Source organism: Perissodus microlepis, chromosome 3 (assembly GCF_051167445.1).
Source record: "Perissodus microlepis isolate ML-2025 ecotype Zambia chromosome 3, ASM5116744v1, whole genome shotgun sequence".
Classification (NCBI taxonomy): Eukaryota; Metazoa; Chordata; class Actinopteri; order Cichliformes; family Cichlidae; genus Perissodus; species Perissodus microlepis.
In genome coordinates, this window is record NC_140463.1 from 49,366,922 (window position 1) to 49,488,881 (window position 121,960).

At 41.1% G+C, this 121,960-nt stretch overlaps 3 protein-coding genes across 5 annotated transcripts; 2 read left to right on the top strand and 1 right to left on the bottom strand.

The window, feature by feature from the left end:
* The first annotated feature begins 3,767 nt into the window (after positions 1-3,767).
* Positions 3,768-44,395, top strand: nat16 (N-acetyltransferase 16). Of its 2 annotated transcripts, XM_084916987.1 has the most exons (6): positions 3,768-4,083; positions 29,641-29,816; positions 34,787-35,012; positions 35,379-35,603; positions 35,713-36,056; positions 36,624-44,395. In XM_084916987.1, the coding sequence occupies exons 3-6, from the start codon at positions 34,797-34,799 to the stop codon at positions 36,850-36,852; spliced, it is 1,014 nt and encodes a 337-aa protein (XP_084773113.1). In that variant the 5' UTR covers positions 3,768-4,083; positions 29,641-29,816; positions 34,787-34,796; the 3' UTR covers positions 36,853-44,395. The 2 variants fall into 2 exon arrangements, with proteins under 2 accessions (XP_084773113.1, XP_084773105.1); XM_084916979.1 differs by lacking the exon at positions 29,641-29,816 and having other exon boundaries at positions 3,822-4,083.
* Positions 44,396-52,205: 7,810 nt separating this feature from the next.
* acox3 (acyl-CoA oxidase 3, pristanoyl) lies at positions 52,206-88,594 on the top strand. 2 transcript variants are annotated; one of them, XM_084916381.1, is made up of 19 exons: positions 52,206-52,321; positions 53,300-53,442; positions 55,211-55,308; positions 55,417-55,552; positions 55,993-56,067; positions 57,227-57,316; positions 59,256-59,399; positions 62,379-62,467; positions 68,307-68,403; positions 76,115-76,297; positions 78,054-78,173; positions 78,253-78,373; positions 80,943-81,065; positions 81,176-81,289; positions 81,929-82,044; positions 84,548-84,722; positions 84,802-84,869; positions 85,536-85,622; positions 85,826-88,594. In XM_084916381.1, the coding sequence occupies exons 2-19, from the start codon at positions 53,320-53,322 to the stop codon at positions 85,943-85,945; spliced, it is 2,079 nt and encodes a 692-aa protein (XP_084772507.1). In that variant the 5' UTR covers positions 52,206-52,321; positions 53,300-53,319; the 3' UTR covers positions 85,946-88,594. The 2 variants fall into 2 exon arrangements, with proteins under 2 accessions (XP_084772507.1, XP_084772515.1); XM_084916389.1 differs by lacking the exon at positions 52,206-52,321 and adding an exon at positions 52,332-52,714.
* A 3,084-nt stretch (positions 88,595-91,678) lies between these two features.
* sh3tc1 (SH3 domain and tetratricopeptide repeats 1) lies at positions 91,679-117,980 on the bottom strand. Its single transcript, XM_084917522.1, has 19 exons — positions 117,831-117,980; positions 116,264-116,338; positions 112,267-112,397; positions 109,799-109,904; positions 108,413-108,553; positions 107,435-107,633; positions 107,248-107,324; positions 106,441-106,636; positions 106,201-106,331; positions 103,932-103,970; positions 102,518-103,849; positions 101,147-101,287; positions 100,851-101,072; positions 100,587-100,767; positions 98,707-98,857; positions 97,090-97,212; positions 96,722-96,872; positions 95,442-95,638; positions 91,679-95,328 (listed from the first exon to the last, which is right to left on the bottom strand). The coding sequence occupies exons 1-19, from the start codon at positions 117,943-117,945 to the stop codon at positions 95,077-95,079; spliced, it is 3,960 nt and encodes a 1,319-aa protein (XP_084773648.1). The 5' UTR covers positions 117,946-117,980; the 3' UTR covers positions 91,679-95,076.
* Positions 117,981-121,960: the final 3,980 nt, after the last annotated feature.

Consider the following 121,960-nt stretch of genomic DNA (forward strand, 5'->3'; position numbering starts at 1 on the left):
TAAAAATAATTCCATGCCAGCTCAAGATCAGTTATCAGGTAGATTCTACTCCAGTTATAGTCCCATAAATCATGAAAGAAAGCTTGCTCACAGAAATGCTTAAAATCTCGTTTAAAAGCTATCTGTGGCCTTGATTTTGGGAGCTTCGATTGTCTGACTACAGCTACCACACAGTGGTCACTGATATCATTTGCGAAAACCCCAGTGTGAGAATATTTATACGGCATATTAGTTAAAAATAAATCAATAAGTGATGACTTTTCTGGGCATTTAAGATTTGGACGAGTTGTGCTGTAAATTAGTTGTGTGAGATTATATGAATCACACATGGATTTAAAACTGTCTGAGGCAGAGGACAACCAGTCCCAGTTGAAATCTCCGGCCAGCACAATTTCATTAAAATCTAAAGTAGATAGTTTTTCACTAAGTGAAACTAAAGCCTCACTACTAGCTGAGGGGGGTCTATAACAGCCCACAATGGTAATAAAATAGCCCTTGAAAAGTTGGAGCTTGAGGGCAAGAAGTTCAAACTGTTTACAAACAGATACCGATGAATCGACAGTAACATGGAATTTGCTTTTTACATAAATTGCAACACCGCCACGCTTTCTGGGGCGGTCGCAACGGAAAAGATTATAGCCCGTTATTGCAACGTCTTTGTCAGTAATTGATTTAGTAAGCCAGGTTTCTGATAATATAAGAATATCAGTATCTAACTCTTTCATCCAAATTTTCACAAAATCAAGTTTGGGAAGAAGACTTCTGACATTTAAATGAGTGATACCAAGACCTGTTCGAGTTTTGAAATCACAAGGAGTACTTAAGCATTTGCAATCTGGACCGGGATTAGGTTGCACATTTCCAGATAAAAGAAGCAGAAGAACAATAAAACATTTTCTTTTCACAGATTTTTTCTGTAGGATTACAGACTGATTTCTCTTAGTGCCCGATCTCTTTGGGGGGTGAGAGGATTGGGAAATAAACCAGTAATATGGAATGAATAAATCAGTTAAATCAGTTGAAATGAGATCTCTGCTGATGATCACATTTGAGAAACTTCTAAAAGATGTAAAATCCCACCTTGTTCCCTTTGAGAGGAGTAAGAAGTATGGTGTCTCTTGCTCCACAGACTGTTCCTGCATCTCATGTAGACAAAAAGCGGTCTTCATTACAGGGTGGTTCTGGGAATGTACCAGGGCCAGGTGGCGAAGCAGACCATCGTCCGCCGACGGGCTGTCGTGACCTTCTTGCTCGTGGGAGGCTGAGTCATCAAAAGGGTAACTGGCGACCACAGTGCCACCATGCAGGCCCCCTGACAGCACAAATCCCCTCTCCTGGATCCATCTCATCACCTCCATCACCTCGGGGATATCAGCTGGATCCACGGTGGCCAGATTATAGCCAAGGGCTAATTTCCATCTGTTGTCTGGAGACTGTAGTTTGGGTACAGCAGGTGGAGGCCCAGGCAGCCGAGGTGGAGGCCCAGGCAGCCAAGATTGAAAACCAGGCAGCCGAGGTGGAGGACTGAGCAGTTGAGGTGGAAGCCCAGCTAGCTGAAATGAAGGCCCAGGCAGCCAAGATTGAAACCCAGGCAGCCGAGGTGGAGGCCCAGGCAGCTGAGGTGGAGGCCCAGGCAGCTGAGGTGGAGGCCCAGGCAGCTGAGGTGGAAGCCCAGGCAGCTGAGGTGGAGGCCCAGGCAGCTGAGGTGGAGGCCCAGGCAGCTGAGGTGGAGGCCCAGGCAGCTGAGGTGGAAGCCCAGGCAGCTGAAATGGAGGCCCAGGCAGCTGAGGCAGAAACCCAGGCAACTTTTACACTACATGTGTAAAAGAAAGCAATACCTTATCTTATAGTGAAGAACCATCATTAAACACTGGAATTCAAAGTTAAATTGAATAAATATTCTATGAATATATAAATATTATTTTAATAATTACTGTCATGTAGATGAGAAAAAGAGACAGAGCTCCATTCATTCATATCAGCACAGAGAGAGAGAGAGAGAGAGAGAGAGGTGCACTGTGCTGCATTAAAATATATCAATTCAAACTAAGAGGGCAGATTTTTCAGCTCTGACACTGTTTGCTCTTCAGTTTAGTTGAGTTTTCTATTTTTAAGAGAAAACGTTATTTGCTGCACAAAGTGACTTCGTCCTTATTCATCCATCCAGAGCTCTGCCATATAGAATATATTTATACTGTAAAAATAAAAGCTAGAAAAATACATCCAGTAATTACAAACAATATGATTCTAAACAAGTTTTTTAACATGTTTTTTTCCTTTACGTTACCTTTTTGTGTTATTTCCTCAGAAATAAACCTGAACCTGTATCTGTATCTGTGAGTGTTGTGACTGTCCTGCTAATCGGACCTTTTGTGTGTGTAGATCTTTCTTAAATCCTGGTTACGGACTACGAGAGGAGCTGGAGTTGTACAGAAAGTATGGAGCGCCTCTTACTGACCCCTGTTTCCCCACGGACCTTGGAGACCCGGACCCCTTTTCCCCTGCACATTGAATATATCCACTTGGTGTTTGTTGTTCACTGTAAATAAACGCACTGTCTTTCGCCTAAGCAAAACCCGGCCTGCGCCTGAGTCCCTTTAACAAACCTTATGAACAGTGTTCTTCATTTTCTTTCGATTTCACAATTATGCCCTACTTTGTGTTGGAGTATCACATAAAATCCTGTTAAAATACATATAATTTATGGTCTGATAGTTATGCTAATGTTGCTGTCACTACAATTATTACAGAGATTCGAAGAGTGAAGAACTCACATGTGGCATGCACAGTCCTCAGCTGATACATGACTGCACTCAAAGGACTTATGACACTTGAAGACAGAATAATAATAATACACAGAATAAAAATAAATATCAAACATAAAGAAAGAATATCTTGGCTGCTTGCAAGTTATTTCATTCATACTGTTTGTGCATTTTTCTTCATAGCATGCAGGTAAACACACACAGGACTGATTATTCAGGGACTTTGTCCTCAAACTGTGGAACCCGGTTTTATTCTAATCCAGTATTAATGTTCTCAAGGATATAATTTCTGGTTTTGTTGTTGTTTTTCAATAACACATTTCGGTAATACACTGAATGTTCTGTTAGAAATAAAAAGAAATTCTTTTGGTTTTGTTGATATAGTGTTTTTAATACAGTCATTACTCAAAATTACAAAAAAATGCTAAAAATACTAATTAGTAAAAAAAAGAAAGAAGTATAATTACGTGTTAAATAACCACAATGATTTTTTTAATAATGATTGAAACTCCAGAAAATAAAAACTCAAAATAAATCAGCAAGTTATAAAAACTGAAACGGAAAATCGAATTGATTTGTTAACATTTGTGTGACTTTAATGATCCTTTGATGTCGCCTGTTTTCATGAATTGAATGAATGAATTCTGAAACGGTGTTTTATTCCACGCTACAGGAGGCGAACATGACTGGATGTCCTGTCCGAGAAACTAAACAGTTCTTATGGCCGCCAACCGGATCCTTCCGGGTCACTTTCCTTAGTGAGGACCCTTCAGACCGTGAAAGGTCTGAAACACTAACAGACTTAAACATTTAAGGGGATCTGTAGTGATACACTGTTACAAAAATCCTCTAATTGTCACACACTGGGGAATGCGAACATTTCTGCAGCGTGAGAAGAGAAATCACAGCTCGCACCTGATTATCTGCAGTGCATCTTGACCTGAGTTCATTTTTGAGCCAGCAAAGGACAAACATGTCCGCTACACTGATGCAAAATGGCTCACTGCTGCTCCTGCTTGGAATTCTCTGCACGTCCCTGATGGTGTCAAACTCACGCAAACGGACACACAGAAATAGCGGAGGGGGAGGGGGATGCTGAGCCGCTCCAGTGAACCCAGTATGGATGCTGACGTAGGAAACTGGGATGGGCGGAGCTTGGGGTTCGTATTGAATCTCCGGGGATCACCGACACCGGCTGGTCTGTGTCGTTCATTCATCGGTGGAATTATTCTGCTCCTAAATTAGCCGTTCCACCATCAGCCATCCTGACTCCTCCGAACACCGACTCTAAGGACGCTACTCCTGGCCATCCTCTGTGGTAAGACCCGAACAGCGTAGAGCTGGAGGCTCGGCAGCAGATGCTGGCTCAGCGCTGTCCTATATGTTGTCTAAAGGAAAATTACCAGCTTATACTACCATCCTATACGGGCTGCGGGGCGCGCGGTGCTCAGCAGGCCGGCTCGCTTCGTGATGACGTTTTGATGGATGCGAATTATTTTAATTTGCAGTATTGCAGTATTCTATTTTTGGTAGTATTGTTGCAAAACAGACAACTGCATCGTGTTCTGCATTATTATTCTTATTATTATTGTTATTGTTGTCCCTCGACGCATATGTCCTCCCATTATACCGAATCGGTAATACCATTGTTATTACTGTGATTACGTTTTTCTCTTTTGGAATTTCGTAATAATTTGTCCGCATGAGCTAAGGCCAGGGTTTACTTATTAATCCACAGCGTCACATAAGCAGAAAAATGTATTATGCTGTAACGCGCTGAACATTTCAAAATAAAAGCCCTTAGTTAATTTTAGAAAATTCATCTGATTTTGAGAAATTGCCGCATTTCAAACATAAAATGAGCTTTAGGACTTCGTTAGTGTCAACCTGCTATCTCTACTCACATCTTTTAGACGACCTATTCAATTTTTTCACAGCGAGGAACAGAGAAGTTCTGACAGTAACACAATCTGCGTCCTTAAAAATGACAGTGAGTGACTTTATGTAGACCTTTTTGGGCTTTTCTTGCTAATATTCTTGAACATTTTTTGTTTTATTACCTACCAGCTCATTAAGGGACATCAAACGGAATCAATTCAACATTCATAAAAGGTGAAAGCCTTTCCATTCTTCATCACTCTGGAAAGGATGAAGGATGGAAGGTGGTTGATCCAGATCGTGATGCCCAGGAGAGTGGGCATTGGACCTTTTGACCACATTGTTAAACATAGTCTTAGAGAGGGACAGGATGCCTGAGGAATGGAGAATATCTTTACTGGTACCCATTTTCAAAAACAAGGATGATGTACCGTGGGATAAAGCTTATGACTCATCGCATCGAGGAAAAAGTTGTTGAGGCTATGCTAAGAAGAGAGGTGATGAGCAGTAATTAGCAGTGCGGCTTTATGCCCAGACAGAGCCCCACAAATGTGATAATTGCTTTGAGTGTTGAAGTGTAGAGATGGTCCGAAGGAGTTGCACAGTGTCTTTGTGGCTCTGAGAAATCACTCCAAGACAGGCATGTGGGAACGAGAAGTGTCAGAGACATATGTCTGGCTGGTGCAGGACACGTATATGAGGACAAGGAGAAAGTGATGAGGTGTATGTAGAAGGGACAGTTGGGTTCAAGGCGGAGGTGGGATTACATCAAGGATCTGCTCTGAGCCCCTTCTGGTTCACAGTGGTGATACAGAAGAGGTCAGGCTGGACTCTCTGTGGACTAGGATGGTTTTTAGAGATGGTGGGACTAACATAAACCAGAGGCTGAACTGGAGCTGTCAGGGGTATGACCAATGGGAATGACCAGAATGGACAGGATTAGAAATGAGTATATCAGAGAGACAGCTCAGGTCAAGCATTTTGGAGAGGCAAGGCTGAGGTGGTTCGGACATGTGCAGAGACGTAGTGGACATGTAGGAAGGATGCTGAAGATGGAGGCAGAAGACAGAGAAGTTTATGATTCATATATGCAGTGAAAGAGAATATGCAGAGGGCTGGTGTGACAGAAGAGGATGGTAGGAATAGGATGAGATGGAGATGCAGATGATCTGCTCTGGGAACTCCTAAAGAGAGAAGCCAAAAGGAGGGGAAGTTTTTATTATAACAGAAGGACCTTAGTAAACAGCAGGATGAGGGCTCAGTCTGCAGTTATATTTTCAACCCAGCTCATCTACCGTCACACATCTCAGAGAGGGATCTACGCTTAGTTTTTGGGATTGGGTTTTTCTCTTACCCAAATTAAGGCATCCACTGAAAAGGTGTGGCCTTTCATTACTGAGTAATATATAGCAGCACAGTTACTTCATGACTCAGTTACGCAGTATTGATTTGTCACCAGGTTTTGGTCATTTTTCAAAAGGTTTGTTTTCTTGCTTTTTCTATTCTTTCAGGAGTAAAGGAAGAGTGTTGATGTGATAACGGTGAACCAAACCGCCAAAGTGTACATTTAAGAAACATTCTTTTTTCCTCATTAAATATTTAAAAGCATTTTGCATACAAAAAAAAGCAGAAAACAAAAAAACCCCCTCATTTTTCATTTTGCATACTTAGTCAAATAACCCTTAAAAAATAAATAAAATAAAACTGACCAAGTGTACACAGCTCCACTGTTCCATGTGGGCCTCAAAATCAGCATTATAGCAGGTTCATAAACCTACCTTAATTAAATTCATCATCAAACTTACCCGGTGACAGGTCATAGCATTTTTTTCTGTTTCTTTTTAATCTAGCACATTGTTAAGAATGATATGTTTACCATTCATTGACTGTCTTGGTATTCAAATAATTTTCTAATGCTTAACTATAAATGAGTTGAAATTCTTGAGTAAACATGAAAAACATTCAGAGACTAGTACAAACAGCCATCACTTCACCCAGCATTCTCAGCCTGTTATAGGCCAATCTCCAACCTTCCTTTTATCAAACAAATCTCCAAAGAATTGTTAAACAGCTAACAGATCGTCTGCAGAGGAATAGTTTATCTGAAGAGTTTAATCAGGATTCAGCTTTAGTGAAGGTTACAAATGAGCTCGGCCTCTGACAGTGGACTCAGCTCTGCGCTTGTCCTGTTAGACTTCAGTGCAGCGTTCGATACTGTCGACCAAAGTATGTTAGTATATAAAGTAGAGCATGCCATAGGAAGTAAAGGTGCAGTGGTTCGAATCATATGTAATAGACTCCTTTTAATTTTTCCAAGTAAAGTCACACACCAAGTTAAATTCCACAGGATCCCGTGATGGGACCAGTTCTGATTACATTATGCATGCATCCCTTAGGAAGCGGCAGAGGATACACAGCAATGAGTTAAACTGCAGAAATGTCTTAAAGACAAAGAACTCGATGACCTCTAATTTCCTGCTTCTACATTTAGATAAACTGAGGTCATTGTGTCTGACCAGATACTTATTGTGCCTGGAATTAACTTCACTGCCAATAACACTGAGGAATCCTGGAGTCGTGTTCGGATCACCCTAGTGGAGCTAGGTTGCTCTAAGACTGCAGGCTTACTTGTGAGTTTTCAGCTTTCATGACACTGTTCTGTGAAATAAGCTTGGAGTTAAGAGATAAACACGTTCTCTAGTTTCACAATTAGGCTTAAAATGTTCCTTTTTGAGTTGGGGCTGGATCAGATGATCGAGAATCCTCCCGTTGTTACGCTGCAATGGGCCTAAACTGCTGGCTTCCCAGGTGTTTGTTGCCCATACATTTTTGACTCTCTGTGAGCTTACAAACCACTCTGCATTTAATCATTAGTGTTTAATCATCTTTGGCTCTCTTCTTCAGTTTGTCCACCAAAGATTTCGTCCAGTTAAAAAGGGAGTTTTTCCTTCCCACTGTTGCCAAGTCCTGTATTGTTGGTTTTCTCTGCATTATTGTAGGGTCGTCACATTACAATAGAAAGTGTCTTGAGGTGACTGTTGTTGTGATTTGTTGCTATATAAAGAGAATTGAATTAAATCGAACTGAATACATTCCAGGGCTCCAAAAATACAAGCTAGCTGAAAGGTTTATGTAATTATTCTGGACAGTAAAAATCACACAATGGTCATTAAAACGGGTTCAGACTTGATGATGGTTCATCTCCCATATCATGACCGCATAAGATGGCTTAACAAGTTGAAAGTATTGGTACCGTCATCAGTATATTGATCCTGAATTTACATGGTATTAAATTAATACTAAAACGTCCATGATCACTAATGCTAATGCTCCCCACTTCAATCACAGATGATAATAATAAAATGGTAATAACTATTCACAAACATTAAAAATAAAATGGTAAAATCCAAAACTGCTGCACATGAGATTAATGCTGCAGAAAGTCGTTTACTAGCACGATTTGTGAAATAAATATTTCAGTTAAATTAATTATTTTAACGCTGCCTGCGCTATCAGTGTTGCTGTTTATTCCTAATGAGGGAGGCTCTACTTTAACTTTAAAATGCATGCTTTTAAAAATTAACGGTGTGTGTTCTGTGCTCTAGAGGCTGCAAAAGCGCCAAAGAGACTGAAGGTTAGAAACATCTATAAAAACACTTTTACATTTTCTGCATCACCAAATACAAACACACCCTGTGCCAAATCAACAGAGTGTGCATGTCATGCAGTGGTTTTAGTAAAGTATGGCTCAACACTCGTACATATAAAACACACCATCAGCGATGACATGTTCCACTTAACACATGCAGAATAAAAGGATCAGTGACAACACGGCGCCTCCAGCTGATTTAAATAGAGAGAGAGGTTCTGATATGAGCTGATCTCTTTTGACAGTTTGGTATTTGGAGTTGAAAGAGAGGAGGCATTATTGTATTAATCATGCAAGTGAGAGAAAACACAACATGGACATCCTTTTCTGTCCACTTTTGTCAACAATCTTTTTAACACTGTTTCTCTGACAAAGGCAGTGGACGTCAACACAGGACGGTTATGTGGACAGAGATCTGCTCATAGTCTGCTACCCTATGTTCAGATTGTTGAGCGTGAGCCTAACAGGTGATTAAGTCAGTGTGCACAGCTCGTTACAGTGATAGGCTTTATACTTCATACTTGTGCTGCTTCCTCACCAACTCATCACCAATGATTCCAATCTAGTGTCTGATTGTGTGCTTGTTGTATGTTTCATAACTAATCATGTGACTATTTACATGGCTCTTGCGTAAGTGGGCTAAGTGGATTTGTGCTTGTTTTAAAGGACTTTGAGACCTCTATAATATTAGCCAACAGAGACCTCATGCATAACAGTGTTTACACATTATTGAGGTTTGGAGTCTTTAGAGTTTAAAGTCATGCCTATACTGAGCTGAGCAGCTCACAAAGATGCAACTAAAAAGTGCAGGTGGAGGCTGCACTATACAGTGCTGTGAAAAAGCATTTCCCCCCTCACTTGCATTTTTCAGATCATCAAATAATTTGTAATTTTAGACAAAGACAACCAGAGCAAATGCAAAATGCAGTTTATTAATGGAAAAAGCTAAAAACTGAACTGTGAGAAGTCATAAACTAAACCTATAAACTGGTTGCATTGCTCTTGGCTGTCAAGCAGTTGCTATAACTGGCAATTGATATTTCACGTCTGAATGAATTTTGTCCCACTATAGTTATCACAGTTATTTTAATCCAGCTACAGTGGATTCTACATCCTGTGTAAGGTGATGTCAAAACATCTCAATCAGATTTTTCTGGGGTTCGGATTTGACTAGGACTCTTGAGTAGACTTACTGTTGGGTTTTGGATCATTGTCCTGCTGCAGGTGTTTAAGCAGAAAGACAGCCCAGGAAAACAAACAAATAAACAAACAAAAACCCAGCACAGAACATCCAGCCTGTTCTCACTCTTGAGGTGTAACATCCCGATGATTTGTCACGTCCCGAGGCGTTCCTGAGAAACGCGAAAGGTGACCTTCCACGTTCTTATGCTACACGCCGGGTTATAGATGAAATCCAGTTGACTGACGTTGAAACACGTTCCAGCCATGTATTCCAGCCCAAACTCTAACCTTAACCAGCACTTTAATGATGTTAGATAGTGTTTTCCCAAGACATTTAAGTAAAATGAACGTACATATTTAGATTCATTCCAAACAGTTCTCATGTTTCCTCGTTTTTCTGATCTCGTAATCGAGGGACGTGTTGGGTACCCAGAAGCGTAAGATATCGACGATTTGTCACCCAGCGTATGTAAATGTTACACTTTGGGAGACAGAACGTGTTGGAACATCACACGATGTCTGACTGTTGTATTTTGGCTGCTGTGTTCTATTGGCTCTCTTCATTAGTTCCCTTTGTGTTGCTTGGTGTCCTAGTCTTTCCTGCGTTTGTCCATTGTTTTTCCATGTTCCCCTGTCTAGCAATGTTGGCTCATCAATAGAGGGCGCTAGGATGCCACTCCCATAAAAATATCGCGAGAAACAACTATAAAAATAAGTTTGCAATGAATGAGTTTGCTCGTATGTCATGTTGCCTGCCCTATTGGCCAAACATGATTACATTCAGTTCTTGCAAATAATATGATTATGTAACAGCCAAATGGGATTCTGTGGACAGACTGCAGTTTTTTCCAGTCATGGGGGTCTGAGCCTGAGTGTCTGTTGGAGCTTTGAATTTGCCCCTCGGGCTGCAATTTTGTGCATCCCTGACCAGTTGGCATGGACTGCCTATCTTGTTTAAGAATTTGATTGGACAATTCAATGTTATTCACACATCATCACAGCAGAGGCACTCATTCGTTCACTACTGCTTGCCTGAGGATGGCGACTTCAAGTGCTCCAGCAAGTGAAGTTGGTTAGCTGGATGTGGTGTGAGCAATGCCTTCTTTTGCATTATGTGTCTGCTGTTGATTTGTCCTGGTGCCAAATTGTTTTGGACCACTACAGGTGTACGGGACTTAAAGCACTTAACAGAAAACTGCAAAAGACACAAAAGTAGCCACTTGGACAATTGCATAAGGCTACACCTCTTTGGCAGGTTTAGAACAGTCGAACAGCTGCATGAAAGCTGTTGAACTGGCAGAAGAAAGTACGATGAAGAGGTGACAAGAAATCAGCACATTTCTGTCTAGAGTCATAAGCTATGCAGTACGGAAGAGGATTAGGGCCACTGGGAAAAAAAAAAGTGGGCACGTCTTTTTTTTTCTTCTTTTCCTGAATTCTGAGAAAAAAGTCAGAATTCTGACTTTAATCTCAGAATTCTGACTTTTTTCTCAGATTTTTTTTCCAGTGGCCCTAATCCTCTTCCGTAATGCAGACCCTATGAGTTGGCTTAGATATTAGTGTAGATATTTGTGTTTGCAAAACTGTTTGTGTTGATTTTAGATTTGTGTGTTTTTTCCTGACCTGTTGGCTGTTTTACACCTTTTGTTTCACCCGTCGGCAGGAATTGATTCGAATTTAGTGATTCTGATTCCTTATCGATTCTCTTGTCACCACCGTCGCTAATCAGCAATAAAGACATTACATTCATGCAAATTAAATGCATGCTGTGGGTCAAATTTTTGTGCATGATTGTTGAGGTGTTTCCCCTCTATGTTGTGATCACTGTTGGAGTCATTACTCACAATTATTACATGTATTACACAGAACACATTCCTTAAATGTAATGCAGTACTTTACTTAATTACTTAGAGATGCTGTCTCATAATCACCATTTAACAATATAAACCTGAGGCTACAACCCCACACAACAACACAAATCCCTAATGAGGACTCTAAGATATTTCTCTTAGTAGAATACAAAGCTGACCACACAAAGCAAAGATAAAAGCTGTCGCCACGGTGATTCTGCTTTAGAAAGGTGTACAGGTAGAAAGGGAGACTGCAGCCTGACTGGGTAAGGACCTGGCTGCTGGGGTCAGCTTTCACTCAGCTTTCACTCTGGGTTCTTGGCTAGCTTAGCGTTAGCATGCTGTCTTGGCAGATGCTTGCAAAGAACCAAAGTTGTGTTAGGAACATAATGCAGCTGTTTCTGCCCTGGATGCAGTTTTCCACTTTACCATGTATCTCATTTTTTTTATGGAATAAAAATAAATGCCCTGCGACAGCCTGGGGACCTGTCCAGGGTGCACCCTGCCCTCACCCTGAGACAGCTGGGATAGGCTCCAGCACCCCCTGCGACCCTGAAAAGGATAAGCGGAAGTGAATGGATGGATGGATAAAAATAAATGTCCATATCCATGCTCTAGACTGCGTCGCTATTTTCCTCCTCTGACATGATAAGCGGGATTGATAGGCAGGCAGACTCATAATTCCAAGGAATTGGACGAGCAGGAACCAGCTTTCTACAAGAACCAGTTCTCGATTCTCATCCCTAAGTTAGGTATGTTTCCTGTTCAGTTGTTTCTTCCTGTTTTATTGTTGTAATGTTGTTTTCTGCGTCTTGTGTTGTTACTTCCCCCCACTTCATTATGTCTATAGTTTCCAGCTGTGCTCCCACCTGCTTCCTCTTCCCGCATTATCTTATGTGTACTTATACCTACCTTTTCCCCGTTTTCTCATCTTGTTTCTGTGGTTCTTTTTTCCCTGTTCTCCTCAGCCTCCCCTGTGTATACCTGTGCGTACTATTTCTTAGCTCCGTGTTCCCTACTATACCTGTCAGGGCCATCACACACGCAGTCACGCGCAGCGTTGTCCTTGGAAATTAATGACTGCACATGTGCTGCAGTGCAGCTTGGTCAAACAGAGAGGAAAGATGAGAGGGGGTGAAAGAGGAGAGAAGTAAAAAAGAGAGGGGGGGTAGGATTGCAAGAAGGAAGAGGAGTGGAGGTTTTTTTAAAGAAGCTAAACAGATGGTTCAGGGAAAGCTGAGGTTTGACAGAGTATGAACTTCAGATAAGCATTAAGACTTAAACAGAAAGAAAATAGGTTTTCATTGCTTGCAGATAGCCCTCAGTCGAGATGTACTACTGTGAAACAGTGCTTATTAAAACTGTGTGTGTAACTGAGCAAACTGCTTAACTCATGCCTTTACTCTTATCTGAAAATGGACAGAGCAGACCAGAAATACAAAACACAAAGCTGTCATTCCAGCAGTTTTCTCACCTTCTAGTGTTTCATCGTATTTATAACACCCACTGAAAGCTGCGGCAGTAATGACACAGATAATCCAAGCCCATCCCCCACACCAATCGCTGCCTCCCCTTGACCCTCATTCATTTTATAGACAGGCAGTTATTCATTATTAGTCAAAAGGATTCGTTTTGTTCACGAGGTTTTCTGATTGCTTTGAAGGTTTTGCTAATGTGAGGTTATGGAGAGGTTATGATCACCCTCAAGACAAAGAATAGGAAGTGACAGAGGGATTTGCTTAGTGCTGTGTGTACATCAGACATATAATCCACTAAGGAAAGAGTAATACATTTGTTAGCAATATGGGTGGTGGTTTCCTCCATGCCAAAATATCCATGCACACTTCAGAAAACAGAAAATAATTCAAATGTAGCTAATTACTATGACTCTGTGTAATAGCTTATCATAGATACTTAATGGTGATGCCGGTCTTGTGCCAAAAAACGTTCTCATTTTATAAAATTGTTCATGAGTGGATTCTGTCGCTGGCTGATTCTGCAGGCATGTAATAAACTGAAGGGGTTAGTTAGGGGTGAGGTGAGAAGAAGAAAGCAGAGGAATATAGGACAAAAGATACACTGTGGAAGAGAGCCAGAGTTGAACAGTGAAGGTTTTAAGCCTAATCTTAAAAGCAGAGAGTCTGTCTCCCAAATCGAAACTGGAAACTGGTTCTACAGAAGAGAGCTGGTCTTTCTCTTATTCTACTTCTAAATGTCCTGGGAACCACAAATAAGCCTGCAGTCTGGGAGCCACGTGCTCTATTGGGGTGCAGGTAGCAGAGAAGAGAGGTCAATATGGGGAAATATCCTCTCCTTCTGTTACATATGATTCATTTGAGTCATGAGCCATAAAATGTTTCTTCCACTGAAAATGTCCAGACGAACATTTCTTCTTACCTGGATGACTAAACATTCATCAACATGTATATAATGTAAATAGAATGGGTCTCAGCACTGGAACGCCATAATTAACCTCAGGGTGTGACGGCAACACTCAGCTGTTCATCTGCATCTAGAAGTCAAAGGTCACTCTTTCAAGGATGCCAATGTCCACATTTTGGACAGAGAAGACAGATGGTTTGAAAGAGGAGTGGAAGAAGCCATTTACGTCCACTGTGAGCGACCATCTTTGAACAGAGGGCGGGGCTTACGACACCAACTGTCTGCCATCTATAATCCAGTTCTGAGATCCTTCCCAGATGCCTTAACGCCCGCTCTCATCCTGGGCCATCTGACCTCAGTAAATCACATGATAGGGTGAGGTCAAGTTTCACAGTGGGCTCACCCGAAACCTTGGCTGATCGAAACGTCTTCAAGGAAACTTAAAGAAGTCCAGACGCTTTTCTTTCAGAGCTTGATTGTTGTCATTGGTACTGAGGTGCAGAGACAGAACACTTCTGGGTGCCAAAGAGGGCAGCATGGGGCACCTTCTGGCGATTTGGCATTAGGCTGGTGTTGTTGAAGGTGACCCACAGAAAGATGACATAGACAGACTTTATTTAATCCCACACTGGGGAAATTTTACCCTTTACAGCAGCACAAGGGACAGGAGGAAATGGGGAATTAGAGATATGTTAGAAAAACAATAAACATAATAATAGTAGTATCCTGTGTGTGTATTATACAGCTTGATTGCTGTGGGATGAAGGATCTACGGTAGCGCTCAGTCCTACAATGGGGCTGTAACGATTTACTGCTGTAGGAGCGTCTCAGGGCCTCCACGGTCTCATGCAGAGGTTGAATGTTGTTGTCCATGACGGACATTAGCTTGGCTAACATCCCCCTCTCACCCACCTTCTCTATGGAGTCTAGGGGACTGTCCAGGACATAGCTGCTCCTCTTTATCAGTCTATTAAGCTATTTCCTGTCCCTCTTCGTGCTACCACCTCCCTAACAGACAACCACATAAAAGATAGTAGAAGTAATCAAGGTGGCATTAAAGGTCCTTAGTGGTGTTCTTCACACCCGAATGTCCTCAGCCTGCCCAGCAGATAGAGCCACGTTTGGCCCAGAGCATGAATATTGTGTAGCCAGTCCAGTTTATTGTTAAGGTGAACAGCTGGGAATTTGTACATGTCGACTACCTCGATGTCCAAACCATGGATGGTATCAGTGCGATGGGGGCTGGTTTTCAGTTAACCACCATCTCCTTTGTCTTATTGGTGTTTATGTGCAGGTGGCTGAGTTCATACCAGATGACGAGGTCGGTGATGACCTTCCTATACTCCAGGTTGTGCTGTATACCAGTTGGCAGACAGCATGGACTGTCAAATGTCCATGCAGTCATTTGACAGTCAACCCCTGCTGATTCCAGCTTCTCCCTCAGCAGTGCTGGTTGGATTGTATTGAAGGCACTGAAGAACTCCAAAATCATGGCCCTCACAGTGCTTCTAATAATCCAACGGTAAAAGTGGTCTGTGCAGGAGGAAGATGACTGCATCATCTACATGAAACAAACTGCAGGTGGTCCAGCAGCATGCGCACCAGTGGTTGGATGTGATCTTGAACAATCCTCTTCAGGGTCTTCTTCAGGTGGGAAGTTAAGACCACAGGTCTGAAGTGGTTAGACACCCTGGGGCATACAGTCTATGGCACTGGGACCACACAGGAAGTCTTCCACAGGACTGGGACCTTCTCCAGAATAAGGCTCAGCACCGTCAGGCCTGTTGCCTTTCTGGTTCTGAACTTCTTAAGTTTCTTCCTCACCTTGTCAGCACTCAAGGAGGGGGTGGGGTGCTATTGGCAAGGGAGTAAAGTGGTGAGTGATTAGGCGTAGAAGTGACACATGGAGTGGAGTGTTCAGGGAGGGGGTGAGGTGGTGTGATTGGTCACAGGGAGAGGGGGAAAGTGTGTAGCAGCCTCGGGTGGTGTTAAGAGGGGGCAGTCTCTGAGTCAAATGTATGAATGAATATCTCATAACTGACGGATTGTTAGGGCCCGGTCTGTGTTTGTTTAATTGTTTGTCCTACCACACTCCAGTGAAAAAGGAAAGTTTAAAGTCCTGCAGGTATCTGTCCCACCATCAGAATCAGAGTCGTGTTTACTGGCCAAGTATATGTGCAGACACATACAAGGAATTTGGTTCCGGTAGATGGAGGCTCTCAAGCACAGCAATGTAAATCACACAAACACACATAAACACACACACACACACACACACACACACACACACACACACACACACACACACACACACACGTGTCTATATATACATTACACATGCATACACAAAGCTGTGTAAACCAACTATAAATAACTAATCTAAACTTATATACATAAAATACAGAAATGAATGAGGTGGAATGAATACTACAGAATGTACATAAGGTGCAGCTGCAGTCTGGCAGTGGGAGCAGTGTGACAGGTCAACTGTTAAGAAGGGAGATGGCGAGGGGAAAGAAACTGTTCCTGTGTCGGGTGGTCCTGGTCTGCAGGCTTCTGTACCGTCTGCCAGAGGGCAGCAGGTCAAAAAGTCTGTGTCCAGGGTGTGAGGGGTCTGTGATGATTTTCCCTGCCCGTTTCCTGGTTCTTGAGAGGTACAGATCCTGGATGGAGGGCAGGGGGGGCGCCGATGATCCTTTCTGCTGCCCGTACAGTCCGCCGCAGTCTGCTCCTGTCCTGTTTAGTGGCTGCACCATACCAGACTGTGATGGAGGAGCACAGGACAGACTCAATGACCGCAGTGTAGAACTGGATCAGCAGCTCCTGTGGAAGACTGTACTTCCCCAGTTGTCTCAGGAAGTACATCCTCTGCTGGGTCTTTGTGAGGATGGAGTTGATGTTGGTCTCCCACTTCAGGTCCTGGGAGATGGTGGTACCCAGGAACTTGAAGATCTTCACAGTCGACAGAGTTGAGGGATGTCTCCTGAAGTTCACTGTCATCTCTACTGTCTTAAGAGTGTTCAGCTCCAGATTGTGCTGACTGCACCAGAGTACCAGCCGCTCAACTTCCTGCCGGTATGCAGACTCATCACCATCCCGAACGATGGTGATGAGTCTGCAAACTTTAGGAGTTTAACAGCCGAGTTCTTGGAGGTGCAGTCATTAGTGTAGAGGGAGAACAGTAGTGGTGAGAGGACACATCCTTGAGGGGCACCAATATTGAGGGACCGAGTTTTACTTGTTGCTTTCTGTCTGTCATGTGATGGAAACAAAGCTCTGCCTTCAATAAAGCAGTCTTATCCACTCTTGGAGTGGCTTGCCATGCAGTTAGCTGGACGTATGGAATCACTACTCTTCAATGGAGGCCTGCTTCAGACTGCTTCATCCGTTGAGTCATTGTTTTACCAGATGGAAAAAAACCTGACCTATAAACAGGTCACAGGATCCATATAGTCACATATACAGTTGTGATACAGTCTCACGTACTCAGAACATTCAGAGTGAACAATCAGTATCAGTGTAACCTTTATCTTAATCCAACTAGCTCTGCTGTACAACAAAATAAATCACTGCAGCATCATATCCTTCTATGTGAGCTATAATTCAACTTGAAGGCCTGACGATGTTCACAACTCCTAGATTTAACACTTAGCTGCATTTGGCAACTCACTGTAGCTCACTGGACTTGCACATCATGAAGATCTCAAAGAAAATAATGACTAACATGACTAAATTATTTTTCTTTTTTTCTAGCTGGGCTACAACCTCCACCATTGAACTCATGCATGCCACGTTGCATGGCAATGGTTGGGTAATTAGTATCTGATGGGACTAAACATGCCAATCAAATGAATGATAACCTTCATCCAAAATATATGTAAAAACTGTGGTTAAACCCTGAAACAGAGACTGTACCACAGCTATTAGTGGGTGCCCAGGTTTCTCATACTGAACGCGTTTCGGCTGTTGGCAACCCCTAGTTGAACGTCTAGCACAGGGGTGTCAAACTCCAGGCCTCAAGGGCCGGCTGCAGGTTTTAGATCTCACCCTGAGTCAACACATCTGAATCAAATGATTAGTTCGATATCAGGCCTCTGGAGAACTTCAAGAAATCTTGAGGAGGTAACTTAACCATTTAAATCAGCTGTGATGGATCAAGGACACATCTGAAACTTTAAAATGCAACTCTTTCAGTCTGCAGCTCTGCTGGTGGATTTTGGTCTGCAATGACGATTTCTGTGTCATGAAGATGGCTGTCAGATACTGGAAGAGTTACTAAATCTGGACTGTCAGCAGGGAAGTTACATGACTGGTCAGTCTGTGAGATTTGGTCTGGATATTATTGATCAGAGTCTGAGACATGTTGCTGGCTTAAGTCCTTGTGTCTGCCTCACAGGCTTGTCACTACTCTCTGTGGATAGATAGCCTCAGGGCAGTAGTCCTGATGCAGTCTCAGGAGTGGAGTGGAGGCTAACAACCAAAGATAAGTTTGCAAACCCAGTCATTTCAGTCTTGGTGGAATTGTATGTGCTGGGTTTTTGATTGCACGTCGCTATGGCAATTGCATACTTAGTAAAGTGATCAGCAATTAAAAGGATGTCTTTGGTTCCACTTTCGTCTGGTTTGAGAGAGATGAAACCCATACAGAGACATGCATCATAGGCCATTCTGGCAACTAAAATGCCTGCTGGCAAGCTAATGTCCAGCGGTTCCCAAAAAGCCCTTTGGGAGGGTGATATTGGTCTTGGCTGACTCTTGATCTAAACCTTTTGGTAGATTGAGGATGACCATGAATCAGATCATTGAGGGACTTCACAATGCTGGAATAGTCTTTTAGAGACCTTCGATAATATCCAGCAAATCCAAGAAAAGATCACAATTCTCTGAGATCTCGAGGGACTTTCCAAGTACAAAGGGCAGAGATTTTCTCTGGATGTGTCAGCTCCATTTTGGGACACTACGTGCCCCTGGTACCGCACTGAGGTCTGGAGAAACACACACTTTTCAGGTGATAACTTTAATCTGAACTCTCTGAAATGAGTGAGGACCTCCAACAATCTTGCTTCATGATCTTCCAGGGTTTTAGAGAACACAATCAATTTGAGAAAAAACTAGCACCTCTTTCAAATGCATATCCTTCATGCACTTCTCCATTAGTCTTTAGAATGTGTTTGGCACATTTTATGAATGTGTGTGAATGTAGTTAGAAAGCACTACGCACAGAGAAAGTGCTTGTGGGAATGGGTGTGATTGGGTAAATAACTCATGTTGTATACAACGCTTTGAGTAGAAAAGCGCTGTATAAGAATCAGACCATTTACAATAAATCCGTTTATAAAATCAAACACACATCCAGCTGTAGTAACCATACAGGTTTTGATAGACCAATTGAGGCATCTGACAGGGATGGCTCCTGGGTGAGGTGTTGTAGGCATGTCCCACTGGGTGGAAACCCTGGGGCAGACAGGCTGGAGAGATGATATCTGTTGGCTTGCCTTGGCGTTTCCCTGAACAAGCTAGAGGAGGTAGCCAGGGAGAGGGAAGTCTGGGCTCCTCTGCTTAGCCTGCTACCCGTGTGACCCAGCGCTGGATAAGAGGAAGGAAATGGATGGAAGGGTGGATCATTTAGCCCAGAAAAATAGTTTGTTGCCCTATAAAAAAGGTCTCTGTAAAACCCATCACAGCACAGAAACAGCTTTAGTGAAGGTTACAAATGATGTTGACCTCTGACAGTGGACTCATCTCTGTGCTTGTCCTGCTAGACCTCAGTGCAGCGCTCAGTACTATTGACGGATGTTCCCGGCGACTAATTTGTTAGCCGACTTATTGAGAAAAACAATTAGACTAACTGACTAATCTAAAGCTAAGGAACACTCAGATATTCTGTTACATTTAAGAACAATTAAATGGAAAATGTCTAAAATGAATAACAAAGGCATTTTATCCCATTCGTCATATTCTTCAAAAATGAAACTTTCCAGTTAATTGCGTGGCACCTCGCATCGTGTTGAATATAATTTGAAAGCATGTTACTGCAAAAGATGTTCACGTGTTAGTAAAATATGACAGTATGCTCAAAAATTGTAAATAAACAGTGTAGTACACTCTGCTGTGCATTATGAAGGATGCCGCTGTTTGAAAATTCATAACCACTTCAATAAAAGTTCAAATTTAAAATAGCAAAACAAAAAGTCATGCAGCCAAGTCAGGTCACGGGGGCAGCAGCAGAGAAGCTCAGACCTCCCTCTCACCACCTACTCCTGAGATGTAATCTCTCCAACATATCCCGGGGTTACTGTGCTTTCTGATACCTTTCTGTCAGAAGCAGCATTACATTTTGGGGGAATTTGAACCACAGTAGCACATCTGTTGAAATGGACGACGCAGGCCAGCCTTTGTTCCCCACGTGAATAATTAAGCCGTATGCATCCACGACACTTTTAATAGTTCATCACTGCCCTTCTTTGGACTACTTTGGATTGCAAACCAGGAACATCCCACAGGAGCTGCAGTTTTGGAGAGTTTTGCATTCACAAAATGGGACATGTAAGGGGAGGGGGTGTGGCTATATGCTGCTGACACAGTGTTCACCATAGCATGTCTTATGTTTTATTATGCAGGTTTAATTGTGTGAAGATTATTCGGTGTTCTTGCCATGATGAATCCTCTCATTTTTGGCACGTGGCGATCACATTAACCGGTCTCTGACACAATTTATTACAAGAAAGCTAATCAGAGATTCTTTCTTATTAGGAGGCTTTGGAACCACAACGTGCTGGAAAGAGTTTAAGTGAGCTAGATCAGAAGCATCCTTATGTTCAGTATTTCAGTCTGGTATGGTAACCCAACTGTGGCAAGTAAGAACTAAACAGGATTGTCTGAACTGCTGGAAAAATTACTGGCGGACAACAAACTTCGCTTGATAAGCTGCATCATGAGGCTGTTTTCAGGGAAGCTCGGTCTATTGTTGCTGACTGTGAACACCCTCTTTATTCTGACTTTGAATTAGCGCCCACAGGATGACCTTATAGGGGTCAGTTGTGCAAAGAGCAATCGGTATACTGAATAATGAGATGCTGTGATGTGTTTTTATTGTTGTTGTATGTTTTGTATGTGTGCTTGTATGGAAGTGTGAATGCAGGTTGATGTGAAGTTATTTGCTTGATTTGTTTATGGCTTCATGAACTGAAGACAATTTTCCACTGATGTGGATAATAAAGTTATCTATTCAACTCTATTTTTTCTGTTTGATGAGAGATAAAGAAAAAGAAAAAGTAAAACCCTACATATTCTGGTCTAATTAAATTACTTAACACTAGAACACCAATTGTCAATTTATCAGCACTTGAACAAATCATTTAATAAAAGTGAAGTTATGAAGCACAGAAACAAGAAGTAGAAAAAATATTCTTTACTGTTGTGTTTTGTAACTCAGAAAAATAAGTGATGTTTCATCTAAACTAATCAGGTTGTAGAGCCCAAGAAAACCTTTTCTGAATTATCGATGCCGTCTTAAATATCCCATCATTCATAACCAGTGCTTTGTTGTACAGGTAGTGGGCTTAAACCATTAATCGCACATGCTAGATGGATTCAGTGAAAGCTTAGAGGAATGGTGTTTTCTCTGATGCTGGTTAAAGGCTTCTGAAGTCCTTGCCCAGGTAAGGGAACATTCAGTAAAGTGCATGTTTTACTTTTATATGTGGTAACTACTTGATCACAAAAGTCAAAATTCGTAGCATAATATGTGTTTCTATATTTCCAGAAAAAAACAGGGGCAACTGCTTTTCCATTCAAGCATGGATCCAGATGACAGAGACAGCACGGATGCATTGTTAATGAGCCCCTAAAACCTTACACATAATAAAAGCTGCTGTTCTATTGTCTGTTACCAAAATCAATTAAAAAAAACCCTTTTAAACACAAAATGTTTTGGAGTCTTTTATACTTTTCTCACATTTATTTAAGCAATTCAAAAAGCATACATAACATTCATTCAACATTTCATTCATAGCCAGGAGCCCTCAGAGTCATTTACTCTGGTTTTAAAGGAATGAGTCAACTACTACATTGTAATTTGCCCTCTTTCTGCTAACAGGCGCCAAGCTATCCCATATGGAAAAGAAATAGTAAAAACTTATATGATTTACTCATGAAAGTGGCCACTTTCTCATTACTTTCATATATTGTTTTAGTAAGTATCCAAAACATACAAGTTTCATTATATAATTTTTCAAGGGATCTTATATCTGTTTTCACTCTTGTATGCTTTCCATACAAGTTTCACACAAGACAGATACAAACTTTATAAGATTTATATATATCTTTTCCATATGGGATGGCCCTGTGATAGTGTAAGGAACTACTGCCACTGGAACTCCAAGATGTAGTCCACCAGCATTTTAAACAATGTGGCAAAATGTGTTGCAGACCAAATTGAATCTGTTAGAAAAATTACATTTATTTTAACATGAGGTTTCTTTTCAATTCTGTTTTATTTATAAAAAAATCACAATAAAAGTCGCCTCAAGGTATATTATATATTGTAAGGTAGACCCTACAATAATATGGACAAATATTAAGAATCACATGACCCCTATGAGCAAACACTTGGCAACAGTGGGAAGGAAAAACTCTCTTTCAACAGGAAGAAACCTCCGGCAGAGCCAGGCTCAGGGAGGGGCGGGACCAGTTGGGTGAGGAAGAAAGAGCAAAAGATGTGTCTATTTGTTCTTACCACTGATCATCAGTGATATATTTCCACATAAACATTAAAACAAGTTACCCAGCTGGAGGTGAAGCCCTAACTTTTGTCACATCAGCAAACAAATTAAGTTTGCTAAACTAAGCGTATTAGAGCCTATGAATAATCACTTTTAATAATGATCATCAGCCACAACATTAAAACCACCTGCTTAAAATTGCACAGACCTGCTTGTGTTGTCAAAGCAGTCAGAGCATGGGTGCAACAGATGTTGGGGGTGTTTGTTGTGTCTGGAACGTCTTCTGCTGTAGCCTGCAGATCCTTGATTAGATCAGGATCTGGGGAGTCTTTGTTGCATTTTCTTCCAGCGGAGGTGCATCGGGAATAAGCTGAATGAGACAGCTGCCATCAGGGGGCACTGTTGCTATGTGGAGGTGTGTTTGATCTGCAATAGTCTTAAGGTGCATTGTACATGTCAAAGTCACATCCACAACACTGCCAGAAACCAAGGTTTTTTAGCAGAACATAACAACATTACGGTGAGATGTTCAATTATTTTTTACTTTACCTCTCAGTGGTTTTAATATTGTGGCTAGTTTGTGTAACTCCAAACCACTGCATGGAAAGAGTGCTTCAGCGATGCTTGTGACATGGAACACACACAGACATATCTGAGCAGACTGAAGGACGAAGAATGCTCAAAGTTTTTGCATGTGTTCATATCAAACTGTTTTCCTGATCCTTTTGCATGATGTTGCTGAATATTTAAATACGCTTTGCAAATTTGGGGCTTGTTTACTCCCCAGTCAAGCCTACAGAGCCTGCATGATTCTAAACTCTCCAAATTTTTTGGAACAAATAGCTTAAATTCATCAGATGCAATCTTTTTCAAAAGAATAATTTATTGGGTAAGTGTAAGAACTGCAATTTGGTTTTGATATTATGTTCATGTAGGTAGTTATTTGAGGAAATTTCCAAATTAAAAAGACATTTTTTTAGGATTGGAGTAAACTTTTTTTCTTGTTACAGTTGTTTAAGTTCAACCTCTGTGTGGTTAACATGAACAAAGTCACAGGCAGTGTGAGTACTTGTTTAATCAAGAGAACTATATTTAAAAAAAAGACACTCAGCACATTCTGGTTAATTACAATTTGTCCATATATTGGTATGTCAACAGACTGATATGTTTCAGTGTACTTAATTTGTGCATTATATACAGTTGTGAATTTTACATACAATTATGATGGGCATGAATTTCATAGTAGTTGTGCTTTTAATGATTCCTTTGAACTTTTATATTTCCTCGCTGGAATGATTATAGCATACACCTTTAAAAGCTAAATTAAAAATTATTTTAAAAAATTAATTGGGGCAAAAGTTAGAATTTATTTAGTACATATATATATTACTCAACACTCTGAAGAAATGGTGCTAAAGGTTTTACAATGTCTTTCTGTCCAACCATTCTCTTTCGCTTATCCTTGTCAGGGTGGCAGGGGGGGCTCGAGCCTATCCCAGCTACTATAGGGCGAGAGAAAAAACCCTGTCCAGGTGCACCTTGGACAGGGTTTTTTAGAATTACCAGTTAACCCAACTCCACTAACTGCATGTCTTTGGACTGTGGGAGGAAGCTGGAATACCCAGAGAGAACCCACACAAACATGGGGAGAACATGCAAACAACATGGAGAACACGCAAACTCCACACAGAAAGGCCCTGGCCAGGGCAACAGTGCTGTGAAGCAACAGTGCTAACCACCGTGCCACTACTGGTAGATTAACTACTGCTTCTCTTTGCCAACATAAAGAAGGATTTTTTGACAGTACTTACTGGTTGACCAATTGCTCAGATCAAAGGGAAACTCCAAATAATTCAGTAAAGATGTAAGAAGCACAATTGTAGATTTACACAAGCTAAGAAGACCTCTTGGAGCCATTTCTAAACAACTGGAGATTCCAAGACCATAATTCCAAAATTAAAATAAAAAAACTGTAGTAGTTATTCAGGTGTGTCACCACTTTGCTGGGTCTGGATGAAGACCCAGACTGCCACCATAAGATGTGAAGAAATGTTTGGATGGTTCGGAACAATCCAGGAAAAAAACAGGGCTCAACACTGCTATTAACTGGAAGCTGCTGGACCACCAGTGTCATTGTGTAGGGAAGCAGGTTTTAGATTCCCAGAGACTGAGAGGGTACCAACCAAGGAAGAAGATCCTGCTCCAAAAGACATCGACACATTCTTGATTGATTAAAATTTGAAGCTGCCAGTTTTTACCAGCTGTGTCAACCAGTCTCCTCTGGCAATGCCTTGGAACCACCTGCACCACCACACCTTGCCACAAACCCCATCGCCAGTGTGGGCATGATGAGTGAGCATCCGAGGAGTTAATAGCAAAGGAAGTCAACTACCCACTGGATTGTCTGTGACTACTGTGTTTCCCATTATGACAGTTTCTGGGTGAAACCCCCCTCACCTGCTGGGAGATCGATCCCATAGCCCAGGTGCTCGAGGGATCGATCTGCAGCACGAAAGGGAGGGAGCATCAGCATTAATCAACAGCTAGCTGGTGGGAACTCGGACACAGCTGGGAGTTCCAACAGGACAATGAATGGATAAAACAGACTAACATTGGGCTTATGGAATACCTGGAAAGCCCTGAGCTCAGCCCTGGTGAAAATTTGTGGACCATTCTTAAAAGCCAAACCAGTGCTAGGAAACCAACCAACAAACTTCATGAGCTAGTCCACTGAAATAAACTGAAACTTCCAATTCTCCCATGAAGAGTCATCAAATATCCATCCAGAATTATGCCAGAAGCTTCTTGATGACTACCAAAAACATCTGGTTGAACTAAGGGACATTTAATCAAATATTAGGTGTTTATATGAGCCTGTATGTAAACTAACTCATTAAAGATGCACGCTGTACCATTCCATCCAAACAAAAAGAACAGTTCAAATAAATAATTAACAGATCTAATGCTATGATATTCATGCCAATGATAACTGCATGAAAACTTCTGACCATATCTCTCTCTCCTGGTCAGCACCTTGAGTGCTCTGTCTCTGCACACACACAGTGGTCCTCAGTGTCACTACAAAAAGAGGAGCATTAATTGATTGAATCCCCTCTACCTGGTCCTCAGCCTCCTTGGCACTGCAGCCCACTGCACCACTGCAGCAGAGCCAGAGAACACCCCCCCCCCCCCCTCCCCCCCACTGCCCGACTGACGTCAGAGCTGCATCGAGCCGAACCCGGGGGTGTCTGGCTTTACAACTAGATACCACCGGGCATTGAGACCCTCTAGCTCCATGAGGCACTGGAAAGTGGCCGGGGCTCTGAACAAGCCGAACACAAGTGTGACAAATTGGAACAAACTGTACGGAGTGGAGAAGACAGTGTTTTCCTTCGACTCTGGTTGGTTAAATCAAGTGTTGTGAAAAATCAAGCATTACCTAATCAGTCCAGGAGCTCATCGACCCAGGGCATGGGGTAGGCATCAAACTGTGACACTTTTTTCACCCTGTGGTAGTGACACAGAACTGTATAGACCCCTCTTTCTTCATACCAGAACTATGGGGCTACACTAAGTGCTGTGTGACTCTTCTATCACTCCCATTTTCAGCATTTCAGCCAATTCTTTCTGAATTGGCTGAAATGTTGCTTATGTTCAGGCAACGTGAAGGGCTGTGAACTCCCGGTGACGCCAGGCTGCATTTCAAAATGGTGCTCTATGAGCATCGTAAAGGCGGAGATCACATCTGCAAAACTCTGTTGCAATGCAGCAACATCCGAACATCTGAATCAGGGTCTTATTCAAGTCTTATTCAGCTTCTTCATCAGCCCATCAGTCTGATGATGGTAGATGCTGATTTAACACACAATCATTCGTCCAGCTCTTTTAGTGTGCAAGACATGAACGACGTGAGCTGGTCTGTCAGGATCTCTTTTGGGATACCTGAAACAGCGCCTGCACCACTGTCTTTGCAGAAAAGGTGCACAGCGGCACTGCTTCTGGGTATTGGATTGCATAATCCACCAGAACTAGTACAAAGCGATAGCCACGTACACTCTGGTGAAATGGCCCAATGAGGTCCATTCCAATGCGCTCAAATGGGACCTCCATTTTATTTTATATGCTGGAATATGAAGAATGGGATTACAGGATTACTTTCTTGGAAAAGTAATGAGTAACTAATTACTATTTTCAAGTAACTTGACCAACACTGGTCACATGACTGCTCCAGTGGGAAATCTCCCGTGGGGGTGAATCATTGACCCACAGCCCCAAAAGGTTCCCAAAATCAGGGATACGATATAACTGCATTCTGCCCTTAAATTTAATCAGCAGCGGCACCATGAGATATTTGTGGACGTCCCCATGCACACATCTAACCTCCACCCACTCAGCCTCTAACAATACCCCCGGGCGAAACAGGGTTTGGTTGACCAGAGTCTGCGTGCAGCCTGTGTCTACCAAAGCCTGGTCTATACCCACTTGACACCTTACCAGAATGCGGTAGTCCGTCTGGGACCGGGGGAGGGTGCCGGAGCCCCGGCGATGGGGAACACCTATCCTACTTCCATCAGCGGACAGTCAGGCCTCAGGTGTCCTGGCAGCCCACACTTCTAGCACTCCTGCCCCGGCATCTGTGATGCGCTCTGTTGCTCAGGAACAGTGCCGGCTGTTTCTGGACCCTGGGAAGGCAGATAGGACAGAAGTGGGTTAGTTGTCCGCCGTGGTCCGTTCCGCTGGGCCCCCGCTCACTCTGACTGAGTGGCCAGGTGATCCTCTGTGCAACAGCAGCAACAGAGCCAGAGATCACACACCCCCATTTGCCATATGTAGATACAAACTGAAGACATCAAATATATGAAGCAAGATATATGGGATTATGTAGTGAAGACAAAAGTGATAAATATGTTTTATATTTTAGGTTCCAGCCTTTGCTTTGTTGGCAGCGCTGCAAACCCTCGGCCTTCTCTCAGTGAGCTTCATGCTGTCGTCACCTGACGTGTTTCCCCTCACAGGTGTGCCTGTCAGGGTTCATTTGTTGAATTTCTTGCCTTCTTAATGAAGTTGGGACCATCAGTTGTGTTGTGCAGCAGTCAGGTTGGTGCACAGCTGACAGCCATATTTGACAACTGTTAGAATCCATATTATGGCAAGAACCAATCAGCTGAGAGAAACAACAGCCCATCATTACTTTAAGAACTGAAGGTCAGTCAGTCTGTAAAACTGCTAAAACTTTGAATGTGTCCCCAAGTGCAGTCACAAAACCCATCAAGACCACGCTGAAACTGTCTCACATGAGGACGCCCCAGGAAAGGAAGAGCAGGAGTCCCCTCTGCTGCTGAGGATACATTCATCCGAGTCACCAGCCTCAGAAATCACAAGTTAGCAGCTCAGATTAGAGCCCAGATAGATGCCACGCAGAGCTCCAGTAGCAGACACATCTCTACATGTTCAGAGGAGACTGTGGGAATCAGGCCTTTATGGTCAAACAGCTGCTGAGAAACACAAGGAGTGGACATTAGACCAGAGGACATCTGTGCTTTGGTCTGATGGGTCCAAATCTGAGATCTTTGGTTCCACCTGCCGTGTCTTTGTGTGACAGAGGAAAGGTGAACGAAGGTCTCTACATGCATGGTTCCCACTGTGAAGCATGGAGGAGGAGATGTGATGGTGTGGGGGGGGCTTTACTGCTGACACAGTTGGAGATTTATTCAAAATTGAAGGCGCACTGAACCATCATGGCTACCACAGCATCCTGCAGCCACATGCATCCCATCATTTATTTTTAACAGAGCAATGACCCTAAACACACCTCCAGGCTGTGTCAGGGCTGTTTGACCAAGAAGGAGAGTGATGGAGTGCTGACCAGATGGTCTGGCCTCCACAGTCACCTGACCTAAACCCAGTGGAGATGGTTTGGGATGAGATGGAGCTCAGAGTGAAGGCAAAGGACCAACAAGTGCTCAGCATCTCTGGGAACTCCTTCAAGACTGTTGGAAACCATTTCAGGAGACGACCTCATGAAGCTCATGGAGAGAACGCCAAGAGTGAGCAAAGCAGGAATCAAAGCAAAGGGTGGTTATTACCAAGATATAATCCAAGATATAAAACACGAGTTATTTCACACTTTTTTGTTTACTACATAATTCCACATGTGTTCATTCATAGTTTTGATGCCTTCAGTGAGAATTCTAAAGAAACACACACACACACATACAAACACATATGTGTGTGTGCAAGGTATGATGTTAAATATAGCAGAGGGGATTTTCTGTCTACTTCTACCTCACCAACTTATCACCTACTTAGTGGGTTCATCAGACTTCTCTTCATCACCAGGAATTCTACTAAATATCCAAACACTTTCAAACAGCTCACCGTAAGAAAAAGCAAACGTTTTCATGCCTTCAATACACAAATAACATAATTAATAGTTAGTGAAAACTGCTGAGGCTTTTACAAAGACTCTTTCATCTCCAAAAAAAAAAAAATCTAACAGTTTCCATAATCCCATGTATGGATCCATCTTTATTGCACTGCAATTCATTTATCCTAAAAAACTGTACAGCTGCCCCCAGAAGGCTCTTAGATACATTTTGGAATTCAGTTTGGGTCACTTCAGTATTTAAAAAGCTTTTTGATCATTTCATCTTTATTTAGAAAAATGTTGCATTTAATATAATTTGTGAAGGTGAAGTTTCATCACTTCACCTGTCATCACTTCTCATAGTTTTACGATAGAAATCACTATTGATCTTTGAGACTGCTCGGTCACTGGCTGTGCTGTTGGAATATTTTTTCTTTATATAGTCACCCCACAACCACAAAAATGAGAGCACTAGTCATTTGTCTGTTGAGGGACAGGAACGTCAGTGTCAATATGCAACTGCCTTTGTTAATAACTTTTATTAAAATACATTAATCTCTGTAATCTTTACAAATTACAACTAGACCAGATTACGAGGCTCTCCACAGTTACACAACAACATCAGTTTAACTGTGGCTATGATTCATAGAAATGTGCAGTTACTTTATACATTTACTTGAATTGTTATTAATCCTACACAGAACCAGCCAGCGTAGGTGACATAGTTTGAGTGCAGGACACAGTTGTCTTAATGTCATCACAACAAGCACAGAATGATTGTTGACAGATTTACAAACTAATGATTTTCTGGTGCCTTTGTGTCAATGGTGTGTTTCATGTATAGGCGGGGCTGCGTGGGAGAAACGGATCCTGCTATCATGCAACAGAGTGATATGCTAATGTCTTTGCATCAACATGGAGGCTACTGGCATGAAGCACTGGAGCCACAGATGCACCCAGGAGACATGAATCATTTTGGTGTCCATGTTGTCATCACTTGACCAACCAACTGAATCCATGGTGTGTTCCTTTGAGTTTTGTACTATTTGGGGTTCTTTTCAGTGTGATGGCCCAAACAATTATGTGTTTAACTGGTGCAAAACACAAAAAAAGAAAGCTGGAAACATATTCCAAATATATTTTCTTGCTTCTTAGCAGAGAAAAAAGATGGTATGTTCATTATGAATGTATGTGACATGTGACTTCACCAGAGTGTACTGACCATGTGAGCTAACATTTTTCATAGGTTGTTAAAGAATGTCAGTGTACTTTTTCAGTTGAGTGCAATGAGGAGGCTGCATGTTTACAACATATAACAACAACAACGTGTGCTGAGCACATGGCTCGTTCTCTGCTTGTAAAGAGCTGAATATGTTCACACATAGAAAATGTATAAAAATTTGTGCTGTCAGCGTTAATCTTGTTAAAATGACTTTAACACCATGACCGCAGTTTGAAACTGTTCTTCATTTGTGAAATGTACAACGAGCTAACCGCGCTAACGTGTTGATACCATGGTAACTCGCTAATGGAGATTTGTGGTAACGGCGTTAACGGCATTTTAACAAGCTTAGCGCTGACAGCACTAATAAAACTGAATGATAGCTATTGCTGTCCTTGCCCTTATGGAGGGCGATGTGCTTCGGTGGCATTTCAGCTTTCAGCTTTTCCAGTTTTTGCCACCTGTGCATGTGACAGCCTATACATGCTTTAAAATCGTGTATTGAGTGAATAACACATAGAGACTCCCAACAGTAAACCTCAGTACAGCTGCAGCTGTACACACTTCACTGTTAAGCATTATTGATGCATAAAAGCATAAAGTTTGTTCACACTGTGGTTCACACCAAAGATGACCAGTGTAAGAAATTTAATACCAGGAATAGTCTTTTCAACTTATTGTCACCTTGGTTAAAATGCTGTGTATGTTTATTATAACATTACTACTGCTCTGTGAGTGAAAGGCACACTGCCTACATTTTCCAACAGCAGGCTTTTTTTTCTGAACTGAAATTACTGAATAATGCGTGTTCTTCATGACTCACCAATAAAGTCACATCATGGTCTGGTCCTTGTTTTTGTGAATCTTTTGGTTACATTTTTTCCCGCTGTGTTTTCATACCACCAGTTCTAAAGCTCCTTTGGGCAGCTCAGACAAAAACTAGACGTAGGTCCGCACTGATAGTTGCACGTTAGATGGTCAGTCAGTGTTGCCCAATTCCATTTTGTCTGGAGAACACTGCCAGCCATTGAGAGAGAACCATTAGGAACACGAGAGAAGTGTTTGAGAGACAGAAAGACAAAAATAAAATAGCATTCCTCTCACTGGTAGGACCAGGATACTCAGCCAAGCATGGCAGCTCATCTCACAGCTTCAAAGGCATGGTGGAAAAATACCAGCGTCCCCAATGTGTACATTTCAATCTGTTGTGACCAGACAGTGTTTTCACTGCAAATGCCCTTGCAGCTCACATGGCCGATTAATAGATTGTAGGAACATGTTTAGCATTTCTGTGTTAGCCTGCAATTCCCCAATGAACTGTCCACACTCCAGTGCTTCAGCACATCACAAACCCAGACAAACAGACTTATAATAACCCAGTTCAGCCACAATAGCGAAAACAATAAATTGGGTTTAAAAGGTTACAATGTTTAATATGGCTTGATATGTATATCATGCTTTACTAGCCTCAGTCTCTCTAGTCTGCCTTCCATTAAAGACATAATTATTTTGCATCAACCTTAATTAAAAATATCACCAACAACATGAATGTGTTTGGATTAATGGAAGAAACCAGAGTACACAAAGTTCTGAAGGGTTCAAATCTAGAACATTAATCCACAAGTGCTAACCACGGCACCACAAACAAACATCCAGTTGTTACACAGAAATACAACCTAATGACGGTGCAACGTTTTACTACAGGCACTGTTTATTGTTGGCGTACAAATTAAGCATTCCTTTACTTTCCAAGATTCTCTCAGAGTTACGTCTTTATACATTTCATCCATATATTTTACTTTTCTTTAAATTTTCATCGAAGGTTATCTGATTCTCTCTTCTCTTGTACATTTTTGACATTTTATAATTACAAGTGTTCAGTGTGAGCAATTCTAGTAGTACAGAATTATGTACTGCAGGTGTGTGGAGGCTGAAGACAAATGTATTGCTTAAAATAGCAGCTTTGTGTTTGGCAGATGCTGAAATATGTGGACAGGTTGTTGCTTCTCCTTAGTGCCCCTATGGCATTCTTATGTATTCACATTGAACAATAAATATTTATTTTTGTAATGGTAGATATTGAATCAAATGTCATTTCTTTTTCTTTGTGTGTGATTTTGTCACTTTGAGGTTGAGGTTAAAACTTACTGTGGAAAAGTTGTAGTCTACAATGGGTTGTTTTGCAAAGTTTGCAACTGTTCTTCATTTGTAAACTGTACATTTCAGAATTTGTGATACTGCAAGACAATAGTACAACAGAGTTTTAGGGCCACATTAAGAAAAAACATGTTACTGATCATGTTGAGAATAAAGTCGAAATTTATTCAAAATGCTTTATAAAAAAAAGTTTAAATACTATTTTGAGAAAAAAGTTGAAACATGCAGATTACAGTTGTTGTTTCAACACAGACCGTCACAGTCGTTATACAAAATGACTTGTTTACATGAGTCAGTGAAGCAAATCAGCCACTCGACCAGGTTTGTGTGGTTTCCCCGTCTGACCACATGTAGCTTCACCACCATCTTTTCAACATCTTTATACTTTTCAGCACCCTGTGTTTATGTGCTAAAAGAGAAATGACGTCCTTCCTGGTTACTAAAACCGATTCTGAAGTACAATTTCACAAACTCAGAGGGTACAGCAACTGTCGAAACAACTGTATAATCTCCACATTTTGACTTTATTCTCAGAATGATCAATAATATTTTTTTCTTAATGTGACCCCAATGCTCTGTCATACAAAAGTCTGTTGTTTAAAAATAGACATAAATTAAAACATACCAAAGTAAAGCGATCTATCTCCTTTCATCTCAGACAGCGCTGTCAGTAATATTAACCTGTCAGTTAACATTACTGCCATGTTGTGGCCACAGTTGGTTGTAGCCACTGAAAACTGTGCTTCTTTCAATCTCATAGAAAACTGCAGCTCTCTGTGTTTTGACGGTTTTGTCCATCTCCTGTTAACAATGACTGGAGCTGTGCAAGCTGAGAGGCCAGCAGCTTTTTTCCTGGTGGCTTGCACATGATGGCATGCCTGGCAAGCTGCCGCTGAATCTGCTTTCACTGCTCTGAGATCAGTTAGGATCTATGCTTCAGATGGGAACACAGAGAGCATTAGCCAGTAAATGATCTTCACTAATTTAGAATCATAACAGACAAGTTTCCTTGGCCAACATGTGTGATGCAGATAAGATGAAGCTTGAAAAAGTTGTAGTAATGTGGTCCACACAGGACAGCCACTACAAACTTATGATGTTTAGAATATGATGCTGGACATTAAACAGTATTAAAAATGAGCCATCTTCTCTGCTTGCCCTTCTGTGATTCAGCTACAACTGTGGTTGAATTGGACTTGAGTTTTCAGAACCACAGGATTTCACTACTTCTGTGTCTGTAGTTGGGGTCATAACTCTGTGGCAACGATCTTTTAATTTTCTTCAATGTAGTTGCTAGTGGTTTGATGTGCAGTCTATGCCTCTGGCTTTACTCTGCTGTGAGCATGTTATTGTACTGTGAATCATCTTTTCCAGCTTTCATGGCAACCGCTGGCAGATTGTTGACCAAGTTGCTCCAATCATGTTCTTTCAGAGGTTGCACAATCTGTGTCCTCTGAACATACGGCAAAATCCCTCTTTTTTCCTTTGTGGTTCGGTGTTTGAGGCTTGTGGTTTGCTGTTGCCACAGTCTTGTATTTGCCACCCACTGCTACACAAATTGACATGCAATGGTATGTCTACCGAGGTGGTTGATGTTAGGTTGATGTAAGGTAAACGTCCCAATTCATGATCACCTCTCAAAGTGATGTGCAGCTATTGTTCTTCACATTCCTTGATGTTTCATTGGTAGTAAAAGAGGGATATTTCAGTCTTTGAAGTGGGGCTGTAATTTGAAGAGAAAGGCTTTATTGTCTTTAAGCTGAATTTTTTTCTACTATGCATAGTAGGACATGTTCATCTTGGATTTTGTGCTGCAATGGCCAAAACCTTTCATCCCCAAATCTGCACTTTTTAGGTTTCTTTATAATAATTCGATGCTATGCAGGCTCTTCCTTGAACTTTTCTTCGAATGGAGTTCTTTCTCCCGATCAACACCAAAATCTTGCTCAGCTGATTTCTGGGGTTCTCGCTCTAATATAAAGTACCTATAGTCGCTGTTTTTGTGAACTATTGCAATATAAGTAAAATTGGATTGAATTGAAAAATGTGTTACATCAGAGACGTGATCCATAAAGCATTTGAGCACTGATTGTATTTGAATGGAACCAACGATAGACCCAGTCCAAACTGGGGGCTTTCCCACAGTGTTGTGAGAAAGAAAACATGTGCTGTTAAATAATTTGGTTAATGAACAAGGACTCTTCTGGCCTCTGTCCGAGATAGAACCTCTTATTTTACATGCACGGCCTCTCCACTAATGCAAAAATCTGCAATCCAATTTGCAGAAGCAATCAGCTCCTAATTCTTCTTCTCATGTATGTTTGATTTCCTATTGGTTAGTGCCTTTGAATAATGAATGTGTGTCTCTTGGTGTGGTTAATACTAAAGTGTTTAATGTTTTGTCCCCTTTGCTAAGGATGGAATCGGTGAACTTGGTTCACCAGCCATACACCTTGAGGTCTGTTATATTCTGCTTTCAGAAAATGGTAAAATGATTTACTTATCTGTGGCTAATTATTTTTGATTACGCGAGAATGACATCCCGCTCTGAAGCACAAAATATGATTTAATATAGTCCACAATAATATCTCTTCCATTTTTATCTTATCAGTTGTTCCAAGATGAAGATTGATACCAGCCTGAATTTGCCCCAGCTCCCAGAGGCCCTGTCCCAGGCAGGCCTTCAGTTTACTGTGGCAACTGAGGAGGACTTTGATGAAATCATGGCTATGAGCCAGGACATCTATGGAGGCCTGGACTATCTACCTACTAGATACACTAGCTGGCTGCAGGATACCAACCGTACAGTTATACTGGCACGCAAACATGGAAAAGTGGTAAGTTCACTCAGTAGTAAAAGTTCAGTTCACTGGATAAATGGTTGTAAAGCATCACCCTGATGCAGCCAGCCTGAAACCTCAGCAGGTTGCATTCTACATATACATCTACTATACATATAAAACACAACAAAACATATATCTGAATGCTGTTTGTTGATTCGAGCACATAATTAAGTAAATTATCTCTCCTATTAACGGACCGCCAAACTTGCTACTATGAGCTTGAGTAAAACACCCGGCAACTAGATATGACCTCACAGCAGAGTTGGCCCCTTAGATAAATAAGTAATTAAAAGTATCCATGTCAGCGTGATGGCTTATAATTTCTTGTCTGTTATCTTCCTTTGTTTGATTGCTTGGTAGATTGCTCTGGAGTCTGTCTGTGTCATCGATGATGGGGAGACCATGCTGGTGGAAGGTCTCCGTGTTGCCCCCCAGGAAAGGGGCAAGGGCGTGGCAGGTGTTCTGCTACGCTTTTGTGCTGAGCTGGTTAAATCTAGGTATCCAGAGGTCAAAGTATGCCGCTTGACCCGTGATGATCAGCTTGGACCAAAGGACTTTGAAAAGTACCGCATCATAACTAAGCAGGTAGAGTAAATATATGCTTTGATCTGTCTTGATGTTAAATGGCTTCTTAGTCATCATGAGCCTTTTTGGGCTGTTTGCATGCTTTCAATGCTGCCTTTTCTCTCTCCAGGGAATCCTGCTGATGCGCTTTAGAGCTGAAGACCTCAAGCTGCATCTCTCTGAATTTGGTCTAGAAGGAGACAATGAATCCACTTTGTCCACCTTTTGCTCCAGTCCTCCTCCAGTGCGTCTGGACCATACAGCAATCCAGCAGCTCTACTTAAACAGTGACCTGATGCACGGGGTCCTCCCTAACGCAACCATCATTCAAGACTGGCAGCCATTCAAGCTTTTGCCCAGTAACATGGCAATCCTACTAAAGAAGGAGATTGACTGGATGGTGGATGATATGTCCAATCCTACTGTGGCCAGCCTCTGTACCTTCCCTTTCAGGGTCCCCATTGGAGATGACTGGTAAATGTTCCTTCTTCATTTATTGATAAGACTAAATGGATGTTGCTGAAGCAAGTGTACTGACAGTAACACAAACCATTGTCTATAATAGCAACTTTTAATAGTATCACTAGGGAGCACAAGAAATTCACTTTTTTCTACATGGTACAGATAGTTTCTATAGAGACCGTTCTTATTCCCAACGCGTAACATACTGACGATTTGTCACGTCCTGAGGCGTCCCATAGCACCTATGATATGCACCGGATCGTGGATGGAATGACGCTCCCAGCGATAACACACATTCCAGCCCTAACCTTATCCCTAACCTTAACCACAGTCTTAATTGTATTAGATAGTGTTTCCAAAGCGATTAATGATGAGAAAGCAAAATAAATTTACATGTTTCATTCCAAATGGTTCTCATGTTTCCGACTGCGTAACATACCGACGATTTGTCACATGGCGTCGAACGTTACGTTTTGGGATGAGAACGTGTTGTTTCTATAATATGGTCATTGCATTTACAATCATACTGCTAAGAATGGGAAACTGTTTTCACACAGTCATGATGTTTTCTTTAACCAGGTATTACCTGAACATCGACATGTTTGGTAAAGACCTCGCCCTGGCTCGACAGCAGTTCTTGTACCACCTGCAGCGCCATACTGCCACCTTGAAGGGTCATGTGATGTGCCAGATGTTCCTAGACCCACCGCTTTGGAAGGCCATGGCTGAATTCTGCCACAACACCCTGAGTGTGGAGCTGGTGAAAGAGTATACTGAGCAATGCGTGGTGGAGTGTGATCTCATCTAGTTGCAGAAGGTGGATGGAAATAAGGAGAAGGTGTCGAGGCATGACAGGAAGGAAGACAAGGGTTTAAACAACAAGGAAGTAACACAAATCAGTTACAAATACAAATAAACACAACACTCTGTACTGAGGAGGAAAATCAAGTAAACAAAATGTAGTTTTAGATACAAAACAAAACCTTGAAGAACTAAAAATACACAGACACATGATGGGAACTTAAAATTATCTACATCATGTAATCAACTACAATAGGTCTATGATTAATGCCGAATTTATAAAGTTTATAATAATTAACTGGTACACTGGACGCGTTGATTTTGCTACTGAGGTGTATTTAACATGTTGTTTCCTCAAAAAACAAGAGAAGGAACAAAATAACACAAATACCTCTTTCCATGGATCTAAAATGGACTTGTGGAAAAGCACTAAAACTCCCTGTTGTTTTTTAAATGATTTTCAAAGAATGATCAAATCTGATAGAGTCCAACAGAGTCACATAGGATGCGAATACACTTGAGGATTATTGGTCCTGACAAGAGGTCGTGAATTCAATCAGAAGTTAGAAAAGTTCTTTAATTTCACTGAAAAAAAAGCAAACTGTTTTTGTCATTGCTATAAGTCTTGCGCGGACCCTATTGCAGTTGAGCTACAAAGATGTAAAAAAATTTAAAAAGTGATGAACGTGAGGATACTTTTCCCACACACTGTCGTAAAGTAAAATTGTGCAAACAAAGTGCAACAGCTCATTTTCAATTCTGTTCTCTGTGTAAATATGGAAATTCTAAATATGTGTAATGCTGAATTGGGTTGTCAAATCTGCACATTTCTAAAGGCACTTTATTAAAACTACCCTTGAAGGTTGTGTCTACATTATAACGAGAATCAATCGTTTGGGATCAAAAACAGCGCCCTCCAGAATGTTTGGGGCAAAGACAGCACATTTTTGCAGCTTTGCCTTTAAACAGCACCACGGTGGAAATCACTCTATAAATCAATATGTTACTGAAGTGCAAGCTTTCAGGTTTAATTTAAGGGGTTTTACAAAAATTATGCATGAGCTGTATAGTATAAAATAGTCCCCCTACCTTTCAGATGTTCAAAAATAAATGGAACAATTGACTGACAAATGCTTTTGTGGCCAGGTGAGGCCTGCTTCACTGTTATTTAGTGAAAAAGAAAGCAGACATAATATTTGAAGGTTAATCATAATTCAAGTGTTTCACTGTAAATTTACTGTAATTTTAAAACGAAATCTTGCAGGTGAGGAAGGTCAACATTACCAAAGGTTGATTCTGTTCATCTGGACGTTTTCAGTGGGAGAAAAGTTTCGTCACTCATCCAGGTGACTTCTTCAGTCTCAGCTGACTGCAGGTTTCCCCCAATCTTATGAATAGTAGGAAATTGGCTGGAAAGGTCCAGCTATTCCAGGAGAGAAGGACAACCGCTGCCTAAGAGAAAACCTGTAGTGATCCCATATGTGTCAGGAGTATCGGAGCAGTTGAGACACATTTTTTCTAAACACCGGGTCTCTGTGGCTTTTAAACCCCAAAACACGCTGCGCCAAAAACTGGTCCACCCCAAGGATCGGGTCCCCCAACACAAACAGAGTAACATAGTGTACGCTGTTAAGTGCAGGAGGATTGTCAGGATTTATACATCGGGGAAACCAAACAACCTCTGGCTACAACACAGAAGAGCCACCTCGTCAGGCCAGGACTCTGCAGTCTATTTACACCTACAGGCCAGTGACACTCTTTCAATGATGAGGATGTAACATCCTGGACAGGGAGGAACGCTGGTTTGAGGGCGGAGTCAAGGAGGCCATTTACGTGAAAAGGGAAAGACCATCTCTGAATCGAGGAGGGGCCTAAGGGTACATCTGTCACCATCTTACAATGCTGTGATTGCAGCCATTCCCCAACTCTCTGTGAATGGGACTCATGGCCAATGATCAGTGGTTGTTGATTAATGGTCATGAGAATTTGCATAATTAAGATTAAGGAACTGACCTCCGAGCCCATTGTTCCTGCTGGTTTCAGTCATTATGCAAATGTAGTGTTTATAAGGTTGAAAGCTGCAGTCAGCTGAGACTGAAGAGGTCACTTGGATGAGTGACGAAACGTTTCTCCCACAAAACGCAAAAATCCACAGTGTTCATCCTTTAATAAACACACTCTTCACCAACCTTACAAGGCGAGTTGTGTTCATACAACCTGTAACGTTACTTTGAGTTAGGAGATAAAGATATGAGGTCCATCTCAGTCCATACGTCCATGTGCAAGTACACTTCTCCCACACTACAGAGAGCAGTGGCGCACACTTGTGACATCATTAACATTAACTTAAGTTGTCTTAAAGAGACACCACACAATTGTGACTGTTACACACAGCATCTGCCTAACATGGTGGAGCCAGCATCATGCCAGTGAAACTGGGTCACTGACAATGTGACTGCTGATAGAAGCAGCAGAATTCATTGTGAAGTGTGCAGTGCTTTATGCTCTGCTCAGACCTAACCAAATGATGCTCAGACAGAAAATGATCAGACAGCATTAACAGTGCAAACAGATTAGGACCCAAATCATACTGAAAAAGCAACCCAACAGTTTCTCAAGGTAAAAGAAACGGGACATTCTTCCATGCCCAAGTCTGTCACATGATCTCAACCCAGCAAGCACCAAATCACAACAGCCACCTCGAGGAGCTTTAGGTGTTAAGGTAAAGACCCTAAAATATAGAGAGCAAGCCCCAACAGTCAGCCAACGAGGAGAACAAGGCTCAGGGACTGACAGCCATCTGTCGCAACCAGCAGGGGGTAGGAGAGAGAGCCAGAGCTAAGGACACACTGTGGAAGAGGGCCACAGTTTCATAATAACTAAGGATTAAATCCAAAGTGGTATATCAGCACATAGAGGGAAATCTATTTTTGTCTTGAGTAAAGATCGAGCCGAGCAACTCAAAGGAAACAACATTTGCTGATGTCCATTGTTTCTAGACTTCAAGCAGACATTGGTTGAAAAATGCGGTCCTTCGTTTTTTAAAGTGTCTTAAAATTGATGTTAAGACATAAATTTATGTTATCCCAGAAATTTTGAACCTCTGAAAATGGGGCTTTGCAAAACAACTCATTGAATTTTTTTGTTAAACCCTTTAAATTAGAGCTGACTGTCAGCTCATCAATCACAGTTTTTTTTTAAATTTACAGTCCACTGTGGAGTTGTACAAAAGCAAAACTTTGTCCCAAACATTATGAAGGGCGCTTTAGTAATTTACTAATTTTGGGTAACATCATCTTTAACCAGCATTACCTTGGGAATGTCAACAGCAGGAATGGACAGGTCAAATATGGACAGGTTTATGCTTTTTCTTTTAAACACATGTTACTGAGTTCATATGTAATTGCTGCAATACCATTATTAACTTCTTAAAAGGTAAGACAAATTTAGGCTTGAGTACTTTCTTACAACAATGCCAAACAAAAATGCTAATGTTTCAAAAATACTTCGCTGATGACTGTGCAGCTTACTGGCTTTGTATAAACAGAGAGGAACGTTATGAAAGTAAACGTTTGCGTTAACAAATTATTTAGTATATTGTTACATTTTTAATGTCAAGTAGCCTTCAAGGATTTTTTTCAAAGATAATATTAGTTTGTGTACAACTAGACCTCGCCCAATAAAATCACATCACTTTAAACACAAACTCGACTGCTTTTTAATGCAAAATGTTTCGATCCGCAATGAGAAACAGCTTTAGTGTTACTTTTATAGGCTATTTAAGTGTGCTCTGCTGGATGTGTTTGCATGATTGTCCTGAAAAGTGTTCTAAGGAAAAATCTTTGGCTTTTGAAATCAGCGCCATCATCATATAAAGTTTTTTTGGTCTATTTTGTCTAAAATGTTACTTTACCACCAAATTCCTGCACAAATGTGTTAAATTTGGTACAGTCTCACCTGTCTGTAGTGCATTAGTGCTTTATCTACAGCATATTTCATTTTTACGAGGAAGCTTTATGGCCTAACTGTTCTTTATAATTCTTCACTGAACAGAATAGAAATTACATCTGCATCTCCACGTATTATATCTCTATTTCTCTATTTAAATGACCAAATACAGAGAGAGAGTGAGACAAGGTAAATAGTGTGTATCTTTTTAGAAATACACTTTCATTTGTAAAAACTAGTTTCCTTGCCTTGGCAAGCTTTAATCTTGACTCTGACTACCTTCTTCTTCTGGTATGCAAATATACGTGAAAGGATGACTGTGTCTGTTTTATAAGAAAGATAAATCTTTAGTTTTACACAGAATTCATCCTGCTTTTTGAGTCGTCACATCCTCAGCACATTTCTAACAAAACAGGCAGTCAGCTTTTCACTCGATAGGTTGTAACCAAAGAAAGTACATCCTCAGCTAAGCCAGTGTGCCAGAAGAGAGTAACATTGACAGTATCCCTCTGTCTCACACTGCTGTAAGCAATGCTTTCAGCCTGGCCAACCCTATAAACTTCTGCCTCTTCTGCTGCTTCTCAGTCTTACTCATAAACAAGACACTTTGTTGTTTACTGGTGAACAAAATACTTTGTTACAATGTGACAGCTGACTGCCGGTTAATCCCTTATTCCATATTTCCTCCACTTTAATATCAAAATAACTGAAATTTGTTTCCCAGCTGTGACTCAACCAACCACTAGTTTTCATAATGTACCATAACTTTCTACTGTTGTTGTGTAATGAGAAGTCAGTTTGTTAGGTTGATTTTTGTAATCACAAGAAGTCATTGCAGGGAACAACTGAAAAAAACAACAACAAGTTCATTTTATAGTCCTAAATACACACTGAGACATTCAAATCTTTGAAGCATATATTAAATAAGTTGCTACGTATTTTAATCACAATCAAATAAACATTTTGATAAGCATAAATGTATCTTTTAATAGCAACTAGGGCTAGCTTAGGCAAAGAAATGGATCATGCTTAGTTACTTTTTGTCATAAAAAATATATATATATATATATATATATATATATATATATCTATATATATATAGATATATATATAGATATATATATGAACAAGGTGTTTGGCTCTGAAAAAAACGTGATCGTGTATTTATCGGAAAGCGACTGTAGAGAATGTGACCACATTCATTAGCAAACTGTGCAGCTTTGCAACATGTTCCTCTCTACGTTGGTTAACAAGTTTATTAGACCTCCTGTCAGAATAAGAACAAAACACAAATACTTTAGAAATCTGTCAAAACCTGTTTACAAATAAATTCATATTGTTATTTATAATAATAAACTAAATTAACATTTTTATACCCAAAATGAATCCAGCAAATTGGACTTTTCTAAAAAGTCTAAAATGAATGAATCATAATATTCAACCAGTAAAACTTCTGTTCAGAAATGCAAGAAAAAAATGTAATTTGGCAACTAAATAAAAAAAAGTGCATAACAATTATTATTATTTTGTTTTTTGTGTTAACCAGCAAATTTGAAAATCCATGGGTAACAACATTAATTATATTTTAACACTTAAAATATAATTCTGATTACACAGCTTGTGCATACTGGTGGACTGACCAGTACAGAAACACAGAAAACAAATAATTACCAAGACTTTGGTATAAACGTGACATTTGGTGGTCTAACAAATTTGTTATACACTCAAACTCACAATTTGTTTAAATGCAAAAGTTTGGGGTGTTAATTCATTGATACTTGTACAGATTTGGGCATAACATTAACATGTTTTCCATTTTGTGGTCCTCACACATAACTTCAAACTGCGCATATAGGAAATGCAAATGAAGCAGTTTTATCAATGCAAACACAAAAAGCTGCGTAGTGTTAGGCAAAGACTGCAGATCTCCACCTAAAACTTATTTCCTTATTAACAAACTAAATTGACATAATCACAACAATTTGGTTGCTGTTGAGAAAACAACCATGATTCTTCCATATGCTAGCTTCTGTAAAAGACAGTGGTTGCACAGTCAATACATACGATTTTGTATTTAGTTATTTGCAGGATCCTGTGCTTGGAGGTTAGAAAAATACAGAAACATACACACAACCTAAGGGATTTTCATTGTCCATGTTCCAGTGGTTCATTGCTACTTTTGGACAATTAGATATTTAAAAAGCCGTTTGTCAGTTTAAGAATTACGACACTTTACAGCTGACACTGGCACAAATCACCAGGAAGCACAAATCAAATGACATATTTAATTGTTCGGACAATAGGAACAAAATATTTTAATATCAATTCAATCAGCATAAGATTGGCTTCAGCACCTGTGCTGCTTTCAAGCCTAAGGATATGAATTGGGGACAGTATATTAAACGACTAAGTCATAGATCAGACAGGTTTTCATCGTTTTCATGCCTTTTCTTTGCTTAGACTCATTTACGCAGTAAATACCACACAAAAAAAGAATATGTTCAGGCGATTTCGTGCTCATGACTGAACCGTGTGTGCAACAGGAAAGCTGGAAAAAGTGCCAAATTTCATGCTGAACTGGTTATCTGAATGAATTTATGAAAGAGCGGCAATTTTTGTTGTTGTTGTTGTTGTTTTCAATGCAAGACTTGTTTGAAAATTCATTTAAACTTTGCCTGGTTTGTTAAATAACCTATAATAACCTATTTAATTTGAGGTCAGTTATATCACTTTGTCTTAAAGATGTGAGGATTGTTACTTAGTATACAAGTAAATAAACAAAGACAAAGGCATTATAGGGCAAAGTATTATATTAATGTATGTTTTATGAATTGCTGTATATGCCATTAAGTTAGTGGGTAAGCAACATGCACTTTAATTGTCTTTGGCAATAATAGCTAAGCTCCCATCATATGTAAAGCAGTCTCAACCTCACGTTCTTGTCACACATCTCAATGTGCAAAAACAATGATACAGCGTCATAATGTAAAACGTCAAAACTCTCAGTCTGTTCCTTTGAACGTGAACCACGTCACAGAAGACATGTAGAGCAGTTACACATAAAAATGAAATCATATATTTTATTCTCTAAACAGACTAACAGATTAACAGAACAAACATTGTTTAACGTGTGCTGAAACTATGATGCAGGTTTGGGTTTATTATAAAACCAGGAGATAACAAAATATACTCGTACATTTAGTGTTGTAGCTACTTTATGTGTGTGTGATTCCATTTTGTGAAACCCAATAAGTTTTCATTTCAGAGGAAAATATTATTCTTTTTACTCCCGTACATTAACAGCTGTGTCGTCATTAGAAACCTTGAAAACTAATAATGTTACATGCAAAATAGAAATAAGATACATTTTTAAGAAGTTAGATTAGCAATTGTGATGCAAAAATGTGTAGTATTCAAAAAACCTTTTCTTTTCATGTGTTCAGTGATGCAAATCTTGACTATATGTACTTTTCAGCCTTCCCTGTGCTTCATTTATATTGCTTGCTTAAACATGTCTTGAATGATAAGGCCTGGGACCTCTAGAATGACATGAACAAACCTTTCTCATTTGTTGTATTTTAAGTAAAGGCAAGTAACGAGTCTGTGTTTTCTTTGACATTATTTTTCTCTTTCTGTTTAAGATGTTTTAAATACTCTGAGGATTAGCTAATAGCTGATATCTGTTAAGACATAGTTCCACATTTGAAGGAGTCGTGTTATTTCCTGTCTTTAGAGAGTGAGGTGACAGGAGTTTAAATTAAAACACAATTTAGCTGGCTTTATTTTAAGGCTACAAACATCAAGTACATCTATAAACAGAAACGCTTTCTGAAGGTCATTTGCTGCTTTTTGTTTGTGTTTTCTAATTTTCAGTCTTATAAGCAGCTTGTTACAAAAACACATATTTTCCCCCTTCTTTAGTCAAATCTACAAAAAATACCAAAGATAAAAAGGTTTGATGGATATAACATTGTATTTTTATCCCTGCAAAGGGATTTCTACAGCTTTGGACAAAAACTTCTTAGAACCTAACTGGTGATGTGTTTATTAAAGTATGCTGGCATGTAGTGGGTATACCAACACACAGAGGGTGGATCTGAGTAGATACACTAACCCAGAGCTATCTACAACAATGCTATTTATACAGGACGCTAATTATATGCAAAGAACAAAAGGTAAGTCAAAAAAGTGTCCGGGCAATGACCATGGGGTATGCCATGATAGAAGTCCTCTCACTGTTGTCTCTCTCTCTTGAGAGACAACAGGACTTAATATCCAGGTGATAGAGCGCTATAACATCTATCTGCATGTGATCTTGACAACAGTTAATCGTGCTCAAATCTAATCAAAGTATTATTAAGAAATAAAAAAAGAATAAATATGATGAGTAAGAAAATTGGCACTGTTATGGCAACGATGTGTCCCTGTCTCTGTGTGTGTTTGGGAGCATGGTAGATATGGTGTGTGTGTGTGTGTGTGTGTGATGGGTCTGTCTAGCACAACCCCTCGCTGGAACCAGACAATTTTACTACAACAGCAAAGCAAGACACAAGTAGGCAAAGTTCTTTATGTTGCTCGTGCACGAGAGAGACCCGACTGGAGCCAAGTGTCGTTCCGCCCAATTGACCTCCGTAACACTGCTCTTCCATTGAAGTTACATGCATATGTATCAATATGCCATCGATTATAAAACTCTAAGAACATATGAGTAAATATTTCTAAGCATAAATGACAATCCAATAATATAAATCTGACAGTGTGTGTGTGTGTTAGAGAGAGAGATTGTAAAAGACAGAAAGATGTAAGAATCCCTGACTTTTAACATGATTTTAAAAAATAAGTTGAGTATACTATGACTGACAAACAGAGTAATGGTGAGGAAAAGCATTCCTATGTAACTGAGTTAAAAAGAAATCATGTTAAAATGATTAAAGATGATTTTAATGAAGTAACCTCTGCTGTAGTTAAAGTGGTGAAAAGTCAGAGAGAGAGGATAACAGGGTGTGTCGGGACACTGGGTGATTGTCATCTCAGGAGATGTGACTTTCAGAGAGAAAGAGGGGAGGAGGGAGACGAGGGTGCATGTGGGCAAATGAGTATAAAAGAATATGCCTAGGAACAATTGGGGTTTCCTTACATGAGGAAGAGAACATAAGATCTGCCCTGGGACTCCACAGCTGGAAAGTACAGCAAGAATTGCTAGAGGAGCAGCCATCGCCCGAACACTGTGGACTCACACAGTAGTTTTATATCTGTCTCTGCTCATTGTTGCCATGTTGGCGTATAACCTCAAAGGAGTTTTCTACTGGATTACAACTTCCAAGGATTTGCCTCCTTTCCTATTTCAGTGTATCTACAAGGAACAGAGATAACTGTGTCGTGGCCAAAGCCCATTCTCTCCCCAACCTCTCTCTTCTCAGCATCAGATCAGACCTGGAGGGGCGTGACTGGGAGGAACGGCCGACCTGATCTGAACTGGAGCAGTGCTCTGTGTGCAGGGCGTGGTCTGCAGGGGAGGCAGACTCACCTGCACGGCATACAATGCAATACAACTTTATTTATATAGCACATTTAAAAACCCGGGGGTACAACAAAGTGCTTTACACTAGAAACAGCATCTGCAATCACACCTCGCCGGCTTAAAGTCTGTGCTGACTGACTGTTGTGGTTGTTGTTGGTATGTGTCCGGCAGTGAGCTGCAGAGATATAGCCGTGTTGTGTGTAACAGCAACCGTGGTTTATAAAAGTATGCTGAAAAGCATGAGCGAGTGGTCGTGTCTGTCGTGCGTTTTTCACACTCTGTTATTGTACTTCTGTGGAAACTACAGTTTTTCCATAATGAACACCATGTTTGTACATAAGGGTGGCATCATATTATCAGATCTGCTGTCATATGTCGTGGACATTTGGGTGAAGAGAGGGGCGGAGCTGTCAACTGATCACCACCTGGTGGTGAGTTGGATCGGGTGGCAGGGAGGACGCTGGACAGACGTGGCACGTCCAAAGCTATAGCAGGCCTCTGCTGGGGACGCCTGGCAGAGGCCTGAAGAGCTTTGGTGGTATTTTTATGGAGGCTGGGGACACTGAACGGATCATATTCAGCACCTCAATTGCTGAGACTGCTACACTCAGCTCCTGTCACAGTGGTAACCCCTGAACCAGACGGTGGACACCAGAGAAGGGAGCCATCAAGCTGAGGAGAGCGTTGAATCAGGCTTGGTTAGCCTACAGGACTTTGGCGGTAGCTGATGGGTACTGGAAGAATGTGGCTCAGGCAGTGGCTGAAGCAAAAACTCGGGTGTGGGAGGAGTTTGGTGAGGCCAAGGAAAAAGTTCAGACTGCCTTAAAGCCATTCTGGCAAAACGTCAGGCAACTCAGGGATGGAAAGTGGTGCTCTGCATGCTGAAGTGGCAGTTCAGCCCTTTGATTCATGTTACAGCAGCTCATGAGTGAATGAACATGGTGCAATAAAAGTATTTTAAAAGTACACTTTTCCTAACACTTAAATTTACTTGAGTAAGGTTAGAGGCTGCCACTTCAGCATGCTGTCAAGTTCTATACTCTAGTTAATGACTTACGGCAATAATTTTATTCAGGTGTGTTGCAACAGGGACACATGGAAAAGTTGCAGGACAGCGGCCCTCGAGGACTGGAGTTAGAGACCCCTGCTACAAAGGGTGGCTGGACCCAGCCTGGGTCTCAGCCTTTGTCAGTGTTAAAAGGATCACACCTATACTGCAGCAAGCCAGTAGGGGGCAATTGTGATATTTTATCCATATTTGTGAGGCTGTCAAGTGAGGAAACTGATGCCACTGGAAGACTGACATCCAGGCCGCTGGTGACGTGAAGGCTGCTCTAAGTGCCTTTTGGATGGCTTGTCCCCAAAGGTATGACAAATATATATGAAGCTTATGTGTAAATTCAATTAGGAAGATCTATGGCCTACATCTGTCCGCTCTCAGGTGCTGCTGGATGAATCTAAGGTTTATCACATTGACTTTCCCACAGTGTCAAGCTGTTTGTGTGTCTAGGCTAATCACCTTCTCCAGGCCAATCAGCATTCATGCTGTGTTCTCGAGATCTTACTGTGCATCTGTCTTTTGCAGACACATTTTGTCCAATCCACCTCATCTCCACCTCTCATCACTCAAGCTCCATTCAAGCCACCTTCATCTCCACCACCAGCATCTAGGCTCGGGGAGATCCTGCTCTAATTCCTTTCACAGCTGGAGCTCCTTTCTGCTGAGACGGGCCATCAGAGTCTGTTATCTATATTGTTATATATCTATATTCTGTTCATCAACAAATGATGGCGACTCTTTTGCTGCTGCTGTTGTAAATTTTGTAGAATAAAAATGAATTAATTTGTAGAGGTGAGTCAACAGCAAAGGATGAGGGGCAGTTTTACCAAGGTTCATCATCCAGCACAAACTCCTGAGCAGTGATGGGAAACACGGCGTTACAAGTAACAGCGTTACTAACGGCGTTACTTTTCTCAGTAACGAGTAATCTTACTAATTACTATTCCAATCGTTACAACGCCGTTACAGTTACTAAGAAGAAAATGTCCGTTACTATTTTTCAACAAACAGACGGTTGAAGCTGTGTTCAGTTTACCGCTTCTTATATCAGTTGCACGGAAGTAGCTGTAAATAATCTGGACGCTACAGCTTTAAGCAGCTGCGCGCTCCCGCGGACGGTAATCACGATCACTGTCTAGCACAACACCTGGAGCTCAGGGGGCAAAACAATCGCATGAGTGCTGCTGTTTGACTGTGAAAGAATAAAGTAGGCGTGGTAAGACAATCACATGACCACTTCAAGACAAAGCAGCAAGGTGACATATACCAGTTTTTAAATTGTGTTGATAAAACCAGAGTCATGATAATCAATATATACGCAGCGTTTTTTCCTCAATAGTTTCGTCACGTTCACTGTCTAAGGACAGCGCAGCGAGCACTCTCTGCTTATGAGCAAAAAACAAAACAAAACGGGAAGTTTTAGGAGTGAAAGAGAGAGAGAGAGCGAGAGAGAGAGAGAGAGAGAGTGAGTTCAGAGATGTGAGAGATTTGTGACGTTTAGCGTGTTTGGAGTGTGTAGTTAAAGTGTTGTCTTGTGTAGTTAGTGTTCAGTGTTGTGGATAGTTTTGTGTTGTGTGTCAGAACAATGAGGCGACTGCTGTCTCCAGGTAGAAACAGGAGTGATACACCTGCTGCTGTCAGACCTGCAGGTATCAGGCTGTGATGTTTCCTTTATAGTGGACAGAAATTATTTTTTTGGAGTGGCACAAATAATTTGTGTGGCATCTTATTGAAGAACAGCTGATTGTTCTGTAAATAGTTTGAAATGGTTATTTAAAAAAAGGTAAAAGGTAAATGGCTGCAGGTAACTTTGTTGTTTGCAAAACTTGTGCATAGGATTTTAAAATTGACAATTTATATTTGCATTTAAAGTTATGAAATATGATCATTAAACATGTTTGTGGCTGTTACAATAAAAAAATATAACTTTTTCTACTCAGATTTTATGTTTTTTGTCTGATTTTAGATCAATTGTGTTAATACAGTATGTCAAAATTAAAATGTGACTGTAAATTCAGACGCGTGAGGTTGTGCTGAAAAGGAAGATACCAAACAAGGCAAAGGAAATAGTTTTTAAAGGTGAAATGTGGAGGAAACATCAAAAGTAGTTAAAAATGGCCAATTATACTCTGGACCCCAGAGGGTTAAACATTTTTTAAAAGTAACGCAATAGTTACTTTTCAAGTAATTAATTACTTTTAGAATCTTGTAACTCAGTTACTAACTCAGTTACTTTTTTGAAGAAGTAACTAGTAACTATAATTAATTACTTTTTCAAAGTAACTTGCCCAACACTGCTCCTGAGTGACACTCATTCCAGGTAGACATTATTTGGCACCTTAGCTTGTATTTTTGCCTTAAAAGAACTTTCTTTGTTGCTTCCTGTGTTCAGACCTTCCCTGGGTTGCCTCCTTTTACCTCTGGGGCCCCATTTCCCCAGCGATTTTGTAGATATCCTGTTGAAGCACTGGGGGTAATGCACTGAACTTTGATTGTCTCAAGGTCTGCTCTTGAGTCCACTCCATCATTTTTAACTGCCATAATTATTACATCATTATTGCATGTGTGTTTTGTTTAAATACAATTTTAAGTAAGCCTATTTTTATGAATAATAATTTATTTGTGTTAACACTACATGAGAAAATGTAAATATGTTTACATTTTGTGTTGCCTGGGGGCATGTTTTAGTGTCGCACTGCCATTCCTGCCAGGAATCAACATTAAATGTGGGAGGAGTTTACAGTCCACAAAAAAATTAATTATGCTTAAGGGGACATGGATCGCAGATCTTTTGAAAAGAAGAGCTTTGCTATGCAAATTGACTCATTCCCTCTTTGTTGTGTGCAGCAAGGTATGTTTGTTTATTTGTTTATTCTGCATGGCACACGTTTATAGTTCAATTTGTGCCGTTTGTATTATGTGATGCATGCTTGTTTGCACAATATGATGCATTTTGCACAGTTTGATGGTGAATCTGATGACAGTGATGTTAAAGTGCCAGGTAGCAATTAAATGAATCAGTAACTTGAAAATCCTGGTGTCATGTATTTCTTGGAAGGAGTGATAATTGAACTTGGACCTGCTGAAGTTTCTGTAACCTGCCCACACTCAATTGTCAAGATGACAATCACAGATAAGACACTCTTTAGCATTAAAGACACACAAGTCTAACAGTGTGTTATGAATAAATCTATAATGCAGACACTGACATTTGTCCTCTGAAGAATAAGACTCTGAATTCCCTAATAACAATGTATGAAGATGCTCTCCTGGAGTACTCAATGCAACACGCCACATTCACACATACTATTATCTATACTTTCAGTGCTTTCTAACTGTCATTCATATTCTGACAACCTTCCGGTTACGAGATGAGCTTCCCAACCCCCTAAACCACAGTCGCCCCTACAACTTCATTGAGAAAAATAATATTTTAATGTAGAGTCAGTATGACTACACATATGGCAATGATGGAGTTAGTGGAAAATATAACTGAAAATGTGGATAATAAAAAATATACAGTGGGGATTTATTGACCTGAAAAAGGCTTTTGATACAATTGAACAAAATATTGTTGCAACATTGCTCAGCATCTCTGGGAACTCCTTCAAGACTGTTGGAAACCATTTCAGGAGACGACCTCATGAAGCTCATGGAGAGAACGCCAAGAGTGAGCAAAGCAGGAATCAAAGCAAAGGGTGGATATTACTAAGATATAATCTAAGATATAAAATGAGTTATTTCACACTTTTTTGTTTACTACATAATTCCATTTGTTCATTCACAGTTTTGATGCCTTCAGTGAGAATCTACAATGTAAACATTCATGAAAATACAGAAAAACCATTAAATGAGAAGCTGTGTCCAAACGTCTGACCGGCAGTGTGTGTCAAACACTATGTAACAATATGGCAAAAACCATAAGGATTTTGGAAAAAGCAAGGCACGTCCTGAACAATAAAACATTGCACACACACCTTACTGCACACTGTAAATTATTGTGTTGGAATCTGGGACAACACTTAGAAGAGTTCTCTGCAAAAAAAAAAAAAAATACACAATGCAAAAAAGAGCAATAAGAATATACATAATGTTTGGTTTCGTGAACGCACAAATAATCATTTTTAAACTCACAAGTTATTAAATCCATGGATTTGATTTCAATTTAAAACCGCACAGGTGACGTTCAAAGCAAGTAATAATATCCTTCAAAGTAAAATTCGAAATGTATTTCAGAATAGGCTTCAGACAGAACGCTTCTGGAGACTTTTCAAAATAAGATTACCCAAACAGACCAAAAGGTTACTCAGGAATGTGCAATAGGCGAGTTAATGTAATTTTCTTCTTTTTGTTTTAAAGCACTGACCTATTGTACCTTTCCCCTTATTCATGACGTTAACCTGAGGTGTCATTGGAATGTTGTGGTTATGCTGCAAGCATATATGTGTTGGTAGTGAGGGTGGGGGTGGAGACGGGGAGGTAGGGGACTTGTAGGGTTTGGGTTTGGGGTAATGTTCTCGATATGTTGTATGTTTGTGGTGTGCTGTATAAGACAGTTTCCCTTTGTTCTAAAACAAATAAATATTGCATTACAAGTTTACCCAAACCTATCAAACACCATCATAAAATAGATTAGACTAATAAACAATTCGTAAAGTGATATTTTACCGTTGGAATTTTACATATGTTACATGAGTGTAACATCAGCGTTAGTAATAAGCGATGTGATCACGTGATTCCGCGTGGATTTCCTAAAATGTAACAAATGATGTTACTTTTCACTGCGCTAGAGGATACTTTTATTCTGAAGGATACAGAGAGGAAGTGTTGTCGTCGCTGTTAGGAAGCGTCATTTTTCCTACTTACCTTCTTACGCGTAGCTCACAGTTCAGTTGGGAAACTGACAGAGAAGCCAGCAACACACCGGCGTGACAACCGCAGCGTTCGGTAAGATATGAGACGTGACGTGACGTGACGTATGCACCCAAAGGCTTATTCAAGTGAAGACTTTACTTTTATAATGTTGGGGAAACCTGCAGTCAGCTGAGACCGAAGGAGTTACCTGGATGCGTGACGAAACGTTTCTCCCAATGAAAGCGTCCAGATGACCAGCATCAACCTTGAGGATTTCCTTTAGTCAGTTCTCTAGTTTTGCACACCTGCCAGTCCACAACAGGTGACGCTGAGCACAACGCCGTGGAACTCCTTCACGTGCATTAGCGGGTCCAGACACTGTTAGCTTTGAACTTTGGTCTGCGCTTGGCAGCTGATAAGGTTACAAAAAGGTATAAAGGTCACGCTGGTCTTTGATCGTCGGTGATGTTCTTGAGCCGTAAAAAAGTACGTCTGTACGTCCTATATCAATACTAAAGAGCTTATTTGAAGTGCAGTAGTCATTGTTGATATGCTAGCTGTAAAACCTTTGCTAAAGAGTTTGGTCAAATCTACAATCAGACTGTGTGCAAATAGACAATCAGTGAATACCACTGTAGGCCTCCCCATGGGTGACTGACCTGTACCTACATAGCGTTACTAAACCAACGAAGAAAAAACTTGTCATTAATATTATACTTTAAATCAAGCGTGTGTGCAGTTTAGCTATCAGGTATTAATGCTCAATTTTCAACCCAGCATTACATTTATAGGTCATTGAATAATCTTCAAGGCCACTAAAATGTATACATTAATGCATTTAATCTGACTTGTACACTTTCTTAAAAGAAATATCTGATAATGTGCTTCAGTCAGCTTTCATCACAGCACAGAAACTGTCTTAGTAAGGCCTCTGACACTGGACTCATCTCTGTGCTTGTCCTGCCAGACCTCACTGCAGCATTCAGTACTGTTGAGCATAATATTTCAGTACACACATTAAAGTATGATTTCCACGCTTGTCCCATTTTCTTCTGTCTTGTATCTCTTCAGAGTGCACAGTGCCTTAAAACATGATGAACCATAACGTGGCTGACCTCCCCAGCGGCCCACTCGATGGCTACAGGAACAAAGCCTCCTTCAACTGGAAGGACATGGTCCGCTTTATAGATGGAGAAGATGTATATCTATTCAAGGTAACATCACAGGCTGTACTCATGGCATTGTAATTAAACAGCGTTTGCGTAAGATCAGGAAAATCATATGGTAAGCCTAAGCTGTTGTAACTTGCCACTGAGAAGTCGAGATTTTCACTTAGAGCATAGACAGGATGATATATTTACATCCTTACCTTTAACTATTGTGTTTTCACTTCTCTTAGAATAAATCATCACACTTCTCCATGATTCTGCTTCTGAGCTATTGACCAACACACACACACACACACACACACACACACAGAGCTTGCAGGTCTGGTGCAGCATCATATCTTGTGGACAGAGATATGATGTTGTTCCTGAGAGATGCTGGAGCCACTCGCCTAGCTTGAGGGCCATTGCACCGACTGGTTCGATTACCACTGGGACCACTGTTACCTTCACCCTCCACATCTTCTCGAGCTCTTCTCTGAGCCCTTGGTACTCCTCCAGCTTTTCGTGTTTCTTCTTCCTGCTGTTGCTTTTGATTCTTACTGCTGAGATATCTTTGAAGCATTGAAATGTTACTCACTGTTTATCATTATTCAGAGTGTGGCCTTCTATGAAGGAAGATTTGAAGTTAAACATCTTCTACACTTCATACACTTCTAATTTCAATAGCAAGGCACACTTACAGAAAACAGTAAAGTGTGAAATTACTGCCTACTTTAGTAAAAAGTGGTGCCAACTGGTGGATGAATATAAAAATGAAATATTTAAAGTGAGTAGTCCATCCATCTATCCAATTTCCTCTGCTTATCCTGGGCTGGGTCCGCATCACTCCAGCTGCAGCACCACTGCGTCTGTTGATCCCCTGCTCCCATCACTCGTGAACAAGACCCTGAGATACTTAAACTCTTCTACTTGGGGCAGCAACTCGTCCCTGACCCGGAGTGGGCATCTGGGAAAAGCCAGACAAGATCTGAGACCACCCAAGTGGAACATTTTGCTTCTTCCATTCAAATTATGAACCGGTCCCCCTATAGTTGGAGCACACCCTTCGGTCTCCCTCCCTGCCAATGGGAACTGTCTCCTCAGGTACCGCCCCATATCTCCACACAATATTGGAGAGGTGTGTTAACCAAGACAGCTCTACAACATCCAGAACCTTCAAGAACCTCAGTGAACCTCATCCACCCCGGGGGCATTTGTTTAACTGCCTCAGTGACCTCACCCGTACTGAAGGATGAGTCGCCCCCCTCATCCCCAGACTCTGCTTCCTCTATGGAGCATGTGTCCGTGGGATTAAGGAGGTTCTTTGAAGTATTCCTTAGTGTTCCTAAAGTAAGTAGTCCAAAATAAAATCTTAACATAAAGGATAAGTTGATGTTAAGAAGAATGTGGGATTCTTGTACGTTCTTGTTACCATTTCCAGGCTGAAGAACAACCTTTGAATGTGCTACATCTGTGCTGCTCGTAATGCCTTCCTCTTTGGCTAACACTAGCTTCTCGCAGCTCTTCTTCAAACGCTGGCAGTTTTAAGAGCTCGCAGGGCTCAACTTTCATCTGCAGAATTATGCGACAAATACTTTTAATTTATGAAAGCTCAAGCAGCTATCAGCTTAGATTTAACTTTGTGATATTGACATTTTTCATCCTAAACAACTGTATTATACAATGAATGTCATGCAAACAAGATCACATGGAGACATTTCACCTCTTTTAATGTTCATATTCTTTTCCATTAAGCCATGGCTATCAACTATGAAGCATTTTGTCAAATGGATTTCACTTTGTCTTACACTGTCTGGTCATTTCCACATTGTAGCAGCATGTGTTCAGGACACTGGAGAACGACCCTCTGTTTGCCCGTCAGCCTGGTGAAGATGTCCCCATAGAGAAAAAGAGAGAGTTGAACTTTCTGAGGTATCTACTTGGTAAACTACAGCTGAAGTTATGTAGCACCTGTCGTGTCCTCTGTTCTGTAAGTCGGTACTTTCTAAAGACAATAAAACTCCATATGAAAATTCACAGAATGAAGCAGCTGCTTCGGTACAACTTTGTCACCAAGGAAGAGGCGATGGCCAATCCCTGGAAAGCGATATACCTCGAAGACTGTCTGGGCATGTATGACTGGGCCTTGGTTGCTAAGCTCTTCCTCAGCCTGGGGGTAATTGTGTTTGAGTAAAATGTCCTCACACAGACACACAGAGTGTATGTTATATGAGATAACTTAAGATTGTGTTTCTGAGCAATGTTAAGAAGGTTTATGACTTGCAAAGCCACAGCCGTTTTCACTCTAAAACAAGCGACAAGCAACACTGTAATTTTAAACCATAGAACGTGTGGTTGGTTTGTTTGTTTGAATTTCCACAAACATTAGGAAGTTTCTAGTTTTTGGATTGAGCCACTATTATTATTCTCCAGGATGCATTTAGCAAAACATCACTAAAAGGGTATTCTGCATAAAGATCGGTTGTGTTAAAAACAGTTTTTAAAATTGGGGGAAAAGCTTTCATTTGTTTAATATCTTCTCATAGCTGTTATTATTTGTTTTTCTCTTTTATCACGTCAATCAGTGAGTTAGATTCAAAACCTTTTATGTTTCAGATGTTTGGAGCAACTGTTGCCAACTCAGGGTCAAGCAGACATAAGAAATTTGTTGAAAACACTGAAGACATGAGGGTAAGACATAGGGATGGGTATTGATAAGATTTTCACGATTCCGATTCCATTTTCGATTCTGTTTAACGATTCGATTCTTTATCGATTCTTTTTAAAAAAGGAGAACACTGAGGTCGATTAGCTTAGAACTTTGTTTTATATCTTCTCTTTGAACAAGATAGAAATTTAGCAGTAACATGGACTTACAAACCCAACAGTGAGATCTTAAGAGATCCAGCCTACGGCTCTTCAATGGGGCGTCACAGGGTCCCCGGGGAAAAAATTGTAAATGTAAAACAATAAAATAAATATTCTTCTGTAGCAATAACAAAGTATAACATAAATTATTCTGTAGCAATTACACAAGAATATCCAGTAATGTCCCTGCCTACAATTAAACACATTCACTTACCGAAAATCATCTGCTGTGGCAAATGGGTTCAAGCCTTTGACCACAAACTTAGTCACTGCTCGGTGACATTCGTCTATCCTGGCCTGAAAGGAGACGCTACCGGTAGACTGCAGCGACAACTGCCAGCATCTGAGCCAGACTCTGTCTGTCTCATCACGGTCGCCTAAATGCACAGTAATGGCAGGTTTTGTAATAAGGCAGATCGCGCTAACATAATATGCACTGTTAGTTGATTATTTACCTGCTGCATTAACAGGAGAGGACGTGCAAACGTTACCGCTGCTGCTGGGTTGAGATTCACGAGTCCGGAGCAGAATTAAAATCACGACATCCATTTAAGGTCATCGCGTGTTTTGTGAGCAAATGCTTTTGCATATTCGTAGTGTTTCCTCCGTTAAATGAAATATCTACTTTGCAAGTATTGCAAGTTGCCCTGTTGTCATCCGTTCTCGTAAAGTATAACCAAACTTTTGAGCGTTTAAGCCGCTTAGGCGTCGTGTTTCCTGCCAGGTAAATGACGCTCCGCAACGTGGTGACGTCATTCGGGGCGACTGGAATCGATAAGGGAATCGTTTGCAAAAATGTCAAACAATTCCAAGGAATTGAAACAGTGGGAACCGGTTCTCAACAAGAACCGGTTTTCAATACCCATCCCTAGTAAAACAGCGAATCCTGAGTAAGAGGAGAAAGGAGTCGACTGCTTACTATCTGCTATTGTGTTCATAAAACTTTGTATAGATTTATATAGAGTTACATATGTGCTTATAGATCTTTGGATGCTTTGCATTGACTGAGTTGAGCCATGGCAGTAACACCAGAGCCATGAGGACCACGGCCAAGTATGACCCCTCTACTCAGGTCAGTACACTCTGAAAACACACACACACACACACACACACACACACACACACACACACACACACACACACACACACACACACACACACCCCACCTTGCAGGCAATCTTTATCTGGATGGGTTTTGGATGTCATTCCTGGGAACTGCTGGAGCCAACTTCCCATTTTTGGGATTACTGCACCAAATGCTCAAAGTACCACAGGAACCACTTCCTGGGGATTTTTTGATATCAGCCACTTTTTCTGTCTGCTGGTTGTACGTGCCATGCAGGGGCCTCTTCTTCCATGATGGTTCCACTTCTTGCTCTTCATCTTTCTTGGGTTTCTGCTGCCTGAGGAATTCACTAAACACATAATCGGATGTGGCCATCTTCCTAATGTACTCATGGATCTGTGTAGTTTCATCTTGAAAAGTGTTTTTTACACACAGTAGTCCATGGCAACCTTACTTCGCCTTAGCGTGTAGTCTCAGGGTGCTTTGGAGTGAAACCCTTCATGCATGCTGAGGTCGGGCTTGTCCTCGTTTGACTAGCTGATTATTCCCTGTTTTTGTTACCATCCAACTACACTTCTCATGTTCGAATGACATTCCAGTGTCATTGCTGTAGATCCTAGTGGTATAGATCAGTTAATCAATGTCTCGTTCACTCTTGGAGTACAGTCATCCATGTAGAGGAGGTGGCTGACAATTACTCCATGCCGTAGTCGGTATCCATAGCCAGATTTGATGACTTCACCGAGGGGGTTCAGGCTTATGAAGAACAGTGGGGAGAGAGCTTCTCCTTGGTAGATCGTGCACTTGATGCCACTTGCGCTATTAGCTTGAAGTTGGCCTCTAGTGTTGTTCTTCATATCCCCACTGTAGGTTCTGAGGGTCCCCTTGATCCTGTACAGTTCTAAGAATTCCAGGATCCATGTGTGGAGCATTGAGTCATTGAGGCTTTCTTGTTGTCAATACAGGCGGTGCACAGGTCGGTCAGTCTGGTCTTACAGTCTCGGGCTACTGCTCTGTCTACCAGTAGCTGCTGTTTCGCCTTTCGTTAGCCCTTCTGAGCATGTCTTTTCCATAGCAGCTGGTTCATTTGTGCTGCCAGGTGCTCATGGAGTGCAGTTTGCTTCTTCAGCCAGTGGGTTTGGATCATCAGGGCCTGGTGTTATCCAGCTGTTCCTGCTGAAGACTCTTTCTTGGATGTTTGCCACTGTGATGGTTACTGGATCCTGTTCAGGAGGTTGCTGTGGTCTGCTCTTATGGTCACTGAGCGTATCGTTCTTCTCCCATATGGTCTTCCAGTATTGCTCGGTCTCCAGGATTGGTAGGTATTTTCTCATATTGCTTCTCCTACTGCTGATCTGATCGAGCAGTCTTGGTTTGGTGGTTGCCTGGAAAATGGCATTTGTCTGACTGCACTGTGATTATGGTGTGGGGCTCTGCCCTGTAGATCCAGTCCAGTTCAACTCAGTTTTATTTATATAGTGGCAAATCACAACGACAGTCGCCTGAAGGCATTTAATACTGTAAGATAAAGACCTTACAATAATACAGAAGACCCCAAAATCAGACACCCCTAATGAGCAAGCACTCTGGGAACAGTGGGAAGGAAAAACTCCCTTTTACAGCTACACCCTCCAGAAATGCTTCATCTTGGCTCTTATCTAGAAGTTGCTAAGCTTTCTCTTCCACTTCCAACCAACAACATTACATTTTAAGATTTTTATATAAGTTTTTTAAAGTTGTGAGCTTAATTTTAACTGTCGACTTTTGGCCGTTTCATGCGATCATGTCATAAGATAATGAAATCAAATAAAATTTTAATTTAAAATTATGAGGGCATTTGAGAGAGCACCCCTTAGGTCATACAGTGTGTCTCTAATAGCTGACTTTTCATTTGACTAATTGAGGATCACATGGAGGAATTTTAATTTCTGTTTCTCTTCTGTAGGAGTTTGTGATCAACTCTCCGGACTTTGAGGCTGCAAAGTTCTGGGTGGGGAACCTGGGAAAGACTGCTACCCATGCTGTGGTGTATGCTCAGCTCTACACACCTGATCAGGTGTGCCACGGACTGCACTCTTTTGTTGTCCCGGTGAGTTCTGGTGAATTTGAATATCTTTAAAGAAATGGCTGCTTACATCACAAGGTACAAGGCAACTATTAGCAAGTCCAAGAGCATTTGTGTTGTCAGGTAGCTATTGAAATAAGACCATCCACTCCAACAGTGTTTAGAGCCATAGGAGACCTCACAGCTAAGTTTCTAGTAACTGATAGGGATGTGAAGCTCAATACTGCTGTTTTGACACTGTGTCGAGCTTCTGAGGTGCTGATGTTTCCAAACAGTGTGGTTCATCCAGGTCACGTGACTCAGATCGAACTAGATTTCGGTGTGCTTCAGCAGAGGATGATTTAACTGATGGACGTGCATGAAATGGACTGTTACACTTGATCAGAATTAGACTCTGTAAACAAATGTTTCTTTTTATAAAGAAGGAAACAAATTACATTTTTTTCATTTAAATATAATTTTAAATTAATTAAAAATAAAAGTTAACACATGCCAGCTACTAGCTTTACTTGACAGTGTGTAGAGGAAACCTGATGACATGAACTCCTCGAAAGTTCTGAGGGCTGTGAGCAAGCTAACAAAAAACAAAGACTGAGTCCTAAAACGGCTGGAAACCTGTGGTTATACTTAATATTATCATTTATGTTTTATTGTCTCTCACCCCAACCGGTCGCAGCAGATGGCCCCGCCCCTCCCTGAGCCTGGTTCTGCCGGAGGTTTCTTCCTGTTAAAAGGGAGTTTTTCCTTCCCACTGTCGCCAAAGTGCTTGCTCATAGGGGGTCATATGATTGTTGGGTTTTTCTCTGTATCTATGAAGCGCCTTGAGGCGACTTTTGTTGTGATTTGGCGCTATATAAATAAAATTGAATTGAATTGTATTGAGTTATTGTGAGCAACACAAATGTTAACAGAGGGAGGATTTTGCTGAAGCACACTGTTCATTACTGGTGATGGGAATTGATAAGAATGTAGCGATTCTGATTCCATTATCAATATCAGTTTGATACCTTATCAGTTCTCTTATCGATTCTCACTGGGTTCTTGTTCACTTTGTTTTGAGAATCACCGCCGTTGCTAAGCAGCAGGAAAGAAATGACAGTCATGCAGATTAATTCCATGCTGTGGGTCAGATGTGTGTCCACGGTTGTTGAGGTGTTTACTTTCTTTGTTGTACGGAGCCCCTCTGATGACATGGTCCAAAAAATAAATAAATTCTGGCCACAAAATACTACTTCGTGCCCTCGAAATACTTATTTGTGGCCACGAAATACTATTTCGAGGGCACGAAATAGTATTTTGTGGCCAGAATTTATTTATTTTTTGGACCATGTCATCAGAGGGGCTCCGTATTGTTGTGATTAGAGTTGTTAATTAAAAAAGCCATTATTCCACGTTTCACAGAACACTTTACCTAAAAGTAATGCAGTATGATACTTAATTACTCCTGGGAAAAGGTTATTTATTATACTACTTGTTACATTAGTTGCAAGTTGCTCTGTAAAAAAGCTAACAATAAAAAATTAAATAAAAAATAACAACGAGGCTACAACTCCACACACCAGCACAAATTCCTCATGAGCACTTCCATCTCTAAGGTCTTTGTCTTAGTAGAATTCAAAGCTGACTGCAAAAAGAAAAGATGGCTGCTGGGCTCAGCATTCATTCAGCGTTCACTCTGTGTTCTTAGCTAGCTTTGCGTTAGCATGCTCTATTGGAAGATGCTTGCCAAAGTTGTCAAAGTTGTGTGAGGAACATTCTGCGGTTGTTTCTGTCCTGCATGCAGTTTCCCACTTTACTGTTTATCTCATCCTTTTGTGCAATAAATGTAAATGTTGCTATTTTCCTCCTCTGACCCGCGGACTGAAATCAGCTGATTGTAGTGCGAGTGCTAGAACTGACAAGTGGGATCGATAGGCAGACTAACAATTCCAAGGAATTGGACTACTGGGAACTGGTTTCCTCAATTCCCATCCCTGTTCATTACAGTTGCAACAGGCTCAGTATTTTCTTGCCTTGTTTGTGCGGGGATTTCCCCAAAGTGTGTGGTGGTCACCATTATTGACAGTCTGGTGGAATAAGTAGCTTTGTTAGGAATTGTGCTGGATTTGTCTGTGTTACGGTTTCACAGAATAAGATTGTCACGGGGTTGCAATAGCCAAATTGGCCAGCAGGTGTCACTGTGGAGATGGGATTCAGATTGTTTTGAAACCTCCGTACACGCCTCGCTCTGCCCATCACTAGTACCTGATCATTTTTCAAGCTCAGATGGCGTCCCTCAAGTAACTTTTTTTCAGCTGCACCACAGCAGATATCTGCCTCCGTCTCACCCCGTCCCAAGCATCCTCTTGTTACAGCAGCCCTCTACATGTCTTCCCTTACTGGAGGACATGTAAATCTTTTCTGTGGTTCCTCTTTTCCTGTTGCTTGCATGTCTGTCTAATTTTGTCTCCAGAATGCGTGACCTGTGCTGTCTCTCTAATTTATGTCATTTCTAATTTGGTCCATTCTCTTCACTCTCAATAAAGAAACCTTAGTATCTTCCACTCTGCCACCTCCAGCTTGTCATCCTGTCAGCAGGTCTCACTTCCACCAGATAAACCTTTCCTTTTCACTCTTACTGCTATTCTTCTGTCACAAATCCTCATGTCAACCTACCCTGCCTGGACTCTCTGCTATCGCTCACTTGTGCGCTGTGCATAACCTACAACGTGGGCTGCACAGCCCTTACAAAAAGGAAGATGCATACAAAAGACTATTTATTTTAAATAAAAGAAAAGTGGTGTGTTATTTTCATTTTCATTATTTCTTAAAAATTATAACTGTCTGAAAAGACTTGAGAACACCACGATTTCTAAAAGCGTTAGAAATCATGTATAATCAGCAGAGTTGGTCAAATAAAGTCATACTGCAGGTATCTTATACTGTGTGTTATTTTCAGATGTTTGTGTAGATTTGTGTATTATTTGACACACAGCCAGTTAAGCTGTAATCACTCTGCTCCAGCTGAGAGATCCCAAGACCCTGCTGGCTTTGCCTGGTGTGCTGGTCGGAGACATGGGGAAGAAGCTGGGTCAGAATGGACTGGATAATGGGTAGGTGACTGCAAATGCTGCATTTGTAAAATAAGATGGAAAACACAAGCAAATAAAGACATGATGCCCTTGATGTTGTGGATATATGTTCTCAATGGCTATTGCAGTCAGATACATAAGTGTTGGTCTGCTGGAATGGTACACACAGTGTTTCAGAGTACTGAAAGAACATTACAGTTATCTTCATGAATCTTTTTAACCACACATTTGACATTTAGACTGTATGACTGTGTCTTAGGGGTGGGCGGTATTATGAATGTTTATATTAATAATTTTATCCAAAGACGTTTCCTCAGGTAGTTCCGGAAATAAAGGAAATCGACTCTTTACAAAGTGGAGAATTTGTAAATAGCGTAAAAAATGCTCTAGAGGAACATAAAACTGCTTTAGGAGTTGAGTGAATGAGGCAACAATTCCATCTACAAAAAGGTCTTTGATATTTCTAAGTCCATTACTTTCCCATATTTTAAAGGCAGAGTCCATCATGGAGGTTGGGAACATATGATTTGAGCTGATAGGTGCTTTAATTGACATTAAGTGTAACCCGAACCTTTTCCTACATTGCACCCAGATTCTGAGTGAGTCATACAGCCAAGGGCGTAGATTTGGCATAGACGGAAGGGACATGTCCCCACCAATATCCAGCGATTATTGAATTGTCCCCACCAATAATTTGATCTCTTCGAGTAAAGAAAAACAAAACCGATAGAAATAATAATAATAAAAAAAAATAAATAAAAAAAAAAGCGATCTGTCAACGTCTCATTCACCCAGCGGTGCAGAAAGAGTTAAATTACATTCTCTACTGGAGTCCTACGTCATGTGACAAATATGGCCAATGTGGGGAGCTCTGTTTAGTTTTAGCAGCGGCAGTCCTGCGCTGCGAGGACCTGCAAGGAGGAGAGCAGGATGGCAGCAAAAAGAACCTGGATATAAGAAAGTATTTTTCAAAGAAACCTGTAAGTGACTTAAAGTCAAGTTCACTCATAAAATCTGTCCATCATAATAACGTTACAGGCTATGCAAGGCAATACATGCCAACCCTCCCGTTTTTTCTAGGACAATCCCGAAAATCAGTGCCCCTCTTATTACTCTTTCTGGGTTGCAAAATAAACTTTTAAAAAATTTTCAGGTGAGAATGTAGCTGTGCAAACTTCAAATATCTGAACCGGGGAGAACCGCAAACTCCCGGCACATCATTTTAGGCTTTGGCCCACATCAGTCTAAAATTGTATGTAACCATGAATAACGTGTTGCCATGTCCACCAGGAGAGACTGGACAGTATAGATGTAAAACAAATATGCCAGCAGTTTATCTCAGTTAATGACAGGAGCAGGCATGTGTTTGGCCCCTTCACATAGTGGACATTGAGTTGTTGTGTGGGACACCAGTAGTCCATGTCTGTTGCTGTAACAGTAGTTCATGTTTAGAGTAAAACATCCAAGCTCACTGATTTGATCGGGGCAATAGTGCCTAAAATGTTGCATAATGTTGCTGAGAGATCATTTACTTTGTGGTAATCTTAGATGAATAGTTTTATGGACAAAACCCACCAGATCATTCAGTGTTCCCTTAGTGCTAATGTATCAGAGATGTTGGTGTACTATAGCTGAAGTAATGTTGTTAAGTCCTTAAAGTCATATTCTTTTATTGTCATGACTGTATTTGAAGCTATTTTTACTTTTGTATGATACCTGATTTATATGGAATATGGCTGAAGTAAACTAAAGCCTGAAATACTTAGTCAGTCATTTGTTTAATAGTAATTTAACATTATATAATTCACATATAAAACTATGAATTGTAATTTTAAATGGTTTAAAAGCATGTAGAATAGCACATGTAGGCAGGTATATTTCTCCTTTTTTTTTTTTTTTTTTTTTAATCAAGAAGCAAAGACAAAAAGGAAAAAAAAGAAACAGGGCAGGTTCGGTGGTTGAATCATCCGTCCCCACCAATGCCAAAACCAAATCTACGCCCTTGCATACAGCAAAGGGTTAGTTGTACAGTTCTAATGGGAGAGCTGGCCTCAACAAAGCTCATAGGCACGTTTGACTCAGTGACTCAATTTGGAGCCAAGCTGGAGTCTCTGTAGTAAAATTACCCATCCAGTACAGCATATTTCAAATATTTGCTTCCCAATAATAAGACTGAAAGTTTGGCAAGGCTAATCCACCCGTAGGCCTAGTTCTCTGCATGAAATCTTTATGAATTCGTGGACTTTTGCTATTCCAAACAAATGCAGAGATATGCTTAGTCAGTGTTATAAAATACTTATTGGGTAAGTAGCATGGGATACATTGAAATAAATAAAGGAACTTGGGTCGTATGTTCATTTTGTTAGAACTGATGCAGCCAGTTAATGACAGTAGTAAACTGGTCCATCTCTGAAGATCTGTCTCAGTATTCTCAAGCAGCGCGACAAAGTTTCTTTCATAAAGACCTTTGTATGAGTGGGTAACCTTAACCCCCGATAGGTCACATACTCTGATTTAACTTTAAATTGAAAATTTGAAAATGAAACCTTCCTGGCTACAGAGTTGACACAGAGAAGTTCACTTTTATGCAGGTTCAACTTGTAACCTGAAAGTTTGCCAAAACATTCAAAAATGGCGAGAGCACGGGGAAGAGAGCATAAAGGCTCTGACATATGCAGCAGGAGAACGTCAGCATATAAGGATATTTTGTGCTCCTGGTCAGCTCTGAAGATGCCCTTAATGCAATTGTCAGCTCGCATCTTAATCACCAATGGACCAATTGATAACGCAAAAAGAAGAGGGGACAAGGGACATTTCATTGTTTTTCTTTACGCTACCTGTTCTGACCTGTCTCACCAATGTGACGTTTGTGTAATGTATGTATGGCTGGAAGAGGTCCAATTTCGCTGCAGGCAACTGCAAGTGAAAAATGAATCATCATCAACATCATCCTCATCCTCCTCGATTTCTCAGTTTTATCTGAATGTAGAAGCAGAGGTCATCCAGGTCTTTTTGTCTTTAAGACATTGCTGCAGCGTAGCTAATTCTTGTGTCTTCTGGCTTCATGTAAAGGAAGGTTGGAGATTGGCCTATACTGTAATTAGCTAAGACAGCTGGGTCAAGTGATGGGTTTTAAGTAGTGATTTAACTATTGTCAGCTTGAAGGCTTGTGGTATGTAGCCAATGAATAGGTTGATCAAATTTAACACTTATGCATCAATGAAAGGTGGGACTTCTTTGAGCAGTCTTTTAGGAATGGGGTCTAAAAGATATGGTGATGGTTTAGAGCAGGGGTGTCCAACTCCAGGCCTCGAGGGTCGGTGTGCTGCAGGTTTTAGATGTCCTTGATCCAACACAGCTGATTTAAATGGCTAAATGACCTCCTCAACTCCTCAACTGAACCCTTGGTTTAGTGAAAGTAATTGTTGAAGTTAATTCGATGATCAATTGGACAAAAAGAGTCTAAATATCAGTGGTATTGAAAGTAGCTGTGCGTAACTAAACATTTGGAACACTGAGCAGGAAAGTGCAGTGAGTTGGCTACGAGCTAAGCTAAGCTGGTGAATCCCTACAGACAACGTGAATGAATATTGTGAAGAAGCAGGTGATCGAACAAGATAAAACACATGAAGATTAGACTTATAAAATAAGATGTTATATATGAGTTATTAATTAAACTGGCTACATAGATAAGGTTCACAAAAATACCACTATGTGTTGTAAAAGGAACAGTAAGTGATACTGTACTGCAGAGAGCCAATATCAAGGGAGAACGCCTCCCAGGACGGGAAAGATCAGAGAGCTCTGAGGGCAAAAGTCCAATCATGTTTGTGTTTGCCCAGACCTTGTAATAACCAACAAAGCCTATCCACAGATATAACTAAACATCAGCACATAGGGGATAATAAACCATCGATGTGCTTCTGACCAAAGTAATTTAATGCTTCCAGTAAAGAGTAAGACTTTAAAATTAGAAAATGTTGTTGTGTCCTTCTGCAACGCACTAATCACTTTAAGTCATCAGGAACTGATAGACACTGGCCTCAGTCTGAACCTGGACTTCGGATTGGATCCACAGTATCCCTCCCGGGATTAGAAGACCATCGGACACTCCATAGGATGTTGTCCTTAAAGTCTTTTCAGGGTTTTCCATTAGGTCATGGTACCTGATACCTGGTACTTTATAAGTAACTGTCCGCCCGTGATCCCTGAGGTTGACAAAAAGCCACAGATTGAGCAGCAGGTATATTCTTGCCTCGATGTCCACCTTTTTTGTAGCGCTCGTGTCGCATATTAATTACATCGCAGGATGCTCGGACACGTTGCTATGACGACAACAACACACATTAGGTAGAACTGGATTGTGATGAAAAACCAGTCAATCCGAGCCAGGAGTGTAACAAAGACTCCAGTAAGTGAAGGGGCGGTGGGCTCTGTGCTTACGTACTTCAGGACTGGTGCCATAGCAGCAGAATTATAGAAGGTCACTGCTCACCGGACTTAGCACTGAATGGAGATGGCAAATAACTGTAGCCATACAGTGTGTACAGTAATCAAACAGAAACAAAGCGACACAGCTCCCACCCAGGGCAACATGATCACCATCTCCCTGCTCCTCATCCCTGCCGTCCCTCAGGAAACAAAGCCCTCCAAGTGCCCGAGTCATTAAAACATGACCAGCACCAGCTGCTCTCCTCCATTAGCGCTTTGAGTGCTCAGAAGAGTAGAAAAGCGCTATATAAGAACCAGTCCATTTACCATTAAAAAATTTGATATATATATATGTGTATGTGTGTATATATATATATATATATATATATATATATATATATATATATATATATATATATATATATATATATATATATATATATATATAAATAATTACATTTAAAAAAAAGTATTGAGAATAATCTCATATCGGTAATGATAACGACAGAAGATTCAGTAACATTACAAAAACATCACAAAGTAAGAGAAGAGGGAACAACTGACCACATGTCCATTTTGGATTTTCTTTCTGAAGAGATGCATTGTGGGACTGCTGGTCAGTTTAAAAGTACTTTTTATTGAGCAGGTGATGAGAAACATTTAGCGTGGACACAGTAATTTTCAATAAATTCCAATATTTTCTTTGGTTAAATACCATATATATTAATATTAGGCATAAATATAGAGATTTTTACATAGCTTGGCAGAATTATATGATAAGGATTTTTATGACATTAACGAAAAACATAAAAAAATTGATCCAGACACATATTGGTGATGAGAATTTTGAAAAAACCCATTTATTCCTCGAGGTCTCTTTGGTTTTGGAGAATATGACCTAGACTTACTAACCACAGCTTTGTGGGAATCACCCAATTCAGTGCCCTGCGCTATATTTTAAATAATAGAATATAATCCGGTGCCACCTGAGGGCCTAAAGATGATGGTCATCCAATATTGGATTGTTAATATAGTGTTAACAAAAGAAAACTGCTCCAGAATCTTTTGTTAACACTTTGTACTGTAGATGATGATATTCATAAAATTCACAATTTTATTTTAACAGTATTCAGAAATTGTTCCACCTCTGCTCATCTTTACTTTCTGAGAAAATGTACCACCTCATTTTACAGTCTTTTGTTGCCTCCGTCCCAACTTTTTTTTTTCTCTTTTAAATGTGTTGGTGCCATAAGACTAAAAATTAGGAAAAAAAAGATGATGATGATGATGATGATAACAACAACAATAAATATCTGCCTGACCTGCCTGCACACCAGAAACAAAGAAACATTAGAATCCACTGAATGGCTCGCTCTTTGATGTGTAACCAATTCTTTTCTGTAACATTTACGTCTTTCTCTCACAACAGGTTTGCGATGTTCCACAATGTGAGAATCCCACGCGAGAACCTGCTGAATAAGACCGGAGATCTGACTCCTGATGGTCGCTACGTGACACCATTTAAGGTCAGTGCAGATTTCCAGTGGCAGCCAAAGAAGGCACTTCAAACTCAACAGCCTGATTTCCTGTGCCTTAGCTTTTTTAGATATAACCTTTGACCATATTCTAGAGAACAATGGGTTTATTTCAGAGATGCTCTTTCTTTAAAGAACTAATTATTTATAAGTTATTGAAATTATAAGCGGTTAAAAACACTTATCAACAGCAAATGTAGAGATACAGTCACTTAGCTGGCTGAAAGCGGCATTTCTGACAACCGGCGGTTGAAAGCTGCTGGGAGTCCCCCCCCCATGTAATGTTGTTCCTTCAGTTTCTGTCATTATGCAAATGTACTGTTTATAAGATTGAAACCTGCAGTCAGCTGAGACTGAAGGAGTCACCTGGATGAATGACGAAACGTTTCTTCACAAAACGCTACGTCCAGATGAACAGAATCAACTTTTGGAGAATGTTGGGGGCTCTTTATGTTCCTCCCTCGCCTAACCCCACAGCCCCCCACCTGATTCATCTCGCTCCCCGCTTTGTGCCTATTGTGTGAAAGGCAAGCCTGTGACCACTAGAAGTATTAGGAGGTGGATGAAGGAGGGCTTAGCAGAACTACAGGGCTGTTTTGAGGTGATAGGCTGGGAGACACTCTGTGAAATTCATGGTGAGGACATCAATGAGCTTACTGAGTGTATCAACATAACCTTTTGCACCATTGTCCCAGCTCGGACGGTCCATTGTTACCCAAATAACAAGCCATGGGTGAGCAGGCAATAGAGAGGAGGTGAGAATGGTTCAGGTGTTCTTAAAGGGCACGGTCAGAGAGGCTAAGAATTACAGAAGAAAGGTGGAGTGGAAACTCCAGCAGCATGAGAGAGGTGTGGAGTGGCATGTCTGCTGGACCAGACGGGGTGAGTCCCCACATCCACAAGGCCTGTGCCCCCCCAGCTTTGTGGAGTCTTTCATAAACTGTTCATGATGAGTCTGAATCTGAGGGTCCCAGTGCTGTGGAAAACCTCATGCTTCGATCCTGTACCGAAGACGCCGCGTCCCAGAGACCCCCAGGATTACAGACCTGTGGTACTGACTTCTTATGTCATGAAGACCCTGGAAAGACTCATCCTGGACCATCTCCAACCTATTGTCAGGCCACTTATCAGAGGCTCTGGTGGGTGCAGCAAATTTTGAAAGCAGAACTGAGACGGAGAGCCGTAAGCTGCTGCAACTGTGTGTGCCGCCATATTGGTATATAGTAGAGATGGACCGATCCGATATTACGTATCGGTATTGGCACAATGCTGACCTAAATTACTGGCTCGGATATCGGAGAGAAATAAAAAATGTAATCCGATCCAAATATCATCGAAGCACTTCACAAAACTTGCGACATGGCGTAACTCAGCTCATAGCCTCACTACCAAACTGGCATTTCATCTCCAAATGCAAGTGTGTAAGTTCATCTCTGAATGTTTGTAAAGCATTCCCACGTTAAGCTAATGACTGCCTCTCTCTCTCCCTCCCTCTCCGGTTGATACTTCAATCGTGAAACTGATCAGTGATCAGCTGATCGTCTTTCTTGTTTGTTTTTGGCCCACTTTGCACCAGAAAGAGGAAACCAGTGGCTGAACAACATCAGCACGTTTAAGCTTGATAAGCTGTTGTTAGAATTTATTTAATATTATTTTCTACACCAGGATCTTTTTCTACGCAGCTGACGGCTGGTAACTGTGCAGGGGCGGATCTAGCAAAGTTTTGCCAGGGGGGCAGGTAGGGCATGAACAGGGAAAAGGGGGCACAAAGACATACTTGACTGTGCAGTCTGCAGTTCTGTTGAAGAAAGATGTTGAATCTATTTAATTATTGTAGAAAAATAATTGATTTCTGTGCATTTTTTTTTTACAAGTGCATTAAATTAAAGTTGATTACATTGATTAAGCATCACGGGGTGGGGGGTGGTTCCCTTTTTTTTTTTTTCTTTTTTTTTTTTTTGCAGGGAGTTTGCAACCCTATTGGTTAGTTTCTTTAATAGTTCCACTAAGTACTCTTTAAAATACCAGAATAGGGAGGATGGTGCAGGTTTAAGTTTATTAGATTGATCAGTGTTGCTGAACTATTTCCAAGATGGCGGCGCGCACGGGTGCAGCGGCTCTTAGCTCTCTAGTTTGGTGCTCGTTTTTACTTTTAATGTGGATATTTTTGAATGTTTGCAACGCCGCCATCTCTTACAGTCGCCAGAACCTAATTGACCTAGGTTTTAAATATAGTTTGTCTGTTTCTGGCGACTATCAGCGAACACACAACATCCTGGAGGAGATAGTGAGACCGCCAGGGTCACCGTGGATGGTCTGCCCGCCCAGCAAGCGTAGAAGGCGACGGAGGGAAAGAAAACAGAAGAGGGGATGCCGGTCGGGCTCAGACGCTAGGCTACGCAAACATCCACACCGGCCAGCACTTCCGAGCCTTTTCCTATCGAACGCCAGATCCATCACCCACAAATTGGACGAATTGGAGCTACAGTTAGCCACCACGAGCTTTGCACGTAACTGCAGCATTATTCTTATTACGGAGACGTGGCTTCACCCGCTGATTCCCGACGCTGCAGTCGAGTTAGCAGGCCGCACGCTACACCGGCATGACAGAAACAGCAACTCAGGTAAAAGCAGAGGAGGGGGGCTATGTGTTTACGTGCATAACGAGTGGTGTTGTAACAGCAGGATCATTCACACACACTGTTCTCCTGATTTGGAGGTTCTGGCAGTCTCGTGCAGACCTTTTTACATCCCGAGGGAGTTTACAGTAGTTATTGTGATAGCTGTTTATATACCGCCGGATGCTAACGTTGGCACGGCTCTCAGCCTCTTGCTCAACACCATAAACAAACAACAGCTTGCCCACCCCGATGGGGTTTTTATTGTCGCCGGCGACTTTAACAAAGCGTGCCTAAAGACTGTGCTTCCTAAATTTGTCCAGTTTGTGGACTTTGCTACGGGAGGAGAACACACTTTGGACCATGTCTATTCAAACATCAGGCATGCTTTCAGAGCGACACCCCTCCCCCACCTGGCTGGATCTGACCACCTCTGCATGTCCCTCACCCCCACCTACACCCCCCTGCTGAGAAAAACAAAGCCCCAGACAAAGACAATGAAAACCTGGCCTGAAGGAGCCCTTTCTCAACTGCAGGACTGCTTCTCAACAACTGTATGGGATTTATTCTCCAGCCACAACCTCCAGGAGTACACGGACACTGTACTCTCGTACATCAGGAACTGTGTTGACAATGTCACCGTCAACAAAAGGGTCAGGGTGTTTCCAAATCAAAAACCCTGGATGAATAGCGAAGTGCAATCCCTCCTAAAAAGCCGCAACACTGCCTTCAAGTCAGGGGACAGGGCTGCGTATAGGGCGGCCAGGGCAGACCTGAGTAGAGGCATCAGGAAAGCTAAGGCTGCCTATAGGAGGAGGATTGAAGATCACTTTGCTGACAACGACCCCAGAAAAATGTGGCAGGGGATCAATCACATTACCAACTACAGAAGCAATAACCAGGCGACATCTAGGACTGATGCCTCGCTGGCTGAGGATCTAAACCGTTTCTTCGCCCGCTTTGAGACGACCAGGCCCTCAGCTGTCACACCACTTCCACCCGCCTCCAGCACTGGCACACTAACACTTAGGGAGCATCAAGTGAGGTGTGTTCTAAGGTCAGTGAATCCCAGGAAGGCGGCAGGTCCTGATGGAATACATGGAAAGGTTCTCAGAGCATGTGCTGACGAACTGACCGGAGTCTTCACTAAAATCTTCAACCTTTCCTTGTCATCAAACACCGTCCCGCCCTGCCTCAAAACCTCCACCATCATCCCCATCGCCAAGAAGACAGCTGTGGTCAGCCCAAATGACTACAGGCCTGTTGCACTTACGCCTGTAGTCATGAAGTGCTTTGAGAGACTGGTCTGTCAGCACATCAGGGCCGGTCTGCCTCCCACTCTGGACCCCCACCAATTTGCCTACAGGACAAATCGATCCACCGAGGACGCTATCACCATAGCGCTCCACACTGCGCTGAGTCACCTGGAGCACCGAGGAAGCTATGTGAGAATGCTCTTTCTGGACTTTAGCTCAGCATTCAATCACATCATCCCGGAGATCCTGGTCCAGAAACTGTCTCACCTGGGACTCTCCACCCCCATCTGCCTCTGGATCAAGGACTTCCTGACAAATAGACCACAGTCTGTCAGACTCGGCCCCCACCTGTCCAGCACCATCACACTCAGCACCGGGTCTCCACAAGGATGTGTTTTGAGTCCCCTCCTGTTTACGCTCTACACATCCGACTGCTCCCCTACCCATCTCTCAAACACCATCATAAAGTTCGCGGATGACACCACAGTGGTTGGACTCATCTCAAGGGGGGATGAGTCGGACTACAGAGATGAGGTCAACAGACTGACTGAGTGGTGTTCAGTTGGAGGTTGAGATGAAAACTAAAGAACTTATCTTGGACTTCAGGAAGGGCAGAGCAGACCCGGCCCCACTTTACATTCACGGGAACTGTGTGGAGAGGGTACACTCCATGAGGTTTCTGGGCATGCAGATCTCTGATGACCTCTCCTGGACTGCAAATACCACGGCAGTGGTAAAAAAGGCCCAGCAGCGTCTCCACTTTCTGAGAGTGCTCAGGAGGAACAACCTGGAGGAGAGGCTGCTGGTGACATTTTACAGAGCCACCATAGAGAGCATCCTAACGTACGGCATAACAACATGGTATGCAGGGTGCTCAGCTGCGGACAGGAAAGTACTGCAGAGGGTCATCAACAGCCCAGAAGATCACTGGCTGCTCTCTGCCCAGCCTGGAGGTCACTGCAAACTCTCGGTACCTCAGCAGAGCTGGCAATATCATCAAGGACTACTCTCACCCCAGCAACCAACTGTTTGAACTATTACCGTCAGGCCGACGGTACAGGTCACATAAAACCAGGACGAACAGATTCAGGGATAGCTTCTTTCCCACAGCTATCACCGTAGTAAATAAGCACAAAAACAATTGAACCTGCTTAGCTATACCATACCGTCACTGCCATTATATTATGCTGCTATTCATACTGTCATTATATTAATGCTGCTATCCTGTATATATCGTACTTACTATTGTTTGAGTACTTGCGATTGTTTTATTGTACTTTTTATATTTTACATTTATATTTATTATTGAATCTTGCACCAAGGGAGTGGCACTCCAATTTCGTTGTACTCTGTACAATGACAATAAAGGCTATTCTATTCTATTCTATTAAATATTTTGGGTGCAGTGTATTTTTTGCATACAGGTATAACAGAATAGCTTTAGTGTTTTGTTTTTTAAAACTTGAGTATGAAATTATACAAAATGCAGCAAGATATTAAAAACAGTTTTATTGATTAAAAAAACACTATATCGGATTCATATCGGTATCAGCAGATATCTAAATTTATGATATCGGTATTGGTGGTATCGTGCCATCTCTAGTATATAGCACACTAAGTATACCCACCTTAATAAGTGGTTCACATACACATTTTCTCATTACACTTGATTGAACACCATCAATCATTAGTCACACGTATTGTGACTGCCATGTGGTCACTGTTCAGTGGGTGGGTTTTGTTGTATTGTTTTGTTTGATGACTAGGACACAATCAACTAAAGGTGGATGTAGGGTAGTTCAATCACATATTGAGATGCATGTACCATGTAGATTTAAGCAATTTCTGGCATCTGTCCTGGAAAGGACACCGTAGTTGAAGTTCTTGGTTCTGTGTTCACTGTGATGGCTTCGTGAGATAAGCACCACTAGTGGTGCCCCTCATGGGATTTTTAAATTTGGCATTATCCCTTGCAAAATGGCAATTGTCCATTCAACGTGTTTACATATTGGGTTTAATGAGATTTTATGCACCGTGTGATGGGAGTGTGAGGTGGTTTGTGTGTGAATACCAGCGTGCTTTGCTAGCGGTCTCTTCATGTTAGTTTTGTCTCACTTTGACCCAGGAATATCATATAACAGTTGCATGCCAGGGTGTCTGAATTAGGGTCAGGCGATTGGACGAATATATCGACTAGTTTTTACACAGGCGATGTATTTCTTTATTTGCTCATGAGTAAGTTTGCTAATAATGATGGAGCTAATAGAAGCAGTCAACAGAAAAAATGAAAAAATCTCTCATCTGCGAGCACATGCCCCTCCTCAGAGAGCGCCCAAATGCTCGTTGATGGAGCTGCAGAAGCTGCTGGTAGCCTAGCATGCTCAGCCGGATGGTGGACACGTGCATGCTCATGCAAGTTAGTCGTATCTGAGTACTTGCTCGCACTATACGTCTGCACAAGCGGCACACTGCTTTGGTTACATCCTCAGGTTTACCTGTTTCACCTCAAATTGGTGACTTTAAATTTTTTTAGTGCCGTCAGCGTTAACGCGCCGTCATCACGACTAATGCGATTAACAATTAACCCATCTGGAGCGCAGACTGTCTAAATCCCTGAAATGTCTCTGTCAGCGCACTTCAAGCAGTTTGTCCAAAGTTTGTTCGTTCTGCGCTCCAGATGGGTCGAACGCGTTAACATTTTTAATCGTGATGACTGCGTTTAAGCCGCGTTAACGCTGACAGCGAGGTTTTTTGGGGTTTTTTGTTTTTGGAAACTAGTTCGTCCATGTTTAGACTTCTTCTGTGTTGTAAATGTGCAAATCAGTCTGCGCATAATTACATTGCCCCGCCCATCAAAAAGTCTGCGCATGTGCGAATATATCGCCCATTGGTGATTGTTGGACTGACGGGTGTCGGTTGGAAAATTTTTACATATCGCCTGACCCTAGTCTGAATAAACTGCGCAGTCCAGCCACAAATTGAACACTTGTGTCCGACTCGTCTCTCTGCTGTGCACCCTCATCCAACACCACGCAGTGCAGGGTATAGGAAGGCTCCTGCAGTGGTTGGGTTGCATTAGCATGGCTAATGCCAGGTGCACAGTATCATCACCAAATACATGCAGATACATGTGGACGGGGTTTTCATCAGTGCTGGTGATTTTAACAAAGCATGGTTAAAGACGGACACACAGTACGTGCAATGTGCCAACAGAGGAAAAACACATTAGACCAAGTGCCCAGTGCAGTGAACCCAATGAAGGCTGCTGCCTCTGATGGTATGTGTACTCAAGGCATGTGCTGACCAGCTTATGGACGCCTTCACAAAGATCTTTAACAGATCCCTAACAAAGCCAACATCCTACCCAGCCTGATTTCTGTAATCAGGCTGCAATAATTCTGCCATCAGCAGACTGTGACACAGTGCTTAAAGGTCGATTCAATTCGAAGCTTCAGGCCATCTCCTACAGCAGTGTTTCACTGACCTTATTAATCACCTGAAATGTTTCGAACAAAGCAGCACATATCACTGGCATAAATATTCACACACATGTATATTTCTGTCAGAGTACTCTGTGGCTGCCCAGCATTTGAATGGCATGTAGTTGCTGGGACTGCGGGATCTAGAAATGAATGAATTCACATTTAAGTTTTGATTTTGTGTAAGAACATTAGCAGTGCAGTTAAATAATCATTTTATGTTTTCATATTCAGAAACGTAATTAAGCAATCCTGTGAAGGACCACACGGCCATTTTATAAATGACTAATAATAATATCTTTGCTATGTTTTTATCGTGCCTCATCAGTGTTTCTTTTGTCTCTTCCAGGACCCTAAAAAGCGTTTTGGGGCATCTCTTGGTGCCTTATCGGGGGGCAGAGTGTATATCACCAGGATGGCTCTTATCAACCTGAAGTTAGCTTTGACAGTGGCAATCCGCTTCTCAGCTGCCAGGAGACAGTTTGGACCCAAAGACACAGAGGAAATCCCTGTTTTAGAGTACCAGTTACAGGTAATAATATAAGGTAAAGGTAACGTTTAGTGGGTAAAATAAGTTTCACCCAGTTTTCTAACTAAATATATTTGTGAAGGTGTTTTTGACATTTTCACTAGATGTTGGGAACAACATATTCAATTTACTCAAAAAAATCAAACCATAAATGTCTATGAATTAAGCTACGTGTAAAATGACATGTGAAACAGGGAAAAGGTGTTGAACACATGAAGGAAGTGAGGTGCCAAATGCATGGAAAGTTAGGACACTGAAGCCTGACAGCTGCCACCTGTCAGTAATTAGAAGACAGCACTGCCACAATATCAATATTAATACCAGCTGATTCATTCATAAGCAGGTGTCACACAGGAAACCTCTCGATGTTTAACCCCAGGGAGCTTTCTCAACACCTTTGCAACCTTATTGTTGGGAAACGTACTGATGTCATCGAGAATTTCCAAACTACTGAAGGCTCGAGTGAGCACATAAACCGTCCACGACCAGGTGCAAGATTTCAGACAGAGGGGTGAAATGAAATATGAGAAGAGTTGTCCAAGAGTCAGTGACTACTTGTGGAGAGCTACAGAAAGACCTGGAATCAGCAGATAGACAGCATGTTAGTAAGCGAGCTGCCTGCTCATGTTTGCCGCTCTGATGCTGGACAGGAGGCCCCGTGTGTTACTGAGGCAGGTTATTGGCCAGCAGATGGATGGGTCTGGTTCTTTCTCAGGATCAGGACTGTCCTGGACTGTTAGGGTTTCCAAGTGTGCCTCGTATATTAGCAGCTGATTCATTGGTGCTGCCATGCACTAAGCTAGCCGCATAAAATGTGAAAGATAACACCAGAGTGTACTAATACTATGTAATCTATAATCCCCAGTTTAGTTAAATAATAATAATAATAATATGATAATGATAATAATGATATGATGATGATAATAATACATTTTATTTGAAAGCGCCTTTCAAAACACTCAAGGTCACTGTACACAGTAGAATAATAAAAGCAACATAAAAGCATAAGACATAAACTAATAAAAGAGCAGAGTGGAGAGGGTATGTGGGATAAGCTATTTTGAACAAGTGAGTTTTGAGTTGGGACTTAAAGAGAGAGAAGGAAGAGATGTTTCTTAAATCAGGAGGTCGGGAATTCCAGAGTCGTGGAGCAGAGCAGCTGAAAGCCCTGCTCCCCATGGTGGCAAGACGGGGGGAGGGGACGGAGAGTGAAAGGGAAGAAGTAGATCTGAGACAACCAGATGGGGCGGTGATCTTAACCAGATCAGAGAGATATGGAGGGGAGAGATGATGAATAGCCTTAAATGTGTGCAAGAGTATTTTTATTATTGGAATTAAAGTATAATTGAATCATTAAAATATCTTATACATTATGGAAATGGATGCCAAGTAACAATAAAACAAACGACTGAAGTTGGATAAATCATAAAATCTGGACTGGAAGCTTTGAATCTTTCCTCTGGGACACACCATCACACTGCTGTTAATGAAAATGTAAAAGCAGTTCAACTGCTAAATATCCAGAAATTATAAATCCTCACATAAGAAGAATTCAGATACAGTAACGATTTATGTAATGATCTGTATGCTGACATAGTGCAGAGTAAATAAGGTTTGGTATATATTCTGAGTTTTCTGAGTTTCCTGAGTCCATCAGTGTATTGTGGGAATCATGTTTTTTAATATTGAACAGCAACAGTAAATAAGTGAGTGTGGCTGCTGTTATTAAATTCGATGTATTTATTGTGTGGTTTTCCAGCAATGGCGTCTGATTCCGTACTTGGCGGCAGCATATGCTCTCGAAAACTTCACCAAATCCATCTTCATGAACTTTGTTGAGTTTCAGATTGGACAGATGTTGAAAGACAACAGTGACACAGTGAGTAAGCATGCAGCATGTGTGTATTTAGAGTGCTCAGTTTTTATGAAGTAAAGTTGAATATATCTGTGTTTCTCAGGCAGAGATGGGCAGAGAGATCCATGCAATTGGTTGCTCCAGCAAACCACTGGGATCATGGACTGCTCAAAGAGGCATCCAGGAGTGCCGGGAGGCCTGTGGTGGACACGGATACTTGGCCAGTCAGTCTCTCTGTCTCAATATCACTCCTGCACGTGCTCACTTAGGGCTGGCTGTCTCTCAGGAGGACGGGCAGGTCATCTACTAATCAGAACATTGGTTTGATCCAAGTCTGCATGTCAGCTATTGTCCAGTATATTAATGTTGAACTTAAAATAATCTGCAAAGCCCTCTCAAGTGCATCCTGACCAAACCAGTGTCATAAAAGGGAGGCACTCATCCAAAAATACAGAATCTTTTCACTTTAGGCAGCATGTTTCCAGTCCCAGTCATATAAAGGACACACACTGGTCCTTGTTTTCTCCTTGGATTTAACTATAATTGCTGTTTGTGTGGAGGGTTTCCATGTGAGTGACCACAGCTGCATATTTTTTATTTTGTCATTTTATTCCAAGACGAATTATAAACCAGGATGCTGCTGAAAGGTTCTCTGCCATGTTTGATGCTGATTTAAACTTGTGATGTGGACTCAAATGTTTCATCCTTCAGCAGTCAGTGTAACTCTATTTTAGACAAAGTGGCACCTCTGGAAAAATCTACTATCCTATGTTTAAATGTTTGTCTTTGGATGAATAATTTGATTATTGCTCCCAATCATATGATTTCAGTATTAGACAGCATATCAGTTTCTTAGACTCTTCTGTTAAATCGAACCTCAGAAACCTCACTGTCATATTCAACAGTTCAATAGAGCATCACTCCAAATGGCTGGTTCAGAGCCGTTTTTATCATCTAAAGCAGGAGTGGGAAACTCCAGGCCTCGAGGGCCGGTGTCCTGCAGGTTTAAGTTGTCCTTGATCCAACACAGCTGATTTAAATGGCTAAATGACCTCCTCAACATGTCTTGAAGTTCTCCAGAGGCCTGATAATGAACCAATCATTTGATTCAGGTGTGCTGACCCAGGGTGAGCTCTAAAACCTGCAGGACACCGGCCCTCGAGGCCTGGAGTTTGAGACCCCTGATCTAAGGATCTTGAGAACTTGAGATGATTCTTCATGCTTTTATTTCGTCCTGTTTGGATTATTGTAAAAGTCTCTTTACTTGTGTCTTTAGACTGTGCAAAATGCTGCGGCAAGACTTTTAACTGGCACAAACAGAAGGTCACATATCACTCCAGTTTTAGCTTCTCTTCATTGGTTGCCAGTAAAGTTAAAGTTTGGTTCAGGGAGCCTCTCTCTCTGTACACGTCACCGACCCTGGATCAGCAAACGGCCCCAGACCATCACACTTCCTCCTCCATGTTTGACAGTTGATGCCACACACTGTGGAGCTTTCACCTACTCGACGGCGTACAAAGATCCTGCGTGACGAACCGAAGATTTCAAATGTTGATCCATCAGTCATAACACCTTCTTCCAGTCTTCAGTAGTCCAATGGTAGCATTTCATGGCCCAGACAAGCTTTCTTTCTGCAGCTCGTCCTGTCAAACCTGCAGCTCGAAGTCTTCTCTTCACAGCTGAAGCTGAGACTTGCTCACTACGACCACTATTACGCTTGAAGCTGTTGATCTGTGAGCCGCCATCACACAGCTGTTAACTCTCAGAAACCTGTCCTCTGATTCAGTTGTGTCTGCCAGACCTCTTCCTGTCACAGTTTGCCCCAGTTTCTGAGAGCTTTTGATGGTGAAGGAATCGATTCACTGACGACTTTCTTTGAAATGTTTCTGTAGGAAAGACCTATATTTTTAAATCTTATGATGGTCTGTCTCTCTTCCACTGGGAATTGGCTTTTTCTCACCATTTTTGTAGCAACATTGTTCTTGTGTCACTGAGAGAACACCTCGGATGGTTCTGTAGAGAACAGCTGGTTTATTCTCCTGCCTTCTATCTCTCTGGTGAACCTCCTTGGCTGGTCAAGGCTGTGAGTCGTTGTTTGGCAGTTTCCAAGGCCTCGGAAATGGACAGCTTCCTGTACTTGTTAGGCACCTTCTTTGTTGCACCTTTCTGCAGCTCCGATAGTTTGCTAACGTCCCTCTGTGCTACCTTGATCTTAGCCTCTAGTCTCCTTCTCTATGGAGGGTACTGCTCTTTGTGACTGTTGAGCTTGTAGCCAAGCATCTCACTGATCACGGCTGCTGTGGTGTAGATCTGCTGAAATAGTCTCGGTAATGGTTGCAGTAGGTATCGAGAGAGAGAGAGCTAAATCACATCAATCTTTGGTGGGACCATCCTTTGCCTTCTTCTATGTCCACACAGTTTTTAAAGGAACTCTGCTGGTAGGTCGTTCCAAACATCTCAGAGAACTAAGCACAGGTCTTCTGTGGATGTCGGCATCCTCACATCCTTCTGTCTGTAATCCCAGACACACTCGATGATGTTGAGATCAGGGCTCTGTGGGGGCCGGACCATCCAGTACTTCTTGTTCTTCTTTACGCTGAAGATAGCTCTCCATGACCGGCTGTGTGTTTGGGCTCGTTGTCCTGCTGCAGAATACATTTGGGGCCAATAAACCATCATTTATTCTGAAAGCTTTCTTTGTTTGCAGCATTTTTCACACCTGCCTAACACTTGTGCACAGTACTGTATGTATACGTCAATAGCTAACTGTCAGTGTTTCCTTTTTTATTTCAGTGAATCGGCTGGGTGATCTGCGTGATGACAATGACCCAAACTGCACATATGAAGGAGACAACAACGTACTGCTGCAACAGACCAGCAGCTATTTGCTCTCCTGGCTCCACGCAAAACAGCGTGGTCAGTCCTCTGTTCACCAATAGATTATAAATACCTGCAGTAAAGGTCAATAAATGGGCTGGGTCAGTCACTAACGCTTCACTCTTTGGTGTTTGGTTATGGGGGGTCAGATGGTGTGCGGATTGAGTCTCCCTTTCACACCGTGGATTTTCTGGAGGAGTCTCAGGAGATCCTCAAAAGCAGGTTCACTGCACTCACAGTGGACGACTGTGTGGATTCTGCAGGTACGTTACTTTCTGCTACAGCTTCAAATCAACTTTTACATGAGATAGTGGAATTTCTTCCTTTCAGATCCTCTTATATACTAAACCTTTTAAAACAGAGCGAGATTTGCAGATGAGGTAAACGTATAATTTTCAATATGTTCCACAAACGAGAGCATAGTGAATTTTAGTCACTTAGCCCTGATATTCAGCTTTACATTAAATGAACAAATGCAGTCTGATTGTGATCTGTTGTTAAAGTTTTGTTTAAAGTTAAACAGTTTAATTGAGCAAATATGACAAACTGCTGACCCAGTAAGAAACAGGCTCCCTCCTCAGGATCTGGGGTCAGTTCTCTTTCTCAGCCCTCTGCTGTGGGTCTGAGAGGACCCCACACTGCACGCTGGTCCTAATCCAACACCATCGATGTGATTACAAAGGAGGGGAGGTGGGGAACATTTAAGAAAAAAGGAACATAAATAAAAAGGGGAACTGATAGAGCCGCATGTGTCTGCTTCTCTGCACTGATTGTGATTTATAATAGTTGGCCATAAACATGTAAATGTATCTGCCTTTCTGATGTGACTGGTTCAGCTTGACTACAGACTATGTTATTGAAACCTTTCCAGTGTAGCTAACATCCTCCCCCTTGTCTGTCAGTGCCTTTGGCAGCCTATAAGTGGCTTGTGTGTTTCCTGCTGGAGGAGAGTCAGAAGAAGCTGGAACAAGAGCGAGCGTTGGGCAACGATGACTTTGAAGCCCGTAACAACTGCCAAGTAAGACCAATGACTGTGTGCAGACACACACATACATCCAAACATCTGATTCTGGTGGCATTCAGCATCATATGCAGCTTCACTGGCTGAAGTTTGGACAGAAACTTGATGCTTTTTATCCAAATCAGACTGAGCTAAAGGTCGTTTGATTTGGATTCATCGAACTGAGATGAACTCTGAGACAAACTTACTCCAGACTGGCATGAACCCAGTATTTGAGATGACCTGTTACTGAAACAGCCTGTGCTGCTGTCAGTGATGGACCTTGGAATTTGATTGCCTTTTTTTCTTAGTCAGCAGGAAGCTTTTATGGTCTGGGGAAAAGAGTATGAACACTATGAAATGTTCTGCCTCTAAGACTCTAGGATTTGTCTGTCCACTCCAACCTTATATCGTCTACTCAGGATGTAAATCATAGTAAACAGATGAGGTCAGAAATATTCACAGCAGGCTGTGCAGCACCATGATGCGGACATTAGCCTGTATCTGCAGTACTGTATATACTGCACCAAAAGTTATAGAAACCAAACGGCTTCCCTGATTCCTCGATCCATGGATCAGTCAGTAGTGAAGCAGTCAGTGTACTTGATAATATCTGAAATGTGACATTTGGGGAATACAGTGTCAACATCTCTTTCCAGAATGAATGTCTTTGTTTCTCTGGACAGTCCACATCCACAGAACACAATATATACACTGTCAACAGAAACCTGATGAAATGCCCCCCATTACTTTGTGCAGAAGAGCATACTTCTGTCTGCAGTCAGCACAGTTTCCTCCACTATCCGTTGCTTCTGTCATGTGACCTGGGGTGGAAGGAGACTGAGTCCTAATAAAGACAACAGAGCTTTTCTCTATGTCCTGATATCCATCCACCTCCTCCAATTATCAGGGTGGTGGGGGGGTGGAGCCTATCCAAGCTGCCACAGGGAGAGAGGCGGGGTACACCCCAGGCAGGTTGCCAGTCCATCGCAGGGCTAGCATATTTCCTAATGATAAAGCGTTTTTGTTCTTAATCAAATATAAATCAAAATATAAGTTTGATCAGTATATAAATAAGAAATGTAGTTTGAAATATCTGTTCTAATGCTTGAGTTCTGTGTGTGTCACACGTGTGTGTGTGTGTGTGTGTGTGTGTGTGTGTGTGTGTGTGTGGGGTGCAGAATGAGGTTGAAAGCGACACACTAATGTCAGAGAGCGTCTGACTTGCAGAGAAGTTTATTTTAGGCAACAAGAACGTGCCTGAAATAAACAAATAATAAATAAATGACCTAACAAAGTTTTAAGAGTAAAAGAAAGTCTTACTCTGTATTTGAGTTGATGTTCATGTTACAGAAATGTTCATGTGAAATTACAAAGATCTAATTAGAATAAACTGAGTGAAACATGAAGCCAAATGTGACTGAATGTTTCAATGTGATGTGAACTTGAATTCTGCTGAGAAAAGCAAAGAAACTGTAATGAAGTGATTTTAATGTTTAAACTCTGTTAAATCTCAGTCAGGTAGAGAGAAGTCGAAAAAATGTGGGTGGACACTGATGATTACATGCTTGGATGGTCAACATGCAAAGATGTGACGCCCAGTAGGAGAGAGGGGGGAGAAGGGGTGAGCAGGTACCAAAGTGGGGTGTAAAATAGATTTGAGCTTCTTCCCTTTTATCTTCTGTCAGATGAGCAGTTCAGAAGATCTCAGACGGTCACAGCTGAACATTGCAGCAGTAGAGGGGGAGCTGCAGTCCGACCTGTGAAGTGATTTTCTAATTTTTGGCTTTTTGTCTGCTCGTTTGTTCTGTGCTAAAAGCTTAATTCAGAAGGATTTTGATTTGCATCATACGTCCAGGAGCTTTCCTGTCGGGTGATTATCCTCGGCCTGGAATAACAGGATCATTCTGTGCTCCTCCTGTCTCCAACCTCTTGTTACCAAACATAATAACAGAGTCAGCACCAGCTCAGAGCAGATTGGTTAGTATAGTATAATAAGTATAGTTTAGGTGATTTGATTATTTTGTTAGTGCTAAGTTGCTTCAAATAGTGAACATTCACTTTTTCATCTTTGGTGAAACGTAGAAGTCTGAATATTATTCTTTAGTGGGACAAATACAGGTTACCTTAGCCATAATAATAAAAAATAATCTTTCCTTGCTGTCCAGGCTACTAAAATCATCCCAGAAATAACAAGTGGGCAGCTACCGCTAACAGATGGGACCGATAGGCTCTGATTTAGGCTGGTCAGGTTTCTTCATACCAGGGTGAGCAGGTAGTAGGTAAGGCCCCTTACCCACACTGGCTCCAGTTAAACTCTGCTTTATCTACTGGGTGAGACTCAGAGGATCAGAGGTTTAGACTTTTTAAAAAGCCAAAATCAGCTTCCTGTAGAGGAGTTTTGTGGGCCTGCGGATTGACACGTCCAGAACACGTGCACATGGTTAGATTACAAATCAGCTGTTTCTGTGTTTTTATGTCTTCAGTGTACTTAAATGTATGTGTATGTGTATGTGTACAGGTTTACTACTGCAGGTCACTGGCCTTGGCCTACATTGAGCACACCTGCCTGCAGAGATTTCATGAGCTGACCACTAATCAGGACACACCAGCTGGTCTCAGACCAGTATTAAGGAAACTTTGTGCCTTGTATGGGCTGTGGAGCCTCAGCAGCCACATGGCGACACTGTACCAGGGTATGTAGTGGGCTCGATGCTGTATACACGGAGAAATCTTCATGATAGTGATGTGGTAACACAGTGTTGTTGTTTCTAGGTAATTACTGGAGTGGACGTAAGCCTGCTGAGCTGGTCCAGATGGCAATCCTCACTCTCTGCTCCCAGGTACACCAGAAAGAGGCCGGATCTGTTTATGGCAGATATACAGGAATTTGCTCAAGTATATAGAAATGCATATACATTCCTATGTATAGGGCACAGCTCCACTAATTATCAAAGCAATTACAAATGTGGTTGCTGTAATAAGCACACGTGTGCATTTCGTACTGTCGTGTTTTTGTTCTTTATTCAGCTGTTTGTATTTATGAGTTAAGAGACGAGGAATAAAAACACATGAGTGGCTCCTTTGACAGAGTAAAGCAGATAATCTTACACATTGATCTTAAACTTGACATTTGACTATTTTGGTACCATGAAAGTCAAAACTCTGGTATGCTTCAGGGCGTGTCCACATTTTGATTGACATGTCCACCGGAGAAGGCCGTATCCTGGTCCAGATTTGCGATTCACAACATTTGATTTCTAAACACAAAGACAGCGAAAAAACTCAAAGCTTCAGAATCTGTCGGTGACCTCACAGCGACTCCATCCATCGTTTGGACCATGTAGTTATACACTGACTCGTATGGTCTAACAGCGCCTTTTTATTGATGTTATCCGTCTCACTTACTTGTGCTCTCCTGTACTTTGGGAATGTCTTCATAGAACAGAAGGACATTGAAGAAATGATGGCTTGGCCTGACTGTAAAATCTGCTCTGTCTCTCTCACAGCTAAAGGATGATGCAGTAGCCTTAGTGGATGTCCTGGCACCCACTGATTTCATCCTCAACTCACCTATTGGCTGCGCTGATGGACAGGTAAACACATACAAACACAGAAAATCCAGTTGTATCGTAAAGACTTTGCTGTCCGTCAAATTTCAAGGACATTGAAACATTTCACTTTTATTTATATTTGGCTACATCGTAACACAAGTAATCTCAGGACCCTTCAGATAATAAGCGCGAGAATCCGTGTTAAATAAGTGAAGAAATGCTTTTCCTTTGTCCTCTTCCTGCAGATTTACAACCACCTGTGGTCCACAATAATGCAGGGCAGCAAAGTGCTGGAACGTCCATCCTGGTGGAAGGAGTTCTGCTCAGACAAACCTGTGCTTGGATCTCTGCGGCCAAAACTCTAAAACCCAGTCGTGCTCTGCAAAGGATCTCTGCATGTCTGTCCAGTGCCTGAATTTGCTTGGGCTCAAATTCCAACAATGTTAGGAAATGTTGAACAAGTCCATTAAAAACTTTACAAACTGTGACACTCGAGATTTCAACAAGCTTTCATGAATCCTCTGCTCCATACACCAACATTTTCATTATCATTTAGTTGCACACGAGTGCTTAAACTTTAAGAAAACTTTGTGCTACTCAACAATAATTAAAATTAGTTGCAGCCCTAAGACCTCGACATGCTTCAGCATTTCTGGTAACATCATTGTTGGTTGATAGCTGGTATATTTTTATAGTTTAACCGTCTCTGCGTCCAGTTTTTCTAACTTCACACCAGAAATGTCGATATGCTGTTTTTTTTTTCATCACATTTGTAGATCTACACATAGACTTGTGTACATGTATCACTATAACTAGATATAGAAAGATGCATTACACAGTATATACATGTGTATATATCATCAAATAAAATGTGGCGTATCTTCTGTACAAAAACATCCCTTTTCACCCTTTGCTCATATAAATTTTACCCAATAAGAAGCTTTTATTTTTTTAAAATACAGTTTTTAAATGACAATTTAATTAAGAGAAAAAAAACCCTGAAGCCTGATTGGTTTTGTCACTTCATGCAGCAAAAACATGAGTTTTGCTCTCTAACAAAGAGCAGAATGTTGGGCCATCAGTTCATGCTCTGAGGCTAAGACGCACTCTGGCTAAACGACCGAAAAAACGATTTTGGCCAAAGTCCGGACTTAAATCTGAGGCTGTTTGTGCTGGAAAACACTCCAGGGTGGCTGATTTCTTCATTTTATTTTGTGTCATTGCAAAGAAGACTAGACTGAAGTATACAAAAGTTCCTCCACAGTAAGGTGAAAGACTCTCAGCCATTGACTGACATTCTTACTGCACAAACAGTTACCTGGTTCAGGGGGCAATTATTTTATTTTATTTTTTTTACACAGGCTTAGGTAAGTTTAGCTTTTTCCCTTTAATAAATGCAGTTAATTAACAGCTGCATTTTCTTGGATCTTTACTGTCTAATATTAAAATGTATTTGATCTGGAACATCTTAAGTGTGACAAATATGCAAAATATAGTATAAATATATATACGTTTATATAAAGGTTTAACTACAGCCAGCTTGAAGGCCTGTGGTACATAGCCGATTATTAGAGATAGGTTGATCATATTTAAGATCGAAGAATTAATGGCAGGAGGTCTTTGAGCAGTTTTGTAGGAATGGGGTCTAAAAGACACGTTGATGGTTTGGAGGAAGTAATTATTGAAGTTAACTCAGAAAGATCACTTGGAGAAAAGGAGTCTAACTTAACATCAATGATACTGAAAGCAGCTGTAGATTGAGTAATTTTTTTCTCTAATGGTTCAAATTTGATTTGTTTGTTGCTGAGTAGCTATGGCAGTTAATCTTTGGGCGTTAAATGCCATTGCTTTGTGCTTGGCTGCTGGTAAGTAAGGGATTCTTAGGTTCTCGATCCTTCCATCACAAATAGATGCTCTGAGATACGAACCCCTTTCACTAGTAGCTTCTACTAACCACCAGCTATAACAACTGCTTTAATAGTAGTTAAAGCTAAAATTAAGCATTAGATACTGTTATGGCCGTTTTTATCTCCAGCTCTTTTCTTTCCTTTTTTACTTTAGCTTCTTTTTCCTGTAAAATTTGCTTTTATTTTAAGGCTCATGATTTGGCTGACAGTGTCGCTTTCTCCGACTCTGCCTTTAAACCACCAGATGATACACAATGAGATTACACTGTGGCCATTTTAAAACCATGCTTTGATCATAGCAATATATGTGAGAGTCACCTTTTCATTTCTTTATTCCGCTTCATTAATGCTATTCTCAGTAATGATCAGCCATCTCGTCCAAGTGCATTCTGCAAAGTCCTGAAAAGAAGCATCCTTGAAACTTTCAAGCAAGGTTGTTTGATCTTTGTTCTTCAGAAACCTGTTGAAGCATCCCTTTAACACTGTTCACAGAACTCTCCAACCTGCCGAACTCAACCATTGGTTTGTTTTATCTTGAATGTCATAACCCCAGAACAAGGGGACATAGGATTTTAAAATTCATACCAAAGGTGCAGTTTCTAAAATTCTTGGATAAGTTCACATCTCAGTGATCTTGAAGCCAAGATCAAGATCAGAGCTCAAGTGTTGTGAAAATCTAGATAACTGAATGTAAATGTGATAACTCACAAAAGCTCACCAATGATTTTCACATTTATTCTGCAAGAGCATCTACAGGAGGGGTAGCAGCAGTCGTTTTTACTCTGATCTGACTTAACATCATTTTTATTTTTTATATTCTTCATTTTTAACCAACCAAACATTTATAGTATAAGGATATCACTACATCCCCATGTTCTTTGTGTCAGCTGAAACACTGCTGAAGTTTTTCTACTGTAGAAAAACTCTGCAATGCTCATGGCTGGAAAAATCCAGTTAAAGCACCTCACTGCATAGCAGAGGTTTGTTCTATGGCTCAATTAAATAAAAGCTCAGTTTTTGAACTTGTTCACTTTTGTTTTTTCTGAAATAATTCTGCAATTGTGTTAACAAAATGTATGATTTCTAAATAAAACTGACATGTTTAGAGATGTTGTAAATCTTTATTTTCAAAAGAAAGCTCTGTCAAGATTCTTCACAATTTTTAATAAACATTTTTTGACAAAGTTTATAGATGCAAGAAATACAAGGTTTTACAGCGGTGTCTAGATGTTGGTCAAAGTATCACACACAACATAAATCCCAGTTTCTTGGCTGCAAAACCAGATACCCCACAAATGAATGTGGTCCTTGCTGTTAAGCAACAGCACAAGTCACCGCACCACCGTGGTGCCCGCACTGTCAAACTCTTAAATATCAAATTTGTAAAGTGCATCTCAAGGAGACAAAGGAGAAAACGGACATGGAAAAAAGACTGAGACGGAGACAGAAAGGGAACACCGACCGCCGACCACACAGGGGAGGCATGGTAACAGAAACCTAAAGACTGGATGGCAACACTACACAAAGCAGAAACATGACAATAAGAACCAAAACCCGGAATACAAACTAAATCTTAGAATATTAAATAAACCAGAATCCAACGAGTCCAGACAGCTCGCCACTAGCTTGTCTGTTGTATCAGAGCACATGTCTCATATGCTATGATGTGTCTGGGCTGACCCGTGACCCTGTCACTTGTTCACCACGGTTTCTTCCTTGGGCTGCTTTGTTTTGCAGACTGTCTTACCCAGTCGGTATGCTTGCCCATTTTTCCTGTTTCTAACACATCAGCTTTGTAGATAAAATGTTCACTTACTCCTTAATATTTCCCACACACTATCAAGTGCCATCATGAAGAGATAATCCATGTAATTCTCTTCACCTGTCAGTGGCCATAATGTTATTCCTGATGGGTGTGAACCTGTCGAGTTGAGCATCCTGATCTATGTCTGTAAAGGTTCTCAGCCATCCAGGTTTTTCTCTCTCTCTCTCTCAGGATGTACCAAACTGTAGATTTTGAAACACCTAACATTGTAGCAATTTCTCTGAGTTTTTTCTGTTTTTGCACCTTAAGGAGTCTAAGGAGCTGGAAGAGAAAGGCGTCTGGACTTCTTTTAGGTCTCTTGAAGACGTTTCATCTGAGAAGCTTCTTCAGTTCTAGGGTCAAATGGTGGAGAGTCCCAGATATAAGCCCTGTGGGAGTGCCCCCACAACAGGGCCAATGGACCCGCTAATGATCCTCTACCTAATCACACGAGCCAAGGTAAAGGGTGAGCTCATTGTGAAACCTGGCCCCACCTTATCATGTGATTTCCTGAGGTCAGATGGCCCAGGATGTGAGTGGGCGTTAAGGCGTCTGGGGAGGGAACTCAAAACTGGATTATAGATGGCAGAGAGTTGGTGTCGTAAACCACCGCCTCTGTTCAAAGATGGTCGTTCACAGTGGACATAGATGGCTTCTTTCACTCCTCTTTCAAACCATCTGTCCTCTCTAGGGATGGGTATCGTTTAGGTTTTATCCGATACCGGTGCCAAACCGGTACTTTTGAAACGGTGCCGGTGCTTGAACGGTGCTCAAACCGGTGCTTAAAGAATGGAGAACACATTGGTCCAAAAACCTCCCATGTTCAGCTTTTTTTTTGTAAAAAGATAACAATGTTAGCCTTTTCTGCAGCTATGGGGCATATATGGTATCACTCTTGGCTGGAAGCAGTGCTTAAACAATGGAAAAAACACAAACTTTATCCAAAAACCTCTCATGTTTAGCTGTTTTCCACTTTTTCTTTGGTCATTTTAGCCTTTTTGGCCAGGGAGAAGGGAGTATCTGCCATCAAACAAGAAGACAGCCGCATGTAACTACGACGGTGTTTGCTAGTTCACCTTACATGTGTTAATGTAATAACGTGGTTAGCCTACTCAACGTAAATTACACACGGACAACATTAAGCTACTCACGCAGAGAAGAACGGCTGCTGCTGCATCATCATCCGGGTCCGATAACAGGCACCACACCCGCAGTAGATGCGCTCGGTGTGAGGTCTCGCAGCAAGCTATCAAATACGGCGCATTTTTCGGCTTTTAAAAAAAACGCTAAGCGTCGCCACGTGTTTCATCGGATTCGAGGTGTTACCTCCTTTGACAGTATCACAGTATCAGCTTAAAGCACTTGTTGCAGGCTGCTGAGTTTGCATATTTTGCTGTGAAGTACAGCCAGACTTTTGGGCATTTTTAATCTGTAGCTCTGCTCTAAAAGAACGTACGTACCTGGACCCGCCTACTATCCTCGGAAACGTAAAATGATTGGCTAGAATCTAAAGTGTATCACAGCTCAGGAAAAAAAAGCACCGAAATGTGCGCTGCTTTTCGGTCTGGTTACTACCGTTTATGTCAGAACCGGTCCCATCATGGCACCGGATACCGGTACCCATCCCTACTGGGGAGTCCATGGCACAGCCATGTTTTTGCCTGTAAAAACCCTTGTTGTATTTAACTGTGTGGTGGTGAGGCAGAGGTCTAACAGTGTGCAAATCTGATCGGGGGCGATCGGTTCTGTCTTCTTGTAGGCGTTTTCTGACGGTCTCCACTGCCTCAGTTGTAGATATGCAAGTGAAGAGAGAGACTACATCAAGGACACCACAGTTTTATCTGCCTCAAGTGAAAGTTTCTTTACCAAACCAAAACAAAGCAACTAGTACTGAGTCTCCCTGTTAATGTTGTTCCAACAGTGTCATGAGAAATGTTCATCAGCACCATCATTAAAACTGAGCAGTCCTGTCTTGTGACATCACAGCTATCGGACTCAAAAACAGGTCATTAGCAGCTAAAGTCATATAACATACTGCCAAGAGATGAAAATACTGAAAAATGTTGAATGCAAAGCTTTCAGCCATGAGATTATTGTTTATGCAATTTTAGGAAAAGATCATAATTTGAAAAAAAAATCTATGCTACTGGGGATGGTAATACTGTTATTAAAAATGTGATTAAAAACATAAAAACCGCTTGTCCACATTTTTTACGTTTATTTTAATCAGAATATGAATAGTGTAAAATTCGGGCACTTGAGAATCAGTCTTGAATGTTTCTGTGTAACCATGATTTCATTTGTGATTTCATTGCATTGCATCAAAAAAGACATATTCTGCTGTTTGCCATAAAATAATTGATTTTAATTAATTCAGTGATGCCACATTAAAAAAATACAAATATTCAGTAAGATACAGTTTTGTTTTGTTTTTATAGGTGTTTCTTAACTAGACAGAATGACCAGTTGGCACAGATGCAAAGGAAATATGCAGCTGAACACATTACATATTTTAGGCTGGTTAATGAACAGCCTCCGATTATCTGCATCATACTCAAAACTCATTGCAAACCATAAGATCTTCAACATCAATGCAATAAACAAAGTTATGATCGGTTTAATAGAATAGGAAGAAAGTGCTCGTCACAGAGCCTACACCTAAATAACTCAAATGCTTCTTTTGTCAGATCCAAGTCTCACAATCTCATATAAGTCATTTAACTCTGACGAGTGAACTCGAAATTTCAAGTTAGCCCTGGCAGTCAGGAAGTGCTGTGAAGTTACGTAATGTCCTTGTTACGCTTGAAGCAGAAGCTACCAGTGCTACAGCTGCCGGGCAGGAACGCAAACTGCTGCGTACTTTCAGTGTTTGTTTTTTCAAATGGCGAAGTCCTCGTGTTGCTAGCTGGTTTGTGTGCTGTTATTATCAGCACAACAGCTTTTGTTCACAGTGGTAGCTCTGTGATGCTATCACTAGCCGATTTTTAGTGTGCTAGGTAACAAGGAAATTACGTAATTCAAGACTGGCAATGCTCACTAGAAATTTTAACTTATTTTACTAACTCAAAATTTTAACTTAACGTCAATTTTATTTTATTTTTTTCTTAAATTTCGACTTGTTAACTTGAAATGTTGAGTTATTCTTGGAGTTACTCCTTTGTTTCCAGTAGCAGAAACCAGCTTCCACAGAATGTTTCAGACTGGTGTCACTGCTGATGGAAGGTCAGGGTAACTGATTCATGACTTAGAGTACGAACTGTGTTTGTAACTCCACCCACACCATTTTTCCAAACCCAAGCTCTTTCCCGTCTTCTTAGAGCCAATAATGTAAACTACACAATGTGTGTCACTGATAGCATTAGAAGCATTAATGGTTTTTCTGTTTTTTATATTAATGACTTTGTCCTTGTGTCAACTCAGAAGACAGTAGGTTGTTTCTCTGACATCCAAAAACATTTATTATTGTTAACAAACAAACAAACAAATAAAAAATAAATCCAGGATTGAGCTCCTGAAACACTAAAATGTTTAAAGAATAAAAACTGAAAAGATTTAGAATTTAAAATTGAATGATTTACAAAAAAACCTATTTACAGCACTATACAAAAGTCTTGGGTCAATCGTCACTTTTTAATATTTTGCTAGGAAAATGGGAAATAGGTTTAATCAATAGCTGTACCTAATTTACATGGAAAAACAGTACTTGAGGCAAAACCAGGGTTTGTACAATTCTACTGGCCAGCTCTATTCTTCAACACAGGCCGGACTCTCTTAAGTGCCGTTTGTTGTACTTCCTTTAAATAATCTTCAGGTCTACAGTTTTCCAAGCATCTTAAAGGAGGCAGATGATCTGCAGACTCTTTCAACAATCTCTCCTTTGTTAATGTCTGTGTTTTATATAATCCCACACTACCTCCTCGATGTTGAGATTCCAGACTCTCGGAAGGCTAATCCATGACTTCAGTCTATTCTATGATGATTTTACTGCGTTGGTTAGGAATGATTTCCAAACTACAGAATGAAGCTGTTGCCAACAAGATGTTTTCTAGATGGGACAGCATGACAGATAATATCTGACAGTACATTTATGCATTCTGTTATGCTCCAATCCCAGTTTATAGTCAGTACCATTTAGTCTCCAGCTAGTCAGCTGCCACTAAGAGCTTACATAAAGAAAAATACAGCAGACAAAATGAACAGCGCAACACAAAATTCTGTCTGGCAGCCCCAAACCACGACAGAGGCTCCTCCAGGTTTTCAGGACTGTACTGGCAGTTGCTCTGCTCCTGTAGAAACAGGAGGCAAACTGACATGCTTCATATGACACAAACTACTGTTTTTGATACTATACAAGATACTGTTGCTTTTTGTGTGTGTGACCTTTTGCAGGTGAAAGTCACAACTTTCAGATGTACCGTTTCAGCTTTGTGACTTCTTTTGTCCACTGATCCAGTTTGTTTTCAGGACCTAACAATATTTGATCACCAACTCTTTGGGAATCATCTGGTAATTGTTAAAAATACGAGAATGTCTTTAGAACTGTTGGTACTTGTCACTCATCTAAAACAATGTTGCCAGCAGAAATTTTACATTGGCTCCAACTCCACTCCAGAACTCTACAATGTGTCCTGTCGTTCACCTGTTTAAGCACACATTTATACAACTCTTTTGTCTGTGCTTTCTATTTAACACACACACACACACACACACACACACACACACACACACACGAGAGGTGGCTCAAGACTCTTCTCAGTGATGTATGTGTCAGTGGTTTCATTTTCAAAGTTCATTCTTGATTTACTGCATTCACGCTATTTTCAGAAAACTTGACCTCTGACCTTGAGGCGGCTGATCCCATAACACACTCATACAGTGTACACATAACAAACTGAGATTAGGAGTATTTGTAATTGACTGACTCTGTGGCACACAGATTACAGTGGGGTCAAACTGGCTTGTAGGGGATCAAAAATGCACAAATTAATTTTTCAATCAACTTCAAGTAACTTTAATGTTTCCGAGTTTTTTGAGATTCTGTCTCTCTCCATTAAACTGAAATTATTATAAAGAACTATTAGACTACAGAAGTAAAAGACTATTCATTTCATAAAAATTCAACAGGGGATCGAATAATTATTTCTCCCAACAAAGTCACATCAAAGTAGAAGCAAGTGTACTTTAGAAAGTTACATGAATAAGATCCAGCCTGGAATGTTCACTAGTGACCAGCTGTCGATTTTTAACAAGTGAACAGTGTTTCCCTGTTTCCACGTGTCAGGAAGTACACAACTGTTCACAGTTGTCTATTTAAATGAAATATGAAGTAAACACAAAGATAAAGTTAGAGACACACGGGCATTCAGGTTTCAGGGAAGCAAACAGCATCAAACAAGGTGCGTCTCAGAAAGAAACATCGAATTAAAGAGCTTAATTAGGTTTGAGATAAAGATCCCTCTATGTGACCTAAAACAAACGATATTAAATAAATATATTTCATTATGTATTTCATGTATTTCATTTCAATGATAAAAAAATAAGATTTCAGTACATGCCTGGTTTATGCCGCTGGCACGCTCGTCTTACAGCAACGGTGGCTCAGAGTTATGACGTTTTATTATTTAAACTGCTGAAAAAATCTGTTTTTTCTCTGGAATTATTGACTTTATCATCATGTTGGAAAACAAAATTGTGAAACTTTGAAAAACATGTTCAGTGTGGAACGTTGCTTCATGTCTACTCTGTACCAACAAATAACATCTCCTGTCTTCATGCAGTGTCCCTCCTACTGTCCTATATCCTTGTATTGTGCGCTGCTGTACTGCTGGCCTGGTGAAATATTTATCCTCTTTGCGTTCAGCTCTGCAGCAAATCCTCGTGCCTTTTGATAAAAGAAGAGAGAGCGCTCCCGGTCTATTATGAAGTTGTGGTAGATGGTGGCGAGTTGGGTGCACAGCTGCAACTGAGACTTTTTGTTGCCCAGATCCATGGCTGCAGCGAGAGCTAAGTGGTAGTATCCAGCAGCATCAAAAGGGTCCTGTCAAGGCAGGATTTCAGTTTAGGAATATCGCCGATCACTATGTTCATCAGATTCACATTTTATTGTTTAAAATACAGAAAACAACCCACATCTATGATCCAGTCCATTACCTTCAGATCAGTGAATATAACGTCTCCCAGTGTTTGGTACAGCCTCACATAGTACAGTGGCTCCTCATCGAACTGCAGAGGTGTTGGGCAGAGGGTCAGGGTCTTCAGGTAATAGTGCTCAGCCAGTTCATACTGTTTCAGACAGTGGTACAGTGAGCCCAGACGGTGGTACGCCACTCGCTCATTCAGACGCTCACCTACATGTACACAGTTTATTTGGTTTTAGCACAGAACCTAAGGTCAGCATGTAAGCCAGTGATAAGTTTTCATAGGAGCAAACTTTGGAGTCTAACCATACCTGCTGTTCACAGCTGTCATGATTTATTTTAATTTGTCATTACACACCCCAAAATTACTAAAACCAAAAGAAGACATTATAATTTTATCGTCATTATATTAATAGAGATTAATAAGAAAAAAAATACTGCAAACAGCAAGTAAATTACATTAAAAATGAAAATGTTTGTTTGACTGTTAGGATGTTCTCTGTATTATTTTCTTTATCTCACAATTCAAAGTACCTTGAGGCGACTCAGGTCATACAGGAGATAATGAAAATACTAGGCAAACTAATGTTTAGAACAAGTTAATGTTGAAAAGGAAAATGCAATCGTTGAAGGCAGCTTATCTAAAATAACAGCTGATACTGTTGTGGGCAGTGCGAAGCAGCTTAACTGGATTCAGGCTCTGGGATTTGTGGATGCACAAAGCACCACAAAAAAGCTACAAAACAAAGTTAGCAAATAACCTACTAACACTCTTACTTTGAGTGGCAATAGACAGGAACAGAAAACACTAGTAAGCAATAATTGTGTGCTGAGGAAACCCTTGGTTGAGTGTCTATTCGAAGTTACCTGTAGGACAAATGGAAAGTCCTTACATATGTACAGTTTGTAAAACTGTTAATGTTACCGCTCCGACATGCCATTAATGCTTTCATAGTTCAGCATATAGTCACCTGAAAACACACCTATTCTCCAAAGTGTTTTTAAAAATAGTTAATTTATGTTCTGTGTTATGTAGGTTAGCAATCAATGACAGTACAGGTACACACTGGGTACTACCAACAAGCCCTAAACCTGAATATTTTAAGTCAGCATCAGCACCTGACGAGCCCGAAAAAAGGGGACCGGGTGAAGCTGCATCTTTAAAGTGCTTTTAATTATAGTAGCAGTAGTTTTGAAAAGCTAAGTACAGAGAATACACTTTGGTCCAGTGTTGACACACTTCATGAAAGACAAAAGATGGAAACGACTTTGGTGTGTGCTGGTTTTGCTTACCCAGACTCTTACTGATGTCAGCTGCAACGTGAGCAAACTCCACTGCTTCCCCATACAGCTTGAGACAGAACATCACTTCAGTGAGCTTATTGCACAACCTCAGTCTACTGTGAATGCGGTTGCTCTTCACTGCGATTGGCAGAGCACGGTCCTACATGGAATGAACATAAAAATACAGCCATTTAATTATGATAATTACAGTGTTTTCTAAGCTTTTATTAGTTTGCACCAATTTTGGAGAAATTACAGTAATATTATCATAGCACAATAATGCTGAAAAAGTTTTAACAAACATAGATAAATAATCTAATCCTAGATAAGAATGACTAAAATCAAGAGTACTATGACATTATTCTAATATGAAGTACCCTGTAGAAGATGACAGCCTTGTCCCTGTCCTGGCAGCTGTCGAAGAAAATGTCTCCTGCGGTTTCAAGAAGCTTCAAGATAAAGCTTGTGTCTCCTGTGCTCAAAGCTACATCCTGAGCTGCCTGAAAACACCAGAAATACAGGATTTCAGTGTATGATAAACGAATTTCATTTTGGCCAAAGCTGAAATCGCTAAAATTGTGAAGATGGCTCTTTCGTCCACACATTTTCTTTACTGATTATCTGACTTAAGAGTTGTGGTAAATGGAGTAATTCTTTTATAATACTTTTCTACTCTGCGCAGACCCAGAACACACTGGTGAGATTACATCTCTTTATTGGCCTGGGAATGCCTCAGTGTTTCCCTGAAAAACTGGAGGAAGTGACTGGGGAGTTGGCTGTTGTCCCCATAACCTGACCGAGAATAAGTGGAAGAAGACGAATGGATGGATTGAATTTGAGAGATATTCATGATGGCTGACATAGTTTTCAATGTAAACGTGCAATTCTAATAATAAAAGTTTAAGACTAGGGATGGGTACCGGTATCCGGTGCCATCATGGCACCGGTTCTGACATAAACGATAGTAACCAGACCGAAGAGCAACGCACATTTCGGTGCTTTATTTCGGTGCTTTTTTTTCCTGAGCTGTGATACACTTTAGATTCTAGCCAATCATTTTACGTTTCCGAGCGTACGAACGTACGTACGTTTCCAGGTACGTACGTTCTTTTAGAGCAGAGCTACAGATTAAAAATGCCCAAGACGAAGCGGTCAAAAGATGCAAACTCAGCAGCCTGCAACAAGTGCTTTAAGCTGATACTGTGATACTGTCAAAGGAGGTAACACCTCGAATCTGATGAAACACCTGGCGACGCATAGCGTTTTTTTTAAAAGCCGAAAAATGCGCCGTATTTGATAGCTTGCTGCGATACCTCACACCGTGCACATCTACTGCGGGTGTGGTGCCTGTTATCGGACCCGGAGTTAGCAACATCCCCCAAAACCCGAAGAGGAGAGTCCTGGCCCCTAGCCCTGCCAGTGTAGCAGAAATGATGAGGATGATGATGCAGCAGCAGCCGTTCTTCTCTGCGTGAGTAGCTTAATGTTGTTCGTGTGTAATTTACGTTGAGTAGGCTAACCACGTTATTACATTAATGCATGTAAGGTGAACTAACAAACATCATCATAGCTACATGCGGCTGTCTTCTTGTTTGATGGCAGATTCTCCCTTCTCCCTGGCCAAAAAGGCTAAAATGACCAAAGAAAAAGTGGAAAACAGCTAAACATGAGAGGTTTTTGGACAAAGTTTGTTTTTTCCATTGTTTAAGCACTGCTTCCAGCCAAGAGTGATACCATATATGCCCTATAGCTGCAGAAAAGGCTAACATTGTTATCTTTTTACAAAAAAACAGCTAAACATGAGAGGTTTTTGGACCAATTTTGTGTTCTCCATTCTTTAAGCACCGGTTTGAGCACCGTTTAAGCACCGGCACCGTTTCAAAAGTACCGGTTTGGCACCGGTATCGGATAAAACCTAAACGATACCCATCCCTATTTAAGACAACACCAAAGTTCCACATATATGGCTACAAATGAAAACACTGGTATCAGACCTGAACATAAATGTCCACCAGTTCAAGCTGGCCCAGCAGCTGGTAGATCTTCCCGGCTTGTAGCCAGCCATATGCTTCCTTCTCCTTGCAGCCCAGGTCAATGAAAATACCCAGACTGGTCTTGGTGTAGTCAAGAGCAGCTCGGTACGCCCTGAAACAATTCAAAGATAACTTTTTTAAAGGTCTACAGTGGACCCAGTGTTAATTTGATTCCATTCAATTGTATTTACCATTCACAACAACAGTTGTCTCAAAGCACCTTACACTATAAGGTAAACCCTACAATATTAGAAAAAATCATAACAATCATACAGCCACCTATGAGCAAGCACTTAGTGACAGTGGGAAAGAGCTATTTTTATATACTCTTTCTATCTGACAATCACATGCATTCATATTCTGATGGATGCATCAGAGAGCAACTTGGGCAACTTGGCATGCAGACTGGAGCATTCGGCAAACGAACCAGCAACCTTCTGATTAGTAGGTGACCTGCTCTAGCACCTGAGTTATAGCTACCACAGGTTAAGTATACGCTAAATGGCAGGGGAACATGATGAAAACAGCCCCACCAAGGCTGGAGATGGAGCAACACTGGAAGATCACATGAAAGGAGGAAACAAGACATAACAATGCTAAATGGCTAGTGGAGCTAATAGCAGACCACAGCAACCTCCCTGAACAGGATCCAGTAACCATCACAGTGGCAGACATCCAAAACAGAGTCTCAAGGATGAAGAGTTGGACAGCATCAGACCCTGACATGACTCAAGCCTACTGGCTAAAGAAGCTAAGTGCACTCCATGAGTGTTTGGTAGCACAAATGAACCAGTTGCTAACGAATGAGACACACCCCATATGGCTAACTGAAGGCTGGACAGTCCTGATCCTTAAGGATCCCCAAAAGGGACCACTCCCAGCGAACTTCCAGCCAATAACCTGCCTCAGTACCATTCATTATAGCTGCTGTCAGGCATCATAGCGGATAAGATGAACAGGCACATGACATACCCAGACACAGAAAGGGACTGGCAAAAACACCGGAGGACAAGCACTTGCTACTGGTAGATAGAGCAGTTGTACGAGATAGTAAGATCAGACTGACCAACCTGTGCACTACCTGGATTGACTACAAGAAAGTCTGGTCATGGGATGCCTCACACATGGATCCTTGAATGTGTAGAACTATACAAGATCAACCAAGAGCCTTCATCAGGAATTCAATGGGGATGTGGCAAACAACACTAGAGGCTAACTTCAAGCCAACTGATACAGTCATACAAACTGGCGATGGCTAACCAACCAAATATAGTAGTGGTGAACAAGCAGAATAAGACAACCATGGTCCCCGTGGTCATCGGAGAACTCGGGGCAGTGACCCCCCCTAAGCTAGGCGAGTGGCTCCAGCAGATTCCAGGAATGACATCAGAGATCTCTGTCCAGAAGAGCGCAGTCTTAGGAACAGCTAAGATACTGCACAGTATCCTCAAGCTCCCAGACCTCTGGCAGAGGACCCGAACTTGAAGGATAAAAGAGGGGCGAGCGGTATAAGTGAAATTATAATGTATATATAGAGTTCTGTAGAATGAAAAAACGAAACAAAAATATCCTAAACCAGCACTGGGCAAAATACATTTAGCACTGTGAAAGTAACATGACAGTAGTGTTTAAAATTCTTCTCCTCAAAGAAAGGTCTGGAATAATCAGGCCTCGTCTTATCATAAAGACCTCAATAGTACCGTATCACTCAAATAGAACACTTCGCTCTCAAACTGCTGGAGCCTTCAGCTTTCAGTCCCGATCTGATCTAAACCACAAAACACTGTACTTTGCTACTGCATGTCATATTCCAGTCATACTGCAATTCTACATGCACATACTGTTCTGTGCCAATAGAAAGGTAGATCTGGCTGATTGCTTCCAGTGCTTCTCCCTCCTGTTCTCTGTATCCGGTGCGTCTCAGCAGCTGGACTTGGTGCTGACTGTAGATTATCCACTGAACCTGGTTTGGAATCTTACACTCATACAGACGACACAGACATCGTGTTACACTGAGCTCGTCTGGCGAAGTGACAGAGAGAAAAAAGGACAGTTTTAACACAGAATATAAGATACTGCTATGGTTATGTCACATTCATACTTACACTCTAACAAGTTAGCATTGATTGCCAGAAGCAGAGCCCACTCATAGCATCCTTTCCCATAGTCCAGCTGCTGTTGCTTCACATAATACTTTCCCAGCTCCATCAATACGGGGATAAAGTTTTCCACATTGCTTTCTTCACTGCGCTCAGAGAAAAGCTGAACTGCCTCAGAGAGATGCCTCTCTGCTAGTGTTTTCGCTCCAGCCTTCAGACACAACAACCCTTTATGAAGATGAGAAAGAGTCATAACATAGTTGGAACGAAACATTTATGCACAGTAGGATATTCTAGCTTACCTAGATTGGCCTGAGCTACGGCCCCGTTTGGCATATCTTCAAACTCTTGGCAGATGTCAATAGCAGCCTGGTAGCTCTCTGCTGCCCTCCGAACATCACCCATACATCGAAGTGCCACGCCCCGCATGTTGAGAACCACACCTTTGTATTGCATTAAAGAAATTTACTTTAACATTTAAGAAATGCCTGTTTGCTAAATCTTCATCCTACAGTACACTCCACATAGTTTTATTAATCAGTGGAAGGCCTAAGTCTTTCTAAAGGTGACCACTTTCTTTAGTTAAAAGTTTCAGCTGTATGTAATATATATAACAAAAGGAGTTAGTCAAGATCCCAGATACCAAAATAGTTATATGTGCAAAGCTGTGGTTAAACTCTGATGTAACTCTGAATGAAGATGTGGAAGAGAGGCAGAGGTTAATAATAACTAATCATTAAATGCTGAGTGATGCATAAGTGTGAAGCAGAAACACTCCTAGGCCAATTACTAAGGAAGGATTCAGGGTCACCTGATCCAGTTCTAACTAAACAGAAGTACAAAGGGTGTCATTTTAGATGAACTTTTCAGGGAATTTTAGGACATTCTGATAATAATGAATTACAGTAGAGCAGTCTGGAAGTAATGAAAGCATGAACTAATTTATCAGCATCACTCTGAGACAGGATATTTCTAATTTTGGAGATGTTGCGCAAATGGAAGAAAGTTATACATATTTAATACATGAATTAACGGACAAATCCTGGTCGAAAATGACTCCAAAATTCTTACTGTTACTGGAGGCCAACGTGACAACATCCCGAGTAAGCATCTGGTTAGACATGTTTCAGATATTTTTAGTACAAAAACCTCAGTTTGATCTGAATTTAGAAGCAGGAAATTAGAGCTCATCCAGGTCTTTATGTCTTCAAGACATCCCTGAAGTTTAACTACTTGTTGTGTGTTATCTGGCTTTGAGATAGACCTTGGTTTATAACTACATTTAAGAGTGTGAAACAGCAGGTTACAACTTTGAAATATGAGCTGCAGTTTTTAAAACAAAGTATAGTTTGAAGACAAAATGAAAAAGCTAAACAGCTCAGTACACACAGCTTTGCTTATTCCAGTCTCTTAAGGTCAAATGACACATTTTAGAAATGAAAACTCAGGAAGAGATGGTCCATACAGATCTGGGATCAAAAATATAAAAAGCAAATAAAATATAATATCACTTCCTGTTTATCAGCTTCACAGTGAACTTGCTGTAAAGGACATATTTGTAGAAGCAAATCTTAAACTTTTATGAGGCTCAGCCTGAAGGTCATCTGTGCAAATTTGGGTGAAAACTAAAAAACACTTTTAATTTTTAATGCAATTTATAGAAACACCCTCACCTTCCTGAGGAGTTGTGCAGTGTTCTGGAATCGAAGCCAGGATTGATTCCAGTATGTCCAAAGCAACTGCAGACTGACTGTTGTCAATGTAAAGCCACGCCAGCCAGATGAGAAAACCTTTTCTTTCTGAAACAGAGACGTAAACTTGCCTCGAAGGACTGTTGTTGATGAGAGCCTGCATATGGCAAATCGCATGTCCCGTCATCTTGTGTTTGCAATAGAGTTGGCAAAGACAAACAGTGAGCTGGTGGCTCAAAATTTGATAGTGGTTTCTCTCTCTACTTTGAAGCTTTGTAAAAGTGAGAGCTTTGCACAAATATGGAGCCATCTGAGGTGGAACGGGGGTTTCTTGTTCAGCGACACTGTCCAAAAGTAATACCATACTGCCAAGACAGTCAGAGAGCGTGGCAGAGGAGAGCAGAGAAGCTCTCCTGACTGAACTGGCACTGAGGTGGGGACGGTGAAGTTCACTGTAAAGCTTTCCCAGTGCCAGATATCCATGACTGGGAGAGATCCTCCATGGTCTTTGAGCTTCATCCCAAAGAATGAGTAGCCTTTCCAGATAAGGAACAACTTGAGCTCCCATAGCAGAAGTCCAGTGGTGCTTTGCCAATAGCAGACAAGCCCGGGCTTCTGCCATTTTGTTGTGAGAGAGGATAGCTTTCTTGAGCATGTATTTAAGGGAAGAGTTGTCCTCTAAGCTTTTCAGACAATCTGGGATTCCTATTAGTAAGGCAACAAGTCGTTCTGTCACAGCAAAGAAACTTTCTGTATTTTTCTGCAAAAGATATATTGCAGCAAGGTTGGAGAAGATGCTGGCCAACAGTCTGAGGTCTGTGAAGCCTTCTCTTGGGACACTGAGAGTTTCCTCAAAATAAACCTGGGCTTGATTGAACTTTGACCTACCTACACAGAGCTTCCCCAACAGGAAGCATAAACGAGTTTGTGACCAGAAAAGGTGTTTCTTCCTGGCTGTCTCCCTGGCAACACCCAGAAAGGAAATCAGTTCATCCTCATCACAGTGACCAGTGAAAGTGGAGGAGGCCAGTTTTTCAGAACTCAGTCCATACAGAATGCCAAACTCTACTTTGTAGTCTCGGCCGTCCAAAAAAGATAAGAGTGGAATGAATGTGTTTTTGTTCCCTTCAACTGGTTGGACCACGAAAGAGGGAAGTTTGGGGCTTTTTGCCTCCGTAGCCAGGCCCGATTCCTCTAGAGTCTCCCTCTTGGTTACGGTGTAATGAGGGGTCGACTGTTTGTCTTGATCAAGAAACCTGTGAATATTTGTCTTGAACTCTTTCTGTTCAGACTCAACTTTTCTTGAAGAGCTGGCTGCAAAAGAATAATGAGAGAGACAATAATGATGGCATGCACAGGAGGCCAATTAGTAAAGAAATGCTAATGTCATACTTACGTGATGTTTTTTTCTCAGACTCCTGATAAGTGACCATATCTAAGATTGAACAACAGCTATTATGAGAAAGTGAATGTGTAAACAACAAAATCCTCAGTAACTGGTAAATAAATGCTCAGAAACAAAACTTGGTGCAAATTATATACACAAATGTATTTTATACTTGTCTTTGAACCTTTATTTATACAAAACTGTAGCGACAGAGAACTGCATGCATCCAAAACAAGCGAGAAGTTGGACTGTGGCCACAAAAGCCTTGAAATTCATAGACACAAAGAAATGCCATAAAATTATTATATGCACGGTGCATCTTTGCTCGCAAAAGCCTATAAAGGCAAAAAGAGTGTAACTTTGTCACAGTAAAGCAAAGGACACCAGACGCTGGTTTCTTTTATCTGTGACAACATGGCAACAGTTTTTGTACCTATATTTAATCAAAAACAACCATAACCACAGCAGTGGCAGTTTACAGTAATCTGAATTATTTTAGTCATGCTAGCAGCAAGATTTCACAGATGGCACAGATGTTGGTGAGCAGGCTGGTTGGTACGTAATGTTTTTAGCCTTTTCATCAAATGCCACCAACACGTCAAAAATTTCCATTTAATAAGTAAGTAAAAATTTGGAGGATTGCAATTTTCATGTCCCTAATTCATACAACACCTCATTATGCTTGTAGATTTTGCCTCCATGAACTCATCAATGGAAGTTAAGCAATGCTGACAGCACCACTTACAGGTCTTCATGTTGGACCTGGATGGCGGTTCTTTGTCAGGTTTTTATTCTCGCCATTTCTCCCAGAGCCACAAACTTTGGCACACTAAACAACCTGTTGTTGGGCTGAGTTCATGTATTTGTGTCAAAATGTCTCAGACACAACCAACTGTAATATCTTATAACTTTTAATGTATAACCTACTACTAGAGCTGGGCGATAGAACGATAACGATATGTATTGCGAAATAACTTTTTCTCGATAGAAAAATTAAACTATTGCGATAGGCCTCACCACTCTTGTCCTCTTAAAAAAAAAGAAAAGAACAGCCAATCCAAATTAAGTAGCGCAGAGCCGAACCAATCACAGCCGCAGCGTCACGTCACGTGACTTGTTACGTACAGCACAAGTGCCAAGCCGCACATGTGTATTTGTTTGGGAAGCAGCCAGCCGCCGTGCCGCCCGGGTAATGGAGGAAATGAGTGCGCCGACTAGAGAAAAATCAACCAAGAGCGTGACCGAAGGTTACCGAAGAGAAAACAGATGATGGTTCCAACGGCGGAGAGATTGTCGAACGGAAGAGCCAGAGAAGTTCCGTAGTGTGAAGGTATTTCTGCTATTTCAAGTCTGACAAAAAACAGAGTAGCGCGCACTGTAAATTGTGCCGAAAGCAAGCCTGGAAATACAATAAACCGGTGCAGCTCAATCTCTGACTGGAAGCGCTAATTCGTCATTCGGCTTTTGTCAGACTAAAGTAACTGTTAAAACTGTTTGAAAAGCTCAGCTATACAACAAGGAGAGATTGAGAATTTCCTTTTAGTTCTCAGTTTATTTGATATTGACAAAAGTTAGTCAATTTTTTCTGTTCTTCTGTAAAACAAACTAAGATTTGTTTTTAGAATTAATATTTTGTTTCTAAGTGGAATTGACAATTTAGTAGTCTGTTTCGTTTGTTCTATTTTGAAACTTAAAAGCTTTAGCGGCTGCCTTTTGTGTAGTTTGCAATATTTGTCTTTATTTATCTGAAAAAGTCTCATGTTCCTTAAGTACATCTAGCCTGTTGAACTTATTATGGGAAATAAATATTTAAATCAAAACAAGCTGCTGATTATTTGACATTTTACTTGTGAGCAACGGCACATTTAAATCTTACAAATATAGTTATTTGGCTTATATTGTGATATATATCGTTATCGCCTGAAATGAAAAAAACATATCGTGATATGAAAAAATCTTATATCGCCCAGCTCTACCTACTACCAAACACAACTACCTATCTTGCAATTTGGTGACCTAGATCTGCTCCATCGTTTAATACTTTTTTCTTCTCTTCCCATGTTACAGCTGCTCCTGGCTGGTCTTTTTTCCTTAATCTTGCTGACATACAGACAAAATACTAATTGCACAGTCTTTATTATTAGTCATCCAACAATCACTAGCTAGCTTGCTAAACCAAAATATGGTATTTACAGCAAATAATATTAGACCAGAATGTAAGCATTGGTACTATGAGCATCGGTAGGTATCAGTAAGCCGTTTTCCTTTTCTTTCTCACCTAGTTTGTAATTATGCCCAATATCATTATGAGATTTTTTCTTCAATATGGCAATTGATTCTTCGATGACTTTTTCCTCTTGCAGACTCGAGAAAATCCAATCCTCTTCATCTAAAAAAATCTCTGCAGAGCTGGAGTGGTGTCAGAGAAGAAAACAGGTACACATTGTCATCATCTCAACCTAAAATGGTGTAATACAATATAACTGTATACTGTATTGGAATCGGCTGTTACACTCACTCGTAAGCGTCAGTGGACGGTTTTACCAAGCTTGTCCTGACCAGACCTATTTCTCCTGTTGCTTCCTTCTTCCCCGTGAACCAATCAAAACAAGGCACCAAAAATCCCACAATCGTGATGGGATCACCAGGTGACACGCTCAGCTCGTCTGGGCCCTCAGCATCATACTCCTTTTTAGCTAGACAGGTTCCTCTGGCTAAACAGAGGAGACACTACATGAAGATAGTCCCAAACTGTGAGAGAGGTTTCTGCAGCAATAAGTATCTCTGAAAACTGGAAAATCAACTTTTATTGTCAACTCTATTTCCATATGTCAAACTAATGCATATTTGCCCAAATGTAATCAATGGTATACGTGGTGTATGTGTGGCCAACTGTTACATCACCAAACCCAATACATACAAAGTGTTAAGCATGCCACCTGACTGCTTTGTGTAAAGCTGGGTGAAGGGGGGGATTATTGTCTGGGGTTGCTTTTCAGGAGGGGCTTCAGCATACCGAGACATTTTGGACAATTTCATGCTCCCAACTTTGTGGGAACAGTTTGCAGATGGCCATTCCTGTTTCAAAATGACTGTGCACCAGTGCACAAAGCATGCTCCATAAATGGTGTGGAAGAACTTGACTGGCCTGCACAGAGTCCTGACCTCAATCCAACAGAACACCTTTGGGATGAATTGGAGGCGATACTGTGAGCCAGGCTCTAGTTGTAGCCCTAGTCCTAGCACAGTGACCTCAAGGCTAGACTGGAAATGATTATATGAGATAAATGAACGTAACTGAAGTTAACATAACGCAAACACTTACCAAAGTGCAGAGTGAAGTCACAGGTAGATTTCCCATCACCTATTAAAATGCTTTCTGCACAAGATTTGAGAAACCACCTGTGGACAGATGGGATTATCTGACCTCATTTACGGTACTTCATGTTCACATCAAAGTTACTATGAGACTGCTTAAGGTCCACACGGGCCTTTATGTGGCTGTAACTCACTGGTGGAAAGGGATGACTGGCTCCAGAGCAGGTCTAGGTGCAGTGCCCCGCGCTCCATCAGCCAGACAGAGAACAGTCCACCCTGAGCCTAGGAAGGGAGGCTCGAACTGGGCTATGTCTCCCTGCTCCAAGTACAGGTCTCCTCCAGAGGTTGAACTGTCAAACATCTGGCTGGCACTGCAACTGGCAAACAATGAACCTAACAACAAAGAGAGTGAGCAGGCTAAGTTTACTTATATAATGACAGTAAAACAGCAACTCCGTACACATGTATTAAAAAAATTTAAAAACTGGGGGCAGCCCAGACCTCCTGGTGGCTGGGATACTCAGAGTCCTCCAGCTTGTCTGGGGGAACGCCTTCCCCAGACAAGCTGGAGTTCAGAAGGAAATTAATGACATTAAAAAGACAAAAAGTTCTTAGTGACATTATTGCACAAACTGACTGGCTCCTGCTGTTGTCTACATTATGAGGGCTAGAAATGTCCAACAGTGGGGGGGAGAGAGAAAACATTTTGTCGTGGAAAACTGCAACAGCCTGAGCTGGAGCTTTGAGATCAGCTGACTAATATTCACTCACCTGCATTTATTGCTGAACATTAACTGTAAATAAACACACTGAGCTTGATCTTCCAAACTGGCCTCCTGAGCCCACCGGATCTCCTCATCTCCTGACAGTACGATCGGGCCATAAATTAAATAAGCGGACCCATGAGTAAATTGCCCCCCCCCCTAAAAAAAAGGGAATATCATGGGTTCCTATACTGTTTGGTATAGGAATGATACAGGTATGGTTGGTCCTTTAAATAAATGGACCTCAGTCAGGCTGCTTGTGAAATTATTTCTCTGAACAAGTTTATATTATGTTATTATTAACAATTTATACTTTCACTCGTCTAAGATTTTACCAGGTTTGTTACTAATTTACAGTTTCCTGATATCATGTCTAATCACCTTCTAAAATGATATTTTAGTGCCAACCTTCTTGTAGGAGGATGCCTCTGTAGAAAAGGTGAAGTGTTTCTTCCTGAATGGTCACCTCAATAGCAAAGTCATCCTTCAAAGAACTGAGCCAGAACGTCTGGTCTAGCAGTAGGTTCTCCATACAATGGCGCAGGAAACCTGGAGGAGAGGAGGATGTTCACAGAAGGCAGTGTGAGGTATTTGGATAAGATGTACCACAAAACATGACGTTTTACACTGTGTCATTATTTATTAACAAGAACTAAGACAAAATGCCAGAGCAGTGTGGAACAACCAAATACACTCCACTAATCCAACACCTTTAGCAACAATAACTTGAAGTTTATGTATTAATTTAAAAGGAGGAATTTTATCCTCATCTCTACAACATCTACATCATCTTTTGTCTGTTTATTGAGGTTAACAGGCGTTTGTTTATGTCCAGCTCTCTTAAGTTCTTGTCACAGTATTTTAGTTGGATTGAGGTTTGGATTTTGACTGGGCCACTACAACACCTCGTTTTTTTCCTTCTTCAGTCATTCGGTTGTAGATTTGCTGGTGTTCTTGGGCTCACTGTCCAAGCTATAGCCAGGCGGAGGTTTGCGAACGCCGCAATCGCTTACATCACTGTCATGAGACAATCTCGCAAAAAAAAATCACGGTTTTAGTAACACAGTAACGCAGTGTGCTTACAGGAAAGTAACAGTAATCTAATTACCGTTTTTGCAATAGTAATCCCTTACTTTACTCGTTACTTGAAAAAAGTAATCGGATGCCCATCTCTGGTCTTTAGATGAAGCTAAATCCCAATTTCAATTTGATTTGAAATCTAATTATTCAATACTGAACTAAGCAGGACTAAATTTTAGAACTGCATGACAAGATCTCTAATATGAAAATCCTATTGTTGGTTTGTTTTTATGACATTACATATATGTCTGTGAAGGTTCTCAGTCATCCAGGTCATAAGGTTCTTCATGAACTTCATTAACTGAAGAAGCTTCTCAGATGAGAGGTGAAACGTCTTCAAGCAACTTAAAGAAGTCCAGATGCTTTTCTTTCCAAGCTCCTTAGACGAGATCACATATACTTCCACCTCAGAGGTAAATGGCCTGGTTCTTATATAATGCTTTTCTACTCTTCTGAGCGCTTCACACAACTTTGTGCATTCACCCAATCACACCAGCACATTTTTTTTCCTGTTTTTTAACATTCACACATTCACACTCTGATGGATGCATCGGAGATTTGGTATTAGTATCTTGCCCAAGGCATGCAGACTAGGGGAAGCCAGGAATCGAACCGTCAACCTTCCGATCAGTAGATGACCTCCTCTACCTTCTGAGCTACAGGTGTAGCTACAGGTACAGCTCAGGCAGAGCCACGCTACAGTGTACTCCATACCTATTTTGTAATATGTGGTGAACTTCCATATGTCTTCAAATGTTGCGAACATCACATAAATGGCTTTTCTTTCACTGTTGATGGAGATGAGATGGGCGGACAGCTCCTGAAGAAAACAGAAAACAATGGGTTGATAATGAAGTTTCTTAACCGTCCATCTGATCCAATTATCATTTGATGCTCACATTTAACAAACTGATACATAATGAATGTCATTTAAACATCAAACTGAAGGTTTTGATAGCCACTTTTCATGTCTCAGTAAAATGCATTTTACAGTTTTACAGCAGTTACAGGAAGTACAGCAGAAAAATGAGCTGTGGCAGCACAACAAGAAGAGAAGAGTTAATATTTAACTGAAATGTGGTCCAATAATGTTTCACAGCTCAAGCCATAAAAACTCTAAAGACCACCACTTTCCAGATGTGTTTGAAGTATGAGACAGAGAGTGAGCAACACCACATGAAGATAAACAAACTTCAGAATAAGTATTTAAAAAATAAACAAAACCGGCAGATTACATATACGATGATGATCTGCCCAAAATGTGTCTCGAATAATTCAAACAGTGGCAGGATGCTCACTGACCACAATCACATGGCTGCCAATGCACACAAATGACATCAAAACACAACACAGTGAAAAGAACACAAATGTCTGTTTTCTGTGGAGGTCCATAACACTCACTCACTCTTCTCTCAACCAACCTTTGTTTTCACCGGGGCGCTGCGACACAGAGCCTAGGATCACCGTAGTGACCCTAATATCACGGCAGAGCTGTCAGGAAGTGTTTGAACTCTTTCAATTAAAATGGTTGAGGAGTTACAGATGTTTAAAAGATGTTGTGAAACACCTGTCTGACACCAGTGACAGGGTACGCTTTAGAGGGTTCAACTCCTGATCAGTTTGTCTGAAACCTCCTCAGATGGCCACTCTCAGCTTTTCCTCCTCAATCGCCAACTTAAATGAAAAATCCTTCTTTTCATTTTTTACATTTGTATTACAAACACATGCTTTATAGAATACGAGGCTGCACAATGAGCAGAATATAAAGTATTTAAAATGAGTTCAATATTAATCTATTTAACAGCAATGGGGACAATTTTCTGCTGAATAATTATTTTTACTTTTGATAAACAGTTATTTATTTGTAAAAAATGTTTGGAATCATGTATGATTTTCGTTCCACTTCTCACGTGTACACAACTTTGTGTTGGTCTTTCACGTGGAATACCAATAGAATTGATTCATGTTTGTGGCTGTAATGTGACAAAATGTGGAAAAGTTCAAGGGGGCCGAATACTTTTGAAAGCCACTGTATTAAAGAAATATGAAGATGGACAAATATGTTAGGGGGCGGGGTTATGAGTAGGAAAAGCCATAAATCTACAGAAAATCTAGTTTCAATACCAAAAATGTTTGCCCCCTTTCATATTTAACAAAACTGTCTCGTGGGCCAGATTGTAGTCTTTGCAGGCCGATTGTGGCCCCTAGTAAAAACAGCTGTTATACTATACTATACATACTGCAGTGCTGCTGGCATTTCAGATGGAGTTAATAAAGTACTGTACAAACATATATTTAAATGTTAAAGCTTTAATCTAAAGCACTTTAGGTGGTCAGTAAGAATATTCCCTCTGAAACATGAACGGTATGGGTGTCAAGCATGCACAGGCATCACTGGCAGACTGTCTCCGGCCATTTCCATGGAATTCCCACAGAATCCTGGAGCTGAGCTCGCAAGTGTCGGTGGCCTCAAAAGCCAATCCCTGCTGAATTCTAGACTGGGAACTGTTGCAGCCACACATCACTTGATTAGGATAAAATGTTTCAGCACAGAATATCAGTAGTGAGGTTTTGGGGCTCACTGAAACCTCAGTGGTAGAGTCTCAACCTAAACTAAAGGAGCGACCCCCTCAGGTAAAATTCAACATTTCATAACCTCTTTGTACCAAAAGGTTTATCAGTTGGCGGCTCCTTAGAGACAAAGTACTGCCACCCCTGCTGCTACGTCAAGCCGTACATTCCACACTCCATGAGGAAGGAAACACAAATCAGCTTAGGAACAGTGCCTATCATGAGGCTCATGGAGATCCATGCCTTGAGCACTCCAGGTACTCGTTCACTGCTCCCTCCTCCCCCCAAAAAGTAGAAAGAAAACCTTTTTTACTCCACACTGTAAGCTGTGTAATGGCCAACAATGTTCTCCATGTTCACATTCATGTTCTTTGCCTCTCCTCAACACCTTATAGCTTCTGTGATGGGCAGGCCAGAAGACAGTTGCCTTCCTGGGAAACTTCACTCACTTTTAAGTTTTCAATACACAAAAAACAAACTAAGGAAAAGATATTTATTGCATTGTTATCAATTCATGGAGGAACTTTGTGTTGGAGCACATATATAATGGACTAAAATACTCAATAGAAGGCTTTTGTGTGTGTCTGTGTGTTATGAGTCAGGAGTTATACCTTAAATAGGGTATTGACCTCGGAGCTGTCAGCCTCCAGCATGCACAGTTTCCCTCTCAGCATTTCCTGTGACTTTTCATCTGCAGGAAGATGGTCTGGACCCCTGACCACATCCAGCAGTACAGGAAGAGCTAAACACACAACACACACTTAATATAGACGTGTCAGACAAGACTATGAGTGAATCAACTCTAATGTGTTGATTTCATAGCTTTCCTGTCCTGACTGGACAACCTAGATTGTAATGAAAATAAAATCAGCTAAAAAAATGTATCTGTTGACCAATGATTTCATATTTTATTAAATGAGTTTATGCCTCCTTGAATTTACATATATGGTTGTGTGGTGTCTGTTAAAGATATAACCATACAACATGTTTTCAACCATGCATAAAAACAAGGGTAAACAGCACAAAATGAATAATTAGGAAAATACAGTGTTATAAATGAAAGTCATTAATAATCTCCATATTCAAGATGGTGCAGCTGATAGCAGCCTGAATACTGCTCAGTGCTACTTTTCCTGCTTGTGTTTATCTGTTCAGTTTTCAGCTCTTTCTTCCTGTTCACACATACATCAACAAAACAAGTAATCAGGTTGTTTTTTTTTTAAATAAAACTTTACCCTGTCTTTCATCCATCTGGAGAATTCTGCAAAACTATTAGTTGGAGCAGCTCTCAACAGGATTAGGAGATGCCTTCCGATCATACATTGGCCGGTCCATGCTTCTTTCAGTTCACCCAGCGAATGTTCAGCCCTGTGCCTCAATGATGTCTGGCTGGGTGAACATGTCCCCAACAGCTCACTATATCTACCAGGCTTTCAACTGCAATACAGAGCTTTCTCGAAAAGCGAAGGGAGGTGCAATCATTTCCATATAAACTGTTTCCATATAGGCTTCAACCTACAAATAGGTTTCCGGCCAAATTCCAAAACTGAACCCAAGGAGATCTCATAAAATGAGTGCTCTTGGTTAGCTTTGATCTGGTATGGCTAAAACCTCTATTAAGCCTCTATAACAATAGAAGATCAATAGAAGATCAACTCACATGGGTTAAAATACAAACTGCCAGTGAGTTCACTGTAAATAAAATCATCCAATGATGAGCTAATGATGAAACTGAGTGTCTCTCTCACAGTTTAATAAGTGACTGAAGAGGAACTTGTGGGTTCAAGGTATAAACCACTTTAAAATCTTTCATAATTTTCTACTGAGGTCACTTCAGTTTTACAGGTTAGATTATTTCCTGTAATACTCAGGGATCAAAGTACCACTAAAAGCAATATGATTTGTTAGGGTGATTTGTCTTCCTCCTAAAATGTTTTGTCATGCATTAAAAAAAACACATAATAGATCATGGGGTAACTTGAAACCTGGACCCTCCGTAGCCGCTTACCAAGATCAGAACACCATGGCAGCGGTGATCAGTGAGATGACTATAAGATGAACAGCCACAAGGAGCAGTACCCACCATGGAGAAAGAGACTAGAGGCCAAGATCAAGGTAGCACAACTAATGGAGTTGCAGAAAGGTGCCTAAGAAGCACAGAAAGCTGTCTATACCTGAGGCCTTGAAGACACCCAAGCAAAGACTACCAGCCTTGGACAGCTGCTTGAAGAGGTATACGCAGAGAAAGTAGAAGGCAGGAAAATAAACCATCTATTCTGCACAGAACCATCCAAGGTGTACTCTCAGTAGGGAACAATATGAGAACAGCACCACCAAGGCTGGAGACGGAGCAGCACTGGAAAAGCATATGGGAGAAGGATGCAAACCATAATAACAATGCTCAGTGGCAAGTGGATCTAAGAGCAGACCACAGCAACCTCCCTGAACAGGATCCAGTAACCATCATAGTGACAGATATCCAGCTGGTAGTCAATGAGAGACACCCAGAATGGCTAACCAAAGGTCCAAGATTCCTGATCCCCAGGGAACCCCAGAAATAACCGGTCCCATCCAACTACCGGCCAATAACCTGCCTCAGTACCACGTGGAAGTTCCTGTCAGGCAGGTTAAGAAAAACAGGCACATGGCTCAATACATAAGCAGGGAAGAGAAACAAATTGGCAGGAATACCAGAGAACCGAAACACCAGGTACTGATAGACAGAGCAAGACTGTAAGACTAGGCTGACCAACCTGTGCACTGCCTGGATTGATTACAAGAAGGCTCATGACTCAATGGCCCACACCTGGATACTGGAATGCCTAGAATTGTCCAAGAACAACAGGACCTTAAAAGCCTTCATCGGGAAGTCGATGGGGATGGACATTAGAGACCAACTTCAAGCCCATAGCACAAGTGCAGGATCTATCAAGGAGATGCCCTGTCCCCCCTACTGTTCTGGATAGGCCTGAACCCCCTCAGTGAGATCATTGAAAAGAGTGGCTATGGTTACCGACTATGGAATGGAACAATCCTGTACATGGACATCAAGCTGTATGCCAAGAGTGAACGAGACATCGATCACACGAGTACCTCAGAAAGATGGCCATGGACAGCTGCATGCTCAGTGAATGCCTCAAGCAGCAGAAACCCAATAAAGAGGAGCAAAAGGAGGTACCATCGTGGAAGGACATGTACGGTATGTAGCACCGGCAGATAAATGGCTGACATCCAGGAATCCTGCCAGTGGCTGGACAAAGCTGGACCGAAAGACAGCACAGAGGCACTAATCATGGCAGCGCAGGAACAAGCACTGAGCACAAGATCCATAGAGGCTGGGGTCTATCACACCAGGCAAGACCCCAGGTGGAGGCTATGTAAAGATGCTCTGAGATAATACATCACATAACAGCAGGGTGCAAGACGCACAGAAACAGAAACATCTGTGCTGAATATGGCCTGGTAGTCTCAAGGTCAAATCGGGAGAGTAGGGTGGTCGAGAATGGCCGAACTAAGATCCCGTGGGACTTCCAGATACAGACGGCCAAAATGGTGGCTAACCAACTGGACATAGTAGTGGTAGACAAACAGAAGAAGACGGCTGTAGTGATAGACGCAGTGTTACCAAATGAAAAAAAAATCAGAAAGAAGGAACACAAGAAGCTGGAGAAGTACCAAGGGCTCAGAGAAGAGCTCGAGAAGATGTGGAGGGTGAAGGTAAACATGGACCCAGTGGTAATCGGAGCACTAGGTGTAGTGACCCCCAAGCTAGGCGAGTGGCTCAAGCAAATCCCAGGAACAGCATCGGAGATATCTGTCCAGAAGAGTGCAGTCCTAGGAAGAGCTAAGAAACTGCGCTGGACCCTCAAACTCCCAGGGCTCTGTAAGAGGACCCGAGCTTGAAGGATAAAATGTCGCCTGCAGGGGTGAGCAGGGAATTTTGTATATAGTCAGCCACTGTTTACCTATTAGCAATGTGACTGTGCATCAAGGTTTTACCAGGACCTTTACCAAGGCTGTCTAGCCTCTAGTACCTGTTAATGGCTATTTTGTAATGACCATATGAGCTACACCTGACCCAGACAGGCATTCTCAGCTCCAAATCTCAGAGTTTGCTGAATGAAACAATAGATAGGTGAGCCTTACTCCCAAGTGGAATTCTTACAGGAGGGGAAAACGTCATTGACAATGCAGTGATGATGTGATACTAAAAAAAAGCCATTAACGTGCGAGTTATTCTAGTAGTTCTTAAGAAGATAGAATACCTACTAACCAGTATAAGAATAGTAAACTACTCTGATTCAGCTCTACTTTGATCACATCATAGATAAGCAACTTCATCGTTGATACAGCATTTTCACGTTCACTAACACTCACGTTTACTTGTAGTGTTAACCAATCATCTGTCAAGAAAGTAATTACTGTAACTTGACTTGCATCATAACACTGAAAATTGTGGGGAAAAAACGTGTGATAGTTGTGATAGTCTCTATAGTCTGGTATTTCAATGAATGTTCATAATTGGTGAGCAATCACCAATTTTACATATTATATATATAATTAGTTAAAGATGGTTTGACAGCATTAAATTGGAATTGATAAACTCACCTATTGGGAAGTTTTCCTCATACGCTGACAGAGTTCCCTTCAGACTCACAGCATCTCCAGACAAACCATGCACTGCTAAAAACATAAAGTGTTATGTGTTTTTACATTTTACCATTATACAATCATTTGTTAATAACCTGTGAACGATAAAGCATAATTACAGATGTGCAAATGATATCTAAAATACAGAAGACCTTTACAGTTGGATTTATCTGATTATTTGGTCAGTCACGCAAAATTAATTTGTTAAACTTCATATTTAACTAACAATATTTAATGAACAATTGAAGTTGTTTGCTCAAAGTAATTAAATGTTCAGCTATCGATTAATATTGTGAAATAGCAAACAACTGTTTATTTAATAAAATGCTTGAAGTTTGCATAATAAGTCTCGAAATAACTGAATATAACTAAATACAATACTCAATTACTAAATTACTCTACAAATATCCAGTGACTCTTTTCAATAATACATCTGAGAGGGGATTCATATTTTTATTAGTTGCTATGGTTAGGACTTTTGCACACAAAACGTTTAAAATGTGGTGTTTTGTTCTACATGTAGCTACCTAACAGTTCATTCAAGTAAGCCTGCAAATCCTGCACATGAAACATTAGTTGAATAATCAACTAGCCAACAGAACTTTAGCACCACTCTTTTAGCACTATTTTAAACCATTTTTGGTGGAAAAAGTAATCAGCGGAATCACAGTGAAAATAATCACTGAATGCAGTTGGACACAAAATGTCTGTGTAGGTTCTCAGTCAACCAGGTTCTGGTTATCTAAGGAGGAAGGGAAAGCGACTGGACTTCTTTAAGCTTCCTGAAGAAATGGTGAAGATGTATTTAAATGGAACAACACTGTCATTCCTTATGTAGCAGGTAGAAACTCATCAAACCTCTGCTTATAATGGCCCACAGCCTTTTTCACACCTTGGCACGTGTGACGAGGCACATGACCAGTAGTGAGTCAATACCCTCAGGGACAACTCCCACTACTAGGGCTTAAATACCTGGGCTCTACCATTTAGTTTTAGAACTGAAGATGCTTCTGGGATGAGAGGTTGAAGCTTCATGTAACTGGACGTCTTTAGGAAACTGAAACGGGTCCAGTCGCTTTGCTTTCCAAGCTCGTTGGATTGGACACAAAATCCTTAAAAATAAAAGTACCTAAACCAACAGTAAAATCCTGCTTTTATATGTTAATGTGTGACTTATTGCAATTTCATGACCTCATGTACAATCAGCTACAGAAGGAAATTTTCTTCATTAGAACGCTACTTTTACTTCTAAATATAATTTTTTTAGTGACAATGAGTATCTGAACTTAACTTTAACAAAGAACTTTTAACAGAATACGATGTTAGACAGATATTTTTTACTTAAGTCACACAGTCAGCTGGTTTAAAACAGATAATTTGTTTATATAAACAGAAAACAGCAAAACAAAATTTGTAAAAATTTCTTTAAGTTTCAGGCTTTCACACAATTACTGTGAAAAAACAATATAAAACGCATCTGCTAATTTGTAGTGAACAGCAGCATGAGAAGGATCTCGCTCATTACCCATTCCGCTCGACCGGTGTAGTATCTCCGTCATATGCCGGTACTGCTGGACGTCAGTGGAAAGCTGTCTCCGGTACTTGTGTCTCCAAGAATCCCGCTCCGACCGGGCTGACATTTCCAAGGCAGCTGCGCAACGTCCTCTGCGACCAGTCAGCAGCACAGCATCACATGCCTGTGCACGATGCACCTGGTAAACTCCCAGTGAGGGACACGGGAGGTCTGGCTCGCTTTTCCTTTTCAAAGTAAAAGTCTTCAAAAGTTTGACTTAGTGAGCCTGTAGGTCAATACGAACGAGTCCGAATTAACATACTATTACTAATAATAATAAATATAAATAAATATAAATAAATACTACTACTATAAATACTACTAATAAATAAATCCTTCTGATTTTACTGTAGAATTGGGTGCAAATGTCTTTTGTGTATGTGTTTGTGGTGTGTTTTATGGGTAATACAATAAACAGCATGTTGACCTTGATGTAAGCAAAGAGGGAGATCTTTGTTTCATTGTTTGCTTACTTCCCTTTTCTCATATTGTTATTATTTACATTTATAAATATATCACATATACACATTTAAAATCTTTTTTCACTTAATGTCATATATAACCTAATTAACGGTATATTATATTATTACATTTTTCAATCAATATTAAGGTCAACATTTAACAAAGTATACTGGTTATACCTAAGCAACTTTTATTATGACGTTAAATGTGGATTATTTCCTCTGTTGGTTCGGTGAACTCTACACTGACGTACATAGTAGTGAAAAGCTATCGCTTTATTTCAGTTTTTCTTTTTATTATAAATGCTGCCACTTGTTTATCTGCACACCAATAACCAGAACAATTCAGTTACGTTTCTGTGATTGAACATGGAAAGGTTGTACAGTTTTTCCTTAAAATTAAATTGCGTAGACTTCACGTTAATAATCACCTAGTGAGCAGCTGAGTCACATGATATTATTAAATCACTCCTTGCTTTGTCCACTACCTCTACCCCCAAAGGATATGCATTTTTTTGGAGATGAACACATTTATTCCAAACATTTTCCATAAACTTTTTGTCTCTGTTTGCTTGCACGTGGGTTTGAGTTGAGTGAGTTTTTTTCCTCGTTAACATCCCAGGAAAAGACTCAGCACTTCCTTTCCTCCAGTCAGTTCCTCTGTCAGCTCAGAATTGCAGCCAACTAGCAGCAGTGTTGTAGAAACACAAGAACTGTCACAGTCATGAAATCACAACACATAAAGTGATACACATTCTGCAAGTCTGGCAAATGTACTGCCATATAATACTTCAGTTCTTTTTATTGTACTCACTAGTAGTCAGATAAAGCACTATGTCAGCAACATGCGACCCTTAAATTCTCTTTTATGGTAAACTGACTAGTTGTTACTCTACTCAAGCACTCAAAGCACCTTATGCAGCTAGTTTCATTCACGCACAAGCAGACTGTCAAAGTGCTGTCTAACATTCATACTACAATGAATGCAACACATCTGCAGCAACCTGGGTTGAGTATCTTGCCTGGAACTGACCCACCAACCTTCCAATTAGCAGATCAGCTGCTCTGCCTCCTGAGCCACAGCTACCTCACAGACAGTTGGACAGATTTTGACTGGTATTTCTTTATTAAATGCCAATTAAAACAAGAATGAGTTAAAAATGACAGCAAAATGATACGTGAATAAAATTAAATGTGACCACAGAACACGCTTAGTTACAGTTGTGGTCAAAAGTTTACATACACTTGTAAAGAATATAATATAATGGCTTTACCGAGGGTCCCGTTATTTCTAAAACTCTGATTTTTCTCTGATAGAGTGATTGGAACAGATACTTTGTCACAAAAAACATTCATGAAGTTTGGTTCTTTTATGACTTTATTATGGGTTAACAGAAAAAAGTGATCACATCTGCTGGGTCAAAATTATACATGCAGCTGTGCTAATATTTGGTTACATGTCTTCTAGCCATTTTCACTTCAATTAGGCGCTTTTGGTAGCCATCCACAAGCTTCTGGTTGAATCTTTGACCACTCCTCTTGACAGAATTGGTGCAGTTCAGTTAAATTTGATGGCTTCCTGACATGGACTTGTTTCTTCAGCATTGTCCACATGTTTTCAATGGGGTTTAAGTCAGGACTTTGGGAAGGCCATTCTAAAACCCTTATTGTAGCCTGATTTAGCCATTCTTTTACCACTTTTGATGTGTGTTTGGGGCCATTGTCCTGTTGGAACACCCAGCTGCGCCCAAGACCCAACCTTCGTGCTAAAGGTTTCAGGTTATGTTGAAGAATGTGAAGGTAATCCTCCTTCTTCATTATCCCATTTACTCTCTGTAAAGCACCAGTTCTATTGGCAGCAAAACAGCCCCACAGCATAATACTCCCACCACCATGCTTGATTGTAGGCATGGTGTTCTTGGGGTTAAAGGCCTCACTTTTTCTCCTCCAAACATATTGCTGGGCATTGTGGCCAAAAAGCTCGATTTTTGTTTAGTTTCGTTTGAGGTGAGATCTAAAACCCTCGAGGCCTGGAATTGCCCACCCCTGCTCCAGAAGGTCTTATCTTTGTCCATGTGATCAGCAGCAAACTTCAGTCGAGCCTTAAGGTGCCGCTTTTGGAGCGAGGGCTTCCTTCTTGCACGGCAGCCTCTCAGTCCATGGAGATGCAAAACACGTTTAACTGTGGACAATGACACCTGTGTTCCAGCAGCTTCTAATTCTTGGCAGATCTGCCTTTTGGTGATTCTTGGTTGACTCTTTACCCCCCTGACCAATTTTCTCTCAGCAGCAGGTGATAGCTTGCGTTTTCCTCCTGATCTTGGCAGTGACGAAACAGTGCCATGCACTTCATACTTACAAACAATTGTTTGCACTGTTGCTCTTGGGACATGCAGCTGCTTTGAAATGGCCCCAAGTGACTTTCCTGACTTGTTCAAGTCGATAGTTTCCTTTTAGATCCATGCTGAGCTCCTTTGACTTTCCCATTGTAGCGTTTGTGGGCGTTTGTATCCAGTGAGCCCTATTTAACTGGCCTAAGAGAAGTCACCAGCTGTAGTCACTCATAATCACTCACAAGAAGTTAAGAGGCCATGCTATGAAGCTTAGTTCACTGACAACCTTCTAAGTCACCAAAATTGCTAATTTATGTTGCTGTATGTATAATTTTAACTGTAAATATTAACTTTTCAGTAAATTGAAACCACAGCTAAAGTGACTCCATAATGACAAATGAACAAAAATAACTTACAAAAGAGTTTTTTAAAGAATGACAACAAAAAGACAGCCTGCTACCAATTCACAAAGATGAACAAGAATTCACACAAATGATCACTTTTTAAAGACTCAGAGTCAGAATACTTTATTAATCTCATAGGAAATGATTTTGTCACAGTTGCTCCAAGACAGCAAGAACAGTAACTAATCAAACTAAATTAAATACAATATATTACAAAGTTACAAAATATAACAATATTGCTCTAATCAGTACAGATAGCTCTAACCATTGTCCCAGTATATTAATCAAATTAAACACACATGACTGATACTGAGGTGCCCTTCTGTTGTTTATTATCTCTGTAGAGGACGTGCAGATAATAACAGTGTGCAGCTATTGCAGTTTGTACTTGTGCTTTGAATGGGGAAATTGTACAGTGAGACAGCCACAGGCAGGAATGACTTCCTGTGTCATTTAGTGGTGCATTAAGGTAATCTCTGTCACAATCAGGTGTGTGGGAACAGACAGAGGACTGAAATGCAAGACTCGGCTTGCTGGCTTGGAACCGATGTGGTCTTTTATTACAGGAACCAAGTGAACTGAACATAAATGACTGAAATAAGCAGGAACAGAGACAAACTGAGCGCTTAAATGGGCAGGATAATGAGAAAATGGGAAACAGGTGGACAAACAGCTGGAATAAATCTAAGTAATTAAACAGAGGAAGTTAAACTAAAGATAATGCACACAGAACAAAAGTCAATCACAAAAAAGCAGGAAACAGACACAGGAAACTAAACAGTGACAAAAAGTCCAAAACCAAAACACTGGATCAACCACCCAGGTACCACGACAATCTCTGTCTCTCACTGAACCTGCTCCTGTGACTGGCCAGCACCTCGTGG

Coding starts and splice junctions, on each gene's coding strand:
- nat16 (XM_084916987.1), top strand. CDS start 34,797: ATGAAGATTGATACCAGCCTGAATTTGCCCCAGCTCCCAGAGGCCCTG. Junction 35,604..35,712: donor ACCGCATCATAACTAAGCAG/GTAGAGTAAATA, acceptor TTCTCTCTCCAG/GGAATCCTGCTGATGCGCTT. Junction 36,057..36,623: donor GTCCCCATTGGAGATGACTG/GTAAATGTTCCT, acceptor TTCTTTAACCAG/GTATTACCTGAACATCGACA.
- acox3 (XM_084916381.1), top strand. CDS start 53,320: ATGATGAACCATAACGTGGCTGACCTCCCCAGCGGCCCACTCGATGGC. Junction 78,374..80,942: donor TGGACACGGATACTTGGCCA/GTCAGTCTCTCT, acceptor TTTTTATTTCAG/TGAATCGGCTGGGTGATCTG. Junction 84,723..84,801: donor CATGGCGACACTGTACCAGG/GTATGTAGTGGG, acceptor TGTTGTTTCTAG/GTAATTACTGGAGTGGACGT.
- sh3tc1 (XM_084917522.1), bottom strand. CDS start 117,945: ATGTCAGCCCGGTCGGAGCGGGATTCTTGGAGACACAAGTACCGGAGA. Junction 103,971..106,200: donor TGGGCATAATTACAAACTAG/GTGAGAAAGAAA, acceptor GTTCAATCTTAG/ATATGGTCACTTATCAGGAG. Junction 100,768..100,850: donor CAATGCTAACTTGTTAGAGT/GTAAGTATGAAT, acceptor TCACTTCGCCAG/ACGAGCTCAGTGTAACACGA.